Here is a 144,179-nt window from a genome sequence, read left to right on the forward strand (position 1 = left end):
GAACAGGCTTAAGGGGCTGGATGGTTTACTTCTGATCCTATTTTATCTGCTCATATGAGCAAGGGTGGGACTTTTGTAATCCATTATTCATGAGTCCTCTCCGCCTATTATCACCTCTCACTATTCCTTGCACCACCTTTCTACAATATTGCTAGCACTGCTCTGTGATTAAATACAGGCTGATTTTTGCTGTACTAAATTGTTTGCATGCGTTGCTGATGTGAAAAGGGCACCAGCTAAATCTTCTCTCTATCCACTGCATAGTTCAATGTTTTTATCCTCCTATCTCAGGAAGAGAATATGGCTGATAGCTTTGAGATTGAAGGGACTCTATCCAATTGCCTCAGTTACTTGATCCTAGTTTCATCTCTGGTTTATCCATATGAACTGTAGCAAAGTTTGCTTCTATTTTGCTACAGCCAGAAGTGCCACATTTCAGAAATTATAATAGGAAGGGAATGGCATTAACTTTGGTGTCCAATAAATTCTTTCTGTATCCTGAATCTGTATCCTGAATCAGGAATAATTTGCATTGAATCTTTGATCACAGCTTCCTTTGTTGGCTGACTCACTATCATGAGCCTGAACCCTCCAACCACAAGGGATGAACAGAACCCGCCAACCACAAGGGATGAACAGAACCCTTCAACCACAAGGGATGAACAGAACCCTCCAACCACAAGGGATGAACTCAGATTTCTCCAGTTTCCTCATTTCCCCTCCCCCCACCTTCTCTCAGTCCCAACCCTCGAACTCAGAACCACCTTCCTAACCTGAAATCTTCTTCCTGACCTCTCCGCCCTCACCCCCACTCCAGCCTACCACCCTCAACTTAACCTCCTTCCACCTATCACATTTCCAACGCCCCTTCCCCAAGTCCCTCCTCCCTCCCTTTTATCTTAGCCTGCTTGGCACACTTTCCTCATTCCTGAAGAAGGGCTCATGCCCGAAATGTCGATTCTCCTGCTCCTTGGATGCTGCCTGACCTGCTGCGCTTTTCCAGCAACACATTTTCAGCTCTGATCTCCAGCATCTGCAGTCCTCACTTTCTCCTACTATATGGAATGAAATAATTCAAATAGCTTAAAGTCAGTTTGTGTTTCTCATGTACTCTGAATGAAGTTTTAAAACAAACAGGATTAGAGGCATGTGGGATAGGCCTTATCAGAACAGGGTGAATATCTTCAACCAGAGAACAATGGCATTCTGTGGTTGCCTTTGGAGATGTGTGGGAGCTTCACTGCTCTGCTCCATTGTTAAAAATCACACAACACCAAGGGTATAGTCCAAAAGGTTTGTTTAGAAGCACCAACCTTTGAGGCGCTGCTCATTCGTCAGGTCGTTGTGGAGCAAGACCATAAGACATAGAATTTATAGCAAAAGATTACAGTGACATGCAACTGAAATGACATATTGAACAAACCTAGATTGTTGGGAAGTGTTTCATCTTTTAGAATGGGTTGCAGGTTCATTAATATGCAAATCCCAGAATTTATTTTAAGTCTTTTAAGTCACATTCAAGGTTTGTTCAATATATCATTTCAGTTCTTCGTTTAGGAAGAAGAGAGGACTTTAAATTAAATAAGAGTAGTGGTGCATCAAGCTTGGGTAGATGTAGCAAATCAAGGGGTAGAGTCAAAGGAAGACAGCAAAATAGTAACATGAGAAATGAAAGCAGAAGAATGGCAGAAAGAAACAGAATAAACCTAAGATTATGCGAACTGTAAAGACTGATTGTTTCAATGACAAAAAAGCCAAAACTAGAGATGCATTGCATTCAAAGCAAAGCAAATTAATTTATAACACACTTCCAAGTAAATAAATACAATCTGAAAGCTATTATAGAGACGTGGCTGTAGGACAAAAGGTATGGATCCTGAGTTTTAAGAGGTACCTAACATTCAGGAAGTACTGGGTGCTAGGTAATGGTGGAGGAGTAACACAGGTAGCCAAAGATTACACTGGTACAACAGTTAGATAGCACCTTGATTCAGAGACCAGGATGTCAAAGTTGTTTGAGTGGAGATAACGAATAGTAAGAAAGTCACTGGTGGGAGTGGTCTACAGCATTCCTCCCCATAGAAACAGCAATGTAGGATGAAGCATACATGTAGAAATGTTGTGTGCCTGTGATAAAGAGACAGCAAAAATGATAAGGTGTGTAAATTGGAAAAATTGGTTTGACAATGATGATGAGTTCTTAGAACATTTTAGAAATAGAACCAAACCAAGAGCAAGTTACACTGACTTCATATTGTGATAGGATTATTTAATGTCCTTAGAGCAGATACACACCAAGGTAGCAGCAATGTGATTGAATTTTTACATGTTTCATATATTTGTAACTGTCTTCCATATAAGCATCTGGAGGTCATCTGGTCTCCATGTTGTGTCATTCGTCGATGTTTTCAAGCTCAGTGCTAGTTTTTGCAAGACTGTTAGCACTTGTTCCAGACACAATACAAATTTCCTTAAAGACGTTAGCTTTATGTAGGATAGATCTAGCTTTAATGATTAGATTAGATTACTTACAGTATGGAAACAGGCCCTTCGGCCCAACAAGTCCGAAGCGCAACCCACCCATACCCCTTCATTTACCCCTTACCTAACACTACGGGCAATTTAGCATGGCCAATTCACCTGACCCGTGACTGTGGGAGGAAACCGGAGCACCCGGAGGAAACCCACGCAGACACGGGGAGAACGTGCAAACTCCACATAGTCAGTCGCCTGAGGCAGGAATTGAACCCAGGTCTCTGGCGCTGTGGGGCAGCAGTGCTAACCACTGTGCCACTGTGCCGCCCACAAATGATGTTAGCCATTCATATCATTGGCTGCATGCTGAAGCCTCTAACCAGCTAACAACACGATTAGTGCTAGCTGGAGGCTGAAATTGTTGAAATGAGCAAGCAATACAATGTTGGCATGCTATCAGCATCTCAGTCAGTTGGACCTTATAGGCCCCACATGAAATTTGCAGGGCTTTAGAATTTAAGCCCCCATTTCTGTTGGCATTCAGTTAAAATTAATTCTAAACCTATATAACAATAATTGCTGCAGTTCAGTCTTTGTCCCATAATAATTAATATGAAAAATACATCTATACTTTTAGAAGAGAGACCAGCACTCTATGGATGAAAGGGAAAACAAACCAGCCTTCCAACATTTTCAAAGCTGCATGACACTGATATTGCAAAATATATTATCATACTTTATTAGTAGCACTTGGAATACATTCACTCATACTTGTCACTTCCAATTGAGTATTTTAAGAAGTAATCCATTTACAGGTATCTTCCCAGCTGATTGACCATCATAAATCCACATGACTTGAGTACAAATTGAATGGAAAATTGGTGCTAGTGATCTATACACAGCTACAATTATTTGCTTTGAATGAAGAAGCTGCCTGGATTTCATTTCATTGATTTCTAATCCAACAAAGAACTGCAAAATAGAAAATTAACCCCAAAAGTCTCTTAGTATTTGAATATCTTAGCCTCAGTTATAGCACTTGTAATAAGTGGCAGGCTCTCTCTTGTGGCATAAACCTTGGAGGTAAGCCACTCTGTTTGTGAAAGTGTTGTTTCTTGTCACTTCAATTGAATCTGACCTTTGGCAAGATCTATTTATTACTACCAGTAAAGAGTTCATAGGGAAAACATTTGATGATGGGGTTCTGATTAGTGTGCCTAATTAGCAGACTGGGGAAAATTTCACAACTCCAGTGGATGCACTGCTGGAAATATAGGAGCTTCGAACCTTTGTTACATTTTCAAATTTGCATTTTTGGCTTGAATTCAACAAGACTGAAGGGATATAGCTAGCATATTAATGTGAGCACGATATGCCATTTATGGATAGTTCATAAGTTCATAAGATGTAGGAGCTGAATCAGGCCATTCAGCCCATCAAGTCTGCTCCACCGCTTGACCATGGCTCACCCCCATTCTCTTGCCTTCTCTCCATATCCCATCGACCCATTACCAATCAAAAATCTGTCTAACTCCTCCTTAAGTTTACTCCCTGTCCCAGCATCCACTGTACTTTGGTGTAGTGAATTTCACAGATTAATTTGTTCCCCATGAAACTTTTGAATATTGTTTTCCCTCAGGGTCAACCAACGCTCTATTGATTCTATTAGTTATTGCTATATTCCTTTATTGTTAGATCAATATCCTGTTTTAAAATTGTTACCTGTGTTTCAGAACTGTTTTGCTTGTTGTATTTGCTGAGTTTAATGGCAAAGTGCATGACTGTAACTAAGCATCAAAGCACTATGCTAAATGATAATGCTATCTCTTTGTACACTATAGAGATGTGAAAATGCATATATTTCCCAAATTGGGTCATAATCCTACCTGTGATTGCACCCTTCACTAACACCTAGTTCTCTGGTTCTGCGTTTCCCCAGTTTATCTCTTGACCTCAGGACTTTAATCACATGAACATCTAAAATCGACTGCACACAGGGTTGTGGTTGTCTGTCTGACCTGTATGCAGGAGAACACAGTGGTGGGAAAATGGGGGCAGAAGGGAGTGAGGGGGGTAATTACAATGTCCATGTGTGTTGGGGAAAAAATGCGAGGAGATGTAATGGATGCACGAAGATAATTGTGTATAAGCCTGTGTATGTGAGCGCAGCTGATTAGTGTGTGTGGGATGGGGTTATGAGGGGCTAGTGAACATCTGGGAAGTAGTTGAGGACAGATTAAGGCTGGTTGCATTTTGTGTGTGTGTTTCTGGTAGGAGTAGAGAAGCTGCTTAAAATGTGTGTGGACATGTGGTGCTGGAGAGTGCGGCTTCTCTGAGCCTTCTGTCAGTGGAAAATGTAGAGAACTTGGCTGATATCAGAGTGTACAGTAAATGTCACACATTACTGATTCAGGAGAAGAGTGACAGTAATAGGGTGATTGTTATGGGAGACTTTAACTTTCCTGATATTGATTGGGAAAGCTATAGCTCAAGTTCGTTAGATGGGTCAGTGTTTGTGCAATGTGTGCAGGAGAGTTTCCTGACACAATATGTAGATAAGCCAACAAGAGGTGAGGCCATACTGGATTTGGTTCTGGGTAACGAACCAGGCCAGGTATTAGAACTAGAGGTAGGTGAGCACTTTGGGGACAGTGACCACAATTCGGTGATTTTTACTCTAGTGATGGAGAGGGATAAGTGTGTACTACAGGGCAAGAGTTATAGCTGGGGGCAGGGAAATTATGATGCGTTGAGGCATGACTTAGGATGTGTGGATTGGAAAAGTAGATTCCAAGGCAAGAGCGTAATTGATATGTGGAACTTGTTCAAGGAGCAACTATTGAGTGTCCTTGATAAGTACGTACCTATCAGGCAGGGAGGAAAGGGTCGTGTGAAGGAGCCGTGGTTTAATAAGGAGTTGGAATCCCTTGTTAAATGGAAGAGGGCGGCCTTTGTAAAGATGAGGCGTGAAGGTTCAATAGGGGCGATTGAGAGTTATAAGGTAGCCCGGAAGGACCTGAAGAGAGAGCTAAGAGCAGCAAGGAGGGGACATGAAAGGTCCTTAGTTGGTAGGATTAGGGAAAACCCTAAGGCTTTCTATAGGTATGTTAGGAATAAAAGAATGACTAGGGAAGGAATAGGTCCAATCAAGGATAGTAATGGGAAGTTGCGTGTGGAGGCTGAAGAGATTGGGGAGGCGCTGAATGAATACTTTTCGTCAGTATTCACTCAGGAACAGGACATTGTTGTCGATATGAATACTGAGGCACGAATAAGTAGAATGGATGGCTTTGAGATATGTAGAGAAGAGGTGTTGGAAATTCTGGCAAGGGTGAAAATAGATAAGTCCCCTGGGCCTGATTGCATTTATCCTAGGATTCTCTGGGAAGCAAGGGAGGAGATTGCAGAGCCATTGGCCTTGATTTTTGTGTCCTCTTTGTCTACAGGAGTAGTGCCAGAGGACTGGAGGCTAGCAAACGTGGTTCCCTTGTTCAAGAAGGGGAGTAGGGATAATCCTAGTAACTATAGGCCAGTGAGTCTCACTTCTGTTGTGGGCAAAGTCTTAGAGAGAATTATAAGGGATAGGATTTATGCACATCTGGATAAGAATGATGTGATCAAGGATAGTCAGCATGGTTTTGTGAAGGGCAGGTCGTGCCTCACAAACCTTATTGAATTCTTTGAGAAGGTGACGAAGGAGGTAGATGAGGGGAAAGCGGTAGATGTAGTATATATGGATTTTAGTAAGGCGTTTGATAAGGTCCCCCATGGTAGGCTACTGCAGAAAATACAGAGATATGGCATTGAGGGTGAGTTGGAGGTTTGGATTAGGAATTGGCTCTCTGGAAGAAGACAGAGGGTAGTAGTTGATGGCAAAGATTCATCTTGGAGTGCCGTCACTAGTGGTGTTCCGCAAGGATCTGTTTTGGGACCATTGCTGTTTGTCATTTTTATAAATGACCTGGAGGAAGGGTTAGAAGGTTGGGTGAGCAAGTTTGCGGATGATACGAAAGTCGGAGGAGTTGTAGACAGTGAGGAAGGATATGGCAGGTTACAGCGGGATATAGAGAAGCTGCAGAGCTGGGCAGAAAGGTGGCAAATGGAGTTCAATGTAGCTAAGTGTGAAGTGATTCACTTTGGTAAGAGTAATAAAAAGATGGATTACTGGGCTAATGGTAGACTACTTGGTAGTGTGGAAGAGCAGAGGGATCTTGGTGTCCATGTACACAGATCTCTGAAAGTTGCCACCCAGGTAAATAGTGCAGTGAAGAAGGCATATGGCGTACTGGCTTTTATTGGTAGAGGAATTGAGTTCCGGAGTCCTGAGGTCATGCTGCAGTTGTATAAGACTCTGGTGCGGCCGCTTCTGGAATATTGTGTGCAGTTTTGGTCGCCATACTATAGGAAGGATGTGGAGGCACTGGAACGGGTGCAGAGGAGGTTTACCAGGATGTTGCCTGGTATGGTAGGAAGATCCTATGAGGAAAGGCTGAGGCACTTGGGGTTGTTTTCTTTGGAGAAAAGAAGGTTTAGGGGTGATTTGATAGAGGTGTACAAGATGATTAGGGGGTTAGATAGGGTTGACAGTGAGAACCTTTTTCCACGTATGGAGTCAGCTATTACAAGGGGGCATAGCTTTAAATTAAGGGGGGGTAGATATAGGACTGATGTTAGGGGTAGGTTCTTCACTCAGCGAGTCGTAAGATCATGGAATGCCCTGCCAGTAGCAGTAGTGGACTCTCCCTCTTTATGGGTATTTAAGCGGGCATTGGATAGGTATATGGAGGATAGTGGGTTAGTGTAGGTTAGGTGGGCTTTGATCGGCGCAACATCGAGGGCCGAAGGGCCTGTACTGCGCTGTATTGTTCTATGTTCTATGTTCTATTACGTTCTATGCTTGCTCAGAAGCAGTTTCCTTGTATAGACCATCCCAGTGTGTATGGAGCATGCTCAAAATCCAGGAAAGTTACTCAGTGAATTGAATCCATTTTACTTTAAGGTTATAGTTTGTGTAAAATTGACAGTGAAACTATCGCCTTTGGGACAGTGAATGGTATTTTCTGCTATTTAAAATCCTTAGCAAACAAAATCTTATTTGATTCATCTTGCATTAAAATCACTGATGTCAAAATTATTTTTAGGGAAGCTTTATGTGATGTTGCTATAGCTCAGTAATACTGAATGAAAATACAAATGTCAATAATATTCACTGCTCCCATAAATAAACGTCCATGAGCTGGAGTGTCTCAGATGAGGCTATGAACTACTGAGTACATACAATAGTAACATTTTCAGAATGTACCTTAAATGCTCAGTTTTTCATATGGATATGATCCATTATGTGTTGCTGTATAAAATGCAAATTTAGAATTATGTTGCTATGTTGTTTTCGTTGTCACCAGTGGTCAAGTGTTATATGGCATCATAATGGAAAACAATTCAGAAAACACTGTCTCATAAACAATGTATTTCCTTTATGGTTGGATTTACAACAGTAAAGAGTGCCATGGTAATAAATATTTATATGTACGGACACACTCTAAGTACTATGATTACTTTAGCTGGGTGTTTTCCATTTCCTTGTGCAGCATCAGCAATGGAAAGAAATGTGGGGAAAAAAAGTTACTCAAGCCTATTAGATCTTCAAGCTGCTCTCTTATTAGACAAATACGACTGCTGGTGCTTTAACTTGAGGGTCATCATGCCTCAAGTGAGGGGAGAGGTTGAGAGGGGAGTTCTTCATGGTGACCTCAGCTGGTGTAGGAATTGAACCCACGCTATTGGCATCACTGTGCATCGCAAACCAGGCATCCATAGCAAAAATGAGAAGATCAGAAGCTGAAAGTTCAATTTAAAAATCTGATTTAGCCCTTAAAGGTAGAACCAATGCATTCAGAATCTCACTAACAGACAGCAATTATCTTATTTCCTTCCTTGCCTTTGCAACTCACAATGGCACTTCCCACTCTTTTACCTACTTCACTGAGAACTACAGCCAGGTTAGGGTTTCAGCCTTAATGTTCGGAGGGTTTGGGAAGGGGGGGTGATGTTATTTGGGGCCAAACTATGAAGTCCGGGGAGAGCTCAATTTTGGACAGGGGGATTCATTGGACGGGGTCACTGAGAGAATGTGTATAATGGGATTTCATAGAGTATTAAAGAGAACAGGGAGCTTCAAGATGGTAGAGTTCACAACTTGCAATCACTCCAGTCTCTATTTGAGGACAGTGCATGGTCAACAAGAGCTTGGCAATGTGGAAATCCATACGTGCAGGGGCAAATAGTTACATAAAGGAAGCTGAATGGAAAAGGAGAATGCTAAAAGGTCACAGGGACCACAAGGATAGCAATACAAAAGGGAACCTTAAGGATGGAGGGGTGGTTGTTTTGCCCCCCGGGAAGTGCTCCTAAATCACTCACAAGGACATGAAATCAAAACATTGCTATCTTTGAAGCAAAATTAACTGGACAATAGTGATACAAATTACTGCCACAACATTTAGAATATGTGGAGTAAATTAGTTCTTCTGTTTGAGCCAGAGTAGAATTGCTTGCATCTATGGTCCTTCCAGACATCTGCATGAATCATCCAGTGACTGATTCAGGAGAGCCTACTATCTGACTTCAACTTGCAATTCATTAACATTCCTCATTTTTTGCAAGAATGAGCATTAAAAATTATTGCCTGAAGCAATCATGACAATTATATAGATGGCAGTAATCACTTCCTTGTTGTGTCAGATAAGTGCATCTAATCAGATGTTAACTAAAATGTTACATTTGGGTTTGCCATTTTGTGAATCACTTATCATATCTGACACTGGAAGACAATGCTTTGCATTGGGTTCCTAGCTTCCCTTTCTGGGACATGTCCTGATCAATGATGGTCAAGTGCAATAGTGTGAAAGGCATTTCCGGGTTTTTAGTGCAGCCTGGGTTTAAACATGGTGCCGATGGCATGAACCATTGTCAAGTCATAGCAGCAAGAGACACATCTGCCTCTCTTGTTGCACAATTCCATGACATGGAAGTCAGAGCAGTTGCTTAATTAATAAAATCAAGAGCTGAGGTTTGTGTGAGAGATGTTCTCATATCCACCTGGTGGACCGAGTGCCAGGTTATTGTCTCTTCCAACACACGCCACCTCAGACAGTGCATTGCTCCCTTAAGACCAACTGAGCCATGATTGAGATTTTAACACTTGGGCCAAGTTATCATGTACTCTGCGTCATTGTTAATATGCGTCGAGAGTGTAGTGCTGGAAAAGCACAGCAGGTCAGGCAGCATACAAGGAGCAGGAGAGTCGACGTTTCAGGCAAAAGCCCTTCATCAGGATTTTGCCTGAAATGTTGACTATCCTGCTTCTCGGATGCTGCCTGACCTGCTGTGCTTTTCCAATACCACACTCTCGACTCTAACCTCCAGCATCTGCAGTCCTCACGTTCGCCCTGTCATTGATAATATGGTTGAATGGATCAACCGTACATTGCAAGATCTCCAATTTTCACTCGACCTTATCCAATTGAGTTATATGCATATTATAAAGGTAGGGCAATTTGCTCTGCCCAACTACCACCCAAATGGAATAGAGCTGTGCAAAGTTGCAGAGAAAACAGCGTGATGCTTCGGTCATAGAAACAATCTGAGTTTGAGGCTCAGCTCTATGTGGAGCAGATGCTGTGGGTTCACAGAGACTGGTTCAGCATGTGAAAACACGGAGGGAGGCAGTTTAATCAAGGCCATTTCATTTTAATTGGTATTTAATCAGGATCAGCATACCTTCACTATAAATTATGTTGTTGCATAAAGTTCATACAAAACAAGCCCGTTTCCAATATTTATGCTCTAGTGAGGGACCCATAATTCAAATCTGTTTTTCAAGTTCAAATTGGACTTAAGGTTTAAAATAAATAAAACTAAACATGCATTCATGGGAATATAGAAACAAGTCTGTTTTGGTCTGAATTTCACTGTTTTTTAAATTCTGACTGTATAAAAAATTGGATAAATCTATATATCATACAAACTTGGCTTCAAATTCCTGAGCTCCTTCCAAAATCAAAGTTTTCTCCTCTGGACTCGACTGGTGAGACCTGATTTCTGTCTTGGATTGCCTGTTCTTTCCAATATTTAAAGTATTTTTCAGTTGGCGCCCCTTCCCCCGCCACTGTTTTGATGGACTGACTTCAGTCTTTGACTGGCCACTGGTTTTCAGCTGCAATCTGTTCATGGCCAAGTACATATCCCACTGTGCTGGAAAGCATATCTCTGCTGCTTTTGGATTTTATGATGTCCTCCAATTTTGGCACCACTTTTTCTCTCTTCTGACTCTGTGTGACTCCTGTACTTTTATTTATTCGAAGTACCACCATTAGTGAGTCCTCCAATACTCTTCGCCTCAAATGTCTTCTGGACTTCACTCACCTCAACTGTCTCCAGCCTCAGATATCAGCTTGTTAATGTTCCATACTGTTTCTAATCTACCCAAGCCATCATGATTTCACCATGAGCCCTCCGACTTTAACTCTGGGCACCTTCCTATTACTAACACCTATTTCATTGCTCTCATTTACATTATGTTCCTATCTACTGTTTATAATACAGAATTAAGTCTTTTGTACCACTCAAGACCTGATCCCATCAATCTATTTCCACTCTTAATCTTTTTTTTCAATTTATTTCCTCTTTCATCTCCCTAGACTCTCTCCTGTTATTCACTTTCTTTCACTTCTCCTGTACTCTGGTTCTCCACCCTCTTAATTTCCTTCCCCAACCCTTTAGAACTCCTCAACCAATTTTCCTCTCCCGCTATCATCATTGATGGCACACGGTGGCTCAGTGGTTAGTACTACTGCTTCACAGAGCCAGGGACCCAGGTTCAATTCCAGCCTTGGGTGACTGTATGTGCGGAGCTTGCACATTCTCCCTGTGTCTGCATGGGTCCCCTCTAGGTGCTCCAGTTTCCTCCCACAATCCAAAGGTGTGCAGGTTGGGTGAATTGGCCATGCAAAATTGTCCATAATGTTCAGGAATGTGTAGGTTAGGTGCATCATTCATGGGGAATGGGTCTGGGTGGGATACTCTTCGGAGGGTTGGTGGGGAATTGTTGGCCCAATTGGCCTGTTTCCATACTGTGGGGATTCTATGAATTATCTGTTATATAACCCTACAGCTTCCATCTCTGACTTTGGCATATTCCAAAGGGTTCATCAAGGCACACGTTCTGAGCAAAAGTCCTATTTGGTCATAGCATCTGCTGGGGACTAACCTTCCTGTCGAACTAAGTTCTCTCATTTCTAACGCTGTGGATTAGCTCTCACCAGTCCTTTACACATCTTCCTCCAAAATGTTCATTCAATTATGAAGAAGACACTTGCCATCCATATTGAGGATGAATGCATCAGCTTCATGGCCTTTTCAGAAAAGTAGTTAAGAACAAATAATACCTAGATTTTTTACCAAGCCTCTCCACCTGGCTACATCTAACATCACAGGACTTGCCAAATCCATAGCAATGCCACTTACCAGAAGATTACAATTTATCCTGCCATTTCCTCCGCCTAGTAGCCCACTAGGACAAACTTCCTTTGAAATTTACTCATGCTCTGACCCAGAATTCGCTATTTTTATAATTGTTCTCCTACCTCTCCTCACAAGTCCTGCCTTAGTTTACGTTGTCAATGAAACTCACTGCCTGTTTCCCCCATCCTATTCTCATCAAACTGCTGATCACTCAGCTTCCCTTCCTGAGCCCATGATAGCTGATGTTGTAATCTATTTTTCCCTCCTCGGGTTTCATCCTCTCTTTCATTTTAAATCTCCTATCATCACCACCTTCTCAAAAGACCAAATTTTGACTCTAATGTCTTTGCAGGCAACATTTCCGCTAATGTTTCTTTCTTTTGCATGGACCTCTGAGGTACCCGTGTGTGGCAGCTACTCCCAGAACTGGAAGTCAATGTAGTGAATGGTATCAGCACCTCAACCACTGTGTGCGGACCGTTGGAAGGCAGGTTACCATTCCATGACCAGACTTCTGTTCACTTGAAAGTATTATCACCTCTCAAATGCATTCTTATAGGTTACGGAATACTATGTCTGAATCATGTTTCGTACTCTAACACTATACTGAAACAGCTTCCATCAGAATCCCTAAAGGCATCCTATTTCACTGTGATAAGCTTAACTTTCCCTCCCTGTCTTTCTCAACTGGTCTGCCCCATTTAACAGTTGACCAATCCATCCTCTTCTGACATCTCTCCACTGTTGTCCAGTTGCGTGAGACTGTTCTCACCCAATCTCATTCTTATCTTTCTAATCATAAACAGAAATATTGCAGCAGATACTCTAGCTACCTAATCATAAACAGAGTATCCGTTGCAATATTTCTCTTCTTTCTCCTTCCTTGTTACCTTTGGTGTCCTTCAGAGATCAACGCTTAGCTCTTACTTCTCATCTACCTACTGTCCCAGACTATATCACATGAAGACAGTATTAGTTTTCATGTGCATGCTGATAACTCTTAGCTCTACCACACTACCACTTCTTCTGTCGTCCTTTTGTTGCTAAATTATAAAACTGCTTATCTGAAAGAAAGAATTGGTTTAGTTGAAATTTTCTATAAAATTGAGAAGGCTGAAGCTTCAAAGTCTGTTCCCTGGCTACTATCTACAACCCTATGCCTGGTAACATTCCAAAATCATGCTGGCACATTTGTTTGTGACATTTAGTTGCAGATTCATGCCATTAATAGTATTAGTTATTTCCACCTCCATGACATTACCCAACTTCTTAGATAATCTGCTGCTGAAACATTCATTCATGCCTTGGCAACTTCAGGTCTGACTGTTCTATGAAATTCAGGCTTATCTCCCACATTCTTCCCTTCATAAGAATTCTGCTTAAATCACTGCAAGTCCCATTTCTTTTTCAGCTCTGCAGTCATTGACTTACACTGGTTCCCAACAAGAAATGTCTTAATTTGAAAGTTTGCATCCTTGTTCTCAAATCCCTCTATGGTCTCACCCCTCCCTACTTCACTAAGTTCCTCCAGACTCACAATCTTTCAGTATATCTGTACTCCTCTAATTCTGGTCTCTGGTGCATCCCTGATTTTAGATATTTTACCATTGATGGCTGTGCTTTCAGTTGTCTTGGTCTCAAGTTCTGGAATAGCCTCCCTCCAACTCTCTGCATCCTTACCACCTTTCCTTCATAATGACTTAAAACCTACCTGTTCGCCCATGCTTGCAGAAAATGGGGGGAGATACTAAATGAGTATTTTGCATCAGTATTTACTGTGGAAAAGGATATGGAAGGTATAGACTGTAGGGATATAGATGGTGACATCTTGCAAAATGTCCAAATTACAGAGGAGGAAAGTGCTGGATGTCTTGAAACAGGTAAAGGTGGATAAATCCCTAGGACCTGATCAGACGTACCCTAGAACTCTGTGGGAAGCTAGAGAGGTGATTGCTGGGACTCTTGATGAGATATTTGTATAATTGATAGTCACAGGTGAGGTGCTAGAAGACTGGAGGTTGGCTAACATGGTGCCACTGTTTAAGAAAGGTGGTAAAGACAAGCCAGGGAACTATAGACCAGTGAGCCTGACGTCGGTGGTGGGCAAGTTGTTGGAGGGAATCCTGAGGGACAGGATGTACCTGTATTTGGAAAGGCAAGGATTGATTAGGGATAGTCAACATGGTTTTGTACGTGGGAAATCATGTCTCACAAACTTGATTGAGTTTTTTGTAGAAGTAACAAAGAAGATTGTTAAGGCAGAGCGGTAGATGAGATCTATATGGACTTCAGTAAGGCATTCGACAAGGTTCCCCATGGGAGACTGATTAGCAAGATTTGATCTCACGGAATACAGGGAGAACTAGCCATTTGGATACAGAACTGGCTCAAAGGTGGAAGACAGAGCGTAGTGGTTTTTCAGACTGGAGGCCTGTGACCAGTGGAGTGCCACAAGGATCGGTGCTGGGCCCTCTACTTTTTGTCATTTACATAAATGATTTGGATGCGAGCATAAGAGGTAGAGTTAGTAAGTTTGCAGATGACACCAAAATTGGAGGTGTAGTGGACAGCGAAGAGGGTTACCTCAGATGACAACAGGATTTTAACCAGATGGGCCAATGGGCTGAGAAGTGGCAGATGGAGTTTATTTCAGGTATTTGCGAGGCGCTGCATTTTGGGAAAGTAAATCTTAGCAGGACTTATACACTTTATGGTAAGGTCCTAGGGAGTGTTGCTGAACAAAGAGACCTTGGAGTGCAGTTTCATAGCTCTGTGAAAGTGGAGTCGCGGGTAGATAGGATAATGAAGAAGGCATTTGGTATGCTTTCCTTTATTGGTCAGAGTATTGAGTATAGGAGTTGGGAGGTCATGTTGCGGCTGTACAGGACATTGGTTACACCACTGTTGGAATTTTGCGTGCAATTCTGGTCTCCTTCCTATCGGATAGATGTTGTGGAACTTGAAAGGGTTCAGAAAAGATTTACAAGGATGTTGCCAGGGTTGGAGGATTTGAGCTATAGGGAGAGGCTGGGGATGTTTTCCTTGGAGCGTTGGAGCGTAGGGGTGACCTTATAGAGGTTTACAAAATTTTGAGGGGCATGGATAGGGTAAATAGGTAAAGTCTTTTCCCTGGGGTTGGGGAGTCCAGAACTAGAGGGCATAGGTTTAGGGTGAGAGGGGAACGATATAAAAGAGACCTAAGGGGTAACTTTTTCACGCAGAGGGTTGTATATGTACAGAATTAGCTGCCAGAGGAAGTGGTGGAGGCTGGTATAATTGCAACGTTTAAGAGGCATTTCAATGGGTATATGAATAGGAAGAGTTTGGAGGGATATAGGCTAGGTGCTGGCAGGTGGAACTAGATTCGTTGGGATATCTGGTTGGCATGAACAGGTTGGACCAAAGGGTCTGTTTCCATGCTGTACATCTCTATGACTCTATCTAACTTAATATGTCCTTATGTGGCTCAGTATTAGGTTTTGGCTTGTAATGCTCATGTGCATTGTCTTCGAATATTTTATTATGTTAAAGGCACCATGTGATGTTATTCTAGTAAAAGTCCAGTTACTAGGAAATGAAATAATTGTTAAAAAATTTCAAAAACTGACCCAATTGGCTCAATCCCTTTGTCAGTAAATTCTCCTGCCTTTGTTTGTTTAAGTTCCCAGGAGTTTCTTGAATGCTGTTTCAAAGTTGTCCTTTTTGGTCATGATTGTGCATTCTCTTGATGGTGCATTTATACTTCTGATTTGCTGCTGTTCTGCTCTGAGACAATGAAATGTAATGGGAAACGTATGCTGGAGAAATTTGTACATAAATTACATGTAACACTTGAATGAAGAGACCATCAAGCCAGAACTAGCAAAACAAAACAAAGAACTTCCTGTTTTATTACAATTCACATCATATTCTAAACAGTACTTGTTATTTGTGTACAAGTCCTGATCTTCCCCTATCATTACCACAATCAGAAATGCACCATATCCATTAAATGAAGAGATATATGGAAATATCTGAAGTATATGCTGAAAGTTTGTGACTGTTTATTTGTACAACCCTTCCCTGCTTTGCTTCTTCCCATTGTGCTGGAAGCAGATGATTTTAACAATTATAAACATTTTCACATTGCCTTACAAAATAAAGTGCAAATCGGAGCCAAAATAAGAAAGCAATACATCACTGCATCTCACAGGAAAACATTGCCAGTGAATCCAACAGCTTCTTTTCCTAAATTTCAAATATTTATACCAAGACGAGAAATGGTCGAAAGAATGGATCCAATCAAAATAAACATGGGAAAACAATAGGGGATATAGAGTCATAGAGTCATAGCAGCATGAAAACAGATCCTTCGGTCCATGCCGACCAGATATCCCAACCCAATCTCATCCCATCTGCCAGCATCCAGCCCATATCCCTCCAAACCCTTCCTATTCATATACCCATCCAAATGTCTCTTAAATGTTGCAATTGTACCAGCCTCCACACTTCCTCTGGCAGCTCATTCCATACACATACTGTGTGTGAAAAAGTTGCTCCTTAGGTCTCTTTGAAATCTTTCCCCTCTCACCCTAAACCTATGCCCTCTAGTTCTGGACTCCCCAACCCCAGGAAAAAGACTTTGCCTATTTACCCTATCCATGTCCCTCATAATTTTGTAAACCTCTATAAGGTCACCCCTCAGCCTCCGATGCTCCAGGGAAAACATCCCCAGCCTGTTCAGCCTCTCCTTATAGCTCAAATCCTCCATCCAAGGCAACATCCTTGTAAATCTTTTCTGAACCCTTTCAAATTTCACAGCATCTTTCCAATAGGAAGGAGACCAGAATTGCACACAATATTCCAACAGTGGCGTAACCAATGTCCTGTACAGCCGCAACATGACCTCCCAACTCCTGTACTCAATACTCTGACCAATAAAGGAAAGCATACCAAATGCCTTCTTCACTATCCTATCTACCTGCGACTCCACTTTCAAGGAGTTATGAACCTGCATTCCAAGGTCTCTTTGTTCAGCAACACTCCCTAGGACCTTATCATTGAGTGAAAAGTCCTGCTAATATTTGCTTTCCCAAAATGCAGCGCCTTGCATTTACCTGAATCAAATTTTATCTGCCACTTCTCAGCCCATTGGCCCATCTGGTCAAGATCCTGTTGTCATCTGAAGTAACTCTCTTTGCCGTCCACTACACCTCCAATTTTGGTGTCATCTGCAAACTTACTAACTGTACCTCTTATGCTCACATTTATGTAAATGACAAAAAGTAGAGGGCCCAGCACCGATCCTTGTGGCACTCCACTGGTCACAGGCATCCAGTCTGAAAAACAATCCTCCACCACCACCCTCTGTCCTCTACCTTTGAGCCAGTTCTGTATCCAAATGGCTAGTTCTCCCTGTATTCCGTGAGATCTAACCTTGTGAATCAGTCTCCCATGGGGAACCTTGTCAAATACCTTATTGATGTCCATATAGATCACATCTACCGCACTGCCCTCATCAATCTTCTTTGTTACTTCCTCAAAAAACTCAATCAAGGTTGTATGTTTGCTCGCTGAGCTGTAGGTTTTATATCCAGATGTTTCATTACCTGACTAGGAAACATCATCAGTGACAACCTCCAAGTGAAGCGAAGCTGTTGTCTCCTGTTTTCTATTTATATATTTGTCCTGGATGGGGTTCCTGGGGTTTGTGGTGATGTCATTTCCTGTGCGTTTTCTGAGGGGTTGATACATGGTATCTAGATCTATGTGTTTGTATATGGCGTTGTGGTTGGAGTACCAGGCCTTTAGGAATTCTCTGGCATGTCTTTGCTTAGCCTGTCCCAGGATAGATGTGTTGTCCTAGTTGAAAAGGTGGTTTTTTTGTTCCTCCATGTGTTGGGCTATGAGGGAGAGAGGGTCATGTCTTTTTGTGACTAGCTGGTGTTCATGGATCCTGGTGGCTAACTTTCTTCCTGTTTGTCCTACGTAGTGTTTGTGGCAGTCCTTGCATGGAATTTTGTAGACGACATTGGTTTTGTCCATGGGTTGTACTGGGTCTTTTATGTTTGTTAGTTTTTGTTTGAGAGTGTTGGTGGGTTTGTGTGCTATTAGGATTTCGAGGAGTCTTAGTAGTGTGGCTGTCATTTCTGAAACTTCTTTGATGTATGGTAAGGTGGTTAGGGTTTCTGGCTGTGTTAGGTCTGCTTGTCATGGTTTGTTCTTGAGGAATCTGCGCACTGTATTTTTTGGGTATCCGTTCTTCTTGAATACGTTGTATAGGTGGTTCTCTGTTTTCCGAAGTTCGTCTGTGCTGCAGTGTGAGGTGGCTCATTGGAATAGTGTTCTGATACAGCTTTGTTTGTGTGTTGGGATGGTTGCTGGTGTAGTTAAATATTTGGTCAGAACACTATTCCAACGACCCCTCTGGCAGACAAATTTGTGTCAAGGTAGTCCAAAAAGGGTCCCCATGTCTTATAGAAATTCTCAGTTTTCTGGTGTACCATACTTGTGAGAAAATCCAAGGGAACATGCTCCATAACAATCTTATGCCAACCCGACAGGCCTGGGGGATGTGCGGACACACAATCTAACAAGATATTCTTTCTTGTGCAGAAAGTAAGGATAATGAAAAGTTAGTTCTTATGCACATCCACAGGAAATACACTGGGCAGGCCAAGAAGAAGATAAATTGGATCCTTCTCCATCCTTACACCCAAAATCCCCTGCATTGTACCTGCCACAGCACTCCAGTATGTTTGAAGCTTACCATAGGACCAGAGGCAATGGGTAAGAGTGCCTGTACTAACTTTACACTTGGGACATGTTGAAGATCCTCCTGTTTTAAATTTTGACAAACGATCCACAGCCAAGTGGACCCAGTGGAGAATCTTCAACTGTAAAGCATGAGGTCCTCTTGCAAATTGGTATCTTTCTTGCATTTTCCCAAATATCTTCCCATGCCTCTGAGGAGACCTCAACGCCTAGTTCTCTCTCCCATACCCTGCAAAGTCGATTGAACTCATCTGGTGGGGCACCCCCAGTTGATGATATAAAGTGCTGACAGAAAGTGTACTCTTAGCACTGAGCACCCTCCTCTCTTTGTCAGATTTGTACGGATCTGTCAAAGGTGAAGTTTTTTTTTAATAAAGTCCCTAACTTGAAAAAAAACGGAAGAGGTTCCTGTTAGATAGTTTGTATTTCTGCGCTAACTGATCAAAAGACATCATTGTGTTTCCCTCAAATAAATTGCCCATGCAAGACACCCCTAGCTGGCCAATGTTTGAATTCTTAATCCAACATCCCCTGTTGAATACCCGGCGTTGAAAATAGGTGTAAGAAAAGATGTTTTGCCAATATTGCCTTCCCTCTGCCGAATTGTCCTTCATGCTTTAACAGTATTGATAACTGTTGGGTTATGGCACCAGTCCAAAAACAGCAAGCTAGTAAGGGGGCATTTTGTCTGAGAGGTTTCGATATCTAACCATATTGAAAGAGGGTCCCCACAAGTCCAATCACTCACTAAGATAGAAGTGAGCTTAGTAGATAGTTTTTAATGTCCGGGAGATTCATTCCCCCCAGTCTGTGAGGCAATTGCAGTTTAGCTAATTTAATAAGGGGCCGCGTACGATGCCAACTAAAAGTCTGAACCACCCGTCAGTCCCTTAAATGTTTGCTTATTGAAAATCAGAGGGAGCATTCATATAGGGTACAACAAACAGGGGAGAATTTTCATCTTACTAAGAGCTATTCGACCTAACCATGAGACCGGAGCATCCTCAACTTTGAAGATTTTGTTTGATTTTGCCGAACAATTGAACAAAATTAGCTTTAAACAACTGATTAAGAATGGGAGCGATGAATATGCCCAAATACATAAACTCCCCCTGTGGCCAGTTAAATGGGAATCAAGATTCACCCTCAAGACCTAGCACCTTCATAAGACCATCATTGGCATAGCCTCTGATTTTGCAAAATTAATCTTGGACCTTGAAAAGGTGTCAAACGAGCTGATGCATTGTATGAGGTGAGGCACTAAAACTGCTGGATTTGACAAAAAAAAATGTGGACATCGTCCTGGTACAATTAAGTCTTATGTAACTTTGACCCCACTCTCCCTATGAATTGCCTCTGCCAATGGTTCGATCACCAATGTAAAAAGCAATGGCGAAAGTGGAGAGCCCTGTCGGGTGCACCTAAAAATACTAAAATTGTTTGATCTTACCTCATTAGTGATGACCACAGTGAGAGGGTCACTGTAGAGAACCTTTAACCATCATTTAAAGGCTTCACCCAAGCCAAACCGCTTTCGAGTATAAAAAAGGTATGGCCACTCAAATGCCTTCTCTGCATCTAGAGAAATCGCCAATCCCTGTATTGACTGTTGTTGACACGCTGGAATTACATTAAGCAGCCTCCTAACATTATTGTAGGATCTGCAGCCTTAATGAAACCTGTCAGGTCCTCTTTAACAGTAAAAGGTAACAGTTTCCAGCCTTAATGCAAGAGTCTTAGATAGAATTTTACAATCAACATTTAAGAGTGAAATGGGCCTGTAAGAAGCACAGTCCTCTGGGATCTTTCCTTTTTTTTAAGAATAAGTGAAATATTGGCCTCTCTTAGAGATGACAGGAGACAATCGTGACTATATGAGTCATTGAACATGTTGACAATATGCTTATAAATTCCTTTTAAAATTGGCTGGGAAGTCCATCAGGACCAAACGCCTTTCCACTCTGAAGCTGCTTCACAGCCTGCTGCACCTCTTGCTCTGATAAGGGGGCATTGAGAAAAGACTCTTCTTCGAGGCTCACACCCAGGAGCTCTAGATTTTTGAAAAAAGACTTGATCTTGGCCCGCTCCTCCTCACAACTCTCAGGCTGGAATAATTCAGAGTAAAATCTCTGAAATATACCACGTTAAGCTTTTTGGATTCACATGTTAGGTTTCCAGCCCTGTCCCTAATCGACACAATGGCTTGAGGGGCACTCTTTTACCTGGTGCTTGGTACTTGTCTGGTTTGTCACCATGCTCATACAACCTTTGTCTTGTAAAAGCAAGCTCCTTCTTGGCTGTCTGTGTGTGCATGGAATTCAATGCGGACCGCAGCGCTGTAATCCACTGTAGCTTGGCCAACAAGGGCCTGTCAAAATAAGCCTTCTTGTCTGCCTTCAGCCATGCTTCAAGGAGACGTTACTGCTCACTCTTCTGCCACTTCTTACTGGCAAAGTAGGAGATAACTAACCTCCTGGCATAGGCTTTGGCAGTTTCACAAAGGACAGACAGGCTACTAATCAAGTCTGAATTAATGTCTCGGAATGCCCTAAATTCCTGAGAGAAGAACTCCATAAACTTAAGGATAAAGGGATCCACTCGCCAGTGCCTCGGACCCACTATAATGTCTTTGAACCTAACCAACAGTTACACTGGAGCATGAGCGGAGACGATATTATCAATTGTGCAAGCTGCCACCAAGTCCAGGGTTGCCACGGAGGTCAGAAAAACAATCCTGATGTGACAACTGTGTGGTTTGGAATAATACGTAAAATCCCTGCCTGTCGGGTGGAGGTGCCTCCAGATGGCCACCAATCTGAACTCCACGCACAGACTCACTAATTGTTTAGTTTGTACAGAGGTATTTGGGGGCCCTTGGGCAACTTGTCTACTGTGGGATTCATAAGACAATTAAAATCTCCCCTTATAATGATAGGGCGGGATTTGAGGCTGATCAATTTAAAGAATGCATCTACCAGAAATTTGAGGGGATGGGGCAGAGGGCAGTAAGCATTTAAAACACCATATTCTTCCCCATTTATCAGGGCTTTGAGGATTACAACCTCTCGTGTATGTCTTTAACATATGCTAGTAACTTAAATGGGAGATTCCACCTAACCAATATAGCTACTCCCCTACTTCTGGTATGAAAAGACGAAAAGTAATCTTGATCAAAGCCATTCTGCTGTAATTTCAAATGCTCCCTATCATCTAAATGTGTCTCCTATAATAAAGCAATATCTACCTTTTCCTTTCTAAGACTCGAGAGTACCTTTTTCCTCTTAATTGCTGAGTGACTCCCATTGATGTTTCGGTACACCATTTAATCAAGTCATTAGCCATAATCTTCTGCAGTAATATTTAGATTCCAGAGAGGAGGAACTAGGGTTACAAATCGCCGAGTCTTAGTTTCGCAAGATCCATCAAACATAAAAACTACATAAACTAAAACCACTACAGTTAACAAACCCTCAGAGCTATCAAAGACTGCATTCAACAAAAACCAAAAAACAAACCAACATATGAAGTGCCAATGGCGCTGAATAGGGGAACTCACACCCTGCCCAAAGGCATCACATCCCAACTTCTCATCCCACTGCCAATACTACAGTCAGGGCATTTAGATACCTGAATCGGTCATAAACTGCCGTAAGTAGGCATCTAGCCATCTTAACCATTTTCTCTCCTCCTAGCTAGAGCCGCACCACAAACACAAGCAGCAAAGAAAGAAAATACACCGTGGAATAACAATGTGAACACAGAAATTTTGAAAATTAAATTAAGTACCCCACCCATCCTTGGTATAACTCAATTTAGAAATTGAAAGTAAACATCCCAACTGCCCTTGAGCATAGTTTAGACCAGATTATTACCAATAAAAAATAGGAAAAGAAAGTCCTGACCAGACTTCCTCTTTTTTAAAGAAAAGTAGAGACATACCCAAACAATACTACTTTTTGTACGTACTAAATTGTTCAGATTAAATTAGTTTGTCCACAAAGTCTGTGGCCTTCTCTGATGTGTCAAAGAGACGTAAAGGTCCATCTAAGGTGATCCAAAGCACCGCCAGATACCTCAGAGAGTACTGGATCCCGGGCTCCCTCAGTCTTTTCTTGATGCCTTCATAGGACTTTCTTTTCCAGATCACCACCACTGAGAAGTCGTGAAAGAACATGATCTTACAGCCCTTGTAAACTAGGACTTCGGATCCTTTCCCTGGATTCTGGAAGTTTCCATGATTCTCTCCTTATCACTATAGTGACGTAATCGCACCAACATAGGAAGAGGACATTGGTCTAGACCTGACCTCTGCACCGTGACCTGGTGAGCCCTCTCAATCTTCAAGATTCCCATTCCAACATTTAAGTTAAGGAATTTCGGCAATCAGCCCTTAATAAATTCCACTGGTTGCTCACCTTCCTTACCCTCCGCAGCCCGATGATCCGAATATTTTTTCTCCTGCCCCTACTCTCAAGGTCATCAACCTGGTCAAGCAAATTACAGACTTGCATCTCCAGGGCTGGGCACTATCCTTGGAGGAATTGGTATCAGCTTCCACCACAGTGTCTCTACGTTCTACCTCATCTGTTCTTTTCTCCAGGTCTCCCAGCTGCTGTTCATGCTTCTGCAGCATGGTAGAGATCAGGGCCAGCTTCTCCTCTATCTGCTTCCCAACATCTCACGAGATTTCTCGGGTTCCTTTACCTGGATCTGGTAGGAAATTGAGTCCGAGGATCCTGCAGGCTGGGCCACAGGCCCGGCCTCGGACGTACCTAATCCCTTCTTCAGCATCCCTGGACAGCTAAAAATGAGGTACATTGTTTTCTGGGAATCCACGACCTTTCCAGAGTCCCAGGATATCACAGTGGTCCAGGCAGAGCAGGTTAGGGCTTCGGCCTGCTTGCGATGTGGTGCGGAGCTCTGCAACATCATCTCACTAGATCGCCGCCATCTTAGGTCTTCTCACAAGAATTTAAAAAATATTTTTACATTGTGGCATGGAGGCTTCTCAAGAAGAGCATTGGCATGTTTCGATGAGGAGCTTTGAAATATGTCACTGTATTCAATTGTATGTTGTACAACCAAAGATTTCATGCTACATTGAGTGAGTGGAATTCAACCAGTAAACCACCATGGTGGCTCCCCTCCATCAAGGAAAAGGCTTTCTTCCACATCCCAGACCATGTGCGTTAGTGGTGTGAATGTGGCCCATTGTCTTCCAGTGATAATTATGTTGTGAGATGGAAACTTCAGATACTTTTAAGTGCCTTGTTCTGATTATCATTTGGTTATCATTTGGTTATCATTGTTCTGATTATCATTTGGTTAGCCAATATTTCAGGGAGGCAAATAGTGGGCACAATCTAATCATCACGATTGCATGAGGCTCATTGAATGACTTTCAGTGTGAATAACTTGCAGGGTCTGCCTGTAATGCAAATATTCTCTGCCAACTTTCTTGGTTTGTTGTCCCTGTGGCCCAATGATCATTCACCATTATCCCATTTCCATTGATAATTAGATAATTAACACCGAGAGGCCATGACTTTGGAAATCATCTTGCCCTTATTGACCCTCCAACCTTTGCACAGAAAGGCCAGATACCATAAGCTAAACCCCTCTTCTAGTATTCTCAGTTACCTCCAATTTACAACCTATTGCTCCTATCATTGTCAGCTTTCCCCCGACAACTCAATATAATGAAGCCCATTCATAGCCTTGAGTTGTATGCTTTCCCAGGACTCCATTGACTACACCCTGATAAGCTTCCTGACCATTGTTGAGCACACCCCCACAACTAACTCTGTCCTAAGAATGAATTTGCAGAACCATCCTGAGAATGGCCTACACCCCAGATTAATGTCTCCAAAGCACCCCAATAGATCCATCAGTAATCCCCAGACCTGTTGCATTTGATCTGCAGGACTGACAGTGGCACAATTCCTGAACTGCAAGGACTTAGTTACCCAAACTCTGGCCAAGCTGTTGGACTGGGATAGGATGAACCCATTGACTGATTGTTGCACTACCTACTGAATGATCATAATTCCCATGCACTCAAATAAGGATTGCTCCCTTTTAATTCAAACACATGGGCATTTGCTTGAAGCAAAGGCAGGGTATTTGCTGTGTAAATGGCAAGTATGTTCTGTCAGGGTGATGTTAACATAGCACCATGCCTCACAGGAACATGGCTTACTCCCTTGATTGTTCAATGCTTCCTACTGTGACAGGATTCCTGCCATTCCTGCTGTGCTAGAAAGCAAGTGCGAATCACAGAGGCTGGCAGCTTGCAAGTTAGCACTAAAGGCCCTGTGCGCTATGTAAGCAATGTAACCCACAAAGAGGCTGAAAGCTCGCAGGTCAGTGATGAAGTCAGTGAGTCCACACTCAACAAACAATATGAAGTAAACAGAGGCTGGCAGACTCCGAATAGCATATAGTGAATGTTATTAAATGAAGCTAAGACAAGATGTATCCTGTGTGGACGCATGTCTCTTCCAGAGTACAAAGCAACCTGACAGAAGCATCTAAGTCTTCAAATTCGAAAGTCAAGTTATTGAAGTGCTATGTGAGTTGGTGCAAGATCAAGCTTGACAATGTGGTGAGACTTGGTGGTGTACTAATGCCAACTTACACAGATAAGGGGTCGAAGGGGATAGTGACCACTGAGCATGCATTGACGTTATTGTGAAGAAGCAATTGGATGATGATATAACCAAGCATTTGGCAAGCTGCGGCTGTCAGATATGCATGCCAATTTATCAGGAATTTAGGCATCAAGTTTCCTGGCGAAGGAGACTGTAAGCTGAGCTGGGGCTTTAATATAAATGGGCGGCATGGTGGCACAGTGGTTAGCACTGCTGCCTCACAGCACCAGAGACCCGGGTTCAATTCCTGCCTCAGGCGACTGACTGTGTGGAGTTTGCACATTCTCCCCGTGTCAGCGTGGGTTTCCTCCGGGTGCTCCGGTTTCCTCCCACAGTCCAAAGATGTGCAGGTCAGGTGAATTGGCCATGTTAAATTGTCCGTAGTGTTAGGTAAGGGGTAGATGTAGGGGTATGGGTGGGTTGCGCTTCGGCGGGGCGGTGTGGACTTGTTGGGCCGAAGGGCCTGTTTCCACACTGTAAGTAATCTAATCTAATCTAAATGTATGTAAATAAGGTAGGCTCTGAAGCTCCTATTTAGAGGCTTGAGGTGAAAACCATGAGACTTTCTTGACATAAAAACACTGATTTTTTTCATTCTTTCTTATTTTCCCACCTGCCTCACCATGGTTCATGCCACACCTGGGAGGGGAAAATTCCACACAATTCCCTGACAATTCTGCATGAAAGGAGAGAATTTGGTAGCAGTTATAATCTACACTTCTGAAGCATCTCAGTTCATATCTGCAGTCAGAAATGAGGAGCTCCACCTTAATTTAACAATTAGAATTGGAGTGAAAATACCACGGTTGCTTAATGCTATGATCACCATTCCTCAGAGTATTAGTCCACTTAAAAGAAATAATTAAATACATTTTATTTTTCCTTATTTTTTCTTTTTTCTTTTTAACATGTATACCTATCTTCACCGATTTTGTTTCTACTTTATCCGGAGGCCTCAGTTTGTTGGTCATCTCTCAGTAACTAGTAGCTAGCTGCTATCACATGCCTTAAAATCTGACCTAGGTTAACAAAAAACAGAAATTTATCTTTATTTACTGTACTGCAGATGAAAACCTCAAAATTCCAAATTTGAGTGTAGAACATGGCACAGATCATGTGTTGAAACAATTCTGCTGGCTATATTCAGTAAATTATATCCTGCTAGCCAAGTTAACTGCAGATTCTTCATCAGACATCATCTGGAAATATAAAGTTGAATTCTCAGCAGAAGAACTTTCAACAAATATTTCTTTGTGTGAGCTACAATGATCCCAGAACCAGGTTAATTCAACTGATGTATTTTATAAGTAACCCGAGGATTCATTTCAGCACAATTTATGTGAGCCAACAATAGCCTTTTTTGCTTTACATTTTAGGGGGTTATTACCTTTATTAGGAAAATCTGCCAAGAAATTTATAATTCTTTACAATGTACTTCTGTAGACCATTTAGATGCACTCTCACACCACTTATCTGTGATGAATTTATGAAGCTAATACAAGTTTTATTTTTGCTTGATGATCTCTTCAAACAAAAATCTGCAAGCACTTTGCCTTGCTTTAATAAAATCCCACAGGGTAAGCTTGAATCTTTGGGGCTTTCTAGCAGAACTTCTTGAATGAAGAAAATGTATTACAAGATAAGTGGTGCCTAATTAGTGGATTATAATTTTCTGTCCATTAAGATTTGTCTTTGCATATTAATTATATTTTAACAACTGTACCAGTTTTTCAAACCAAAGTCTGATGTCATGTTATTCTCTTAAAAATAATCTGCATGGCAAAAATAATGACTGTAAAAAATTACAGAAGAATCTAAGATAAAACACAGCAGAAAGGACCTACATTTGCCAAGTCTACCATAGAAACTGGCTGCACTTCAATCAATTTTGTACATAGGTGACTTCAGCACCAGCACAGGTAAAGTCAGCAGTATTTTTACAGGCAGTTACAAAGTTAGTTGTGTAACGAGATTCTGAGTGTTACAATTTCTAATTGCAGAATAAGATGACATAGGAAGAGTTAAAAGTTAGCATCAAAATGATTTCACTTATAAATGTTAATTCCACATAAAACTGTTGAGCAAGGAACAAAGTCAGCAGATGGCAGTAATCCCAGAAAATGTGCTTTACCTAATTTTCAAAAGCCACGAAAAATAACTAATCCCATGTGACACAAGTAAGATGGTTAAAGATTATGAAATATACAGCAAATGGTAGAGACTCCACCCCTTCCCCCTCCCCTCCACCCACAGTTCTTTCTCCAGTATATCAATGATATAATTGGTGCTGCTTCCCTCTCTTGTCTGGAATAGAGCAATTTATATATTTTGTTCCCAATTTCCACCCTGTTCACACATTCACCTGGTCCATCCCTCCCCTTCGTTGACATCTTTGTTTTCATTTCTGGGAATAGGCTGGCCACCAATATCCACTGCAAACCCACGGATTTCCACAGTTATCTTGACTATACATCCTCACACCCTGCTTCCTGTAAAGACTAAATTTCATTCTAACCAGGCCTCTACCTCCTCCACAGCTGTTCTGATGACATCAACTTTGATAAGGCAGCCTCCTCAACCAAGGAATCCCTGGCACTGTATTTGATAGGACCCTCAGCCAGGTCTGATCCATCTCCCACACTTCAGCTCTCACCTCCTCCCATTCTTCCCAAAATTGTGGATGCCCAATGTACTTGTCATAGAAACGACCAACCAGACAATAGCACAATTCACAGTGCTCCTTTATTATTTGCAATGCAAGGAGACTCAGACCAGACAGGGTCAGAGATCACTCTTGCCTGCAGAATCTAACTTTTGGCAGTTACAGTAATAATTTTATACACAAATCTGCATCAATCATATATTGGTTTCTTCTTATTGACCAATTATATATTGATTTTCAAGCCTTCACATCACAAGAGGTTAATTATATTCCACTTTGGTTATACCTTGCTTTAACATTAGCTCTTTTGCCTTAGACTCCCGCCATAGAGATTAAATGTGGTTACAGCTTTCTCTTTTTTTTAAACCAGGATGAGTTGTAGTTTGTCTACATGATCAGTTGGACATCACATATCTTCACTGGAACAAGTTGTGATCAGTGCTGAATACATATATCTTGCTTTGTAGCTATCATGTTTGAATTGTCATTGTTTTATTTTAACCCCTTTCACATCCTCATCGACGATCTCACCAGCATCCAAATCCAAAGGATCATTAGCTGCCATTCCTGTAACCTCCAGTGGGATGCCACCACCAGACACATATTCCCCTCCCTCCCCTGACAACAGCATTCCACTGATGGGACAGCCTGGTCCATTCCCAACACATCCCACAGCCCCATGGCACCTTTCCCTTCAACTGCAGAAGGTGTAACACCCATTTACTTCAGCCCTCCTCAGTGTTCAATGGCCCAAACACACCTCCCAGATGAAGCAATGTTTTACCTGCACTTCACACACTCTAGTCCGCTGCATTTACTGCTCACAATATGGCCTCCTTCACATTGGGGAAATGAAGCATAGACAAGATGACCACTTTGCAGAACACCTACTTTCTATCTGTAAAAAAGACCCTGAGCTTCCAGTTGCCTGCCACTTCAACACACTACCGTGGTCCCTGGCCAGTATCCCAGCCTTGCTTAAGTGCTTGGCAAAGCTCAGCATAAGTTGCAAGAGTCATTTTCCACTTGGGAGTTCCACAGCCTTCTGGACATGTCTTTACCCCAGCTCCCACACACCAGTTATCAAATGTCTACTATTACACACAACCCATTGTTAGCTACTAATAGTCCCAATTTATAACTATTCATTCTCCCAGGCTGACCATTATTCACTCCTTTGACTGTCCAATTGTTCTTTTTCTTTGGGCTGTATCTCCACCTATCGTTTACTCCTTTATCCCCTCCGCCCAACCCATCTTCTGTATAAAAATACAACTTTTTCTAGCTACGATCAGTTCTGTGACCAGGTCACTGGACCCAAAACTTTAATGCAGATTTCTCTCCACAGATGCTGCCAGACCTATTGAGCTTTTCCAACAATTTCTATTTTTGTTTCTTATTTCCAGCATCAGTAGTTCTTTCAGTTTTTATCACTAATTAAATAATTTGCAAGAGCTAAAATGAGAGAAAAAAATTGTTTGGCGATCGTGCTTGCAAGGAACACAGTCAAAATGTTAGAACACAAGAGCAGCTTCGTGGTTATGTTGGAATGGAATCCATTTTCATAACTTTAAAAAATAGGAACAGCAATTATACGATTGTCTTATGTGCATTACAGACCAACAACCAGTGAAGATGAGACAGCAACTGAAATCTGAACAGAATACGAACAGCAGAATAACAGTACAAGTGGATTTTAACTGTTGTTCAAGCCCTTGCGGACCTTTCAGGCACTTCAACCGACAGGTCGTAAATGAATTTACCCAGATATCCCACGATATTGGAATTGTCAATTCCCTACACACACAAGTTGGTACTGATGCAAACTGTTGCAACTTTATTAAGGAACAAGTAGCAGTGAGACTTTAATACTAACAATAATATTCCTAATCCTGCCTGATCCCCTTAATTGTTACAATATTTCCCAAAGTCTCATGTAACCTTGCCAAGTTTACAAAAGCAGTGTTCTTTTTCTCACTTTTGTCATTCCAGTCACGTCTTCTTCATCTCCAGAAAGTCCAAAGAGAATGGTTTGCAGGTAATCCCTGTTTTTAAACCTTTCTTGGATGGTTTTCTTGAACTTTCTTCAGCTCTGGCTAATCAGGGAGATTTGCTTAATGGTTTGAAACATTACCAATTGTTTGGATGGTTTGCTAATGTTTGTTTCTTTGTGTAGCAGGACCTGAGTGCCTGTCTAATTTTTGGTTGAAAATATGCACATCTTCTTTGTTTGATTGGTACTTTGTTGGGGAAATGTCTGTCCTGAATAACTTTTGATATGATTTATCCTTTTACACTATTTGAATGTCATTCGCCCCTGGCTGCTGTGCTCGTACTGTATCTGGTTTCTGGGCTTGCAATTGCTGAGTTTTCTTTGATTGGGGAGGCATGGCGGCTCAGTGGTTAGCCTCACAACACCAGGGACCCAGGTTCGATTCCAGCCTTGGGTGACTGTGGAGTTTGCACATTCTCCCCGTATCTGCGTGGGTTTCCTCCCACAGTCCACAGATATGCTGGTCGGGTGAATTGGCCATTCTAAATTGCCCATAGTGTTAAGTGCATTAGTCAGAGGGAAATGGGTCTGGGTGGGTTACTCTTTGGAGGGTCGGTGTGAACTTCTTGGTCAAAGGGTCTGTTTCTGCACTGTAGGGAATCTAATCTAATCAAAACCCAGTACCACCTGCTGTTTGGCCAAGTTGACAATCTATGTATGTTTTGCCAGCCATGAGGCTGCTACATTACTATCCCAAGATATTCTGGAAACATGGTCAGAGTGCTTTTGAGAATACAAGTAGAATGGCTTGTTGCATGTCACTAACCTAACAAGCAAAGAACACTGCGTGAATTAGTTATGATAAACATTGAACAAGAGAGCTGTAAACCATTAGAGAAATAGTGATCACAACATAGTTAACTCCACCTTTAAAAATTATTAAGTAAATTCAGGCAACTGCATAAAGAAGAACTAAACGGGAACAAGTAGAATAAAATTAGCAGGTATCTTGAAATGGTTTTTATGGGTATATTAGAAGTAGACGGATATGTCAAAAAAATCAGTGTTGCTCAGTGATGAAGTTTAGGCTATAGAGGTATGATAAAGGTATTGAATATTTTGCATTGATACTTCCATGGAGTTTCTGGAAATAATTCAGGAGACACAGCAAAAATTCATCACTAGGAAAAAGAAGCATAGCACGGGAAAGATTAGGCTAACTAGGGATGTCAGGGATAGCATAAAAGCAAATGAGAAAGCAGAAAGCATATAATGTGGTGAAAGGCATTGGGAAACCATAGGACTGGGAAGCTTACAAAGACCAACAGAGGGCAACAAAAAAAGAAATAAGGAAGAAGATTAAATATGATGGTAAGATAATCAGTAATAAAAAGGAAGTCTGGAAGAGTTTCTTTAAATACAGTATTTTCAAGGGCAAATAAGAGGCAAAAGTTGACACTGGACCATTGAAAAATGATGCTAGAGAGATAGCAGTGGGGAACAAGGAAATGGCTGAGGAACTGAATAATTACTTTGCGGTGGAAGACACGAAAATATCTCAAAAATTCAAGAGAATCAGGGGCAGAGCTGAGTATGATGGCCATCACCAAGGAGAAGGTGCTAGAAAGACTGAAATGTCTGAAAGTGGATAAATCGTTCAGACCAAATGGACTACACACCAGAGTTCGAAAGGACACGGCTGAAGAGATAGTGAGGGCATTAGTGATGATTTTTCAAGAATCATTGAGAGTTAGGGAGGGTCTCAGAGGACTGGAAATTTGCTAACATGACACCCTGTTTAAAAAGGGAGTAAGGCAAAAGACAGAAAATTACATTCAGATTAGCGTAACCTAAGTTGTGGGTAAGATTTTGGAGTCCATTGTGAAGGTTGAGATTTAGAATCATAAAAAAAGTATAACTCAGAAATAGACCCTTTAGTCCAACCTAATCTAGTCCCAATTGCCAGCATTTGGTCCATATCCCTCTAAACCCTTGCTATTCATATTCCCAGTCAGATGGCTTTTAAATGCTGTAACTGTACCAGCCTCCACTACTTCCTCTGGCAGCTCATGCCATATATGCACCACCCTCTGAGTGAAAACGTTGCCCTTTAGGTTCCTTTCAAATGTTTCCCCTCTCACCCTGTTCTGGAAACAAAAAAAAAGAACTTCAGATGCTGGAAATCAGAAGCGAAAACAGAAATTACTGGAAGAGCTCAGTGGGTCTGGCAGCATCTGTGGAAAGAAATCAGAGTTAATGTTTCAGGCCCAGTGACCCTCTCTTCAGAAATTAATTGTGCTGTCTGTCAGACCATTTGTGCACAAGTTGGCAGCAAAATGTTTTCATATCACAATAACAAAATGAGAGCTTAATATATGTAAGGGGGGTGGTGACATTTCTTCAGAAGAATTAAGGATATCTGTCTTAGTGCGAATGGATCGGTGTAAATAAGGTGATAATATTTGTTCACTTGTGAGAAGTGTAGCAGTATTTCCTTTTGACCCCGCGGGCTGGAAGCTGCGTGTATTTTATAGTTGGATAACTGATTTTCTGGTTTATACTGAAGACTCTTAAAAAGACTCATACTCAATAGGGAAAAGAACTTGTAATTTAATAAGCTGAGTGCAATATGCACGTAAACCACACTGAGCAGATTTGAATTTATGAAGTTCAGCTCCATAATCTTGACTTTCTGGAATGTGAGTGTCACATTACCCTTACAAGATGGAAAACACAAAGGCTGAAATTGAGATTGTAAGAAAGTTCATATGTGTGAGGAAGAGTTGGGAGTGGGGGGGGGGTGGGGAGAGAAAACACATTCTTCTGTAAATTACATTCGCTGTCCAACGGGCTCAAGGGACACTAGCTGTGTGAGAGAGGGAGAGATAGGACAGAAGCTGGTGAAAAGGTTCACTCTTTGTGGTCTGATTTGAGTGTACACTTGCTTGTCAAGGATTGAATGTTTGTGTGCTGTTCCCTGGAGCTTGAAATCTGGGAATGTAATGAATTTAATTTACATTTGGGAATCTAAGATGAGTTTTTTAAAAAAGCCATTTTGTAGGATAATGGTACTAGGCATGCTGGCTGAGCAAAGTTACCTCATGACCTTTTTCACATAGTATAGACTACTCTCTCATTATGATGGACTGTTAAAAGGGAACTTATCTAGCTAAGGCATTTGGCTTGGCTTGATCAGGGTTTCCCACTTCAATGTGCATGTAACTTAATTAGTCAAGCATACTCAGACCTGTCAATTAGTTTCTCTTTCTCTACAAACTTTTGCCATTTTATTGCTGCTTATCTGATTAAGGACATATAGTGTTTCTTTTTTAGAACTCAGTACCATTTTCTGTATAAAGACAGCTCATTTGCAGAAATAAGAGGAATAGCCTGAGAGAGCTCTTAGGGGTAAGAGCTGGTGCCGCTGCTCTGCTAATGGTTTTAAAACCTTAGCTCAAGCCTGGCTTGTAGGTATCTATGTTATATTGTAACATTGAGGCCATTGGTAAATAAAGGTAATAATTTAAAGTAAACTGTCTGGAAGAATTTTCTATTCCAGACTACCAGAGTACGATCTCCAGGGCGAACCAACAGAGGCTTACAGGTCGAGTACATTGGGATTCCATGAGCCGTCTCGAATAGGTTCTTTAACACATTAACAGCCTTCACCTCATTAAGCCTATTACCTCTTCAAAAAACTCTAGCAGGTTTGTTCAACACAATTTTTATGCTGACTCTGATGAATCAATTCACATTTTTTCATGTGACTATTAATTTCATCCTAAATAGCTGTTTCGAGAAGCTTTTCCAGTCACTGTTAAAGTGGAGAAACCTCGAGAAACTGACTGGCCTGTAATTGATGGCCTAATCTTTACAAACACTTTTGAAAATAAGGGTAATATTTACAATTCCTCAGTTCTCCAGCACCACCCCCGAATCCAGGGAAGAGTAAAAGATTGTTATTAGCACATCCGCAATTCCACTTTCTTCCTTCACTATCCTTGGATGCAAGTCATCCTGTTCTGGTGCTTTCTCAACTTTAAGTATTTCAGCTTATCCAATTCTTTGCCCTCATCAACTTTCTTGTCGCTAGGGGTACGCATTAGTCACTATAGCCACCAGCTGCTTCACAGGTCAAGTCAAACATTTAAAACCTTAGTCATGCCTCTATATGTAAATGTTCTTTATGGCACCTGACTAACCCTATCCAACATTTTTTTACCACCATTGATATCATTAGAACATAGAACAAAGAACAGCACAGTACAGGCCCTTCGGCCCTTGATGTTGTGCCAAACTTTTATCCAACTCTAAGATCAAACTAACCTACATTGGCTCAGTGGTTAGCACTGCTGCCTCATAGTGCCAGGGACCTGGATTCAATTCCAATCTAGGGTGACTGTCTGTAGGGAGTTTGCACGTTCTCCCTGTGTCTGCATGGGTTTCCTCCAGGTGCTCCAGTTTCCTCTCACAATCCAGAGACATGCAGGTTTGATGAGCTGGCCATGCTAAATTGCCCATAGTGTTCGTGGATATGTAGATTAGGTGTAGACTTGTTGGGCCAAAGGGCCTGAATCCCTACATCCCTAAAATGTAGGGATTCTATTCTATACCCTTAAATTTAATAGAAGAGAACTTCAGGGTTTCCTTTACGTTAGTGGTCAGGTTGTTCTCATAATACCACTTTGCACCAGCTTTTTCAGCTTCCTTCTCAATCTTCTATATTCAACTTCATTGTCAAAAGGAACTTTTTAACCTGCCACTTTTCAGAAGCAAATTTTTTCTTCTTTGACTTGTTCTTTCTCTTTTGTCACCTGGGGGGTCTGGATTGGAATAGCCTCCCTTTCCTGTTTGAGGAAGGATGCCTTTACTGTGCCCAAATCAACTGCCCACTACCTGTTTGTTCACAGACTGTTTCCTTCATCAAACTTTGATTCCAGTCTATCCATGCGAACTCTGTTCTAGTCCTATTAAAGTCTACCCTCCTTCAGTTGATTGTTCTTACTTTGGATTAATCAAAGTCATTTTTTGTTATCATTCTCATAATAAAATGATCAATATCCCTTCAATGTGTGCCTCCCCCAACTCCCTCCAACACTTGATCTATTCGGCAAACCTCATTCCCAAGAACCAGGTCTAGCAGTGTGTCCTTTCTTGTTGGACTGGACACAGTCTGCTGCAGGTAACTTTTCTGAACACAATCTAGGAATGTTCATCCCTTGCTGCCCCTTACGCTACATCAATACCAGATGATAGCGAATAGTTTAAGTCTCAAATTAGAACTACTTTATGATTTTTACAAGTGTCTATATTTTGCTTGCAGATTTGTTCCTCTATATCCTTTCCACTAGTCGGAGGACTATGTATTATACTGAGCAATGTAATTGCACCCTTCATATTCCTTAGCTCTAGTCAAATCAATTCTGTCAATGAACCTCAGAAACATTATCTGTCGTTGGTACTGCATTGCACTCCTTAGCCAAAAACACTTCCCAACCTCCTCTCTTTTTCTCCTTTCTGAACATCTTACAACCAGGAATATTTAACACCCAGAAAGGTCATTCCTTGGCCAAGATCTCAATTATCACCATGTCATAACCTCAAAACAATCTATGCTCATAATGCTCCAATCTTACTACCTCTGAATTTACATATGTACAGTGCAGCTCCAATTTAGAACTGATTATTTACTTGCTTGCTTACTCCGACTCCATCCTTCATAATTCTCTATCTTATTGCAATCTGCTCTTCAAGCATTTCATGCACCCTGGTGATACTTTGTAATATGCTCTCTTGGTTTGCACACCCCTGTGTTAGTTTAAACTCTCCCCAACAGCACTAGTAAAATACCCTACATGGAACTCAGTCCAGGCTCTCAGACGTAACCTATCTGGCTTGTCCAGGTGCAAAGACCACCAGGAATAGTCCCACTGTTCCAGGAATCTTATGCCTTTTTTCCTGCACCATCTTTCCAGCCATGCATTAATCTATTGTTCTTCTTAGAACTGGACTCACTTGCAAGTGGCACTCAGTAATCTGGAAATTACTTATTTGAGATTCCCTTTACTAACTTTCTACCTAGCTCCCTAAATTCCAACTACAGGACCACATCCCCCATTCTACCTATGCCGTTAGTACCAACTTGCACCATAACCTCCAGCTATTTGCCCTTCACAGAAGACTGATCTATAACTGTTCTGTCACCTCCTTGACCTTAGCAGCAGAGAGGTAAGATATCATCTTGCAGTAACAGCTCCACACTCAGAACTGCCTTGTTGATATTGTAGGTACTTTCAAAGTCATTCCATCTTCTGAATACTTGGAAGTGTATGGTAAAATAGGGCAAAGTTAGCATGGTTTCACCAAGGGACGTCATGCCTGACAAATCTACAACAATTCTTTGAGGAGGTTAGACAAAGGAGAACTAATGGATGTTACCTACCTGGACTTCAAAAAGGCCTTTGACAAGGTGTCATACAGGAGACTGCTGAGTAAGATAAGGACCTATAATGTTAGAGGCAAGGTGCTAGCATGGGTAGAAGTTTGGCTGTCTGGCAGAAAGCACAGAGTGAGGATAAAGGGTCTTTCTCAGGATGGTGACAAGTGGTGTTCTGCAAGGCTCAGTGTTGGAATCCCTACTTTTCACTTTATACACTAATGAGCTAGATGAAGGAACTGAGGGCATTCTGGCTAAGTTTGCAGATAATACAAAATAGGTAGAGGGATAGGATGTATTGAGGAGGTGGGAAGGCTGCAGAAGGATTTGGACAGGCTAGGAGAATGGGCAAAAAATTGGGAGATGCAGCATAACATGGGAACATGAGAATTCATGCACTTTGGTAAGAAGAATAGAAATATGGACAATTTTCTAAATGGTGAGAAAATTCAGAAATCTGAAGTGCAAGGAGACTTGGGAATTCTAGTCCAAGATTCTCTCAAGGTAAACTTGCAGGTTGAGTCAGTCATTAGGAAGGCAAATGCAATGTTGGCACTTATTTTGCAAGAAATTGAATATAAAAGCAGGGATGTATTCTGAGGGTCTATTAAGCTCTGGTCAGACCACATTTGGAGTATTGAGCGCAGTTTTGGGCCCCATAACTCAGGACAGATGTGTTGACCCTGGAGTGGGTTCAGAGGAGGTTCACGAGAATGTTGCAGGAATGAAAAGCTTAACATATGAGGAATGTTTGAGGACTCTGGGATTATATGCAAAAGAGTTTAGAAGGATGGGGGGGGGGTTCAAATTGAAACTTACAGAATATTGAATGACATGAAGAGAGTGGGTGTTGGGAAGATGTTTTCATTGGTAGGAGAGACTAGGACCTGAGGGCATAGCCTTAGAGTAAAAGGAAGACCTTTCAGAATGGAGATAAGGAGAAATGTCTTCAGCCAGAAAGTGGTGAATCAATGGAATTCACTGCCACAGGAGGCCAGGTCATTGAGTATATTTATAAGACAGGGACAGATAGGTTCCTGATTGTCAAGGGATCAAGGGTTATGGGGAGAAAGTTGGGAGAATGGGGTTGAAAAATGTATAAGCCATGATTGAATGGCAGAGCAGACTTGATGGGCTGAAAGGCCTGATTTCTGCTCAAATGTCTTATGGTCTTACAAATGAGATGAGAATATAGATGTACACAATATAGATGGATGTTTGTATCATTAGAGACAAGTAAAGGAAACGGAGCTGAGAATATTGTCAGAGGTAGTACATAAATCAAGAGACATTGGTGGAATAAACCCAAGCCAAAGCTTTGCTCCCAAGTTTGAATTCTCCTTAAAAATGCAAACCACACCATGATGCTGGTTTGCAGCCAAGGTAATACTTTGTATTAGACACGACGATGTAATACAGTAAAACTAAACTTTTGGTCAACTAAACATCTTAATTTTGAATAATTCGACACAGATCATGGTGTCAATTTTGATATCTGCTCTTCCAGATTGTCTTTCACCAGCAACAAGCTGCTGTTTTATCGGAAATCAGAACTCAACATCAGTGCAATCTAAAATACTCTGTGGCACGCCTATGAGGCTCAGGATATTAATTGGTTTAGTTTGACACATTCCCTTCAATATTGAGGAATCAGTGAAATCCAAACAAGTTCTAGTAAAACAGAAGTTTAGCTATTGTTAAACTATGCCTGCCCACTTCAAGATTTTAAACAAGACACGTTAAATAGCATTTAAAACCTTCTCGGACCTAGGGCTATCTTCACTTGATGGAACGTAAGATCGCGGTTTCAGTCCAGCTTCATGCGCACAGTAAAGAAACGGTGCTATATTCAGTGATTAACGAACCCTGAGCATAAAAACAAATACCAAATCTGAAGTGGGTATTCACTTAAGGCCCCTGTGTTCCCAGGGTAGAGTTTAGGTTTGGGTCAAAACCTGAAAATGAAACGATTATTTATGTGAGGGAAGTGAATCGTTTCATACACAAAAATAAAACAGGCAAATAAATTTGCTTTCCTGAACGCCAATGTTTCGCCGTTCCCTTTTGGTTGGCGGAGGTAAGGGGAGTTGACATGACCTCTGAAAGCTTGCATTGCTCATTAACATGCTGCAGATTTATATTTAACTCGGGTGGATACATCCTGGGGCCAGTGTGCGCTGGGCGAAGTTTGTCGGAGGGGGGAAATCTACAGTTTTCTCCTCACGCCACAGTATTTAGTGTGTGTTTTTTTTTCTGGGGAGGGGTGCGCCCAGTGAAAAGGAGGACCAGATGCAAACCATGGATTGCGACGAGGCACCGAGGAAGAGGAGAGGCACGAGTTGCAAATGGGTGGCGGTGATCGTGGCTGGGGTGCTAGTTGCTGTGGGGCTGGCCGTGGGGCTGGGAGTGGGTCTCAGCAGCCGGACTGACGGCTGTGAGGTGGACGATGGGGATGAGGACGGCGGGAACACCGTCAGCACGGAGTCCCCAACGCCCTCCCCTCCGCCGCTTGGGCTGTGCCCCCCCAGCTCGGAGTCGGGGGGTCCGTGGGATAACTTTCGCCTGCCCGACTACATCGAGCCGAGCCACTACGAGCTGGAGTTGAAGCCGGACCTGGAGGCGGGCTCCTACACGGGCACCAATGTCATCCACATCCGCACAAGCAGAGCCACCCGCTATCTGTGGCTGCACATCAAGGCGTCCCGAGTGACCGAGGCGCCCAGCCTTCACCGGGCGGGCAGCTCTCTGCCGCTGCGCCGCTGCTTCCAGTACAAGCCTCACGAATACCTGGTGCTCGAAGCCGAGCAGGAGCTGAACGCCACCGGCTCCGGCCAACCCTACCTCCTCACCCTCAAGTTCGAGGGCAGCTTGCTCGACTCGCTGGTCGGCTTTTACAAGACCACGTACCTGGAGGGTGGAGTCACCAAGTAAGTTAACTCACTTTCTGTTCAATTCCAGTTCTGTTCGGGAAGGTCTTCGAGTGAAGGTGTGCTTTGTTTTCCCTCTCAGATCGCTGAGAAAGCGGGGCGTTGATGGTCAGCTTTGACTGACATGGGAACTTTCCACACGGTTTTAGAAACTAAAGTTAGTCACTTACCACGAGAGAGAGATGGAGGGCGGGCGGAGCTGCATCATTCTTCATACGACTTGAACATGGGCTGCTCTGTGGAACCAAAAGGCTTGCAAAAGAATGGTTAATAATGCCTCAAACTTGCTCTCAGTTACGTCTTTACCTTCATCGGGTGTCGTACCCTCTACCTGTCTTCACTTATCCCCACTTCACCACCCTGTCCCACCACCCCCTTTATCTGCAGCTCACCCCAACCCCCCCCCCCCAATCCTGAAGCAGATTTGCACCCAAAACGTAGATTTATCACCGCCTGATGTTGCCTGGCTTGCTGTGTTCTTCCAGCCTCCTGCCTATCTCAGAGTGAGATCGATGGCCGTTTATTTGAGGAGCCGGTGCAACACCTTGGAGTTGGGGGGTGGTGGCGGGAGATGCCTTCCTTGCGTGAGTTACTTCCAGGAAATGGTGTTTTGCTCTCAATTGAATCGTTTGGAACTGACATTATCGACGCCGTAAATCTGAAGTGAACTCACCTTTAAATACCTAGAGCTGGTAGAGTGCCTTCCTCTGCCCTTCCTGTCAGGCCAAATGGTCAGCCCTGTTTCATTGAGGAGGGCAGCAACTGCTCCACCGCCAATTAAGTGCCCACCTGCTGACGCTCCAGCTGGACTCTACAAGAGAATGGTTGGATCAAGTGGAGTCAAAGCTGCCATTCCCAGTCACTAATGCAGGAGGGGATGCATAGCAAGTAAGCTAGGCTTGAGATAAAGAGGCTTCATGAATTATTCCCATACTTTCTGATGGTAGCATGCAGGATGAAGTTGAGGTGTTTGCAGCTGTCTTCAGCCTCATGTCAAGTGAATGAGCTCTCTCTGCCATTATCAAAGGTACAAGTCCAAGCCAATTTAGAGACATACAGCAAGGGAACAGCCCTTTTGGTCCAACTCGTCCATGCTGACCAGACATCCCTATTTCCATTTGGTCCATATTCCATGTACCCATCTAGATGCCTTTTATAATTGTAGCTGCCTCCACCACTTCATCTGACATCTTATTCCATTCACTCACTTACCCTCTGCATGAAAAAGTTACCCCTCAGGTCCTTTTTAAACCTTTTCCCTCTCATCTTAAACTTGTGCCCTATGCAATACTATAGAAAAGATGTTGTTACACTTGAGAGAGTGAAGAAAAGATTTACAAGGATATTGCCAGGGTTGGAGGATTTGAGTTACAGGGAGATGCTGAATAGACTGGAGCTTTGTTCCGTGGAGCGTCAGAGGCTATTTGATTCAATCTGTCATATCAAGAAACAATAGAGCAATTTGGGTACAGCCTTGACAGCATTCCAACTGTAATGCTGAAGACTTGCTCCAGAGTTAACCACTGATATCTGGGGTTATTGTCATTATTTAATTACCATTACAGATTGTGGTGATTTGTGACCCAAAACAAGGAGAGTATGTCACAGAAAATGCATGATATTTATTATGATGAAATAAAGTTAAAACCTGCACAGAAAGACTTGCTTCATATAAGGCAGTATTTCCTAAACATTTCCCCACTGTAACTCTATTTTAAGGCTTGAAAATTGTCTCAACCTCAGAGCTGATAGTGGGTTCCTGTTAAAGCAGGCATGTGGCTTATTGAGTTCTAAGGCAGTGTCAGAGTCCTCAACCCCATTTGGTGTCCTGAATCCCACTTCGGAAGGTCTGATTTTAAGGACATTAGCTTGGATTTGCAAATGTCAAGTGAGGTCTGATTAAATTTTAATAGCACTTTTGAAGAAAAAGCAGATACATATCCACGAGCAATTTGTGGGATGTTAACTAGGAAGTAACGGACATGTAGTCTGAAGTGAGTCTGAGATTCAACAATATGTTGGCCATCATCCCATGCATAGCTTTTGATTTGAACCCATGAGAGCCACTATTTGACTAGAATCAAATGGACAAACTTGCTTTCGTTTGCAGGATGGTGTTTCTTTTCTTGAGGCCGACAATGCTATCCATCAATGCTGGAAGAACTATTTTGAACAACTTGTCAACTGTGAATCCACAGTGACAGCCGATGTATTCCCCTAGTATCCGAACTTCAGGAAGGCAACAGTTGTAACTATCTTCAAGAATGGAGAAAGTTTCCACAGGGTAACTTATAAAAATGCTTCCTTCTTATTCATATCAGAAAAAATACAACACTTATTCTTCTGAATTGCTTACTTTCACTGACTGAGGAAATTCTCCTAGATACACAATGTCGCTTTAGATCCTCTGAGGAACATCAGTCAGGTTCTTTGATACCACAAAAATCTAAGGACAGAGTTGATAACACCAAGACATCTTTGTTGGTGTGACCAAAGTATTTAATCCTGAGGGTCTGTAGATTATTTTTTGGTCTAGAATGTTTTGAATAGTCTTCAAAAATTTGCATTATTTCTTGATGAAACATATGCCACTGTCTTGAGTAAGAGATTTGAAAGTCATGCTTTAAAATCCATGCTTTAAAAGGTTGTGTGCTTTCCCTCATGCTATTTGTATTCTGCCTGACAGTGATGGAAGTTTAAAATGGCATTGCTAACTCTTCAGTGTCATGTAGTTAGTATTTGAACTTGACAGAAAATGGGGAAAACCTAGATTACCAGATTTCACATCAAACTCCATCGTGTCCCCAACACTTGTTAAAATTCATGGACTTTAGCTTTGGACTAGATGTTTTGAGATTTATTGGGATAATATTAGTAATAGACTTTGTCCATGATCTGATTGGACTTGCTGCATGGGTCCTCTGGACGACAGGGAATCCAGCAAAACAATTTGTTTTGACCAACCATAAGGTTGCATGGAGTTGGGTATTTTTGCCCATAGCTATAGTTGGACAGTCTGGGAGACAGACGAATGACAAAACCTCAGTTGTCAATTACTCTGGGAACATGTAGCAATAGTTTGTAGCAGCACAGAGGAAGCATGAGCTCTGATCTCTAATTGTTGAAGGGGTTCAGAGTTCAGTTTAAAGGTTTTGTTGATGGCAGCTGGAAATTGATCGTGTGAGCAGGATTCCTAATTCAAAACAGACCCAAGGCTGCCTTGAGGCCTGAAGGAACATTCCTGACTCGCACATAAAATCTGAACGATTAATTCCCAATTTACCTCTGATTTCTTCAATTCCAGGATTTGGTTCCCAGCAGCTTTGTCTCTGGTTCATACTTGATGGCTGTGTTTTGATGACATCATCAGATCCAATATTTGTATTTAAAATCAAATCTTTCCTATGTGGAGGAGATGGGAGTAACTGGCACTTATTTCTTTTGATTGCTGTATTATAACATATCCAAGTGGGTTGATTAAAATAAATAACAGCCTGACATTGTAGTTATTGGGGATAAGAGAGTGAACTTGTGACTAAGTACATTTAATCATGAGCTTTAATTCTATCCATTATCAATATGCTTTCTGGAATATAACTATATAACGAAGATGGGTTGCCTTAAGGTGAAGGTGGAAAATCAAAAGGACAAAACTACAATCCTCATGGTTATTGTGAAAAATCTAGCAAAACTGGAGTTAGTAAAAATCTAAGTGGAGGTGGGGGGGGGGGGGGGGGAGGTGAAATTCTCTGCTGATTGAAGTTATATTTAGCTGCAAAAGAAAAATGGTTGTTCAAAGTCTGCCTTCTCAGCTCCACTATATCTCTGCAGGAGTTCATCAAAGTAGGTATTTCATAATCAACCTACTTAGAGATGTTACTATGCTTCTCTGGAGCAGGTGGAGGGGAGGGGTTAACATTGATCAGAAACTGAACTGGACTTGCCATATTGATACAGTAGCTCCAAGAGCAGGTGAGAGGCTTGGAATCCTCTAGTAAGTAGCACATTTTCTGAGTTACTCAAAAAGCATGTCCAGCATCAACAAGGCCACCATGTGATGGAATACTTCCTATTTGCTGGAAGAACGCAGCTCCAACAATATATCGGAAGCTTGACACCATCCGTGACAAAGCAGCCTGCTGGATTGGCATCATTTCCACTCCCTTCACCATTGTCCATGATATCCAAAAGATGCACTGCAGAAATTCATCAAGGCTCCTTTAGACAGCACTTTTCAAATCCATAACCTCATGTTAGTATACATGGGAACACTACCTACAAGTTCTCCTCGAATCTACTCACTATCCTGACTTGGAAGTATATCATTCTTCCTTCAGTGTCATTGGGTCAAAATCCTGGAATTCCTTCCATAAGGAGTCTGGTGACAATACAATTAGGCCATTATGTCTCCCAGATGACTTAAAAATTAGAGAAAGCATGTGTCTTAAAGGTACGCTAATATTTTGTCACAAACTTGTGGAAAAAAAATTAAAATCCTGCCAGATGATGCAGATGTGGTTGACACTATATAAAATTGATAGAAATTAGTGAGGCGTGTAAAATCAGAGTAGCAGACGGTGCTACCATGCCTCATTGTAAGCCTGCTAGTAGCATGTAGACGCACAAAATTAGAAAATAGGAGCAGCAATAAACCATTCAGCCCTTCAAGCCTGCTTTGTTATTCTACATGATCATGGCTAATCAACCACCTCTATATTTTATTTCCTGTTTCTTCCTGTGCCCTTTGATCCCCTTTAGCCCTAAGCACTGTATCGGTAGCTCCTTGAAGACATTTAGTACTTCAGCCTCAACCACTTTTTGTGACAAATTCCACAGCTCAGCATTGTTTAGGTGAAGACATTTCATCTCATGTGACTGGCCTATCCTATATATCTTTAGACTGTGACTGCTGGTCATCGAACATCCTTCCTGAGTTTGTGCTGTCCAGTCCTGTTAGAGTTTTGTAGGTTTCTGAGATTTCCCCATTACCCTTCTCGACTCTGGTGGATATAGTCCTAACTGATACAGTAAAATAAAACACTGAACTACAGATAGTGGAAATTTGAAACAAGCAAATTGCTAAAGAAACTCAGCAAGTGTGGGAGCAAATGGAGAAAAAGCAAAGTTAGCATTTCAAGTCCAGTGACCTTTCTTCAGAATGTAACCTAACTAATCCAGTCCACCTTTTGTAAATCAGAGCTGCCATCTCAGGAGACAGTCTGGCAAACATTTAGTAGCACTCTCTCCATAAGGAGAACATCCTTCCTTCCTCAAAACTGCACAGTACTCCAGTTGTGGTCTCACCAATGCCCTGTTACAATTGCAGAAAGACATCCTGCTCCTGTATTCAAATCCTCTCACCATGAAGGTTTACATACCATTTACCTTCTTGACTGCCTGCTGCACCCACACGCTTGCTTTCAGTGATTGGTGTATAAGGACACTGACATCTCGGTTGGAAAGGAGGAAGTGCAATCTATCACCATTTGGATAATAATCTGCCTTCCTGGTTTCTCTAACTCCCATTTATCCACAGGACTGATGTAGGGCTTTGCCCGAAACATCAATTTTCCTGTTCCCCGGATGCTGCCTGACTGGCTGAGCTTTTCCAGCACCACTCTACTCTAGACTCTAATGTCCAGCATCTCCAGTCCTCACTTTTGCGTGGTTGATTTTAACCTTACTGCGAATCCTCTTGCAAGGATGCCTACCTTGAAGAAGTTCTCCTCTTCTCTCCACAAGAATCTGTGAGTCTTTCTCTCACTGCAACCCCCTCCTCCACCCAGTCATTTCCTCCACCCAGTCCAAGCACTGAACCTTATGGTACCCACTAGTCATTGGCTGCCACTGGGAAAATGATTCATTTCTTCCTAGTCATTGTTTCCTGCATGCCAAGCAGTTCTCTATGTCAGTACACTAAAGGTAATCATTTAATTTTAAATGCTGTTCTCTTATGGGGCCTCTATTAAAAGTCTTATGAAACTCCAAGTAAACCTTGTCCACTGACTCTCCTTATCAACATTAATCATTATGTCCTCAAAATTCCAATAGATTTGTCAACCATGATTTCCCTTTCATAAATCCATGCTGACTTTATCCAGTCCTATCACTGTTTTCCAAATGTTTTGCTATTAAATCTCTTATAATGGACTCTAGATCTGACCTACTGCAGATTTTCAGATTTACCCAGTCTATAATTTCCTGTTCCCTCTCTCTACCTAATTTTAATTAGGTGGCTGCTGTAGATGTAGGACAAAGGCTGTGTGCCTGGTGAACAGGTTTAAACTTTCTACAGTAATGCTTTGTGAGAATAATAAGGTAATTTGTTATAAACAAAACCATAGAAAGACTGGTAACTACTTGGGTTTTCTGATAAATAACAGAGGAAAACTTGATAATGACAAGTTCTGAGCTGCCCGAAATATTGAATAGTGTGGCTAAAAGACCTTTGCAAAGGGAATCGCATGAGGATCAATGAAATGTTGCCCAAATGTTGCTCAAACATATTGGAAATGGGCAACTGCCCTGACATAAGGAATTACTTCAGATGTTTGGGGTTGATGGTTCTAAGCTGAAGAAATCCAAACTTTTATTGTCCGGTGTGCAATAGGTTTGCTCTTAAAGGTACTGTAGTTACTTTATTCCCATTACTGCTTTACATCCAGAGAGATAGGGTTTTTATTACAGCTGAGGTAGCACATAATGCCATCAAATACAGAATTTAATTCAGTAATTTTGTGTGTTAGAACAATGGGTGTTAGGTAATGGAAATCTTGGTAAGGTAATTAAGTGTGATAATAAGACAGTACATACTTAACAGTTTGCCATGTTGACTGAATTAATTCCTCTTGATTGGAATAAACTACAAAATCTCAGACTTTAAGCAGTTGATAGAAGAAAATTATGCCTCTAGTCAGTCAAGTGATCAACAGCTTTGTAATGAAGTTTGAGGAGCAAAATACAATTGAATTTTGGAAGTAAGACCCATTCATTGTGCCAGAGCTATCATGTAAGCAATTGTCCTAACTGATTACTTATCCATCCCACATTACAGGAAATTTTATTGAATAGAAACATGTTACAATTATGGGACATACAGGGAAAAAAAACTACTGGCAAGTTCAAATATTGGCTGAGGGTTCAGAATAACTGATCATTTGCAAGGTCTGTGAGCAGGAAAGTGGAAATTAAATGGCAAGTGGAAAGTAAATTATAACATGTTGAAGGGAGACTTCCTCGCCCCCCCCAATAATTATTTTGTCAGATATGAAATTGGAATTTGTGTGGATTAGACGATGAAACAATGACCATGTCTACAAAGAACAAGAAGCAGAAGCCCTCCTGATTTTGGTGACTAATAATAAACTTGGATTAACTCAACAGAGGCATTACAAAGGAAATTAAGAAATTTGAGACAGTTTGGGGTTTATTTAAGGTACCAAAAAAGGGCTACCACGTGGGCGGATTTGTATTGCAAAACTCCCCTTAGCTGGTGGCTGGGAATTTGAAGAACGTCTGGGTGACACACTTGCAACTGGCAAAGCAATCTCAAATATTTTTAGCTCATGCATTGAGAGTATGTCAGGCAAGAAAAACAAAAGCTGCAATCAATCCTTTCCAGAGGTATATTTTAGAAACAAGAATGGGTGGAGACAAACACTGGAAACTTATGTAAATACATTTGTGGCTTTAACAATGCTTTTAGTACTTTTCAATAAGGTGTGCTTTTATGGAAATAAACCATTTTCAATTCAAAGCATTTCCTGCAAAATATCATTGGTGTGGTGAATGAGGTTTCAGATGTTGTCTTAATGCATATTGCTGATTTTCTTCATGTTATTATTGACTTTGTGTTATAAGAGTAGAATAAAATTTCAAGTTGGAAATGAAGCTTTGTGAAATTATATACCATAGTAAGCAATAGGTCTGCAATAACTTTTAAATTATTAATTCTATCTTCAGACAACTATTCCTAGGCCTGTGAAACATCTTAAACCATCAGTGAAATTTACGATGGGGAATTGTGAACTTGTCAATTGAACTGGTTGGGCAATTGGATTAGAACAGATCATATTTATGTGGAGGTGGGAAATGGAATAACCTAAAATAGAGGATATTTGAAGCTCAAATAAAACCTTTTTAAAAAAGTTGAGGATTGTTTCATGTCTGTCATTAAATGACCAAAGAACATTAACTCATTCATTGACACTACACATCCTAATCTTACAGTGGGATATTTTACTGCAGTTAGTTTCTCAATATTTCTTACGCATGAGAATAGAAAATGTCCCTAAGCTTGTGAAACTAAGAAGATAGGGTTGATAAAAGCACTTAAGCTGCTGAAACAATGTAATTATATTTCTCAGTTTTTTTAAGGGATATTCTGCACAGTGGGGATACTGAAGGTTGGAATAATCTACAGTCCATCAAAAGTAACTGATAAAATGGTACAGATTTACCTTCCTGGTTGAAGAGAATGCAAGAGCAAAAGGAAATCACTGAAACAAAAGATAGGTGTATGTATAACAGAATAAGTGAATTATTCGAGAAAGGGAATTTCACAATATAATGTTTTGTACAAAATATGGAAATTTCTGATATGTTTTGGAATTTTGGATGCAAAAAAGCAATTTTTCTAGTGAAGGCAATTAGTTAATTTTGTAGTTGAGAATTCATTTGTCTCTGAGTGGACATTGACCGAAATGGTAATTAGGAGGCATGTGCTTGTAATTTAACTCCCTTACAAATAAAATGCTTAAAGCTGTATTAAGGTGCACTCCAGTTCTCTCCGTCAACTGGTTTTGTGTGTACTGTATAGAAATAGTGGTACTGGATACATCAAAAAATAAGCAGTCCTCAAAGTAGGAAAGTCATGCAGTCATGGTGGGCTGTATCTAACATTACTGAAAAAATAGAGTATGGTCATTGCAAAAGCTGTGGCCATGGTCTGCAAATTTTTCTTGGATATAGAAGTAATGCCAAAGGACTTGAGGAATTGCAAAAACAGGAGTGTGGGATAAATCAGGCAGCCAAATTCTGCCAGCATAACATCAATGGTGAAACTTTGCACACTAATCTGGGGCAAATTTAATCATTTTGGAAAACAGTGAACTAATCATAGTGAAGGGCAAATTGTATTTGATTTTGATTTATTTAGTTTGAAGGAATTGGGAAAGTTGATGCCATTCATTTGATGCTGTGAATGGGTTTCAAATAGTATTTTACCAAGTATCGCATAATAGATTTGTTAGCAAAATTAAACTCCAGGCTTATAGGGACAGTAAAACTGTATTTACTCACCCAGGTTGGCAAGTGGAGAGTACATTGTATACTCTACTCAAGCCTGAAGAATAAACAAGGAAGATTCTTGGGGAAATAAAGATAATGGGATCACTTCTGTTTTTCCTTTTTTATAATTGTTTTTAATACTGAGTGTTTAGCGTTTATTGCCTGTCCTTTGACTGCAGTTATGACGATGGTAATGAGATGGAGTCCATGTGGTGTACCCATGTACAACAACGGGTCAATAAGTACATGAGGACATGAACACCTCTAGATTTCCCTGCAGAGATAATGTTGGGAGTATAGTACAGTGTATTATTGCCATTAAAAAGATGGTCACAGTTAAATTTGACGACGCTGTTCAAGTTTCCTCTAAACTTTTTGCAAAAATAGGATCTTGCTACCTTATTTACCACAGAAATACACTTAATGTACAAATTTGTTGTGCTTACCTCACAAATAGAGGAGACGGGGAAAAATACCAAAAAAAAAATTCTTATTTGAAGCATCTGGCAATTATTTTTTAAAAAGCTGAAAGTCTGATTCATTATACTTATACAAGTTCATTTTTGGTGCCAAAGAGGCAGTAAACATGATTATGCCTTTGAAAAGATATTCTCATTAAATTGACATCTAACACTTCCCAATGAATTTAGTCTATAGTTGAGCAGCAAATTTTGGGTTAATTTATCCACATGTAGTTGCTACCTTCTTTTTAGCTAATAAGATCCAGTTGTATAGGCAGATGTTAGGATCTCCTTGCTGAAGGTGAACTGGTTTGATGATCTCCTGTCTAAAAATAAATGAGGAAAACAATTACCAGTTTCAAAACTCCCTTATATTAACCCCAGTTCTTCTTTAATGGAATTACCATATGTCAGGTAATAATAGAGTATAATATTTTATGGTAGCATTCAAAATATTTTGCATGGTACGTGTCTCTTGGGAACATATATGGTCCTGATCACAATGAACTTGTGCAGTTTGTGTTTATACCTAGTTAAAAAAAATCAACAATAGGTGGCACTACAACCTAACAAAATGTGTTCCTTTATTGAACAAATGATAAAGAACATAAATGTTTACTGACATTAGTCATCTATAGGCCACCAATTAGTGGGACAATGTAGCAGAACAAATTTACAAGGAAATTCCAAAGAGGGACAAGAATGATGGTGTTGCTGAAGTATTTACTATGGAAAAGGATATGGAAGATATAGACTGTAGGGAAATAGATGGTGACATCTTGCAAAATGTCCAAATTACAGAGGAGGAAGTGCTGGATGTCTTGAAATGGTTAAAAGTGGATACATCCCCAGGACCTGATCAGGTGTACCCGGGAACTCTGTGGGAAGCTAGAGAAGTGATTGCTGGACCTCTTGCTGAGATATTTGTATTATCGATAGTCACAGGTGAGGTGCCGGAAGACTGGAGGTTGGCAAACGTGGTGCCACTGTTTAAGAAGGGTGGTAAGGACAAGCCAGGGAACTATAGACTGGTGAGCCTGACTTCGGTGGTGGGCAAGTTGTTGGAGGGAATCCTGAGGGACAGGATGTACATGTATTTGGAAAGGCAAGGACAGATTAGGGATAGTCAACACGGCTTTGTGCGTGGGAAATCATGTCTCACAAACTTGATTGAGTTTTTTGTAGAAGTAACAAAGAAGGTTGATGAGGGCAGAGCAGTAGATGTGATCTATATGGACTTCAGGAAGGCGTTCAACAAGGTTCCCCATGGGAGACTGATTAGCAAGGTTAGATCTCATGGAATACAGGGAGAACTAGCCACTTGGGTACAGAACTGGCTCAAAGGTAGAAGACAGAGGGTGGTGGTGGAGGGTTGTTTTTCAGATTGGAGGCCTATGAACAGTGGAGTGCCACAAGGATCGGTGTTGGGCCCTCTACTTTTTGTCATTTACATAAATGATTTGGATGCGAGCTTAAGAGGTATAGTTAGTAAGTTTGCAGATGACACCAAAATTGGAGGTGTAGTGGACAGCAAAGAGGATTACCTCAGATTACAACAGGATCTGGACCAGATCGGCCCATTGGCTAAGAAGTGGCAGATGGAGTTTAATTCAGATAAATGTGAGGTGCTGTATTTTGGGAAAGCAAATCTTAACAGAACTTATACACTTTATGGTAAGGTGCTAGGGAGTGTTGCTGAACAAAAAGACCTTGGAGTGCAGGTTCATAGCTCTTTGAAAATGGAGTCGCAGGTAGATAGGATAGTGAAGAAGGCATTTGGTATGTTTCCTTTATTGGTCAGAGTATTGAATACAGGAGTTGGGAGGTCATGTTGCAGCTGTACAGGACATTGGTTAGGCCATTGTTGGAATATTGCGTGCAATTCTTGTCTCCTTCCTATCAGAAAGATGTTGTGAAACTTGAAAGGGTTCAGAAAAGATTTACAAGGATGTTGCCAGGGTTGGAGGATCTGAGCTACAGGGAGAGGCTGAACAGGCTAGGGCTGTTTTCCCTGGAGCATTGGAGGCTGAGGGGTGACCTTTTAGAGGTTTACAAAATTATGAGGGACATGGATAGGATAAATCGACAAAGTCTTTTCCCTGGGGTCAGGGAGTCCAGGACTAGAAAACATAGGTTTAGGGTGAGAGGGGAAAGATATAAAAGAGGGTGGTACGTGTATGGGATGAGCTGCCAGAGGATGTGGTGGAGGCTGGTAAAATTGCAACATTTAAGAGGCATTTGGATGGGTGTACGAATAGGAAAGGTTTGGAGGGATATGGGCCAGGTGCTGGCACGTGGGACTAGATTGGGTTGGGATGTCTAGTCGGCATGGACAGGTTGGACCGAAGGGTCTGTTTCTGTGCTGTACATCTCTATGCCTCTCTGACTCTAAAAGGCTCATTTAGTTGAAACTTTTCATCGAGCATCATTAAGACATTTCACAAGAACTACAAATTCACAAGGAAAACTATTATTGCAAATGATTTGGATATCACCTGATGAAGGAGCGTCGCTAGTGTGCTTCCAATTAAACCTGTTGGACTATAACCTGGTGTTGTGTGATTTTTAACTTTGTACACCCTAGTCCAACACCGGCATCTCTGAATCCTGATTTGTAGAAGCATTGTCCTGGAGAATATTCCCTTTTAAAGCCATCACAGAGATGTACAGCACGGAGACAGACCCTTCGGTCCAACTCGTCGATGCTAACTAGATATCCTAACCTAATCTACTCTCATTGGCTAGCACTTGGCCCATATCCCCTTAAACCCTTCTTATTCAAATGCCCATCAAGATGCCTTTTAAATGCTGTATTTGTATCTGTCTCCACCACTTCTATTTATGTCTTTTTCAGCAATACGCAAATTCTGGAGTGCAGGTATTTCTTCCAGCACACAATAGATGTCTTCCTGTGCAACCCCCGCTATACAAAAATCATGCATTACAAATACAGTTGAAGTATTGGTGATGTATTTGCATTATAGCCAATACACACTTCAAAAGATTGCGTTTCAGAAATGGCATTCCCTACTCACCTGATCGTGTTACAGCCCATTCGCTTTAACAAAATACACAGTATAGCAGAAATACCTGTACTGAATAACTATAAATTATAGTGTTTTGTATTGGGAGTCTTTAAATTATCTAACTATAGCCTGGGATAATAGTGGTAGGGGACAGCGATGGACAGGTGTTCCTAGACTATGTTTAAGGAAAAAAAAATCTACAGCAAAATGTGAGGCCAATGAGGAATGAGCAGTGTCAGACCAAATTCTTGGGAATGATATCAATCAAGTGTCAATAAGGGAATATTTAGGGGAGAGTGATTGTTCAGGTTTAGCTGTGGAAAGGAGAAGGAACAATCCAAACTAAAAATAATTAACTGCGGAAAGCCACTTTCAATGGGACAAGAATGGATTTCATCCAAGAATTGAGATCAAAGATAGATGTACAAAAGGGTATCTGAGCAATGACCTCAGACATGGAAAAGTTTTAGAAGTGCTGAGTGTGTGAACTGCTGCACCTCCCTGTACAAATACTGAACAGCCTGATTTATATATTGCACATGTAAAGATAGCAATGTGGGCTGTGATGTAAACCACCATCCTCACACCCCTCTTTCTCACTGCAGGTAACATTTACACCATGCAACTGAAGTATAAACCAAGGGCAAAAGAATCCTAAGCTCCTTGGATGATTAAAGAAATGTAGGTGAAGAGAAAGTACACTTATGATTGATGTCAGGCAAGCAACACAGCTGAGAACCAGGTTGAGAATAGATGGTTCCATGGGGAAATGAAGCAGTATATAAGGGTGACAGACAGAATGTATAAAAAGTCTTCAGTAGAATTATAAAGAGTAAAGCAATGACGCAAGATGGAGTGGAGTTGATCAGGAGCCAAAAAGAGGATTAACTCATGGAGTTAATGATTGGCATATTAAATAAAAATTTTGCATCTTTTTGGTTTGTTTGCAGTCTCGTCCTCGCTATGGTGAAAGAAGAGGAAATTCAGACACACTAAGGATTTAAAATTAGTAGGCAAGAAACCTTGTTCAGACTATCTGCACTTTAGAGTGAATAAGGCTCCAGACTTGAATAGAATGTGTGATGCTGACACCGAGAAGTGAGAATGAAAATTGCAGAGGCACTGGATATATTTCTTCTGTCATTTTAGACTCTAGGGTGGTATCATTGGAATACCAAATGTTATGAGCTTGTTCAAAAAAGGCATAAAGATAAGCCCACCAACTAATGGCCAGTGAATTTAACTAATGGCCAGTGAAGGTGGGGAACTTTCTAGAAACAATAATACAGGACAAAATTTGATTGTTACTTGAAAAACAACAAATTGCTTATTCAATCATACTTGGTAGAATCCACAATCGACATTGCTTATCACATTAATAGCTCCTTTTGGAAGATTTGTTTTAACTGATTACTATTTGAAGTTGCACCTGATCCAGAGATTTTCTAATGAACAGTATCAAACATCGCAAGGTCTTTGCATCATATGCAACAATGACATGGTGATCCATGGGGCAGTGGCTCAACAGTAGCTGTCATTATCAGTCCCTCCGTGTTGAGGATGATGTCTATCAGGCTAAATGGGTATTTAGAGACTGAGAAGCCCAACTTTGGATCCACAGATTCACTTGCAATAGGGCACTGCAATGTGTAGGGAAATGCAATCAACTTTCCTGTGTTGGCTTTCCTTTTTTTTCCCCTCTGTCACTGCTCCATAGTTGAGTTGCTTAGTTTAAAAGTGGCTTGTGTCTTGATAGATCACAAGGTGTCAAACCAAATGGTTGGACGCTTTCTCCTCCCACTTAGTGGCCAATGCTCTTCTGTTTTAGGGCAACCTTAAGTGTACTTTTTTCCCTTTTGGCTGTCTTTTAAGAGTGGCCAACAGAAAGCTGAGAAGAGAATTTGCCAATGGCTGTCAGATTTGGGCATTTGGACAAATGGCCCCCAGTGGAGTTGGTTTGTCCAGAACAGCACTTTGATGCATGCTGGTGAGCGCAACTTTATGGAGGATGTTGCTCTGGCAGTCCTTCCACTTGATTCGCAGGATTCATTATAAATACCACGCATGGAAGCCTTCAAGAACCTTAACATTACATCGGTAGACAGCTCAGGTTTTGTTGGACTAAAAGAGTGTGGTCAACACAACAGTTATGCAAACCAGGACCTCTTGTTGACTTCCAAAGATCCCCTTTGTCAAAGGCAGATTGTCACAGAGAAAGGCAGTGCTGACACTATTGAGTGTGTGCTGGTCTTCATTGATGGCTGTCCCTTAGGATATGTGGCACATGCTGCACATAGATTCAAGAGCCCCACTGTCTGCCTAGCCTTCCCGCTCCTGCTCCTCGGATGCTGCCTGACCTATGATTTTCCAATGCCATACTTTTCAACTCTGATCTCCAGCATCTGCAGTCTTCACTTTCTCCTAGTTATCATAGGGGATTCTCAACTGGTTCATGGTAGGTTGGTGGAAGATTTTCATTTTGGTAACAGACATGAGGTGTTTAAAGCCAGCCATCACACCACTCCTGAAAGCTGCAAATAAACCAGTGCCTGCTGTTATAGTTGGAAATGATGATACTCTGTCATTCATTAACCATTCCCAAAACTTGACTGCAGAGTGGGGAATTCCACGTTGAATCCCGTGGTCAAGGACTGCATGAAATTTTAAAACATGCTCAAGGACACTTCAAACTTCATGATGGGTATAAATTCTCCAAATAATCCCTTAATTTTTGTTTTGGAGGCCGCAACAGTGAAAGTGTGACAACTAATCTTCAGAAAACAAAAGCCAATATGGAAGACATTTTTATTTTGATTAGCTTAGATTACTTACAGTGTGGAAACAGGCCCTTCAGCCCAACAAGTCCATATTGACCCTCCGAAGAACAACCCACCCAGACCCATTCACCTAACACTACGGGCAATTTCGCACAGCTAATTCACCTAACCTGCACATTGTTGGACTGTGTGAGGAAGCCGGAGCACCCCGAGGAAAACCATGCAGACATGGGGAGAATGTGCAAGCTTCACATAGACAGTTGCCTGAAGCGGGAATTGAACCAGGTCTCTGGCGCTATGAGGCAGCAGTGCTAACCACTGTGCTATCATGCTGCCCATTAAAGAAGAGCAGGAAGTAGATAATGCCTCTAAGAGTACGAAGATTTCAGCTTTGCTGCATGAGATTTGCCTACAAAACAGTCTACATGAAGGGAAAACTGTAGATAGTGGCTGTTGCATTGTCCAGAGCAATGGTTGACTGCTTTATCAGGCATGGTGTCGATTGCATCCAATTTAATCAAGTCACATTGCTCAATTTTGGCCAGAGCAAGATATCAGGAATGTCATAACATCCAATGATACAGGCAGTCCGTGGATTGCAAATGGTTCTATTCCTGAATCCATTCATAAGCTGATTTGAACGCAAGCTGGAATACAGTGCAGGACACTATAGAAGAAGAAATGTTCATATGTCTGACCTTTACGTTTACACTCTTGTATGGGATTGCATTTGTAAGACATGGTGTCATAGAAACTTATAGTTTAGAAACAGATCTTTTGGTCTAACCAGTCCATGCTAACCATAATCCCAAACTAAACAATAGGGAATAGATACCTGCCATTCAACTTTGCTATACCATTCATGATTTATTGAACCTCAATATGGTCACCCCTCAACCAACTACATTCCAATGAAAAAAGTCCCAGCCTATCCTGCCTCTCCCTATAACTCCAACCTTCCATTCCTGGCAACATGCTGGGTAAATCTTTTCTGAACCCTCTCCAGTTTATGAATCTCCTTCCTTTAACAGGGAGACCAGAACTGGACACAGTACTCCAGAGTGACCTCACCAACATCTTGTACAACTCCTACACTCAAAGGTTTGAGCAATGAAGGCAAGTGTGCTAAACACCTTCTTAACAGCCCTGTCTACCTGTGACACGAACTTCAAAGAATTGTGTACCTGAACCCCTAGGTCACCATATTCAACAACGCCACCCAAAGCCCTACTTTAAATCGTATACTAGTATTTGTTCATCAAACATTCATAAATCAGGAATCCTAGTTAAGGATAAGAGGATTTACGTGAAGAAACACATTTGTAACTGTCAACATAATGCATGTCTCAAAACAAGTTAGAAATGTACTGAATGATTCTTGCCTTTTTTGAAAAGAAACTCAAACAGGAAAGGGTTTGAATTCAAAATGTAGATGGAAAAATAGCAATATTTAATGTATTGGCAGGTTTTCATTGGTAATTAGAATCATATTGGTGCATTATTTGGAGTATCTTTCAGATAAGATATTAAAAGAGGGAGATTAAAGCTTTTAATCAGGTAAGGATAAACTGTTTAATGGCACTATGCAGAGAGTAATGTAGCTCAGGGATGGACAGCACTGGCAGCTTAATGTTCCAGGATACAAATACTGCAGGAAGGACAGAAAGAGAGGCAAGAGAGGAAGGGTATTTTTGATAAAGGATGGCATTACAGCTGTACTGGGATGGAACTGAGAAATAACAAAGGGATAATCACCTTATCGGGATTGTATTATGCCCCCCCCCCCCCCCCCTAATAGTAAGCGGGAACTTGAGAAACAAATTTGTAAGGAGATCTCAGTTATCTGTAAGGTTGGTTATGGTAGGGGATTTTAATTTTCCAAACATAGAGCAGAACTGCCATTGTGTTAAGGATTTAGATGGAGAGGAATTTGTTAAGCATGTACAAGAAAATTTTCTGATTCAGTATGTGGATGTACCTACTAGAGAAGGTGCAAAGCTTGACCTGCTCTTGGGAAATAAGGCAGGACAGGTGACTGAGGTGTCAGTGGGGGAGCACTTTGGGGCCAGCGACCATAATTCTATTAGTTTTAAAATAATGTTGGAAGAGGATAGACCAGATCTAAAAGTTGAAGTTCTAAATTAGAGGAAGGCCAAAGTTTGATGGTATTAGGCCAAGAACTTTCAAAAGCTGACTGGGGTCAGATGTAAAGCGATGGTTGGAAAATGGGAAGCCTTCAGAACTAAGATAATGAGAGTCCGGAGATAGTATATTCCTGTTAGGATGAAAGGGAAGGCTGGTAGGTGTAGGGATTGCTGGATGACTACAGAATTTGAGGTTTTGGTTATGAAAAAGAGGGAAGCATATGTTAGGTATAGATAGAATAGATCGAGTGAATCCTTAGAATACAAAGGCAGAAGGAGTATACTTAGAACATAGAACATAGAAGAATACAGCGCAGTACAGGACCTTCGGCCCTTGATGTTGCGCCGATCAAAGCCCACCTAACCTACACTAACCCACTATCCTCCATATACCTATCCAATGCCCGCTTAAATACCCATAAAGAGGGAGAGTCCACCACTGCTACTGGCAGGGCATTCCATGAACTTACGACTCGCTGAGTGAAGAACCTACCCCTAACATCAGTCCTATATCTACCCCCCCTTAATTTAAAGCTATGCCCCCTTGTAATAGCTGACTCCATACGTGGAAAAAGGTTCTCACTGTCAACCCTATCTAACCCCCTAATCATCTTGTACACCTCTATCAAGTCACCCCTAAACCTTCTTTTCTCCAATGAAAACAACCCCAAGTGCCTCAGCCTTTCCTCATAGGATCTTCCTACCATACCAGGCAACATCCTGGTACTTAAGAGGGAAATCAAGAGGGCAAAGAGGGGACATGAGATAGCTTTGGTAAATAGAATTAAGGAGAATCCAAAGAGTTTTTACAAATACAAAAGGGTAACTAGGGAGAGAATAGTGCCCCTCAAAGATCAGCAAGGCGGCCTTTGCGTGGAGCCGCAGTAAATGGGGGAGATACTAAACGAGTATTTTGCATCAGTATTTACTGGGGAAAAGAATATGGAAGATGTAAACTGTAGGGAAATAGATGGTGACATTTTGCAAAATGTCCAGATTACAGAGGAGGAAATGCTGGATGTCTTGAAAGGCATAAAATTGGATAAATCCCTAGGACCTGATCAGGTGCACCCTAGAACTCTATGGGAAGCTAGGGAAGTGATTGCTGGACCTCTTGCTGAAATATTTGTATCATCAATAGTCGCAGGTGAGATGCAGGAAGACTGGAGGTTGGCTAACGTTGTGCCATTATTTAAGAAAGGTAGTAAAGACAAGAGCGGAAACTAAAGACAGGTGAGCCTGATGTTGGTACAGGTAAGTTGTTGGAGGGAATCCTGAGGGACAGGATGTACATGATGATTAGGGATAGTCAACATGGCTTTGTGCGTAGGAAATCATGTCTTTGAAACTTGATTGTTACTGCTTCAAAAAAACCCAAAGGGAATTGATGAGGGCAAAGCGGTAAACGTGATTGAAATAGACTTCAGTAAGCTGTTCGACAAGGTTCCCCATGGGGAACTGGTTAGCAAACTTAGATCTCATGGAATATAGGGAGAACTAGCCATTTGGATACAGAACTGGCTAGAAGGTAGAAGACACAGGATGGTGATGGAGGGTTATTTTTCAGACTGGAGGCCTGTGACCAGTGGAGTGCCACAAGCTTCGGTGCTGGGACCACTATTTTTCATCATTTACATAAATGATTTGGATGTGAGCATAAGAGGTACAGTTAGTAAGTTTGCAGACGACAGCAAAATTTGAGGTGTAGTGGACAGCGAAGAAGGTTACCTCCGATTACAACAGGATCTGGACCAGATGGGCCAATGGGCTGAGAAGTGGCAGGTGGAGTTTAATTTAGATAAATGTGAGGTGCTGCATTTTGGGAAAGCAAATCTTAGCAGGACTTATACACTTAATAGTAAGGTCCAAGGGAGTGTTGCTGAACAAAAAGACCTTGGAGTGCAGGTTCATAGTTCCTTGAAAGTGGAGTCGCAGGTAGATAGGATAGTGAAGAAGGCATTTGGTATGCTTTCCTTTATTGGTCAGAGTATTGAGTACAGGAGTTGGGAGGTCATGTTGCAGCTGTACAGGACATTGGTTAGGCCATTGTTGGAATATTGCATTCAATTCTGGTCTCTATCAGAAGGATGTTGTGAAATGTGAAATGGTTCAGAAAAGATTTACAAGGATGTTGCCTTGAGCCATAGGGAGAGGTTGAATAGGCTGAGGGCTGACCTTATAGAAGTTTATAAAATCATGAGGAACAGGATAGAATAAATAGACAAAGTCTTTTCCCTGGGGTGGGGGGAGTCCAAAACTAGAGGGCATAGGTTTAGGGTGAGAGGAGAAAGATATAAAAGCAACCTAAGGGACAATGTTTTCACGCAGAGGGTGGTACGTGCATGGAATGAGATGCCAGAGGAAGTGGTGGAGGCTAGTACGCTTGCAACATTTAAAAGATATCTGGATGGGTATAAGTTTAGGAAGGGTTTTGTAGGGGTATGGGCCAGGTGCTGGCATGTGAGGGTAAATTAGGTTGGGATATCTGGTCGACATGGACGAGTTGGGCCGAAGGGTCTGTTTCCACGTTGTACATGACTCTAAGTGTGGTGTAGTTATCCTGGTGTTCTGATTAAAATATGCAGGTATCCCCAAACCAAATCACTAACATATAGGTTAATTGGGCACTTCTCTCTGCTGTTTTTGGGACCTTGTGTGAAAACCACTACATTTCTTTGCATTACAACTGTCAACTTTACTTCCATAATGGGTTCAATGAGTAGGAAATATTTTGCAATGCCCTGATGTCATGCAAGAATGTCCATTGTTATTCTTTGCTCTTTCAACTTCTATTTGTATTAGCCACCCAAGGCTGCCTATACCAAAAGGCCTTATCAGTGACAATAATCTTACAACTGTACCAAAATCAAGGTTGTCTATTGAAGGACCAATTCCTTCCTTCACGGAAGTTAATAATATAGTCAAATGGTCACACAGTTCTTGAAGATAGGAATTTGTTAATCATAACTGAACATTTAAATAAATAAACATTTGTAAATTTCAGTCATTCAGTATGATAGCAATGTAGAAATAAAAAAACACTTTTTAAATTTTGCTGTATTGTTCACTTTTAAGCATTATTGCTTGAATTACTTTCATTGTGATATAACAGGTTTTATTCACAATTTATTTTATCAATGTTCATAGCTTCTGCCAAAAAAATATACTTTAATATTTATTGGGCTCCTGTAATAAATAAGAAATACAGGACTACATTGCTTTGCCAAATATCTCATTTCAACTTCTGTGAAACATGGATATTCAAATTGTTCATTTGCTTTATTTTAATAGAAAATTTTAATCAATTTTGTTGACCTCTTAAAATGTATAATCTTATGCTTTCAAAGGCCTTTTGTTTTAGCCGAAGCACAAAATGTAAACGTTGTTGATAATTGATTAGATTGGGAAGGAACTCTGTTAAAGTTATTTCCTATCATCATTCCTGGAGTATAACAGCATCTAGATGTATCAACTTACTTCAGGATTTACCCTAAACATGCCAATAGAATGTTTAATAAAGCTGACCCCTGCATAAGAAATTGGAAACTGTTATTAACCCAAATATGTTATGTAAAATAATATGGTTTTAAACCCAAACATACTCCTTCATGGCTGTTTTTTCATAGAAATATGAAGTGTTTTTCTGTAGCATTTCACTGATATTACATTAAGCACTGAAGTTATTGTATATAACTGTTTCCAAATATTAGGGCTTAATCTATTTGTTTGAAGCAATCTTTCACCTTTCCGTGGGTAATCTTTGATTAAACTAGTCTGTTTCCAAAATTACCTCCTTTTGACCTTGAGTAGCTTTTAATTGTATGTTTGTACCTTTTTCTACCTGCATAATCTCACCCCAGTCTCAGTATGCCTGCTGCTGAATCAAGTACTTTAAATATGTTATAGAAATATAAGATGTCCCTGCAGACACATAGCCTTTGACTATAAGGGATTCAGGGATAAAGTGAAGTTAGTTGGTACATATATTTGTAATCATGAATCTTGTTTCCATCTGCATTGAACTTTGCTAGACATGCATATAAATCTATGAATTCTCATAATCGTAAATCATACCATGTTACAGTGCAGTACAGGCCCTTCAGCCCTTGATGTTAAATGTGAAATTAGTCTGATGGCCATCTAACCTACACCAATCCATTATTATCCAATGCCCATTTAAATGCCCTTAACATCGGCGAGTCTACTACTGTTGCAGGCAGTCTGTTCCACGCCCCTATTACTTTGTGAGTAAAGAAACTACCCCTGATGTATGTCTTAAATCTATCATCGAGTCATTAGAGAAGTACAGCACAGAAACAGACCCTTTGCTCCACCTCAATTTTACTGACCAGATATCCTAAACTGATCTAGTCCTATTTGCCAACATTTGGCCCATATCCCTCTAAAACCTTTCTATTCATGTACCCATCCAGATGCCTTTTACATGTTAGAATTGTACCAGCCTCCATCACTTCCTCTGGCAGCACATTCCATACACACACCACCCTCTGCATGAAAACTTTTGCTTTATGGAAATGCCTCTTATTTATCTAAATTACCTGCCATTCCTTGACCCATTGGGCCATCTGATCAAGGTCCTGTAGTATTCTGAGGTAACCTTCTTCACTGTCCACTATGCTACCAATTTTGGTGACCTCTGCAAACAAAGCCTCCATTGTTCATATCCAAATTATTTATATGAATGATGAAAAGCAGTTGACTCAGTACCGATCCTTGAGACACATTGCTAGTCACAAACTCCAGTCTGAAAAATGTCCCTCTACCACTACCTGCTGTCTCCTACCTTCAAGTCAATTTTGTATCCAGTTGGCTAGCTCCCGCAGATTACATTTGATCTGACCTTGCTAACCAGTCCATTACGTGGAATCTTTTTGAACTTTTTGCTGAAGTCTATATAGACAATGCTGATCATTCTGCCTTTATCAATCTTCTTTGTCACTTCAAAATCTCAATGAGGTTAGTGAGACATGTTTTCCCACACAAAGCCATGTCAACTATCACTAGTCAGTCCTTGCCTTTCTAAATGCATGTAAACCTGTCCCCCCGAATCCCCTCCAATAATGTGCCCACTACTGATGTCAGGCTCACTGGTCTGTAGTTCCCTGGCTTTTCCTTACCACCTTTTCTAAATAATGACACCACATTAGCTAACCTTCAGTCTTCCAGTACCTCACCAGTGGCACACCAGCCTTGGGTGACAGTCTGTGTGGAGTTTGCACGTTCTCCACGTACCTGCATGGGTTTTCTCCCACAAGCCGAAGATGTGAAGATTAGGTAGATTGGTTATGCTAAATTGCCCTGTAGAGTCCATGGATGTGCAGGAAAGGTGGGTTAGCCATGGGAAATGCAGGATTACGGGGATAGGAAAGGGATTTGGGTGGGATGCTCTTCGGAGGGCAGTTTAGACTCTATGGGCTGAATGACCTCTTTCTACACTGTAGGGATTCTGAATCTATATTGATATTTTCTACTTAAATGAAGACTAAATAATATATAAAACCATTTTCTACAAAAGCACATCATTAGTATTACCAGCAATAATTTCTAAATAGCCAACTCAAGTGTAAAGGATTAGCTTTCAAAATATTCTATGTTTATTACCTATTTTCCGATCCATCAGAAACCTGAATGAGACTGAGATTTCAACCCAAGATTTGATATAATTTGTTCTAGTGGAGCTGGGAAATGATGTTAGCCTTTCAAAATTATGCTGATGTTTGCACAATTACTCCAATCAGAATGCACAATTAAATCCTTCATCTTTACATAGTAAACATTATGTTTGGGTTTCATTCTTCCGTCTCTCCCACAGTCCTTTCTTTGGCAACAGTAGGCTAGTGACCAAATGCAACATGGGAGACTTGCTAGCAATAACTGGAGAACAGACAGTTTCAAAACAATTTAAATATGCAATAAAAGAAGATGACGACTGATTTATCCTTGCTGCAAATATCTCTTTCATGTAACATTTGCAAATGTGTTTGGATTGCAGATTCATATTTGAGTTTCTCCATGAGGTTACCTTAGCATGTATGTATTAAACATACTGTTATAAAATCTGAAGTGCTATGTTCACACTACTTGTATGGTGGGTAGTTTAAGATTTGGATCCAGACAAGTTAATTGGAACAATATCGTGTCAGCAATGAAAAACAGTATACTATCTTAGTGATTGCTGATACTCTTGTGTAGTAACCACCAACTCAAATGCAATTTTGAAATGTCAGCTTATATTCCAAACTAGTTTTGTGGATTTTGCTCTTGCACATAATAGGTGGAGCAGTGCAAAATGTGTAAAGATTAGAGTGGGGCTGGAAAAGTATAGCAGGTCAGGCAGCGTCTGAGGAATGGGAAAATCCTAATGAAGGGCTTTTGTCCAAAACGTTGATTTTCCTTCTCCTCGGATGCTGCCTGACCTGCTAAACATTTCCAGCGCCACTCTAATCTTTACTCTAATCTGTAGCATCTGCAGTACCCACTTTTGCCTAGTGTAAAATGTATAGCCAGTCTAGCTTGAAGCTGAGACGTGAGTCAAGTTGAACGAGTCAAAAGTTCTGACAATAAGGAAAGCAGGTTCTTCCATGGGATGAAGGCAGCAAAGTTGTTGCTGTAATCAAGAGAGATTCTGCCATGGAATGAATGGTAGGAATATCTGAACAACTGGGTTTGGTGGTTCAAGCATCAGATTCTTACCAACAATTGGAAAAATTGCTACTGAATACTTCAGTCCAGACAGAAGTCTCAGGTGAGAGCTAGGAAATTTAGAGAGGATTCCTCCACAAAGCGCTCTGCCTCTGTGAAATAACTTCTGGGCCATTACAGTCTAATCCTGGGTCATACCGGACCCATTCCCAGTCCTCCTGGGAAGTATCAGTAACAAGGTTTACATGAGAAAAGACCATCAACAACCTTTGCTATCATTTGTAATTAATAATGAAAGTGGAGTGGCTAGAAGTAATTCTGGTGGGGCAAGCAAGAGAGACGATACTTTGGGCAGAGGTTACTTTGGGCATTAGAATCTACTATCTGAATTTTCAGTCATTATCTATCACAAACTGCTTTTGTATCAGATGGTAATACCAAGTAAGAATTTTGCTCAAGGTGTGCTGAAGGGGAAAAGTGAATCGCGTTGTGATACTAATTATTTATATTGATATGGTGCATAACAAAGCAGGGCTACAATCCGTGTTAAGCCTAATTTCATGCATGTTCCTGGCTCCAAGTTTCTGAAGAAGTCAGCATGCGCAAGACATGGGTCCAGTTCTGGTTGCAAAAGGTATGATTATTACACGCCCATTTTGCATATTGAGGAAGAAGAGGCATTGTTATATCTTGTATGATGTATCGACATGGGAATTCCAGAACAGGTTATTGGTTATCATCACTCATAGGAACTTGAAGCTCTCAACCTCCAGGAGAAAGTCAGGACTACAGATGCTGGAGATTAGAGATGAGAGTGTGGTGCTGGAAAAGCACAGCAGGTTAGGCAGCAGCCAAGGAGCAGGAGAATCAACATTACGGGCAAGAACTCTTCATCAGGAATGAGGCTTGTGAGCCAAGGGGGTAGAGAGGTAGAGAGATAAATGAGAGGACAGTGGGGCTGGGGGAAAAGGTAGCTGAGAGTGTGATAGGTAAATGCAAGTTGGGGTAATGATAGGGTGGAGCAGAACGAAGGGAAGGAAGATGGATAGGTAAGACAGATCATGAGGGTGATGCCAAGTTGGAAGGTTGAACCTGGGATAAGGTGGCTGGAGGGGGAATGAGGAAACTAGTGATGTCCACATTGATGTCGTATGGTTGGAGGGTCCCCAGGCAGAAGATGAGGCATTCTTCCTCCTGGCGTCAGGTGGTTAGGGTTTGGTGATGGAGGAGGGCCAGGACGTGCATGTACTTGGCGGAGTGGGAGGGGGAATTGAAGTGTTCAGACATGGGGCAGTGGGGTTGGTTGGTGCAGATGTGCCATGTTCTCTGATCTCAAGACCCCTTCTTAAAATGAAGCACAGGCACCACTGGAAGTTGAAGCTATGACCTCCTGTTTACTAGGGAAGCACTTTAACCAAAGCTGAAAATGTGTTGCTGGAAAAGATTTCTCCAGTTTCCTCATTTCCCCTCCCCCCACCTTGTCTCAGTCAAATCCCTCAAACTCAGCACCGCCTTCCTAACCTGCAATCTTCTTCCTGACATCTCCGCCCCCACCCCACTCCAGCCTATCACCCTCACCTTGACCTCCTTCCACCTATCGCATTCCCAATGCCCCTCCCCCAAGTCCCTCCTCCCTACCTTTTATCTTAGCCTGCTGGACACACTTTCCTCATTCCTGAAGAAGGGCTGATGCCCGAAACGTCGATTCTCCTGTTCCTTGGATGCTGCCTGACCTGCGCTTTTCCAGCAACACATTTTCAGCTCTGATCTCCAGCATCTGCAGTCCTCACTTTCTCCTCAAGCACTTTAACCAACTAAGCCTCTGTGTGATAGTGGTTTTGCTCCTTTTCCTATACCCAGATTTGCTACAACAGCAACTGAGTGACTTTCCCAACACCAAAATCACCATGACTTTCTTTTTGTTTCATCTTCTAAACATTAACCACCATCCAGTTAAATACCCCTTAGATATTTACAAGCAAAACCCATTATTGGCATGTGAACCATGTAATGTAAAGGAGAGGGGTGGGGGGGGGGGTGTTTGGAAGAGCAGGAAGGGACCAATTCAAAATGGAGGTGGCTGGGGGAACTAAAGCACTGTATCCCCCGCAGTCCCATCTTTCTGTAAAGGCAGTGAGAGCACTGAGAGAAAGCACATGCTCCCTCTCGAAGGACACCCAGGCACATACGCAACCATGGAAGAGGGGCAGGCAGTCTACAGAGATGACTCTGTCCACATCCTGCTGCTTGGATCTGTTCATAGCCGAGATTCCCTGATTCGCCCACACTCCTACGCACAAAATGCCCAAAGATCAGGAGTGTAGGGCTGAAGTGCAGCCAAAAACGTAGCAAATGATTTTTCAAATCACTAAAACCTGGGTCTGCGTTATACAAGGTTCAGGTGATGAGTTCCAGTTGGACCGCTGACTGTTACCAAGGAAGCTCATTCTCAGTGAGTTCCATGGGGAGATCAGTGATTCCCATGCACATTATTATCACAGGCTACTTATCTTCTTGCTGATATTTACAGTTCGATCATCAATTTAACTTGCCATTGGATGACAGATATTGAGTATAAAGTTCTATCCATATGCATATGTTTGGTGGGTGTTAGTCAAAACTGGTATTATTTACTTTAAAAGATGATAAATTTCATAAGAGAAGGTTTTGCCTTTTATGATGTGCATCTTTGCTTGCCTCATTACCTGTATTTTATTGTACAGCTACTGATCCAAAAACCTTTTCAGAAAGTATTTTTCAGGCTGGTTGTGTTTTTGACATTTCTGATTTTCCTTAAGTATCCATTTAAATTGTTGCTTTTCCAACAGGAGCATTGCAGCTACAGACCATGAACCAACAGATGCACGGAAATCTTTCCCATGTTTTGATGAACCGAACAAGAAAGCGACATACACCATCTCTATAATACATAACAATGCATATCAAGCACTTTCAAACATGCCAGTTGAGGTAATTGTATGACAATTCAAAAATTAAATTGATGTAGCAATTGATAAAATATATGAAAATGAATGTATGGGAAAATTGAGAGCATGTTTCTTCTTTTTTCACTATCCCGCAGTTCAGTTTGTAGATAATCTAGAATCTGCAGCCTGCCTTTGCTAAAATGGTTTTCTATTTAATGTACTTCAACCTTTTGAGCCCACTGTTCAGATATTGGGAAGTATCAAAAATGGAATGTTTTTGTAGTAACTTGTAAATCCCTAGATTGTCTCCTTGGGATAAGGGAAGGAAGCTTTAAAAGTTCTGGTCTTGATCTGTCAGTAATAATTAGTGTTATTTCTCTGTTTTATAATTTTCACACTTTAAATTGTGACATCAGTTATACATTGAGAGAAATATGAATATATTGTATTAGTACTATGACAATTGTGAAGGCACTAAAACAAACCGAAGTACAGGTATGTTATGGTACATGGGGGTTTCTTTGTCTTCCAGAAAGTGGAACCCCTGGGTGATGGCCTGGTTAAAACCATATTTGCAAAATCTGTTCCAATGAGTACCTATTTGGTCTGTTTCGCAGTTCATCAGTTTGTGCCTGAAGAAAGGACGTCATCAAGAGGAATCCCTGTGAGTTGTTTAATATCTTGAGAACAAGCGAGTATTTGTATGCCAAAGTAAATTTGATTATTTTGATGTTGCAAAACAATGAACTTGCCTTGTGTTCATAAGGTATATTGTTTCATGTGGTAATCATTGCAAGCTACTTAAAAGAAGAATGAGTAATTGATAGTGCAACTGGCAGAAGTGAATTGCAATGACAGTGGATGTAACTTCGACTTTGTGCAATCATGTGAAATGGACAGTACTGCTCCAGAACCAAATTGTGCCTACTGTGTTGCTTGGTCAGAATCACCAATTGGTTCAGTGCCATAAAAACTTGATCTCTGATGTTTCAACAGAATTCACTCTCACTGAGACACCAATATAGGTGTTAACTTTATTAAAGCTGCTAGGTGCAATAATAATATGCAGAGTTTAGCCAGACACAACAACACAAAATCTGGAACAAACTTTTGATAATCTTGACTTAGCTGGTTTTAGCAGCTGGGACCCTGACATTAGTGTTTGCACACCAGCTCAGGTTGCTGCTCCTGGTTACTGTTTGGAGATTGGGGAAATGTACAGGAGTTTGTATGTTTCAAGGTGACCAGATCAGGTTCAGCTGGAATATTTCTATAGTCAACTAATCTTTTATACAATCTGGTTTATCAATTTCTCTGAGGAGTGACAAAATGGCACCTGAGAAGCCTTGGTTCAAGAGAGAAGCTTCAGGAGAGGAAGGGAAAAAGTGAAGACTTAAAACGTAATAGACCTCATTGCATGCCTGAGATTAGATTGCTATAAGAGAAGGGAACATCACTACATTGAAGTAATAAGGACACAAAGGTTTTCTTAGAGAATCAAGTGAATTTAGTAACATTTATATATTTGCTTAAGTTTACTTTTTTGTATGTTTATCTTTCAGCTGAGAATTTATGTTCAGCCTGAACAGAACAAAACAGCAGTTTACGCAGCAGATACAATGAAAAATATATTTGACTACTTTGAGCAATATTTTAACATGAGTTACTCACTTCCTAAATTAGGTACTGTTCATATCTGTTTCTTTCTTGTATATCACAAATGTATATTGCAACATGATAAAAAAAACAAAATGTAATGATTGATCTGTGGTTTTTGTCAGTAATTTATCAACCACACTCATTGCAAATTTGGATTATCTTTTCATCCATCCCCATATAATTTTTTATTTAATTTACATCTATCTATTATTCCTCTGAATGGGAGAAGGAAGTGGTGGAAGGAGGACTCTCAGATTAATTAAGCTGCATTTTCTGAAGCCATCAATCTTACCCAATAAGTAAATTGTAATGTGTGCATCCAGGATGAAGAATTTTAGCTATGATGATAGATTGACGAAGTTTGGGACTTCTTATTTTCCTTGAGATTTTCCTAATGGTTTTCAAAATCAGGAGTGGGCTGGACTGAAGGAAGAAGCTATTCCTGTTCATGAAAGAAAAAAGAACGAGAGAACACAGATTTAAAGTGATGCACAAATGAAGCAAGGATGATGTGAGAAAAAGCATTTTTCACACAGCAAGTAGTTAGGGTATGGAATGTACTGCCTGGAAGTGTAATGGAGACCAGTTCAGTTGACACATTCAAATGGCATTGAGTGATTATTTGGATAGTAGTGATGTGCGAGGACATGGGGGAAAAAGCAGGAAACTGGCACTAGGTGATAGAATTGATGCAGGTAGGATGGGCCAAATGTACTTCTTCTGTGCCAAAACAACTTTTGTGATGCGATTTTATCACTGGTGGGGAAGTTGGGAGACTGCTGCCCACCAGAAACCCAATTGAACCATTTGCGTGGCAAATTGCCTTTGAAGGCATTTTGCCTCTGTCTGAGTGAGGACAAAGGAAGGGGGAATGCCATCCTACAAGGAGACCAACAAAGAAAACTTTCCAAACTTTGTGTGCTCTGGTGTAGGTGGGTCTGGGATCTTGCTTTCTGGGCATCTTCATGGGCAATTTTAGCATGGCCAATCCACCCAACTCCTCTTTCTTTCCCCCCCCCCCCCCCCCCCCACACCACTCCTCCATCCCGACCAAGCAAACCGTGGCATAGGCTGACCCCAGGTCGATACGCTACTGGTGTAGTATGGTTTTGTCCTATCTCCCAGTCACTGAGGCCCAATGGTCTGGCATCCTGTCCATTTCCTTCCCACTGCCAGGAGACCTGTGTATTGCAGCTCCTTCTTATTTTATCTGCTTCCAACCTCACCTTTGTTGCCTCCACTTTGGAGTTGGCAATGTTAAATCTACAGTCTGAATGACGTAACTGAATTTATCTGTTAAAGTTCTTCAGCTAGCCAGTCAGTCATTGGATTAAATAGTCATTAATCAATCAAAGTTGCTTGTCACTCTCCATTGTCTCTCAGTGAGAAGTGCCTTTGTGTGTTAAAATTTCTTAGACTTGACAATAGTATTTGGTTGCAAATAACTTTGCAGCATTAGTTACAAATATATTGAGTTCGATTGAGTCTTGACATGCTCAGTATTTGAAGTAATATTTATCCAGAATAACAATGTTTACTCATTTTCATTTTGGGCAGAAAATGTAATGTTTATTAATTGGGATGGTACCGTGGTGAGCACTGCTGCCTCGCACTACTAGGGATCCAGGTGCGCTTCCACCCTCCGGCGACTGACTGTGCGGAGTTTGCACATTCTCCCTGTGTCTGCATGGGTTTCCTCCCAGTGCTGTGGTTTCCTCCCACAGTCCAAAGATGTGCAGGTCAGGTTGATTGGCTATGCTAAATTGTCCATAATGTCCAGGGATGTGCAGGCGAGCTGGATTATACATGGGAAATGCAGGGTTACAGGGATACAGTGGGTCTGGTGGGATGCTCTTCGGAGGGGTGGTGTGGACTCGATGGGCCAGGCAGCCTGCTTCCACACTGCAGGGTTTCTATGAATTTCAATGAATTTTTTTAATACTTGCCTCTTTGCACTGTATAAGAAAATCTAAGATCTTTGTACAGTTTTAATCATTCAAAGTAATCTTTTAAAAGGAATTGCTTTTCAGTTTCATAACTGAACAAATATCACAAATATATTTAGTAAGAACCAAATTATATGATGCTCACCAGAGGTGAATGCCACACAGACACTCTAACACAGATTGTCTTCAGTTGCAGTGGCTTTTGTCATCATTAGCTAATCAAGGAATAGATGTAATTTGGTTTATTTCATGAAACAATGTCGATCTCCAACAAGGAAGGCATAACTTAAATATGGATTTGGGTCCAGGGTATTAATTTCTTAATATTCAAATGAGCAGGACATCTAATTGTTATGTTATTTTCAGTAACTTGGAGATGGTGAGGACTGCAGATGCTGGAAAGTCAGAATTGATAAAGTGCAGAGCTGGAAAAAGCACAGCAGGTCAAGCAGCATCAGGAGCAGGGAAAGTCATAAAAGGTTCCAAACTGAAACTTCAACTCTCCTGCTCCTCTGATGCTGCTTGACCTGTTGTGCTTTTTCTAGCTCTATAAGTTATTGACAATGTTATTTTAATTCCTGCCAACTTCAATCTTCCAAAAGGTATCTACATGTTAAATAAATACTTAAACTATTTAAAACAGGTGAGAAATTGGGCTCATACATTCCTGTGGAGCTCCAAAATAGCATTTGGGCTTGCATGGGCATAAAGGACAAAATATGCCATACACCTTATTGGTCCGGGGGCTGCTTTTCGTAGCGCAGGTCTGCCATATGTTTACAGACCAAGGCAGTTCATGTCGTTGATTTGACACAAGCAGTGCCATTTGTTTCCCAACCAATGCCCTCTCTTAATTGTCTCTCTTTACCTGACAGCTGCTGAATGCAATTTCATGGCAACAGTAAGAACCAGCGCCGCTCTCCCCACCCTCCCGCCACCCCCCCACCCTCACAAACGCAACTCACCTAACTCATCTACCAGTGTAGAGAGATACACAGAATAAGGCCCTTTAGCCTATCAAATCTGCACCAAATTAAAATAGACACCTCACTACTTTAATTCCATTTTCCAGCATGTGGCCATGCTTATGGGATCAACTGCTTAGAGGAAAATAAATTTGCCAAATCAAATGTACCAATGAGGTTATGCCAAATTAAGTACAAAATGCAACTTTTCACCCCAGTGCCTGTTTTGTATGTGCCATTACTTGTCCTAGTGCTACAATGGAGTACCAATGGCAGCAGCATCATTGGTTAGGAGGCTGTTGACTTTCTTTGAAGGAGTCCACAGATGATCCTGGGCAATTATCAAAAAACCTGGACTCGTGGCCCAGCTTCAGTTCATAACATGAATGTGCAGTGTGTGCTGACCAATGAACTGTGGCTTGGGCTCAGGGTATTGGTGGGGGCGGGGTGGGAGGGGTTTGGCAAGGAGATTTGTGTGAGAGGACGTAATCTTTGTATGTCATGATTTGGCCCATATCACATTGTCTGACATTTCCATATTGTAAGGATGGGCTGTAGGCTTGACACACAGTTTGATGCCATGATATTGCAGGACCTCACCTTGCTCTTTAGCATTCTGTGTAGCTTTTTTGGAATGCTCCCAATGTGTCAGATATTTTGTTGTGAACATCTGTTTACTGAGATAAGTCTACAGCCAGGCCTTCTCAACACGATATCATCCAAAGTCATCTGCAGTCCCCTCCACTGAGTGTCAACAGCCCATGTATAATCATGTTTTCCAGTGATTGGCATCGTTACTATCCCCATCTACTGCTCTGGCCACACCACAACTGTCTCAAGTTTATCCTTAAGACCATTGCTCTCAACTTTTTTAAGTCGAGAGATCCCTATCTGGTTGTGTGTCACATACTCCTTCTATTTGGCTGCTTGGATATCATGGTTTATTTCTGAAGCTATATGTGCAAGCTGAGAGATATAGGTGTGATAGGTGAAACATATGAATGTTTAGCTATGAAACCTGATTGGTAGAGGTTGTTAAAAGGTGAAAAATGGAGATGTAATTTGAGCAGTGTCTGTGGCCAGTCATTCAGTTGGCAGAATGTGGTTTTGAAAGTTACATTTGCTGACTTTGACCACTCTTGTGAGGTCATTGAATATTTTCTGAGTCTGAATTCAGTGGTCAAAGATTGACTCCAATTGACCTCTCTTGCTATCTGCTCCCACTGCCTTCTGACCTTGTGCTGGAGGAACTCCTCCTTCCTGTGGATTATTAGAATCTCCATCAAAACTGGATTTTTTAAAAAAAGGAATTTAAATTTCCCGTTCTCAAATTAAATAGATAGTAAAAAATTTATTTTAAGTTATGAAATATGATTTAGGGGAGGTGATACCCCAATGGTACTATCGCTAGATGATTCATCCAGAAGCTCAGCTAATGTTCAGGACACCCAGACTCAAAACCTGCCACAGCAGATGTTGGAATTTGAATTCAATTTTTAAAAATCTGGAATAAAGAACCTAATGATGCCATGAACCTATTGTCAGTTGTAAGAAAAACCCATCCGGCTCCCTAATGACCTTCAGAGATGGAAATCTGCCAACCTGACCTGTTCCAGGCTAAATGTGACTTCAGACCCACAGCAAAGTGGTTAACTCTCAAACTCTGAAATGGCCTAGAAAGCCATTCAGTTGTACCAATTGCTATGAAGTTTCAACAAAGAATTGAAACTTGATGGACCACCTTGCATCGACCTAACCCCTGGAAAAGACAACACAGAAACAGCTTTATCGACCCTGCAAAGTTCTCCTTATTAACATCCACTGGCTAGTGCAAAAATTGAGAGCTTTCTTACAAGCTAAGCAAACAAGTGTATGACATAGTCATACTTCGGGAATCCTATCTCCCAAAAATGTTCCAGATACCAACACTACCATCCCTGGGTATGTCACACTGGCAGGGTAGACCCTGCAATGGTGGCAGTGCAGTGGTAGTTAAACTTGGAACAAGTTGACTCTGGATCCCATGAATTCTCATGGCTTCAGGTTAAACATGGGTAAGGAATTCCCCCTGCTGATTACCATATACCATCCTCCTTTGGTTGATGAATCTGTACTCCTCCATGTTGAACAACACTTGGAGGAAGCACAGAGGCTGGCAAGGGCACAGAATATATTCTGGGTGGGGGATTTCAATGTCCACTACCAAGAGTGGCTCGGCAGAGGAATTACTGATTGAGCTGGTTGGGTCCTAAAAGACATAGCTGCTAGCCTGGGTTTGTGGCAGGTGGTGAGGGAACCCACAAGAGGGAAAACATACTTTGCCTCATCCTTACCAATTTGCTAGCTCTAGATGCATTTGATCATGACATTATCAGCAAGACCAAGCACCATACAGTCCTTGTGTTGAGTTAAAAATCACACAACACCAGGTTATAGTCCAACAGGTTTATTCGGAAGCACTAGCTTTCGGAGACTGCTCCTTCAACAAGTGGTTGTGGAGTATAAGATTGTAAGACACAGATTTTATAGCAAAAGTTTACAGTGTGATGTAACTGAAATTATGTATTGAAAAAGACCTTGATTGTTTGTTAAGTCTCTCATTGTTAGAATGACCAATATTGGTTTCAGTACTTTCATATGTAACTCTTAAAAAACATTTTGCGAGTTACGTTCTCAAATGAATTTTAACAATTGGTGTCATGTCAGCCCAGATAAACATGGGTAAGGAATTCCCCCTGCTGATTACCACATACCATCCTCCTTCGGTTGATGAATCTGTACTCCTCCATGTTGAACAACACTTGGAGGAAGCACAGAGGCTGGCAAGGGCACAGAATATATTCTGGGTGGGGGATTTCAACGTCCACTACCAAGAGTACCATGTCAGCCCATTGAAGGTGTGAGGTGCCCTGTGTTCGACCGACTGTGCCACAATAGTCGGACTGATGCTAATCTAAAAAACAGATTTACTGAATCTTACATGGATTCATGCAGTTTTTGAGCAAAGTAAAACATAATTCTGCAAGTACAAATTCACCTCACAAACTTATATGTGTATGTGTGCATGTGGGTGTGTGTGTGTGGGGTGGTGGAGGGGGAAGTTATGAGTGTCTGTGAGAGAGTGTGTGAGTGTAAAGGGGTTTAAGTCTGTGAGAGGTGTGTGTGTGTGTGTGGGTGTGGTGCAGTGCGTGAACCCAAGGTCTCGGTTGAGGCCAACCCCATGGGTACTGAACTTGGCTATCTGCCTCTGCTTGGCCAATTTTTGTTGTTGCCTGTCCCAAAGTCTGCTTTGAGGGATGGTCACCTGAAGGTTCGAGGTCGAATGTTCTGGACCGCTGAAATGCTCACCGACTGGGAGGGAACACTCCTGTCTGTTGATTATTGTGTGGTATCCATTCATCCGTTGCCTTAGCCTCTGTTTGGTCTTGCTGATGTACCACGCCTCAGGGCATTCTTGCCTGCAGCGTATGAGATAGACAACATTGACTGAGTCGGATGATTACCTGCCACGTACATGGTGGGAGGTGTCCTCACACGTAATGGTGGTATCTGTTTCGACATTCTGACATGTCTTGCAGCATCTATCGTGACAAGATTGTACGGTATTGTCCTGAAAGCCAGGCAGTTTGCTATGAGCAATGATCTGTTTGAGGTTTGGTGGCAGTTTAAAGGTGAGATGTGAAGGTGTGGGGAAGGTCTTGACGATATGCTTATCCTCATCGATAATGTGTTGCAGGCTATGAAGAACATGGCATAGTTTTTCAGCTCCTGGGAAGTACTGGACAATGAAGGGTACCATATTACAAGTGATTTACATATGAAAGAACTGAAACCAACATTGTCATCCTAACAGATGAGAGACTTAACAAACAATCAAGGTCTTTTTCAATATTTAATTTCAGTTACATCACACTGTAAACTTTTGCTATAAATTCTGTGTCTTACAATCTTATACTCCACAACCACCTGATGAAGCAGCAGCTCTCTGAAAGCTAGTGCTTTCGAATAAACCTGTTGGACTGTAACCTGGTGTTATGTGATTTTTAACTTAGTACACCCCAGTCCAACACTGGCATCTCCAAATCATGACTTGTGTTATGAGGCACTGTCACTGTGCTAAATGGGACAGATTTGGAAAGGATGTAGCAACTCAACTGGGCACCGTGGACCATCAACACCAGCAGATTATACTTCAGCACATTCTGCAACCTCATGGCCCAGCAAATTCCTCACTCAACCATTACCATTAAGCTAGGGGATCAACCCTGGTTCAATAGATAGGGCAGGAGGCATGCCAGGAGCAGTACCAGGCTTATCTGAAGATGAAATGTCAACCTGGTGAAGCCACCAAACAGGATTACTTGCATGCCAAACAGCATAAGCAACAAATGATACAGATCTAAGTCATCGCAAAACCAACAGATCATACCTAAGTTCTGCAGTCCTGCCACATCAAATCAAGACGGTAGTGGACAATTCAACAACTCATTGCAGGAGAAGGTTCCACAAATATCCCCTTTCTCAATGATGGAAGAGCCCAGCATATCAGTGCAAAAGATAAAGCTGAAGCTTTCGTAGGAATCTTCAGCCAGAAGTTCCGAGTGGATAATCTATCTCCCAGCCTCCTCCAGTGATCCCCAAACTTGTGAATACCAGTCTTTAGCCAATTTGATGCATTCCACGTGATTTCAAGAAATGGTTGGAGGCACAGGATGCTGCAAAGGCAATGGGCTTGACAACATTTCAGCAATAGTACTGGATACTTATGCTCTTGAACTTGCCACTCCATTAGCCAAGCTGTTCTAGTACAGTTACAACACTGACCAATAATGTGGAAAATTGCTCCGGGATGCCCTGTGCACAAGAAGCAGAACACATCCAATGTGGCCAATGACCCCTTCAGCCAATCAGTCTACTCTCAATCATCATACAGTGATGGAAGTTCTCATCAACAGTGCTATCAAGCAGTGCCTGCTCAGCAACGCCCAGTTTGGGTTCCGCAGGGATCACTCAGCTCCTGTTCGCATTACAGCCTTGAATCAAAAAAGCTCTGAATTCAAGAGGTGAACTGAGAGTGACAGCCCTTGACATCCAGGCAACATTTCATGATTGTGATATCAAGGAGCCCGAGTAAAACTAGAATCACTGAGTATCGGGGGCAAACTCTCTGCTGGTTAGAGTCATAGGAAGGTGGTTATGGTTATTGGAGGTCACCCATTCCAGCTCCAGGACATCTCTACAGGAGTTTCTCAGGATAGTGTCCGAGGCCCAGCCATCTTCAGCTGCTTCATCAATGACCTTCACTCCATCACGAGATCAGAAGTGGGGATGTTCACTAATGATTGCACAATGTTTGGCACCATTCTTGACTCCTCAGGCACTAAAGCAGTCCATGTTCAAATGCAACAAGGGGTGAATAATTATCTAGGCCTGGGCTGATAAGTGACAAGTATCATTCGCACCACATAAATGCCAGGCTATATCCATCACCAATAAGAAACAATCTAATCCTTTACATTCAATGAGGTTACTTCACTGAATCCCCCACTATCAACATCCTTGGGTCACCATTGACCAGAAATAGTAGACTCTCCAAATAAACACTGGCAACAAGAGCAGGTCAAAGACTAGGAATGCTATGGTGAGTAACTCCCCAAAGCCTGTCCATCATCAACAATGTACAAGTCAGGAGTGTGATGGAATGCTCCCCACTTGCCTGGATGGGTGCAGCTCCAACAACACTCAAGAAGCTTAGAGGATAAAGCAGCCCATTTGATTGGCATAACATCTAAAGCATCCACACTCTCTGCAAATGATGCCTTATGTCAGCAGTGTGTGATATCTACAAGATACAATGCAGAAATTCATCAACTATCCTTAGATAGCACCTTCCAAACCCAGTCACTTCTATCTAGATGGGCAAGGGAACCCCACTACTTGCAAGTTTCCCTCCAAGCCACTCATCATGCTGACTTGGGTCAAAATAATGGAACTCCCTCCATAAGGGCATTGTGGGTCTCCCTACAGCACATGGACTGCAGCGGTTCAAGAAGGCAGCACACCACTATTTCATCAAGGGCAACCAGGAGTGGGTAATAAATGCAGGCCAGCCAGTAATGCCTTCATCACATGAGCGAAAGAATTAAAAGAAATCAGCAAAACGAGCATTGCTAACTTAACACTTTATCTCTCAAGCATTCTTACTAGAAACTGCCATTCCAAACACCAAATTCATCATTCTACTTCTAATTTCAACTGAGAACCTTTTTCTACATTATTTTAATGAGGAGTTATGCAGTTCTTCTGAAAATAATACACATCACAGTCTCAAAAGAATCAATCTGATTCTCCGCAGTTTCCTTTCTGGTAATTCCAAAATGTCTCTATGTGACAATTCCATCTCTGCTCTCTTCCACTGGTTTTATCAGGTAGACCTCGCAGTCCTTAATTCATCATGAGATTGGACATTTTATTTGACCAGGCATGCCACTAGTGATCCCTGTGCAGTATCCCATAGAAATATTGCTAGTGCTTCCAAATTTGACAATGATACAAAACTTGGTGGAGACATAAGTTCAAAGGAGGATACAAAGAGATTTCATGAGGACCTGGACAGGTTAAGTGTATGAGCTAGAAAATTTCAAAGTGAATGAGCGTGAAGATTTCCAGTTTGATAGAGAAAAAGAAAAGAGGATATTTTTAAATGCTGAGGGGTTGGGAAGTTTGGGTGTTCATAGAGACCCAGACATTGTTCACGAGTCATTAAGAGTTAACATATGAGTGACGCCCATAATTCAGAATGCAAATAGTATGTCAGTGTTAAATGCAAGGATATTGAGACCAGGAGTGAAGATGTCATGTTGCAGTCGTGTAGGGCTTTGTGAGATAACTCCTGGAGTATTGTGTACAGTTTTTGTCCCCTTGCCTAAGGTAACCTATGCCTGCTATAAAGGGAGTGCAAACTAATCCTGGGGATGGTGGGATTGTCTTAAGTGCAGAGATATGAGAGACTGTGTCTGCATTCTAAAGAGTTCTGAAGAATGAGGTGATCTCATTGAAATCTGCAAATATTTCGCAGGATGTGGTAAGATATTTCCCTGGCTGATAAGTCAATAAGCAGGAGATATCATCCCAGAATGAAGGAAAGGCCATTTAAGACTGAGATGAGGAGGAAATTCTTCACTGTGTTAACTGTTTGGAATTTTCTCTCTCCAATGACTTTTGGTGATCACTGAGCATGTTCATAACAGAAACCAATTGAATTGTGGAGACTAATGACATTATGGGATACAAAGTAAAAACAAAATACTGCAGATGCTGGAGACCTGAAATACAACAGCAAATGCTGGAGAAGCACAATCACATTGCACTCAAAGACAATTATGTTTGTTTCACTGCAGGTTCTGCAGACCACCTGAGGTTCTTTTTCGATATCAGCCTCATAATGGGGTCTGAAAATATTACTGTAGGGAGTTGCAAGATGGCTATAGGAAGAACAAGGTCAACTTGTAACATTAGGCATACTCCACATTGCCAATTTAATGTCGGTCATTTAAATTTATGAATCACTTTAATACCAAAACAGTTCCTGGCTGATCTAGCTGAGCAGTCCTTGATAACTCTAGTTCAGTAAAGAAAGGTCATAGGACACTCTCCTTTTCTTTTTAATATCTGATGTATTGTGCATGCTGTTCACTCCACTAACATCTTCATTTCTTAGCCAAACTCTGCTGCCTCAAGCACGCAGCTGATTGTGCGACCTTACAAAAGTTGAGAGCGTATATGAGAACCAATGGTCATGTTCTGGTTGTACAGGATATTGGTTATTCCACTTTTGAAATTTGGGTGCGGTTCTGGTCTCCCTCCTATAGGAAGGATGTTGTGAAACTTGACAGGGTTCAGAAAAGATTTACAAGCATGTTGCCAGGAATGGCAGGTTTGAGCTACAGGAAGATGCTGAATAGGCTGTTTTCCCTGGAGCATTGGAAGCTGAGGGGTGACTTTATCAAAGTTTATGAAATCATAAGGGACATGGATAATGTGAATAACCAAGTTCTTTTCTGGGGGAACCCAGAGCTAGAGTGCATAGGTTTAAGGTGAGAGTGGAAAGATTGAAAATGTACCTAAGGGGCAACTTTTTCTGGCAGAGGGTGGTGCGTGTATGGAATGAGCTGCTCGAGGAAGTGGTGGTAGCTGGTACAATTACAATATTTAAAAGGCATTTGGATGGGTATAAAAACAAGAAGGGTTTAGAGGGATATGGACCAAGTGCTGGCAAATGAAACTAGATTAATTTAGGATATCTGGTCAGCATGGACTGAAGAGTCTGTTTCCATGCTGTATAACTCTATAACTCAATGACTCCTTGAATGCAACTGCTCAGCCTGAGACAATTAAGTCTCCTTCATTTGTAGAATAAATGTCATAATTTGTTTCCTCTATCTCAGTGTTTTTAGAAAGGCTTTGAAATATACAGGAATCAATGCATTAACCAGATTCGCTTCAGTAAATCACAGTCATAAAAATTAGTATTTAATATTATTTACACAATAAATATCTGCCATCTAATCATTAAATGCTACTTTTTTATGACTGTGTTTTATAGCATATGATAATCTGCAAATGATAGAAGAATACTGGTGCAGTCAACTGCATGCAGTCTTGTGGTTATTTACTCAGTGATTCTAAAAGATTAACATGAGCACACTGTTTGTATTTCTGTGAAATGAATCTTATTGATACTGTTGGCTACATTGCAGATATGATTGCCATCCCAGACTTTGGTACCGGTGCAATGGAAAACTGGGGACTGATCACCTACAGAGAGACTAACTTGCTGTTTGATAAAAAAGAATCTTCCTCCTACAATAAGCAACGTGTGGCTTCAGTTATTGCCCATGAACTTGTTCACCAGGTACTGTAAGAATGCAACATTAAGTGCTCAGAAATGCCAGTTTGTATATTATTGACTTTAGGTTGAGCTGCAGATAATGAGACTTGTGCTCAATCTTAATTATCTCCCTAGCTTCCTATTGTTTTATCCAGCGATGAATTGGAAGTTGCTATGTTTCAACTAAACAGAATTTAAGGGATTAGAAATAGTGACATTCATAGGATTTTAATAGAGATTATAAAAAGGAAAAAAAAACAGAGGGATCTAACTAAATAAATACTCGTTGGATTAAAAATATCAGAGTCATAGAGATGTACAGCACAGAAACAGACCTTTCTGTCCAACTTGTCCATGCCAACCAAATATCTTAAATTAATGTAGTCCCATTTGCCAGCGTTTGGTCCATGTCCCTCTAGACCCTTTCTATTCATATACACATCCAGCTTTCTTTTAAATGTTGTAATTGTACTGACCTGCACCACTTCCTCTGGCAGCTCATTCCATATATTCGTGAACAGGTTGCCCCTTAGGTCTCTTTTAAATCTTTTCCCTCTCACCTTAAATCTATGCCCTCTAGGTTTGGACTCACCCCACCCTGGGGAACCGATCTTGGCTATTCACCTTATCCATGCCTCATGATTTCATAAATTTCTCTTGACTAATGTGCCGCCATGTCATCCACAAATATTTCTTTTTGAGTCTGCATTCCATGAGGTTGAGTAGTAGAAATGTGTTTCTGTGCTAAAAAAATGCAAGTTATCTCAAATGGCAAAGGGGTCTTTTACAGTTTTAATCTATCTTAATTTGAAGGCCATCCATTAACATGTGTAAATCTCTAAATTCTTGTGAATGTTTAGAATATGCACAAATATCTGGTTTCTGTCAAAACTATATTGCAGGTATTCATTGCTTCCAAAAGCAATGGGGATGAATAAAAAGGACAAAGTAAACCTATTTAGTTGTATATTAGGAACCTTAGTTATGAATTCTAAGTTGAATTTTGATTGCAGGCCATCCAGGTTTTCCATGTGGAAATGCCATAAAATCATCAGTTGCAGGAAGGTGAGGTTGAAATCATACATGTAATTGGCAAAACACTCAGGAGGTTTGCTTCCAGATGTTTCACTTAGTTACCTTTTTAATTGATGTCAAGTGCCTTAAAATCAACGGTAATTAGTGTACAATGAACATTGTTTCTACTTGTAGTGGTTTGGAAATATTGTGACTATGGATTGGTGGGATGACTTATGGCTGAATGAAGGATTTGCCAGTTTCTTTGAGAACATTGGAGTAAATGCCACTGAACCTAATTGGTTTATGGTAAGTAAATTTTCCACATTGTTCCTGAGCAGACCTCAAAATATATGGAATTGGCAGATCAATCTGGCAGTGAAATCACCCCAAGTGTACCCACTTATACAGATGACCAAGGCAAGAAAAGTCACCCCCATAAATAGAATGGAAAGAAATGGAAGAAACTTGAGTTCATGGTGACCTTATCAGCAGCAAGTGTGGGAGAGAACCAGCCGGTGATTGGATGAACATCGTGCATGGCAGCACTTACCAAGGCCAATGGAAGTAGGGATGGGATGGGAACTGAGGCTGATAGACAGCACACAGGATTGGAGGTCTAGGTATAGAGAAGTGGGGCAGAGAGCCTGATTGACAAGGCTGAGAACTAGGGAGGAAGTGTATATTCAAGTAGGAGAGAGGAAATTCTTTTGAGGGGGAGGTCAGGGTTTAGAGAGGGTCTACAATGGGGGAAGAGGAGCTGAAATAGGAGAGAAGGTCAGCAAATGGCAGAAAGAATCTGATTCAGGGACTAGAAGGGTGCAAAAGAAAGAAAAAAAGTAAGAAATGCCCATCTCAACTTGGAAGAGGAAGACTGAAGTAATAGATTCCTTGCAAGTTAATATGGAGTCTGTAGAAATTTAGGAACTGCTATATGGATTAGGGTTGGTGGGGAGAGGAATGCATTGGATAAAATTGTAATGACAGCCATGTCTAATTTCATGTAGAACAAATATATTCTTAAAGATTTGCATTTGTGCTGCCACATCTCAAAGTGCCTCACAAGTTAAAACTGAGGTCATTTGCATGTTTGATTGTTGTTAGACAAACTCACAAATGTTTATCTGAGACCTCATCAGTTTGGGGTGTTTTTTTGTGTGTATAGAAGTGGGTCAACTTTTCTTTTACAAAAAAAAATTTGTAGCTGACTTCTGCCAATTTGAGCACTATGGTGTACAGAAAATCAATGTTTTCCTTGTTTGTTATGGCTTTAAGTTAAATGAATTTGTGATGATTATAGGAGATTATTCTAATTCTGCTGCCATAAATCCAAATTCCCAGGAGATTGTCACACCTAAAAAGGAATTGTGTGAGATTGTAAAGAAGTGCTGAAATGTATAAAAATGGTCTGTGAGTAATATCAAGTGGATCCCTCAACAAAAATTGAGCCAGGTTCTGAAAGTACTTCATTGATATCAGCGTAGACCTACTGAACAATAGGCCTCCTGTAATGCACTGGTGGTGCCCCTACCTCTGAGCTGAAAGGCCTGGGTTCAAATCCAATTGGTTGTAAATGTGTCATAACATGTCTGAATAGGTTAATTGAAACTATCTATAAATGGGCTGAACATGTTCTATGGAGATTCCTTTCTCTGCTGCTATTATTGAAGTACAGACAGTTCCCGGGTTGTGAACAGTTCAGTTCTGAAATCTGTATGCAAGTCAGAACACAAAGCAAGGCAATATATAGGAGCCTTTCTAATTACAGGAAGTGTCCATATTTTGAGTCTTTAAAATTGCACTCCTGTATAAGATCAAAATTGTAAGTATTCATGGTCAGGTGTAAATTATGTAAATTGGGAATGTTTTTATTACCTTTCCAATGAAAGCAGTGATTATTGTCTGTTATTTTCTAAATGTTCATAAGTTTTTCTTTATAACACATTGGCAGGTATGTGCCTCACTAGTCCTGCCAAAGAGAGACTTGCAGTACAATGATTCATGATTGGTTTGGTCACTAATCGCTGATATGTTTTGCAGATGGATCAGATCCTTATAAATGATGTTTTGAGTGTAATGGCTGATGATGCTTTGTTATCATCTCATCCCATCATTGTTAATGTATCAACGCCAGCAGAAATTACTTCTGTGTTTGATGGCATATCATATAGTAAGGTAAGAATTGTGAATTTATTATAAAGGTAATACATAAGTTATTTGCACTGTAAGGATGTTGTGATATTTTGCAAAACCCTGTGCATACTGAATGGGCTGAATTTTGTCCAAAAATACTTTGGGATGCTCCTCACACTCTTCCTGGCAGTAGCTGAATTTCCAGCCAACGACTGGGCCTGGCCTTCCATCTGACGTCACTGAAGATGTCATTAGTTGTGCGTTTCATACTTTTAAAAAATTTTGTAGAAGATGCACTGGTGCCAGTTGCCCAACTGCAAAGTGGAGAGAACACAGCGAGAGTGGGATTGTTTGCTGTGACTGATGGGATCTGTAACTGCAAGTTATAAATTTAGAGGGCAACAGAGACTACAAATGCAACTAGCTGCGTCATGCTTTCAAGAGCTGGTATAGGCACGATAGGTCGAATGGTCTCCTTCTGTACTCTAAATTCTGTGATGGACAATAAGCTGCACTGAACTCCCAAGGAGAAAGGCACATGGATGCCATTGAAAGGGAATGCAGTTTAACAGCGAGTCTGCTACAAATCAGAATTTATTGGTGGTAAATTTTGAATTCACTTATGGGATGAGGGCATCACTGACTGACCAACATCTATTATTCATCCCTAGTTGCCCTTGAAAAGGTGGTGATGAGCTGCCTTCTTGAACTGCTGCAGCCACCACATAAATTTGATTATGTGACAATCAATTGTGAAATGACTGCCCTCCATATCTTAGAACCCCCATTTTAGTGAATTGCTCTCCACAGACTTGAGTTTTTACAGACCTTGAAAGCGTGCAAAAATGATTTACAATGTTGCCAGAGTTGGAGGATTCAAGTTACAGGGAGAGGCTGAATAGGCTGGGCCTGTTTTCCCTGGAATTTCAGAGGCTGAGGGGTGGCCTTAGAGGTTTATAAAATTATGAGGGGCATGGATATGATTAATAGACAGGGTCTTTTGCCTGGGGTGGGGGTATCCAGAACTAGAGGACATAGGTTTAAGGTGAGAGGGGAAAGAATTAAGAGACCTAAGGAGCAACTTTTTCATGCAGAGAGTGGTACGTGTATGGAATGAGATGCCAGAGGAGCTGGTTGAGGCTGGTACAATTACAACATTTTAGGGGTGGTAAGGCAGGCACCAGCTCAGTGTAATGGATTTGTGCAGAACCAGTGTCTCTAAAGAGTCTGCTTATAAAGACTGGCTCTGGCATATATGGCATGCTGGAGGAAGGGGTGAGGTGAATGGGATAGAATTCGGTGCTGCCGCCCAGGAATGGAGACGTGAAAGTGATTGTGATGCTCAGCAATTTCACTGGAGAATTGTTTCATGGATTGGTTGGGGTAACTTCTGGGATCTCACATCTGTGGTCCATCTTTGCACAATACGAAAAGGACAGATACCTCACTTATGAGTGTATAATGTAAGGATGGGGGCCATATGGAAATTAAGCTATGCCAAGATGACAGTTGAAGAGTGTGGAAAAGCACAGCCGGTTAGGAAGTATCCAAGGAACAGGAGAGTCAATGTTTCAAGCATCAGGAATGAATAAATCTTGCTTGAAACTTCGACCCTCCTGCTCCTGGTTTGCTGCCGGACCAGTGTGCTTTTCCAGCACCACACTTTTCGACTGATCTCCAGCATCTGCAGTCTTCATTTTCTCCTAAGCCGAGGTGACAATCAGCTTCAATGCTATGGTGGGCATCCCACAAGTCCAGAGAGTCATTAACTCCATACAGGCCGCCATAATCCCCTTCAGAATGGACATGTGCTTTCCTGAGCAAGAAAAGGGTCCACTCCCTCAAAATGGTGTGCAACTGCAGCAAGTGTGTTTTAGACAGGTTTTTAGGCAGCTGCCAGGTTTCCTTCATTCCAAATTAGTCATCGAGACTTCACTTGGTCACTGCATTGGAGAGGCTTTGTGGACAGATCAAGTGTCTCAAGGGCATATCCACTGAGGGCTTGGCTGCTCTCATCAGTGCAAGAGATACAGTTGGCAGACAGAGGCCATATACAGGAGAGACTGAGGGCAATGACCACTGACATGCAGGGAGATCCACAGTAAGTTCAGCTAAGACTCCTCATGCTGTCACTGGACAAGAACCATTTACCTCCTAGTGGATGTCCAGGTGGCATGTAATGCCATCCCATGGCATTCATCAGACACTTCCATCATGCACTCCTGCCCTTCTGTCACCATCATCCATTTTCATGCCCCTTCAGTTGTGCATGGCCTCCTGAGGGCACAAGCATTACACACGTTGAAGGCACATGTTGACGTAAACTAAACATAGTGTTCCATGCGTGAAGTGAAGAAAGCTGCACGGGCACCACCTTCAGGAGTATCCTCTTTTCTGAGGAGAAGCCCACAAGGCAATATTTCTGCTTTGTGAGTTGGGAGTCTCAGGATCCCAGCAAGGATAGGAGCTGCAGTGACGTTTGAGATATAGAACATCTGATTTTGTCCAAGGCTAGGACAGGAGGAGAGCTGCATAAAAAATTCTGAACCGCTTAATCCCACCATTGGTTACATCTATCACCTTGAGGCTGGGACAAAAGAACCCGTCTGGCAGCTAGGTGCAACAACGTGTTACTGAACCATGGAGCCACTTCCTGTCATGCTGTGACATCTATCTGAGTGTGGCAATGCAGGTTGAAATGTTGCTCCCTGATTTGCACCAAGAAAATACCTCTCTGGGTAACCTTTCTGGGTAATGGCAGGGATAAGAATTTGCTGCACCCCTTCCCTATCCTTTAATGTTTGCCTTTCTCCTGAAATACATGCAAATATAATGAATTGAGAACTGTGTGATCGCACAACTTGCCCCCTAGTGGAAGTGACTGCAAATGACATGCTGAATTTAGCATAATAGAAGATTCCTCCCTATGTGAATTTATTGCTGAGAGATATTAATAGGAAATACATAAACACATTTGTTTGAAATTCATTTATTTTAAAAACCTCTGTTAAAATCAGGGGAGGAATTAATATGTTTCTCAATAATATTGTACATCACAAAAAATTCAACCTCACTGTGGGCCCTAAAATCAGATAGTGTTATATAGGGGTCACTATAATTGATAAATGTACACTAGTGAGCAATTAAAACTTATCACATTTATTGAATTTCAGCATCTGTTAACAGTAAGATACTTGGTACTGTTGGTAAACTGAAAGATATACTGAATTGATTGTACATAACATAATATGATAAACAGTTCCTCCCTTGCAAACCATGTTTGAATACAAACAGTGGCCAGTTAGTGAACATAATGAGAACCTGTTGCAGTCTTTATTGTGTAGCATTATTTACCTTTTTAATTTAGAGTCTGTTTGTTTACTGCGATATCATGTGCATAATGCGTGAAATGAATTGTTCAAATATTTTGTTCCGTGTGTTTTTATGATTGTTGTCCCCCCAACAGAAAAGTTTTATAACTGTAAATGACACTGGAATCATAAATCAATATGAGGCTGATTATATGATTATCACTTACTTGGATACCTTGACCAAATGCAGACAATTTAACAATTGACCGCTATAAGTAGTGCTTTGACATGAAAGCAGCAATTTTCTACATAAGGTTGGCCGGCTCCTCTTGCAATCTCAGTATCACCAGAACACATTCCTGAGACTGCGAGCAAGCCCCAAGAAGATTGATGGCTCAGTGGTAGCACTGCTCCCTCAGCACGCCAGGGACTCTGGTTTGATTCCACCCTTGGGCAACTGTCTGTGTGGAATAAGAACATGCTCCCCGTGTCTGTGTGAGTTTCCTCCGAGGTGCTCCAGTTACCTCCCACAGTTCAAAAATGTGCAGGTTAGGTGGATTGGTGATGCTAAATTTCCCCTAGTGTCCAGAAAGCTGTATGTTAGGTGGATTAGCCATGGGAAATGCAGGGTTACAGGGATAGGGCGGGCCTGGGTAGGGTCTACAGAGAGTCACTGTTGACTTGATGGGCAAAATGGCCTCCCTCCACACTATAGGAATTTTATGTAAACCTGGGCTTTCTTTTGACAGAGAGAGATAATTCACTGAAAGAGAAGGGACACGTTTTGAAGACTAGGCCATCCAAAATTTTCAATTTTGGTGGAAGAAAATTGCCCTTCACACACTCATGTGACTTCGGTTGCCCAGAGTATTGTACCAGCTAGAGATCCCTAAGTGGTAATTAATTGGTTGAATGCTTTTCTGTATTTTAATTTGTGTTCACACAATAACACAATGTAAGTTTCAGACAGAGGGGAAAAAAATTTAAGTTCATTGGATAACCCATCTGGAATCTCATAGCTGTTTTCTAGTAACACCAAATCTTTTTGTTGACCAATGACTTTTATCAAGTGTGGAAACAGGCCTTTTGGCCCAACTAGTCCACACCTACCCTCCGAAGAGTAACACACCCAGACCATTCCCCCTAACTAATGCATCTCACTCTATGGGCAATTTTAGCATGCCCAGTTCACCTAATCTGCACATCTTTGGACTGTGGGAGGAAACCGGAGCACTCTGAGGAAACCCTCGCAGACACTGGGAGAATGTGCAAACTCCACACAGACAGTCGCCCGAAACTGGAATCAAACCAGGGTCCCTGGTGCTGTAAGGCAGCAGTGCTAACCACTGAGCCACCGTGCTGCCCTAAATTTCTTCATTGAAATCCATTTCATTTTCTTGTTCCACTGCTGCACTAATAGTCTGCTCAACAGATTTGACGATAAGCTTTAAAAAAATAAGCTTTTGCCAATTATATTTTTAGGGATTATTATGCGTTTCTTTTTGTTCATACTGAGTGCTTATGTTTGCAGGGTGCATCAATTCTCCGTATGTTACGTGATTGGATTACTCCAGAAAAATTTCAGGAGGGTTGCCAGGTACAGAATTCTTGTGGGTTTTTTACTCTTGATCAGTAAATGTGGCAAAGCACCATGGCTTCAGTACATTGTTTTGAAGTTATGATCTGTCCTTATATTCCTGTACTGGTGAGATCCCATTCTCAGTCGTTCTGTCATGAGGGCATCACTGGAAGCTAAGTAGTTCCGAACACAGACGGAGAAGAGTGGCATTAGAACATAGAACATAGAACAATACAGCACAGTACAGGCCCTTTGGCCCTCGATGTTTCACCGACAGAAGCCTACCTAACCTACACTAGCCCAATAACCTCATATGCTTGTCCAATGCCCGCTTAAATGACCATAAAGAGGGAGAGTCCACCACTGCTACTGGCAGGGCATTCCATGAACTCACAACCCGCTGAGTAAAAAATCTACCCCTAACATCTGTCCTATACCTACCACCCCTTAATTTAAAGCTGTGTCCCCTGGTAACAGCTGACTTCATTAGCGGAAAAAGGTTCTCACTGTCAACCCTATCTAAACCCCTAATCATCTTGTACACCTCTATCAAATCTCCCCTAAACCTTCTTTTCTCCAATGAGAAAAGCCCCAAGCGCCTCAGCCTTTCCTCATACGATCTTCCTACCATGCCAGGCAACATCCTGGTAAACCTCCTCTGCACCCGTTCCAATGCCTCCACATCCTTCCTATAGTATGGCGACCAAAACTGCACACAATACTCCAGATGAGGCTGCACCAGAGTCTTATACAACTGCAACATGACCTCAGGACTCCGGAACTCAATTCCTCTACCAATAAAGCCCAGTACGCCATATGCCTTCTTCACAGCACTATTTACCTGGGTGGCAACTTTCAGAGATCTGTGTACATGGACACCAAGATCCCTCTGCTCATCCACACTACCAAGTAGTCTACCATTAGCCCAGTAATCCATCTTCTTGTTACTCCTACCAAAGTGAATGACTTCACACTTAGCTACATTGAATTCCATTTGCCACCTTACTGCCCAGCTCTGCAACTTATCTATATCCCGCTGTAACCTGCCACATCCTTCTTCGCTGTCCACAACTCCACCGACTTTCATGTCATCCGCAAACTTGCTCACCTAGCCTTCAAGCCCCTCCTCCAGGTCATTTATAAAAATGACAAACAGCAATGGTCCCAAAACAGATCCTTGTGGAACACCGCTAGTAACTGCACTCCAAGATGAACCTATACCATCAACTACTACCCTCTGTCTCCTTCCAGCCAGCCAATTCCTAATCCAAACCTCTAATGCACCCTCAATGCCATACCTCCGTAGTTTTTGCATTAGCCTGCCATGGGGTACCTTATCGAACGCCTTGCTAAAATCCATATACACCACATCTACTGCTTTACCCTCGTCCACTTCCTTGGTCACCTTCTCAAAGAATTCAATAAGGTTTGTGAGGCACAACCTGCCCTTCACAAAACCATGCTGACTATCCTTGATCACATTATTCCTATCCAGATGTTCATAAATCCTATCCCTTACAATTGTCTCTAAGACTTTGCCCACAACAGAAGTGAGACTCACTGGCCTATAGTTACTCGGGCTATCCCTGCTCCCCTTCTTGAACAAGGGGACCACATTCGCTATCCTCCGGTCTTCTGGCACTATTCCCGTAGACAACGACGACATAAAAATCAAGGCCAATGGCTCCACTATCTCCTCCCTAGCTTCCCAGAGGATCCTAGGATAAATGCCATCAGGCCCAGGGGACTTATCTATTTTCATCCTTTCCAGAATTTCCAACACCTCTTCCCTACATACCTCAAAGCCGTCCATTCTAATTAATTGTGACTCAGTATTCACATCGGCAACAGTGTCCTGTTCCTGAGTGAATACTGACGAAAAGTATTGATTTAGTGTCTCACCGATCTCCTCCGCCTCCACACACAACTTCCCACTACTATCCTTGACTGGACCGATACCTACCCTAGTCATCCTTTTCTTCCTGACATACCTATAGAAAGCCTTTGGGTTTCCCCTAATCCTACCAACTAAGGACTTTTCATGTCCCCTTCTCGCTGCTCTTAGCTCTCTCTTTAGATCCTTCCTGGCTACCTTATAACTCTCAATCGCCCCAACTGAACCTTCACGCCTCATCTTTACATAGGCCGCCCTCTTCCCTTTCACAAGGGATTCCAATTCCTTGTTAAACCACGGCTCCCTCACAAGACCCTTTACTCCCTGCCTGACTGGTACATACTTATCAAGGACACCCATTAGCTGTTCCTTGAACAATCTCCACATATCATTTGTGTTCTTCCCTTGAAGCCTATTTTTCCAATCCACGCATCCTAAGTCATGCCTCACCGCATCATAATTTCCCTGCCCCCAGCTATAACTCTTGCCCTGCAGTGCACACTTATCCCTCTCCATCACTAGAGTAAAAGTCATCGAGTTGTGGTCACTGCCCCCGAAGTGCTCACCTACCTCCATGTCTAACACCTGGCCTGGTTCATTACTTAGAACCAAATCCAGTATAGCCTCACCTCTTGTTGGCCTGTCTACATATTGTGTCAGGAAACCCTCCTGCACACATTGGACAAACACCGACCCATCTAACGAACTCGAGCTGTAGCTTTCCCAGTCAATATCTGGGAAGTTAAAGTCCCCCATAACAACCACCCTGCTACTTTCACTCTTCTCCTGAATCATCCTCGCAATACTTTCCTCTAATTCTCTCGGACTATTAGGAGGCCTGTAGAAAACTCCTAACAGGGTGACCTCACCTTTCCTATTTCTAACCTCCGCCCAAACTACCTCAGATGGCCAGTCTTCCTCCATCACCCTTTCTACTGCTGTAATACTATCCTTGACAAGCAATGCCACACCTCCCCCTCTTTTACCCCCATCTCTGACTCTACTAAAACATTTAAACCCTGGAACCTGCAACAGCCATTCCTGTCCCTGTTCTACCCACGTCTCTGTAAAGGCCACAACATCGAAGTCCCAGGTACCAACCCATGCTGCAAGCTCACCTACCTTATTTCTTATACTTCTGGCATTGAAGTATACACACTTCAAGCCACCTTCCTGTTTACAGGCACCCTCCTTCGAGATCGATGTCATGTTCCTAACCTCCCTACACTCAAGGTCCTGTACCCTAAAGCTACACTCCAGGTTCCCATGCCCCTGCAGTTAGTTTAAACCCTCCCAAAGAGTACTAGCAAACCTCCCCCCAAGGATACTGGTGCCCCTCAGGTTCAGGTGTAGACCATCCTGTTTGTAGAGGTCCCACCTTCCCCAGAAAGAACCCCAGTTATCCAAATTGATACTAATTCCATGCACACATCTTGTCTGTGGATGACACAAAGAGCTGAGGGTCCAAGAAGGAAAACAATGCATGCCCTATTGAAATTAAACAATGTTGTTCACAATAACAGAGGAACTTTGTTTTAAATACTGCACTCTACCTTCAGAAATACCTCCAGGATCACTACTTTAAAAATGCAAAGACTGATGACTTCTGGCAAGCGCTCTCAAAGGTAAAGACTAGTTTCTTTGTTTCTTTCAATGAGAGTTTACTGCTTATATCCGTTCTTATTTTCCACTTTTCTTAGCATGGAATTAATTTCTTCTGTAGGTCAGTGGTCATCCTGTGAAGGAAGTGATGGATACATGGACACGGCAAATGGGTTTTCCTGTTCTAAATGTTGATTCAATCTCTGAGCTCACACAGAAACGCTTCCTGTTAGACCCTGGAGCAAATGCAACTCAGCCTCCTTCACCTTTCAAGTAAGACATGCTGTTCAATGGATAACCAATTTGCTTTGAATTAGCACGATCCTGGTGGGAATAATAAGCTGGAAATTAAGCCCCGTGATTCCATAAATCATCAAAATTCTGAAATATAATTCATTTATTTTCAGGTGGTTAATGGCTGATTGTGACCATTATTGAAGATAAAAGAAATTTTCTTGCCAAGCGTCATCAATGAACAAGAGACAGAAATGTATTTATTGTCACAAACTTATCATCCAACCTTCAAAAAACCTTCAAAGGGCGGCATAGTGGTTTGGCAGTTAGACTGCTGTCTTACAGTGCCAGGGACCCTGGTTCAATTCCAGTTTCTGTGTGAAGTTTGTACATTCTCCCCGTGTCTGCATGGATTTCCTCCGGGTGCTCTGGTTTCCTCCCACAATCCAAAGAGTACAAGTTAGAGTGATTTGGCCATGCTAAATTGTCCATAGTGTTAGGTACATTAGTCAGGGGTAAATGTAGGGGAATGGGTCTTGATGGGTTACTGTTTGGAGGGTCAGTGTGGACTTGTTGGACCAACAGGCCTGTTTCCATGCTGTAGGGAATCTAATCTAAAGTAAATACTAATGCAAACTTAACCTATACTCCTTTTAAAGCTTTGTGTGCCCTCTTGCTCAAGCTCTCACACATTTATACACTTGCCATGTGTATCTCTCCTAATGTCTCTCTCGCACTTGCTCGCTCTCTCTCTCTTGCTGTCTGTGTCTTGCATACACAGACCCTCCCCCCGCTCCCCCCCCCCCCCAGCCCCTTAACCCCCCCCCCCTTCCAACCCAATGGGATGGAATGAGACAATTTTGCACACAGTTGGATTTCGATTAGGAGACAGTGAGGTCTGCAGATGCTGGAGATTAGAGTTGAGAGTGTGTTGTTGGAAAAGCACAGCAGGTCAGGCAGCATCTGAGGAGTAGAAAATTCAACGTTTCAGCTGGAGCCCTTCATCTCCATTCCTGATGAAGGGTTGTGGCCCAAAACGTCGATTCTTCTGCTCTTTGGATGCTGCCTGACCTGCTGCACTTTTCCAGCAACACACTCTCAGTTTTGTATTTTGATACCCATTGTTGTTGACCACAGCGGTCCTCAATCTGGGAGACAGTCAGATGGATTTGGATCTTGGCTTTAATTGGAAGTTTTATACCTTTTGCAAAGTCTTTGCATGTTAAGGGAGAGCAAGGGATTCAGCATGTGGATAGGAGGTCTGTGTCCTAACTGTCATCTGTCCCCTCATTCCAGTGTCAAACTGCTACTTTAAATCAATCCAAATCCTGTCGCTGGGCAGTCACTTTTTTCTTTTTCCAAAAACAACACTTGCTAACGTCAAAATCCATGTTCCAGTTAAAAGAAAAGAGCACAGTTTATCTTTCCTTATGAAATGCCTTTTAGGAATGCATGTGTATCGCATCATCTGGTTCCTTTACATCTATCATTACCTCGTAACAGAAGTCTATAAATTTGTCAAGCCTGATCTCCCCTTCATGCAGAAGTGCTGACTCTGTTTATGTACTGTACCTCTGAATGATCCAATCTTACACCCTTTATAGTAGACTCTAGGTTTACCTCATTATAAATAACCTCCCACAGCCATATCACCTCTTCACAGGTCCATATCACCTGTGAATCAGTTGGTCATTTCCTGTCAGTTATTTGTACATGTTCACTGTGGCTATATTGCTTCCATTTCCAGTTGAATTTTCCCTGTTCAGAATATCTTGATCTTGATTTTCCACCATGCACAGTGAAAATGTCTGACAGTGCGATGGAGCTCAAAAGAAATGGACCACATTCCGTTATACACTGACTAAAAATATACAATAAACCATTGAAAATTATTGAATCCTTTATTTTTCCATTTCAGTTATCGATGGAATATCCCGATAAAGTGGCAGACAAAGAATGAAACAAATGAAACTTTTTTCAACTCCACTTCAAACAGTATGTATGAGATGAAAGAAAGTTGAGACTTCAAAATATAGCCTTTCAGGTGAAAATCTGAAACCATTGCAGAAAATACTGAAAGTGCTTTGCAGATCATGGAGGTGATAATTGGTCAGTTTCTATAATGGGGCTTGACATCAAAGCAGGAAATTGGAACTCTAGTCCTAAAAGTCCTGGAATTCAGTAAACCCAGGTTATCTCAGCCTCCAGTAGTTGATGCCACCTGCTGGCAGTATGAGCTCAGACATTGAGCGTAAACTTGTTCGGCTGGAGCATCACCATCAAAACTCTGTTTTTATTTATTTGAGCCTTTTAAATATAAGATTGTGTCTGATGCAAGATCTATTTTTCTAATTTTTTTTCATGGGGTGTGGATATCACTGGCTAGGCTAGCATTTGTCACCCTCCCTTAATTGCCCTGAGCATGGTATTGAACTGCCTTCTTGAACCACTGCAGTCTTCACAGTATGGGAACAACCGCAGTGCTGTTAGGAAGTTCCTGCATTCTGATCCTGCAGCAGTGAAGGCACAGTGAAGGCACAAGTCAGTTCCATTTTTGGATGGAAGCTTGCTAATGATAGTGTTCCTATACAATGGTTGTCCTTGTCTACCATTGTGATAGAGGTGATAGTTTAGAACAGGTGAGTTACTGCTCTATGTCTTGTAGATGGTACATACCGCTGGTGATGTGCATTAGGGTTGAAGGGAATGAATGTTGAAGTTGCGGGTGGGTTGCCAATCATGTGGGTTGCGTTGTCCTGGATAGTGTCATTCTTAGAGTCCTGTCGGAAAATACATTCATCTATGTTAAGTGGAAAGTATTCCATCACACTCCTGACTTGTGCCTTGTAGATGGTCAGGATTTGGGGAGTCATGATGTGAGTTACTTACCACAGAATTCCTAGTGTCTGATCTGCTCTTGGATCCATAGTATTTATATGCTCATCCACTTCAGATTCTGGTCAATAGTAATGCCTAGCTGTTGAAAGTGAGACACTCAGCAATGATAACATATTTGAATTTCAAGAGGCAAGGGTACTCTCTAACCAGAGATTGTCATTGCCTGGCATATGTATGACATGAATATTACTTGCCACTTATCTGTGCCACTTGTGCCACTTATCTGTGCCACTTATCTTGCCACTTGCCACTTATCAGTGCCACCTCTTGCTTCCATGAGGAGCTTGAACAGTTCATCAACTTCACTAACATCTTCCGCATTGACCTGAAGTTCACCTGGACCATCTTGGACACCTCCCTCTTCTTCCTGGACCTCTCCCTCTCCATCTCTGGTGACTGGCTCAACATGGTCATCTATTTCAAACCCACCAACTCCCGCAGCTATCTCGACTACACCTCCTTCTACAAAAGTATAAACCCTTACTCCCAATTCCTCCGCCTCCACCATATCTGCTTCCAGGAGGAACAATTCCACTCCAGAACATCCCAGGTGGCCTCCTATTTCAAAGAGTGCAATTTCCTCTTCCCTGTGATCAACACTGCCCTCCAGTGCATCTCTTCCACTTCCCACACCTCCACCTTTGAACCACACCCCTTCCACGCTACAAGGATAGGTAGTGTGGTCCTCCCTGGTCCTCCACCTTTCACCCCCTAATCTCCGGATACAGCTCATTATCCTCTACCATTTCTGCCACTTACAATCAGACCCCACCCTAGATATATTTCCCTGCCCACCCTATCTGCATTTCGCAGAGACCATTTCCTCCGTGACTCCCTTGTTAGGTCCATGCCCCCACCAACCCATCCTCCATACCCAGCACCTTCCCTTGCTGCTGCAAGAGGTGTAAAACCTGTGTCCACACCTTCCCCCAGCTCTGTCCAAGGCCTTAAAGGATCTTTTTACATTGGCAGGAATTTTTCTGCACATCCATCCACCTCATTAACTGATTCAGGTGCTCTCAATGTGGTCTCCTCTACATCGGGGAGATAGGTTGCCAACTCACAAGAGTGTTTCAGGGGACATCTCTGGAACACATGCACTAAACAACCCCACCACCCTGTGATTGCCCACTTAAACACCCCCTCCTATTCCCCCAAGGACATAGAAATCTTGGACCTACTCCACCACCAAATCCAAGCCACCTGATGCTGAGAGGAAGAATGCCTCATCTTCCTATAATCACACAGCATCAATGTTGACTTCAGCAGTTTCTAAATCTCCCCTCCACCCCACTACATCCCAGATCCTGCCCTCCAACTGATCACCACCCTCCTGACCTGTCCTACCTGTCCATCTTCCTTCCCACCAATCTGCTCCAACTTCGCCCACTGACCTATCACAATTACCCTCACTTGCATCCACCTATCATCAACCCAGCTACCTTCCCCCTGGCTCCACCCCAACCCCATCTATTTATCAGTCAGACACCGCCGCTGCGACCAACCTAACATTCCTGATGAAGGGCTTATGTCCGAAACTTTGACTCTCTGACTCCTCAGATGCTGCCTGATCTGTGCTTTTCCACTCTGACTCTCCAGCATCTGCAGTCCTCACTTCATCCCATTTATCTCCAAATGATTGGATACTATCCAGGTCTTGCTGCATGTGGCATGAACTACTTCAGTATTCGCAAAATTATGTATTATATTGAACATTGTGCAATAATCCAAGAGTATCCTCACCTTTGCACTGACGAACTGGGCTTCTCCATCACTGGGGACATTCATGGAATCTTCACCTTCTGGTTATTGTTTAAATGGCCACCACCATTCATGACTTGATATAGCAGGACTGCAGAGTTTTGACCTGATCCATTGGTTGTGGGATTGCTTTGCCCTCTCTGCTGCATGCTGCATCTGTTGGTGGGCACGCAAGTAGTCCTGTGTTCTAGCTTCACCAAATTGACACCCCATTTTTAGGTATGCATGCTGTGACTCCTGATATGCCCTTCTGTGTTCTCCATTCAGCCTAGGTTGATCTGCTATCTTGCTGGTATTGATAGTGGGGAATATGCTGGGCTCTGCGGCTACATTGTGGTTATTAACAAGTCTGCTGCTGACGGCCAACAGCACCTCAGGGTTGCCTGGTTTGCACTGCTGCAACTGATGGAAGTCTGTCCCATTTAGCACCATGGTATTAGATTAGATTAGATTACTTACAGTGTGGAAACAGGCCCTTCGGCCCAACAAGTCCACACCGACCCACCAAAGCGCAACCCACCCATACCCCTACATCTACCCCTTACCTAACACTACAGGCAATTTAGCATGGCCAATTCACCTGACCTGCACATCTTTGGACTGTGGGAGGAAACCGGAGCACCCGGAGGAAACCCACGCAGACACAGGGAGAATGTGCAAACTCCACACAGTCAGTCGCCTGAGGCAGGAATTGAACCCAGGTCTCTGGCGCTGTGAGGCAGCATTGCTAACCACTGTGCCACCGTGCCGCCCTTTTCTGTCGATCCCCCTTTCGGTTCCCCCGCTACACAACAAGTGCTAACGGGCCAGTAAATCATAGTTGTATGTACAATAAGAGGCCATTTGCTCCATCATGCCCATTCCAGCAATATGTGATTATTCCACTGCACACCACACTATGTAGTAAAGGAAGTCACACTGCTGAGTGAAATATAAATCTTTTAGCTGCTACAACTGAAAAAAAACAGTTTGGAATGCCCAATAGATCTAGCAGAATCTGCCAGTACAGAGTTAATAATTCAGGTCTCTTGCCTGTTATTAGATCTGAAATGCTAACCCACTTTCTTATTATAGTGATTTTGGAAGCATGGAGAGCAAATCTTCTTCATGTACAGTAAGAATGAGGGCCAAAGTATTGCAGGAGATATTAATTTATGTTGATGAATTATGAAATTAGGGCACTGGATTAAAGTTAGGAAAGAGCAAATCTTTTTTGATAAAATAAGACCGGGCATGTAAGATGAAGACTTTCTACTGTTAAGATTTTGGCACATGATATTAGTCTGTTCATTGGTTTTGTTAAAATACAGACATAAGAACAGTAATTAAACTAGTTTTGATAAATATTTAGGTATTAATTTGACGCCAGAATCAGTTGATGGATTACTGAAAATAAACACAGACCATGTTGGATTCTATCGTGTGCAGTATGAAGCAGCAACCTGGAATAAAATCATCAATCAACTGATAAATGACCATAATGTAAGTTAAAATGTTCTCCATCCAATTTTATCCCAAAGTGTAAGTGCTAAAAATTGTACAGTTTCATTAAAGAAGAAATCTGTGCTAACTAAATACTGTATATGGGCGGCACGGTGGCACAGTGGTTAGCACTGCTGCCTCACAGTGCCTGAGACCCGGGTTCAATTCCCGCCTCAGGCGACTGACTGTGTGGAGTTTGCACGTTCTCCCCGTGTCTGCGTGGGTTTCCTCCGGGTGCTCCGGTTTCCTCCCACAGTCCAAAGATGTGCAGGCCAGGTGAATTGGCCATGCTAAATTGCCCATAGTGTTAGGTAAGGGGTAAATGTAGATGTAGGGGTATGGGTGGGTTACGCTTCGGCGGGGCGGTGTGGACTTGTTGGGCCGAAGGGCTTGTTTCCACACTGTAAGTAATCTAATCTAATGTATAATTTATACACCTCCATGTAGTTCTTTTCAACTGCTGATCGTACGGGATTAATTGATGACACGTTTTCACTTGGAAGGTAAGTGTTTGAGTCACTTAATCCTTGAATTTTGAAAATTGCTGAAGGGGCAAACTGAGTGAAGTGATGGTTTCTCCCACTGTTGATTGTTCTGCAAGGATGTTGATTGAAATCTCAGCCAAATTGATAGCAAGAGGGATTGGGTCTTTTATTGAAACTTAGATTTCAGATTTATTTTAAATATTAAAATATTTCAACAAGAAATAAAGAAAAGTGGGGAAACAACTATCTAAATTTTACAGTTTGAAAGATTTTAAGTCAATGGCTAAATAAAATTGTTTGGACTTCCAAAAGCCATCACTTTACAGTGAATCAAAAAAAGAGAAGTTGCCCCCTCATTCTAGTAAATCTGAAGGCCTTTCTTAATTGCTCCTTCAGTTTTTAGTCCAGTGAGTTATGAACACTTCTTTCTTGAATCTTGACATAACACAGGGCTTAGACATTGCCTCAGCTGCTTTCTTCATCTGCAGGGTTCCAACCACACAGTCATGGGGTATCATAATTCGCAAAAAAGCATCTTTCACTATCAGAATATATTTTCTTTATTGCTGTAAACAATCTCCTTTTCTAGTAGGAGAGACTAACCTTGCATCTAACCCCAATCAGAGCTCCTTCAAAATACACAAACACTTTTCATTCTCTGGTTTTCCTAAACTAAAATTAATCCTCCTTATTCTAAACCCAGAAGCAGGCTCATGCCTTTCAATGCTTTCTCTCTCCTGTCATAAACTCCTACAATTTCAACAAATCATCATGAACAAAGCAGGGGGAGCACACAGATTTAAAATCACAATTCAGAAAGACCGAGTTAAGTTTTAAATCTTGCACAAAAATAGTCGAAAACCCATACACCACTAGTTTGAAATCCAAACCGTTTAAAACAATGTTAGTGTATGCTATTGTGATGAAAGGCATATGTAATGTTATCTCTACAGAACTTCTGGAGACACTTAAAGTTTTGCATTGGTCCTGAGTAAAATATATTGGAACCTTGAACTATGATTGTTACTCCCTTTAATGGTTTACTTGTTTGTTACAGAGCGACTCTACTAAGCTATTCTGTAGCCTTAAACATGACAAAATATCTGGAGAATGAATTGGAATATTTGCCTTGGTCAAAAGCAATTTCATCCAGTGCCTATATTCGGGACATGCTGCAAGATGATGAGATTCTTTACTCAAAATTTCAGGTGAGTTGAAATGAATGCCTTGGAACAGTTAAATAATAAACATCAGAAAAAATTGAAAGACTGTACAGTGAAGAGCAATTGACATTTTCCCTGTTACAGGCCTATTGGAGGAAGCAAGTTAAATCCATTACAGACAAACTTGGATGGGAAGATGATAGTTTCCATTTAAATAGGTTTGCAATTTTTACTTGTGAAACAATAAGAATCGTACATTTATTCAATTGTATAAATTCACTCGAAGAATATTTTTGATTTATGTCCAGGTTATTGAGGGAAGATGTTTTGGCACTTGCATGTCGGATGGAAGATGAAGAAGCACTAGCAAACGCATCTAAATTATTTGACACATGGTTGGCGGGAGGACAGTGAGTATACTGCCACTAATTTATCAGGTGGCAGGAAGGGATTAGGGAATGTGGTGGGATTGGGGATAGCAGTTAACATGAGAATCCCAGGCATGCAGAGGTCCTGATGAATTTAATAAGTAGACCTAATTTGTTTTTTTTAAGTGCTTTGTCATAGGACTGAACTGCTCCACAGTGTAGTGTACTGCTGGTTGGGAAGACCAGAGCCATAGAGTCATAGAGTTTCACAGGATTGAAACAGGCCCTTTGGCACAACCTGTCCATGCTGCCCAGTCTTCACAATTAAACTAGTCAAATTCAATAAAGATTGTAATAGTTTTGCTTGTGGGTCTGAGGGAAACTGTCCTGTTCCTCTTGGCTCACAAGCAGTGCTATAAAAAGCACTTGAAAGCAACCAAATCAAGCAGCTCACTCCATTTAGCAGCTGTGTTTTCAAGCCTAGCAATCCCACCGGCCAGTGTTAAAGTTGCACACCCAGCTACCGGTTGGAGCCTGATTGAAATATTATGGTGAAACATTGCACCTCTGAAGACCAAGACATGAATAGCCCCAAGCTTTTTTCAGTGTATTGTGGTCATGCCTCATGGCTGAATCATTCTAATCCCCAATTCCCTTACCTTGTCATGGCAATGTTAATATAGCCCTTTCCATGCCTGCTTGCACAAAATGAAGTGCAATATAAATGTAACGGAAAATGAAGTATGCCAATAATAACTTGTTTTTTTTCTCATAACTAGTATACCTCCAAATTTACGTCTGATTGTATACCGTTATGGGATGCAGAAGTCAGGGAATGCAACTTCATGGGAAATTATGTTTAAGAAGTATCAGGAAACTCCCCTTGCTCAAGAAAAGGACAAGCTTCTGTATGGATTGGCTTCAGTGGAAGATGTTTGGCTTTTGGACAGGTAAATACAATACTCAATCAACTTGCATCTGTCACAAATCATTCTATTGGCCTACGCTATCACACTGGTTTATGAACCAGTGAAAGGATTTACTTCACCAATTAAAGATATTTTCTAAACTCTATAAAATAAGATTCTGGCAGTACCTGTAATTTAAGTTCAGTTAATACATAAGACAAATTGAATTTGTTATAGTGAATTTGAATCATGTGGTAAGTCTTAGTTTAAATATAGATTAAGAGAGAGACTGTGACAGAACTAACAACCTTCAAGTTATTTAAATTATCTTATTACAATATGGAGGTCCTGATAGTGCCAGTTATTTGGCAATTGGCTGAAAGCGGTTGGTTCAGTTGATGTTAATTACTGTAGTAGAAAGCTAAGCTAGTTAGTGCTTCATCAGAGGTCTCTACAACAGATCATTGTTCTCAAATTAAAACATCCATAAGAGACGAACGATCAGGAGACTGTTCTTGAGTCAGATGTAGAGCAAATTACAAATTTGGTTCATGTGGGAATTTGGAGGATGGGTGGTGGAAGAGAATAAAAGGCAAGCTTACCTCAATCACAAGAATGCACATCTTATTGTGTGGGGGGTCTCTGGGACAGTACCTGTACCCTGCATAACCATTTGAGGAAGAAATATTGTCACTTACAGCAACCTGAGTTCTGGGTTTCAGAGTATGACCAGTAGTTGGTGACACTGGACTGCATGTCTGAGGCTGAGAACTGGATAGCATATATGTGATAACTCCTCCCAAGGAAAACGGAATGGGTGATCACCAGCTGTTGGTGTGGTATGAATGATGCACCTCCAAAAGACATTTAATACAGTGTCACAAAATAGACTTGTAAACAAAATTGGAACTCTGGGAATAAAATTGGCAATGGCAACATTGATACAAATCGGCTAAGTGACAGGAAACAAAGGGGGATGGTGAATGAATATTTTTTCAGACTGGTGGAAGATCTCCAGTGTTTAGGTTTGGATACTTGGATTTACTGATTAGATAGGAGAAAGTGAGGACTGCAGATGCTGGGGATCAGAGCTTAAAAATGTGTTGCTGGAAAAGCGCAGCAGGTCAGGCAGCATCAAAGGAGAAGGAGAATCGACGTTTCGGGCATAAGCTCTTCTTCAGGAATGAGGAAGGTGTGCCAAGCAGGCTAAGATAAAAGGTAGGGAGGAGGGACTTGGGGGAGGGGCGTTGGGAATGCGATAGGTGGAAGGAGGTTAAGGTGAGGGCAGTAGGCCGGAGAGGGGATGGGGGCGGAGAGGTCGTGAAGAAGATTGTATTTACTGATTAGATGTTAATGATTTAGAGTTTGTGGTACTTCAGAGGGACATGAACAGTTTTGTTGAATGAATACATAGTTGCAGATGTTCAAATCCAGAGAATGTGAGGTGTTGTACCATTGTTAGGAAGAATAAGAGTGGCAATAAAAAATAGAGTACAATTCTAAAAGAGGTTCAGGAGTAGAGAGACTTGAATGTATAAGTACATACCTCATTAAAGGTGGCATAGCAGGTTGAGAGAGTAGTTAATTGCATGCGGTATCTGAGACTTTATTAATAGGGCATAGAGTATAAGGGCAAGGAGAATATGTTGAATTTGCAAAAGGTTTTAAGTTCAGCCTCCATGGAGTATTGTATATAGTTCTGGGCACACACTTTTTAAGAAGGATGTGGAGGCATTGGGGAATGGTTACAGAGATGAGGATAGATTGCAGAATCTGGGGCTGTTCTTATTAGAGAAGAGAAAACTGAAAGACAATGTAACTACAGTATTAAAAATCACGAGGGGACACAGTAAATAGGAAGAAAATATCCCCATTTGTGAAAGGATAGATAACATAAAGGAACAGACCTAAGCAATAAACAAACATATAAGGAAAAACTGTTTCAAGCAGTGTTTTGAGTTAGGAATGCACTGTCTGGGAATGTGGTGGAGCAGGTTCAATCAAGACATATTAAAAGAGAATTAGATGGTTATTATAAAAGGAATAACATACGCAGATATGGGGAGAAAGCAGGAGAATGGCTCAAAGTGAAAATGTCCATTTGAAGAGCCTGTTTCTGCACTGTAATAGTTGTTATTCTGAGATTTTTATTCTGTAAGTTACTATAGTGTTAAAATAATTGATCAGTATTCAAATGTCATGTTTTTGCTTCATGATGCAGATTCTTAAAATATATTAAAAATGAAAGTCTCATTAAGAGTCAAGACGTGTTCACTGTTCTCCAGTACATTTCATACAACAAGTATGGGAAAACTATGGCCTGGGATTGGACACGACTCAACTGGGAATATTTAGTAGAAAGGTAGGATCAATGTTTTTACATTTCAGTACGAATCTGTTTATCAGTGAATGGACTTTTATAGATATGATACCAGCTTTATAATATCTTACATCAAGAGTCATGCCATAAAAAATTAGGTTCTAATTCAAATTTATGTTTTTGCCAATTATTAATCATAAACCTCACATTCTGTATTTTGCTAAATCTTAATTCTTTGTCTCAATATTCACTTAAGGCACAGGCAGTAGTGTATTTAAAATGTTATTTTAAAGTGAGATGAATTTCAAAATTGGAGTGATATGGTGGGGGAAGTGTTATGAGTCTGTACTGAGGAAAGACACATTTAAGGAAGTCAGTTATACTGTGATTTTCTTTCAAACTTCATGATTGAACATCTGTTTCTTTTGCTAATTTAAAAAGTACTCTGCATTTATAAAACTCCTTCAGTGGTCTAATAGCACCCATCAGCACTTTGAAATAATGTAATCCTATTTTAGTTGTTGTTATAAAGGAACTGTGACAGCCACTTTGCACACAGCAAGAAATGAGATAGTGATCATATCGTTTCTGTTATCCCTGTGTTACCGACAGAAAGCATGGCACATGAGGAATCCACAGCTAACATAACTGTAATTTTTTCTGATTTTTATCGACAATAGGCACACCCACCTATCCTCTGCACAACCTTTTATAGGACCAGGAGTAGGCCATTCAGCCCATCAAGCCTACCCCACCATTCAATATTGTCATGGCTGATTGAACATTTAAATTCTTTTTACCCACCCTATCCCCATAACGCTCAACACCATTTTAAATCAAAAATCTTATCAAACCCCACCTTTTAAACATAGATGGACTAAGCTGCCACAGTTCCTTGTGGTAGAGAATTCGAAAGGTTCACAACCTTTTGAATGAAAAGCCTCTCATCTTGGCCATAAGTGACATCCCCTTTATTTTTAAATTGTACAGCCTGGGTTCTAAACTCCCCAACTTGGGGAAACATATGACCTACATCGACCTTGTCTCTGCCTTTAAGAATTTGTATGTTTCGATAAGATCACTTCTCATTCTTCAGAACTCGAGAGAATACAGGTCTAGATTGTCCAACCACTCTTCATTCTGAGAACAAGTCTGAAGAACCTTCTTTGCATTCCCTCTAAGGCAATAATATATTTCCTGAAATAAAGATATTAAAGCTACACACAGTCCTCCAGTTGCAGTCTAACTAAGCTCCTACACAAGTGAAGCAAGACTTCACTACCCCTGTACTCGAATCCTCTTACAATAAAAGCTAACATTGCATTAACTTTCCTAATACCTTGCTGCACATGTATTTTAGTCTTCAGTGACTTGTTGACAAAGGCATCTAAGAAGTCCTTTTGTACACCTACATTTTCCAACTTCTTTACATTTAAGAAATAGTCTGCACTACTACTTCTCTGACCAAAGAAGCTAATTTCTCATGTTTCCACGTTATATTATGCCTGTCACATTCTTGCCCACTCACTAAACCGACCCGAATCATGCTGAAGTCATTTTGTATTTTCCTCACAACGTCCATTTCCACTTGGTTTCACATTGTCGACAGATTTGGAAATATTATATTTGGTCTCGATGTCCAAATCATTAACATATCACTAATGTGAACAGCTGGAATCCAAGTACTGATCCTTATGATACCCCACTTGTCAGTATGAGAACGACCCATTTATTCCTACTGTTTTCTGACTTGTCAGTATGAGAACGACCCATTTATTCCTACTGTTTTCTGTCTTTTAGCCAAATCATGCCAGTACATTTACCTCCTGTCCCATGTGCTTCAATTTTGTGGAGAACTTTATCAAAAGCATTCTGAAAATCCATATATACTCTAGCCAACACCTCTCATTTTATCAATTTTGACAATAACATCTTAAAAAAAATTCCAAGTTCATCAAACACATTTTCCCATTTGTAAATCCATGCTGACTATACCCAATCAGATGGTGGTCATCCAAGTATCTATTAATTCCATACATTATTATACATTCTAGCATTTTGTCTATTACTGATGTAAAGCTAACAGGTCTGTAATTTCCTGTTATTTTCCTCTCTCTGTCCCATCTTAAATAGTAAGGTGACGTTGGATCCTTTAGAGTCCATGGGAATCATTCTATAATTTATAGAATTTTGGAAGATCTTCACGAATGCAATCAACACTAACTACTGACATAGTTACCGACATACTAACGAGGACATAGAACTCCTTCGGCATTCTGGGATTTATCAGTTTTTGGTGTTATTAATTTCTCCAGTACAATTTTTTTATGCAGTTAACTTCCTTCGACTCCTCATTCTCCACAGCCACTTGAATCACTAGATTCTATGAGATTTGTTCTTTCTTCCTGAATGAAATCAAAGTAATGATTTAGCCTCCCTGCTATTTTTCAGTATAAATACTCCTGACCCCACTCACAGTAAATCACATTCATTTTAGCCATTTTTTTTACGCTTTCACAAACAGTTTTTTTCTGCTAGATTTAATTTGTATTGTATTCTCCCTTTTCTTCTCAGTCTCTTGGTCCTCCATGGCTGTTTTCTTAAATACTTCCAATCCTCAGAATTACAGGCAAAGTACAGTAGACCTTTTCTTTCAATCTTATACAATCCTGAACTTCCTTTGTTAACCAAGGTTGACTGACCTTTCCTGAATTTCTGCACCTTGAGGGAATGTATCGCTGCTGTAAGTCATTTAATAGTTTGTACATTACTTATGTACAATCATGGCTTTTAATGTATTTTCTCAATTTAACTCAACCAATTTTGTGCCTCGTGCTTTCATAATTTTGTTTATTCAGAATTTTTTTACAATAAAAGTTTGTTAACTTCAACAAAACAGAAATTGAAAAAGACAGTAGGTCTGGCAGTATCCCGTGAAGAGAAAGCAGAGTTAACATTTTGAGTCCGCTGACCCTTCAGAACTGATAGTAGCTTGGAAAGGCCGTGGTGGGGGGGGTGGTGGTGAGTAGTGAGCATATAGGCTGCAGTGGAGCCGAGAGAGAAGGCAACATTAGCCAGGCAAAGGATTGGATGATACTAAGCCAGGGAGAAGGAAAAGCTGATACTATGTACAATAAGTAGGTGAGAATGGGTTGACTGTGCTAAAAGCAGCCCGTGTCATGACAGGGCCTGGGTGTCAGGATGGGCAGAGGACATCAAGAGGTGTATCAAGGTCTAAAAGTTTGAACTCAATATTGAAGCCTGAAGGCTGCAGGGTTTCGAAGCAGAAGTTGAAGTGCTGTCCTTCCAGCTTGCGCTCAGCTTCACTGGAGTATTGCAGCAAGCCTAAGACAGAGATGTCGACCAGGGTGCAGAGTGGTGTGTTGGAGAGTCAGGTGACTAAAATCTCAGGGTCATTATTGCAGACAGAATGTAGGTGTTTTGCAAAGCTGTCTCACAATCTGCGTTTCATCTCTCCAGTGTAGAGAGAACACTTGGTGAGCAGTGAATACTGGATGAAGTGAAGTTTAGATAAAACACTGTTTCACCTGGAACGTGTACCTGGAGCCTTGCTAGTGGGAGGGGAGGAGATAAACAGGCAAGCATTACACATTGTCATTGCATAGGAAGGTGCCATGGGACTGTTGAGAACTGTTGGGAGTTTATTAGGGTGTTCCAGAAGGAACAGGTCCTGCCGAACTCTGACAAAGGAGGGGTGGTGGCATCCTGCTGGAGGTGACAGAAATAATAGCTGAGAGTCCTTTTGGATGCAGTTTCTGGGTTGCGGTGGGGCAATGGAAAGGGAGGACCAGGGAACCCCATTGATGTTGTGGGAGGGAAGTGAAGAGGTGAGGGCAAAAGTATCGGAAATGGGTCAGACACAGGTCAGCCCAGTCAACCATGTTGATGTATAATCCTCGGTTGAAAAAAAAATGGAAATTTCTGAGGCCCCTTAACTTTAACTTGAATTTTGTTCAAATTTCAGATACACAATTACAGATAGAAATCTTGGACGCCTAGTTTCAAGAATAACCAGCTCATTTAACACCGAGCTCAGGTTGTGGCAGGTGAGCTGGAGAAAGTCTGTTTTAACTTTGTTTTTACATCAAGGATCACAGATCGTGAGAGGTGATACATACGAAACAAGATCAAACCATATCTAGATGCAAATAGAGAAGCATCCTTAATAGATAGCTGCATAGTTCACTACTCAGGCATTGGTCATGGCAATTTTTAGAATGTGTCATCAAATGAAGAGGAGGGAGTAGACATGAAGGTAGGATCAGAACAGACATGGAAAGTGAGATATGAGGCCGGGAGGCTTGGATGGTTGGTCAAAAAGGCAGGTGGTGGGTAGTTGATAACTTGCAGTCTTGCCTCAGTTGTTTTATGATCAACTTGATAAAATCAGACCTACTGGTAATGCAGACTGGGAGCTTGGGTCCTTTAATTGTTTTACAACCTGTTCCAACTGGCAGATGAGCATGTGAAAATGTGGGGCATGCAATAGTTGAAGTGCACATGTTTCACAGGTCAAAGGGAGAACTATGAATGCCTGTGCAGAAAACAATCAGTTTCCTACAAAGTTGACAGTGCAGCTACTGGAAATCTGAATCATAAGCAGAAAATACTGGAAATACTTGGCAGGTTCAGCTACATCTATGGAGAGTGATACATCACATGCTCTTGCCCGCTGTGTTTTTTATTGGGTGCAGGGGACATGATATGTTATATAGTTTGGATGGCTAGCTCACTACCTACCCACCCATGCTCATAATAGAGTGAGTGAGTAAAATCAGCAGGCCGCTCACTGTACATAGATTCAAACTCAGTATTCTTCCCATAGTTAATGTTCCAGTTTGACCTTTCAGAATGAAGAAATGTTAGGGATGGTAATAAATTTTAATCAGTATAGAGAGAAGGAATAAGGGAGGAAAAGGAAAAAAAGGCCTGAGATAAAAAACAATTTGTCACATTCTCCACCACTTTGTTTTCAAAGTATGACATGATGGGGGGTAGAAGGTGAGGATTGGAGGGATCTCTGTTGTGTGGATGGGGTAGGGAAGATTTATTACTTTGGATAAACTGATATGAGAGAATTTGTTAAATAATTTATGCTCTTTTAATTTTAAGATGAAATACTTCTTTGAAAAATATCCAAACGCTGGAGCAGGAGAGACGCCTCGTAAACAAGCTCTTGAAACGGTCCAGACAAATATAGACTGGCTAAAAAACAACAAGGATGAAATAAAAGAATGGTTGCAGAGCAATGTGTGATATTGGGAGCACAGTGCCCTTCATGTAAACACTATATATTCTTAACAATAGCTTTCGTGTTGGCTTTGAGAACGATTGTACTTGTAGTATTGTGCTTGAAAATTTAATATATGGAAAAGAATGATATTTCTTCTCTTTTCCAAAAGTGTGCCTTTTCTATTGTTTTATTTGTGGCCTGTGTTGCCCATACAGTTTGTGAAAGAATTCAGGTGCCATCTTTTTTCCTGTCATGCCTTATAATGACAGTTTTACAGTTCATGCAACTTAACTGGACTAAGCTATACATTGTCATCTTTGTAACATGTTCAACAAAAAAAAACTACTGCTGTAATGATGAGTTTTAAATAAATGAATTGTGAAGATTTTATATAGATCTTGAATGCAACTTTTTTAATTTAAATCTCTATTAGTGGTTGGTTTCTGTTTTTAAAACATTCATGACCACTTTGGGAGTAATTTTAAATTAGATTGTGTGACACTCACTGAGAGACTTTTCTCTATCTCTTGCATGGTAAGTTGAGTCACAAGCAGCAGCAGTAGGAACTGACCAGAGGGAATAAGCAACTTTCATGGAACTGATGGTGCTGGCAATTTTCAGAAGTATGACCACATTACCATAATATGTGGGCCACTGGTGAGACTAAAGCCATTGAGGTTGTTGGTTTCCTTATGCCTAACTTTCCTTTTCACATCCCATTTCCCCCGTGTCTTACGATTGTTTCTGACTTGAAATGAATACCTGCCACTCATCTCTTTATAGACCAGTGAAACAGGACCCCAACCTATGTATCCTCTTGATGGCTAAGTGTTTGTGAAGCACTCAATATGATTCCAACAGCTACATCCCATTGTTTGTGCACCATAAATCCCACACCTTACCCCACCTGGTGGGCATGATCGCATCCACTTGGCCATAATGCAAAATAGTCACATAATAAACATTCCAAACTAAATTTATGCTCAAATCTTGTTGTTGCATTCAAAACTCAACTTGCACATCTTGCACATTTCCTTTATGCCAAATCTCTTGGTGCCTTTCTCTGTCCTAATATCTGTGCCTGTCCCACTGACTGCATTATGGCTGGTGGAAGGCTGTTGAAAGTCAGTGGCGGATGCTGCATATGGCCTGGGAGGATAACCTTAAACCACATTTATAACCCATCTCTAGGTGCCCTCAAAATGGTGGCGGTGAGCTGCAAACCATGTACCTTTGATGGAAGAATGGGAAATGGCGCTCAGAAAAAAACACTATCTATTCAAAAATGTACACGGCAAATATTCCTGACACAAGAATTTGATGGAGAGAAACATTCAGATCAGAAGAATTGCAGAGAAAACATCTCCCGACAGTTCACCACCACCACTTTCAGGGCAACTAGAGAGAGGCTATAATTCTGGCTCAGCCAGCGATGCCCACGTTCCACAAGTGAATTTCAAAAACAACCATGACCTCATCTCTGGCTTCCACAGCAAACTTTTCAATCATGGCAGTTGCATCACCCAGGCAGATTGTGTGACAGTCATTGACAGACTTTTTCCTCTCTTGCAGCATTAGTTAGTCACAAACAACAGTGGTAGGACATGACTAGAGGGAACAGGCATCTTCAGACCTCCGTGGAACTGATATTGCTGGTAAATATCAGAAGGGCCATGGCTTAATATGTGACCACCAGCGAAACTAAAGCCATTGGAGTTCCTGGTATCCTTATGCCTAACTTTCCTTTTCACAGCCCATTTTCCCCTCATCCTACGATTGTTTCTGACTTGAAATCAATACCTGCCAAACCTCTTATTGTAGATGGTTGAAACAAGACTCAAAACTCTTGATGTTGAAGTGTTCATGAAGAACTCGCTCAATGTGATTCCAGTAGCTACACCCCGTTCCACGTGCACCATCAGTCCAACACCTTATCCCCCTTTGTGGGCATGATAGGATCCACTTGCCCGTAATGAAAACTAGCCACAAGATAAACATTCCAAACTAAATTTATGATGAAGTCTTGTCATTGCAAAATGGTGCTGACACAGGGCAACTCTTTGTGAGCTCTCTACAGCAGATTCATTCTCACATTTCTTACAATCATTCTGCACTTTTAAACCTCAATACTAAGTTTGTTTGTACACCATTTTTGGTGCCATAACCTGTATTCCTTGCTCCAGCCCATCACCCTATAATCTTTGTATATTATGATCTGCCAAAGTGCACACAAAACAAAGTTTTTCACCATACTTATGTACATGTGGTAATAAATAAAATTTAAAACTGCAGAATCTAAACTCAACTTGCACACCTTGCTTATTTCCTCTGTGCCTAATCTCTCAGTTCCTTTACCTGTCCTAGTATTTGGGCCTGTCCCACTGACTTGCAGTATGGTTGGTGGAAGGCTTTTGAAAGTCTGGAGGGTGCTGCATATGGCCCTGGAGAACAACTTCAAGCAGCTATCAGTGTAAAAGCAAGGAATGCTGACAGGTACAGCAAGGACTCTTACCCATAGTGAGATGGAAGGGTAAATGTAGATTTCCTAAGGAAGGTTAGTGCTCCATGCGCATCTAAAATCATTCACCCAGGTATTGCCTCAGAAATCCTATTGGAGGAGGAGTGCTGGATTGCAGTTATACCCTCTTTGAGCACTACAACCATCGTGATTGCAGTAGTCTGAAGCCTGCATGCCAGCAACCTGTCTTTGCATGAGAGCAATTTGATGTTCTGCTGCAAATGCAGTTAATTGGCTGCAACCTGTGCTGGAATGGAAGATGAGGTAAAAGCCATCAGATGAAACACTTTGACGTGAGGATGAAGTAAATCATTAAAACGTGTTACCATCTGGAGTTAGTTAAGCAAATATTATAAGCTGGAAAGGATGGAATCCATAACGTTCAACGGTTTCAGCCTAAACACTGCTCTCAGTGATGTCTATCCTGTTAATGCTAGCCTTTGTCATCTCCACCATGAAAGAGGGTGAGGCGAAACGATGAATGTTTGGTATGAAGCCTTATTGACAATGAAGAGCTGTGTGATATGGATGTGGAAATGTCAATAGTGTCTGAGACCAGTGGTTCAATCAGCAGGAGATGACATTTGAAGACCTATTCACTGACTTTGAGACTTATGTGAATGTTTTGCTGCACTGCATCCAATGCTCAGGACCTGACTCTTCATATGGATCCCTGGAGTTTATGCTTTATCCAGTTCTTTGAGCGTGTATCACCTTGCCACATTAGTGAATACATCTCTCCTCCTTCTGCACCAAGTTCTCCAGTGCAGTGTCATGACCAGATGTTTTGGAGCCTGCTTTTTCTCTTGTCATTCTATTCTTTCCATACTCAGATTTCCGTCAACCACAATCCCACAGTCCCAACTCCAGTTACAATAATTTTTTCCTTTCAGCATCACAGGCTAACCAGTCATGATTTTGTCCCTGTTGAAATCATGGGACTGAGCATACAGCACACAGTTGCACAGCAGTCAATGGGCATCGGTAATGAATGTTGCATTCTTAAGAAAATGCAACCATGGAAATTTTTCAAATTATTCATTCTAATGTTATAAGGAGGCTTTGGAAGTTTCATAAAAATAGGTTTCCGAGATGAGACAATGATATAGTGGTATTTTCACTGGACTAGTAATTCAGAGACCCAGCCTAAAATCTTGAATATTGATTAAAAAAAGAAAAAAATTGGAATATTAAGCCAGCATCATATTAGTGACTCTGATACTTTTGTTGAATGTTGTACAAACTAATTTGGTTCACTAATGTCCTTAAAGAAATCTGCCATCCTTACCTGGCCTGGCCTGGTCTGATCTATGTGTAACTGGAGATCCATAACGATGTTGCTGACTCTTAACTACATCTGAAATAGAGCTGAAAATGTGTTGCTGGAAAAGCGCAGCAGGTCAGGCAGCATCCAAGGAGCAGGAGAATCGACGTTTCGGGCATCAGCCCTTCTTCAGGAATGGGAATCTGAAATAACCTAGCAAGGCATTCAGTTCAACGGCTATTATGGATAAAGAATAAATTATAGCCTTGCTGGTCATATCCATATTCTATAAAAGAATAAAAGCGAAATAAAGCACAACAGCCAATATATCAAATTTTCTTTAAAAACTGATTTTAACTTTTACAGGGATCCAGTCTGCTTGCCACTCACTACCATACAAACTGTCCTGAACAGCATGACTATCTGGTTCAGGACCCCTTGCCTCTGGCTTTGTCTAACTTCTCTCCTTTTCATCATCAAGGGTTGGTAGTCCTGAAAATGTCTGAGATTCCATATACAGTACTAATATATACTAATTCATGCTGCTGTGCTGTAGAAGTTATGCAGAATCTTCTGGAGTTTTAGTCCTAGAGAACAATCAATTCTGGATCAGAACCAGATTGTTACCAGCTAAAAGAAATATGAAAATAAAAGTAAACTACTGTGGATATTGGAAATTTGAAACAAACACAGAGAATGTTAGAGAAATGCCGCAGATCTTCAGTATGAACTAATTGCCGACACGAAACATGAACTTTGTCTCTCTCTCTTGACAGACGCTGTCAGACTTGTTATGTTTCTCCAACTTTTTCTGCATTTGTGAAAGAAATACAGTTATAACATTTAAAAAGCGTCAGGTTGGTATATGAATAGGAAGGAATTAAAGGGATACGGGCCAAATGCAGCCAAATGAGACTTTGTCAGATTGAGATGTCTGCTTGGTGACTCTGACTGTAAATATGAAGACTGATTACATGGATTTGACTTCTATTCTCCTGACAATTAAGGTGCAACTTTGTAGAGGCGTTTGAAATGATAAAAGGAGTTAGATATAGAAAAATGATTTCTTCTATCGGAGGAATCTAGAACAAAGGGACCTAAGTTTCAAATTAAGTCTAATCATTCAGAGGTGATATGATGTAGAAATTTTGGACTTTCTTCCCAAAAATGTTTTTATTGGTAAGGTTGATCGCAAACTTCAAAACTGAGATTAAATAATCTTTTATTGGGTAGGTGTATCAGGGGAAATGGAGGAAAGGCAGAAAAGTGGAGTTGAGGTATAGATAAACCATGGTCTTAATTTCTGACATCAGTAGTATTGACCAGGAAACTTTGATTATCTAAAACCCCAACTGGCTCAGTAATGTTCCTTTTGGGAAGGAAAACTACTGCTGGATTTGGCCAAATGTGGTTGGAGATCCACAACAATATAGTTGACTGTCAGAAATGGAGGAGCAAAATAGCTTAGTATAAAGGCAATTGGGATGAGCAACAAATGCTGGCCTAGCCATCAATGCCTACATCCCATGATAAAATTGAAAGATTGTAAAAGAAGAGGTTAAAATATTGATTTAGGCATTGCTGCATCAGAATGGCAGAAGTTTAAAACCATTTTTGAGTGTAAACAAGGCAATGTTATTTTAATAAATAGTGGAGAATTTTGATGGAGATTTAGTGCAGTTGGCATGTAAGTTTGAGGAAATTTGAACATAGTGTCAAAAAAAGGTCCTAAATGACCTATACCCAAATTTTGACATTATTTCAGACTGCAACTTGGCATCCAGGTCTCAGCATATTCAATTACATTTATGTATTCTGAGCATGTGCAATTTTTGGCGTTTGACAAAATCAATGCATTAGTAATAACCGGAGAATAGGAGGATGTGCTTTCCCAATTCTGTGAGGATTTGAAAGTGACTACTTTTTCCAAAAGACTTTGAAAGAAAATGGAAATGGAATTTTGAAAGGACAAGTGACTTATATGTTTCTGTTTTCTATTAGCAACTTCTGAAAGATTGTGCTAGTAAGCAGCAGTACTTTGTGATATTCTTAATCAATGGAACATTTTATTTTGCTCGTTTGCCTCTATTTGCAGTTGTTTATTATGCTTAAGAAATATTTTACTTTAAACAGTATGCATTTTAAAATAAGTTTTGGCATCTATGGTCAAGTGAACATCATTGGAGTAAAAGCTCTGAACTGAACTCTTAAGGATGATCCAAACATTATATGAGGATAGATTTGACACTTGGCTATGACAGAAAACTGGTTGTAGTAAATTATCTCTATGCAATTGTCTTTTGCATTGATATAGATGGCCCAAATGACAGGCTTCTATGCTATAAGTTCTATGTCAGTATATATTTGAGATGCTCAGAACCAAAACTAAACCAAAGTATATGGACATACAATATAAATTCATGTTTCTAATGTTTATATAATTCCGGTAAACTAAAACTCAAGGATCCATAACATATCCAAAATATTCTGTTTTGAATTAAACCAGTGCATATTACAAATTTTAAAAGAAATGCATAAATAGTAACATGGATATGTTCAAGTTACACAGAATATCCTTTCTCTTGTGTGAGACTATTTAAGAGATTGCTTCGTGGTGTATTGAAATTATATGCTATGTTGATATCTAATTGATTTGAATTTGTGAATATTCATTTTAAAATGTAGATAATGAGACAAAGCATGCTTCTGTATTTAATCCAACTTTTAATTATTGAAAAGAACCAAAGAACCATAATAAATAAGAGCTGGGTATGTCCTTTCAATGTTAAACTGGGACGAAGGCTCAATTGAACAATCTACTACCTCAACTCCAGCTGTTTTACAGGACCCTGCACTTCTTTATCGCAGTAACATTTTGATCAGTGAAGTATTCAGAACTGTGAGGTTCTTTCATGCTTGCTGGATTTTAAGTGCTTAATCTTTGATCTTAAGCAACAGTCAAGAGGATGAATGGTATAAATAATGCTCTTGCTGGCACTCTTTATATTACTTGAGAATTTGCCAGATTGGGATAGAACAGCCAAAAGTTGTTAATTTTGGAAGAAAGAAAACAGAACAAAGTATTATATAAATAAAGAAAAATTGCAGAAAACTGCAATTCAAAGAGATTTAGGTATAATTATATACAAAACACAGAAAGCTGGCACATAGATGCAGCAGGTAATTATTAAGGCAAATAGAATTTTGGCCCTCATTTCAAATGGGTTGAAGTCTTACTGCAACTGTACAAGATGCTGGTGAGACCAGTTTTGGACCACTTATTTAAGGATAGATTTTATTTCATTGGAGTCAGTTCAGAGAAGTTTTACGAGGATGACTCCTGTTATGGAGGAATTGTCTTATGAACAAAGGTTAAACAGATTGGGACTTACTCACTAGGGTTTAGAAGAATGAGCGATGATCTGTTTGAAACATAAACTATTCTTCAGGGGCTTGCTAGGGTAAGTGCTGAGAGGATGTTTCCCCTTGTGGAAGAGGCTAGAACCAGAGACTATAATCTCCGAATAAGTTAAGGCTGAGATGAGGAGGAATTCCTTTTTTCAGAGGAAATATGAGTCTTTGGAAGTCCTTGCCACAGGCAGCTATTACGGGCATGCTCCTTCTGTATATTTAAGGCTGAAGTTGATAGATTCTTGATCAATAGGGAATCCAGAGTTATGGTGAAAAGACAGAAAAGTGGATGTGAGGGGTATTGGATTAGCCATGATCTTACTGAATGGTGGCGCAGATGCAAGGGGCCAAATGGCCTAATTGTATTCCTATTTATGGAATCATGTTCATGGTTGAGGTGTTACTGAAGCCAATGAGGACATTCTCCATCCTTCTTTTCTGTCCTTGTATCACGCAGATTTCCACAAGGAGTTAGTTGTTCACCTTGCTCTGGACTCTGCTCAGATTACAAGGAGTGAAATAAAATCAAACAAAGAATGGATACGACATTTTAAAGCAGATAGGCTTTTAGTCTTGTCTGGAAACATTTAGCTGTATTTGTTTTGAGATCTATAATTACAAACCTGTATCTACCTTTGATTTCTGGATGAGGTCCTCCCAGAAGTGACCATGTACAATTATTGCATTCAGGCTATGTTAATGAACTGGTCAACGTGCTTTGTGTCAAGCAGAATAAGCAGACAATATGACAGCTTCATCCTGTCCAATACCTGGGAAGGAGGGAGGGGTTTAAGATGTAAGTCTGAATCTTTTGTCTATTGGCTGTAAAAGTACTTTGTGAAAAAGTTTTGAGCAAACTTTAAGGAACTCAATGTCAGAATAGAGCTAAGACTTAAAACTGTCGCTGAGAAAAAAGACATGTAGTGAAAGCTTTCACCTTGAACTCAACAGGAAAGAATTACAAGAATACCAAATATCAGATTGAGCATCAATTTATAATGCTTCAATAACACAACTCTATTTCCAGTAATGCTCAAGTTCGGTAAATAGCAAGTGTCTATTTGTATAAACTGTCACTTATTGGCATTTTTTTGCCATCTTGGCAAGGAGCAACAAATAATAGCTTGTATCTAAATCATAGAGTAGAATCCCTACAGTGTGGGAACAGGCCCTTCAGCACAACAAGTCCACACTGACCTTCCAAAGAGTATCCTATCCAAACCAATTCCTGTACTTTTACCCCTGACTAATGCACCTAACCTACATATCCCTGAACACTATGAACAATTTAGCATGGCCAATTCACCTAACCTGCAAATCTTTGGATTGTGGAAAGAAACCAAAGCAAAGCCACGCAGACACTGGGAGAATGTACAAACTCCACACAGACAGTCGCCTGAGGCTGGAATCAAATCTGGGTCCCTGGCGCTGTGAGACAGCACTGCTCACTGGTGAGTCATCGTGCCACCCTGGTGTCTTTAAAATGGTATCTTTAATGGAATAAAGCATACCAAAGTGTTCTGTAAGGATATAATAAAGCAAAATTTAACATTGAGTCAGGTAAATAGATTTATGACACTGGCATCAATTTAATGATATGGAAAATTGCCCAGGTATTTTCTGTTCACAAAAAGCAGCAAATCCAACTCAGACAATTACAGCCCCATCAGGATGCTCCCGATCATCAGTAAAGTGATGTAAGGTGTCATTAACAGTGCTATCGAGCAGCACCTGTTCAGCAATAACCTGCTCAGTGATGCCCAATTTGGATTCTGCCATGGCCACTCAGTTCATTACAGCCTTGGTTCAAACATGGACAAAACAATTAAATTCCAAAAAAGTGAAGTGAGTATGACAGCCCTTGATATCAAGTCCAAATTTGACCGAGTGCGACACCAAGAATCCATAGCAAAACTGGAGTTAATGGAAATAAGGGAGAAGTAAATCTCTGTTTCTTCAGTGACCTTCCCTCTATCATAAGGTCAGAAGTGGGGATGTTCACTAATGATTGCACAATATTCAGAACCTTTGTGATTCTTCAGGTACTATGTCCAAATGCAACAAGATCTGGACAATATCTAGGCTTGAGCTGAAAAGTTGCAAGAAACATTTGCGCCATACAAATGCCAGGTGATGACCATCTAACCACCATCCAATGGCATTACCTTTACTCACTCCCCTACTATCAACACCTTGGAGGATACCATTGATCAGAAATACAATTGGACTTGCCATATAAGTACAAGAGCAGGTCAGAGACTAGGAATATTGTAATGGATATCTCATCTCTTGATTCCCAAAAACTTGTCCAATGTCCTGTCAGGTGTGTTAGAATACTCATCACTTGCAGGTCTAACAACACCCAAGAAATTTTACCATCCAGAACAAAGCAACACACTTGATTGGCACCACAGTCACTTCCTCCACGACTGACATCCGGTAGCATCAGTGTGTAGCATTGACAAGATGGACTTTAGCAATTCACCAAGACAATACTTTCTAAAACCCACAACCACTTCTATCTAGAAGGACAATGGCAGCAGATACATTGGAACAGTGTCACCTACAAGTTCCCCTCTATCCTGAGTTGGAAATATATTGCCATTCCTCTAATGTCACTGGGACAAAATCTCAGAATTTCCTCCCTACCAGCATTGTGGGCCTATGTACACCACGTGGGAGCAGTGGTTCAAGAAGGCAGCTCACCACCACCTCTCCAGGGCTACAAGAATGAGCAATAAGTGGGGGACTGTTCAGCAATACCCATGTCCCATGTATGAAGAACAAAATTAGCCTATTGATAGTACAAAACTTGAATTTCCTGAGAAAATGACATGTTTTGTTAAAGCTTTCCCTCCTGAACTCACCGGTACATGTTTATAGATTGGGCTTGAATATAATTTTGCTTGTTCTGTTAACCCATAGTGCCTCCAGATGTCCAGTCTTAGATGTGAAATCTTTGTCTGAAATCTATCCCATTCAGCGCAGTGGTGATACCACACAACATGTTGGAGGACATCCTTAATGTGGAGGTGGGACTTTGTCTTCTCGAGGAGTGTGCAGTGGCCACTCCTACTGATACTGTCATGCATCTGTAACAGCTGAATTGGTGAGAATGAAATCTGAAGTACTGAACTCAAGAAGGAAAATGGGGATAACTGCTACTTACACCGAGGCACCATTTGACCAAGTGTGGAATTACAGACTCTTTGCAAAACTGAAATCAAAGTGAACTGGGGAAAACTCTCCACTGGCTATTAGCATAAATGAAGACAAAGCCACCCATTTGATTGGCATCCCATCTAAGTCCTTCAGCATTAACTCCCTCCACAGTTGATGCACAGTGACAGGAGTGTGTACCATCGGCAAGGTTGGAACCATAATGTTGTTTCTTCATCTTTGCTGGGTCAACATCCTGGAATTTCCTTCATAACAGGAATTCAGGTGTACCTACCTCTCAAGGATGGCAGCAGTTCTAGTGGGTAGCTAACTTTCACTTTCTGCAGGGCAATAAATGCCCACTACCCAGCAATGCCCTTAGACCACTAATGAATGTTTTTAAAAAGATACACCTTGATTTGAAAACAACATTAAAACATTTGGCTCACTAAAATTTCAAAAAGCCTTGAGTTTAGGGAAACAAAGCTATAATTTGCTTGTCAAATATTTAAGCCAACCAACATGGCTAATGTTAGTACGATATTTTTTTTAATTTCTAGATATGAACATAACTAGCAAAGCTATGTCTTTCATTAAAAAATACTTTCCAATGTTTAAAGAGGATGCACACTCATTCCCAACGGAGCATATCTTTTCTTGTATTCTTGCAGTGAATGCTTAAAAATCCATAAAGCATGAGATCATTCATTTTCTTCCATATTCCTCTTACTACGAAATGCTCATTCAAGAAGTTAGATAGTGACCTGTTTACTTTTTTATTGTAAATAGTCTTCTGCAAACTCCCTTTGCTTTGAATGAAAGGTTTATATAGCAGTAAGGAAATGAAGTTAGATTTACAAATAAAAGTAACAATAAGGATATCAACACTCTCCATTCAGAACACAATTGTGAGAGATTTCAAACATATACAAAAAAAAAGAAACATTATTTATGTTTCCTTTCCTTTGCTTTTATTTCACTGTTTTAATGCCATTTTCTTTCTGTTTTCTTGATTTTTCATTTTATACTTGATACGCGATTTTATATGGGATTGAACTAACTGTTATAACTTACTGTTGAAAAAGGACATATTTTGGCAAAACTTTCAAGCTTGCAAGCATTAGGACAATTCATAAGAAATACAATCATAAAGGGAAAGCAACCTTTTTATATGCTGTCTCTTTAATTTGGTATTTCTTGCAAATCATCCTGATGAGTACTTGATGAAAACCTTCAGCAAAATGTGTCTTTCTCAGTAATACTCAAGCTCGGTATTCCCGAAAGTCTGCTATAACTTGTACGTTCCTGCATCAGATATTGTATCCCTTTGAACTTTGTGGGCATTACATAATTTTGGCTCTCCAATGCAAAACCATATTGAAACTCTCAGGGAAAGCATGAGTGTAATGACACCAAGCATTTGGCACTAAAGCAAAATCCCACGTAATATGTATATAGATTTTTAAAAATCGCACCTTTACCTGTGTTTAAAGTTAAAAACACACAACACCAGGTTATAGTCCAACAGGTTTAATTGGAAGCACACTAGCTTTCGGAGCAACGCTCCTTCATCAGGTGATTGGCCAATTAAACCTATTGGACTATAACCTGGTGTTGTGTGATTTTTAACTTTGTACACCCCGGTCCAACACCGGCATCTCTGAATCATTACCTGTGTTTAACAGTAATCAATTTGAAAGGATCTTTTTTCTCCATCTCAAGAAAGTGTGTGTCACTACAAACTGGACATTGTTGTTAAACATGCACAATCAAAGCTAGGAATTGAGACCAAAGGTGTAGCATTGTCTGCTTTTTTCACCATTAATAATAGCACACACACTCCCAGGTGACAAAATTACTCAGTGGTTAGTCCACCTCTATTATTACAACCTATGGCAGTTCTTCAATATTTATAATATTTTGTAATCTGGACTTCTTCAACATAATTTCAATTTTCCACCAGCAAACATGGATTCAGCCAACAATTTTCTGACTTGGGAGCGTTTGACATCAACAATGAGCGTGAAACAACAGAGGTTACACCTGTAGGGATTTTGTGTGACTTTTAACTGCCCTCTGAAATGCCTTAGAAAGCCACCCAGTTGTACCAAACCGCTACAATAGCTCTAACAAAGTTGGAACAAGAGAGACCACCTAAAATCAATCAAGGCATTGCATATGGCCAGGCCATACAGTCTACTGAACCCAGCATTCTACCACAAAATATAACCACACAGATAATCCAATCTGGCCAATTACCTACTTTCAATTATCAATAAAGTGATAAAGAGTGTCATTGACCATGTTATTAACCAGAACATATACTGAAAGCTTCTAAGCAGTCAGTTTGAATTAGGCCATGACCATTTCACTCTGAATCTTATTACAGCCAGGACCAGAATGAGCTCAAATCCAGAGGTAAGGTGAATGTCTATCCTTAATGTCAAGACAACGTTTGACTGAGCATGGTACCGCAAAACCATGAAGACCAAGGAAACTGTGAATAATGGGAATCAGGAGGATCTCTCCACTGGCTGGACATACCTATGCAAAAGATGATGGTTGTAGATATTGGAGGCTAATCATTTCAGAGCAGTCACGGCGGGACTTCCTCAGGGCAGTGTCCTAGTCCCAATCATCCTAGTTGCTTCAGCAATAACGTTTTCTCCATGATAAGGTCAGGAGTGTTCACAGAAGATCGTATAGACCACAGGAAATGACATCACCAACCCAAGGAAGCTTAAACATAAATAGAAAGTTGGTCAAAACACCAATGCTTCACCGGAGGCTCACTGATGACATTACCTAGTATGGTGATGAAATGTCTGAAACAAACCTTTCAACTCAGCAAGCAAACTTACATCCAGAAGATTGCTTAGTGTTCAGTTCTATTCACTAATCTTGAGATAATAAGCAGACCACGCCCACATGCTGCAAAAGCTGGTAAGTGGCAAATAAAATTCACAACAATATGCAAGTGCCAGCCAGTGGCCAGCTTCAGTGAAAGAGTAATGAGCCACATTGACAAGATACCATCAACAACCAGACCAGAAATTGACTGGATAAGCTATGTAAATACTGATTTCACAGAAGTTAGAATCATCATAGAATAGAAACATAGAATCACTACAGGGTGGAAACAGGTCATTTGGCCCAACAGGTCCACATCGACCCTCTGAAGAATAACTCATCCAGACTCACTCCCCGACCCTATTACTCTACATTTACCCCTGACTAATGCACCTAACCTACACATCCCTGAACACTATGGACAATTTAACATGGAATTTAGAATGATAACTTGGCAAATAGCAAGGGATGCTGAGTACACTGGCCAAGTAAAGAGACTCGGGAAGTGTTGTTAAGGGGTCAAATAGGATTAGAGATAGTATGTTCAGTATTAAAGAATATTGTAACTTTATTCCTAATAAATTCAGGACTGTTTTGTGTTGGTACCAGCCTGTGTTCATATTGATTTGAGTGCTTTGGTATTATGGGACACCTGGGCAACTTCATTCATAACATTAATTTTGGGGTTGTCTGAATTGTTTTAAGGGGAGATTAAACAGCACCAACATCTCATAAATAAATAAAATCAAACAAGTGAGTAAAAATCACTTACATTTACTAAATGCATTTAGCCAATGAGGTAAAATTAATGTCTGTACAAATAAGGCTGACTGGATAACTCAGCAGCAATGAGATTGATGTATGGTTAGTCCTCATGAGAAAAAAAAATTATCATTTATTGATACTGGCCATGTTACATTTCATTTCCATAGCATGTTTCAATTTAATTCTTGAACAAATGTATGCTTTATGTATTCCAAAGTTGAAAGATCTGAACAACATCCCTCTGGTTCCTGGAACATCTATGTGGTCAGTTTATGGAAGAGATCAGAAGAGTAATGTGTGAAGCAGGTAAGTTGCAGGGCTGAATAGAATACTCAAATAACTGAAACATAGAAGAATGTTTATAGATAAGCTCATCAGAGGTATCAAGTTCCATGCTATCCCTTTTTCCTTGGTTCTAAGATTGTAAGAGGACAGTACCAAAGGGCCCAAAAAGATTAACAAGTTCACACTAAAAACAAATAAGATCTGAAGGGAATTTTAAATATATGTGACAATAGTAATATGTAACAAAGCATTAACATACGTATTGTGATAGATTAAATTGCAATGAATAGATCAAAAAGATGAATGGCAGATTACCACAAAGAGATAGGACAACCCAGTTTCTGGGTATAAAATATGTGGTTTTTGAGTACAGATAATACATACAAAGAGAAAAATTGCTGTGGGCACTATTTTACATCTCGTGCTTTCCCTGAAACCCGTTTCATCAAAGTGGGTGAGGTGACTTTCGCTAGAAGACCTCATCAGCATAAGTGAAAGATTGCAGAAGGAGAAGGATTTGTTTGGTATATCTACACAACTGGCTTCAGCAAATGAAAAAACCAACCAATCATGACTGATCCAGGAAGATATCTCACTGTCTATAGCTTGTGGGGAAAGTGGCTTTGGCTGCAGAGCTGCATTTGGACAAACTATGAATAAACTTTCATTTTTGAAATTTACCTGTTACTTGACTGAAGTACTTGTAATCTAGTATTCTGTAAATTGTATTTTTGGAAATTTTAAATATTTTTTTCATAAAATTTGCTCTTTTGCTTCTGTAAGTTTTGCTTGCAATAACCTAGTTGTTATTTGTTAACATCAGCAATCTGGTTGGCTTGTTTCTGTTGCTGAACTATATATTATCTGATATGAGATTAGCAATGTCACCTTCCCTTTAAAATTAAAATGGTTGCGGCAAATGAAGGAGTGGAAAGGAATCAATCTCATCCCACTAATAGGGACACAACCGTAATTAGCATAAAAATTAACTTGACAGGAATAACTTAATGATGAAAACATTTGCAGTAAAATCATTGTGAGGAAATGTAAATAGTTACAGAGATATACTGAGTGACTGAGGAGCAAGAAGAGGAGGATCAAAAGGAAGAAAAGCAGAATGAAGGTAGCAGGTAGCCCACATTACCTTTTCTGGCTGGGCTGTCTGCAATCTTTTGACTAAAGCTTCTTTAAAAATAACCTGAAAATCCTAATTCTATAATAGCTAAACACCTTATCCCTGACTAATGCCTCCTCACCACAATTCTCGAATTAGGAACACAACAACCTCTATTAAACAATATCCCATTCTAGATTGGGTTGGGATATCTGCATGGACGGGTTGGACCAAAGGGTCTGTTTCCATGCTGTATATCTCTATGACTCTAAGTCACAATTATGCACTCCTTTAGTGTTTATCTTCCCCATACTTAATGTCTTGGGGTACATTGTTTCCACTGTTGGATGATATCAGTTGCCTCTGCCTTGTTTTCCATTCTTTAGCCAGGAGATTAAAACCATGCTTCCAACAGAAACATCTCATTTTTAAGAAATGCAATTTGGTTTTCAGCAGTGCAGGTTTGCTTGAAATGGTGCTCACCTAGAAATGTTGGACCTATGCTAACACATGCAGCAATTCAGTAGGTGCTTGGCACTGGGCTGCACACCACCATCATTATAATTGGCAGGGAACACAAAATTTGCATCTGAAATAACAGAAATTGCTGGAAAAGCTCTGGAAGTCTGGCAGCATCTGTGGAGAGAAATCAGAATTAAGATTTCAGGTCAAGTGACCCTTCCTCAGAACTGAGGTTTGCATGCAACATTTGAATGGGCCTGAGATAGTGCTGCATCATCAATCTTCCACCCAATTTTGGGCCCCCATGTTTTTAATGTATGACCTAAACCTGAATGACAGCCTTGTTATGAATTTTAGCAGCCCAATGAAAAAAAGCTTAACTAGGAGGAAATCCAAGTTCAATCTTTCCTAGCTGTTTAATAAATTGCTAGATAATCAGGATGAAACATGACTCCTGAGGTCTATTATTACATTTGCAATATTGGATATCTGCAGTAACGTTGTAAAAATAACAAATAGAATTTGGAACTTTGCGGGAGAACAATGAAGTTGTTTTTTTACCTCTGAGGTGGGACAGCAACCTAATGCACATCCAGGAGGAGGACTAGAGGTCACCAATTTAAACAGCTAAACCTTATTAGCATGTCACTTGCCATTTCCTGACCAAACTGGCCATGGATTCGGGATGGTCCCTTTGTACTCATGGACATTTGATCTGGAAAAGTGGTTCAGACCCCATCCTGACTGAACTGGGCATTTTCCCACCCACCCTCAGCCTCTCCCATCCCTCCCCAGATGTGATCCAATAACTTAAAAAAATGTCTTTTTGCGCACAACTGTTGCGAGAAACTAGTTTAATAATGCAGAGTATTTCAAGTTTAAAGGGCTTTGAATATACAAGTAAATTAAAATGTGTTTTGAAGTAAGGCAATTACTGTAGCAGACTTCACCACCACAGGATGTGATCTCAACAGGAAATAACTGCCCTCAGTTACTTCATCACCTTTCAACGAAGGAATACAGAGGGAGTCACTGAGTTTGAAGAACCCTGGGTGGGTTCACTAAGCTTTCACATCATGACAAAATCAATATTTGGTCATAATGTTAAGTGCCCTTTCAGCTTAGACAAGTTTATTTTGCTTACTCTGTCCTTACACATGTGGAACTGATCAACCATCTGGAATTGTTCATGGTAAGAGAACAAAACTCAGCAACTGATCAAATGCACAAGGGTATAATGTTTCTCACACAGAATAAAATTAGTACAATAATATTACAACTGTAACATTACCTTACTTTGTTACATTTTTTAGCTGAGAATTTACGTCCAGCCTGAATAGAAACATATGGCAGTCTGTGAAGCAAACGTCAGAAGATTTGTATTTAACTACATTAAACTGTGCATTAATATAAATTATTCTTTTACTACATGAAGTGATGTTAATGTGATTTGGTTTAATATCTTTTTTCCCTCAGTGTTTTCGAATCCTCCCCTGAAATATTTAATAATTTATGATGAATCAAGGGATCTACTGTATCAAGCATATCATTCAATTGTCTATTCATTATATACAGCAATTATTGAAATGTTACCTCACTGTCAAGTGCACTACTATATTGAGCCCAGCCCCATCCTCAATTTCAGTCCAACATATGACCATCCAGCAGTGTGCATGGTTATCAATTATCAGTGGATCACTGACCCATTATACGATTGCTACAGCTACCTCACCTCAGTTTGACAAATGCAGACTAGGAGATAAATCTGAGACCATCTACTTCTGTTGTGTGTGGTATCATTCTAATAATTACTCACTGAATTGCCCATGAAGCTTTGTATTCATTATTTATCAAGGATACTTGAAGAAGAGCAGGGAGTTTTCCTTAGTTTCCTGTATTAATTCTCTCTTCCAATCAATCAATGGGATCTTCCCTCTTGTGATCCTCCAGAACTAGAGGGAGCTAATTTGGAGGGTCACAAAATTCAGGGATCTCTTTCAGGAGAGAAATGAGGAGAAATATTTTCTTTCAGAGGGTTATGCATTTTGGAATTCTCTGAAGAGGATGGAGATGGGTCATTACTATTCTTAAGATTGAGATCGATAGATTTTTGCCAAGCAGGTAAATCAAGAGTTTTCACTGGTGAATGGGAATGGGGAATTCAAAATACAAACAAATTAGCCATGATTCCGTTGAAAAGTGGAGTTTATCAGTCCTTTGTCCTCACTGATTTTCAGCTTTCAAGATTTTCACTGATTTTTCAGTTCTAAAACTACAATTTTGCAAAGACGTATTTCGGCAAGATCTGCATTCTGACATGACAACATAGGTAAATTCTTTTCCCATGATTCCCTGCAAGTGATGCCTGATAGTGGTCGCACTCACAGCATTTGCCTGTACTTTGTATAGAGTCATAATCTTTGCATTACTCGTATCCATGTGCACTGCTTTCTCTCTCCAGCAGAGTCAGAGAAATTCTTGCAAGTGCTGCACAAGAGCCATTTTATTTCTTTATTCTTTCATGTAATCTGTGGATCATTGGCAAGGCCAGCATTTGTTGCCCATCCCTAATAGCCTTTGACCTAAGTGACTTGTTAGAGCATTTCAGATTAGATCATGTACATAGGCAAGGCTGGTGAGCATGGCAAGTTCTTTTCATAAAGGATAGATATAGTTTTACGATATTCTAGATTAGAGTGGCGCTGGAAAAGCACAGCAGTTCAGGCAGCATCTGAGGGGCAGGAAAATCGACGTTTCAGGCAAAAGCCTTTCACCGGAATACAGGCAGAGTGCCTGCAGGGTGGAGAGATAAATGAGAGGAGGGTAGGGGTGGGGAGAATGTACAATGGGTGTATGGGGGTGGGGATGGAGGTGATAGGTCAGGGAGTAGGGTGGGTGAAGGAAGCAAAGAGTACAATGGGTGAATGGGGGTGGGGATGGAGGTGATAGGTCAGAGAGGAGGGTGGAGTGGATAGGTGGGAAGGGAGAAAGGCAGGTAGGACAAGTCATGGGGACAGTGCTGAGCTGGAAGTTTGGAGCTGGGCTGAGGTGGGGGAAGGGGAAATGAGGAAACTGGTGAAGTCCACATTGATGCCCTGGGTTTGAAGTGTTCCGAGGCGGAAGATGAAGCGTTCTTCCTCCAGCTGAGTGGGAGGGGGAGTTGAAATGTTAGACCACAGGGCGGTGTGGTTGATTGATCCGAGTGTCCCAGAAATGTTCCCTAAAGCGCCTCCAACCGTAACAAGGACAGAACGCCCCTGGTGCTCACCTTCTACCCTACCAACCTTCGCATAAAACAAATCATCCGCCAACATTTCCACCACCTCCAAACGGACCCCACCACCAGGGATATATTTCCCTCCCCATCCCTTTCCACCTTCCACAAAGACCGTTCCCTCCATGACTACCTGGTCATGGCCCCCCCAACAACTCACCCTCCCATCCTGGCACCTTCCCCTGCCACCACAGGAATTGTGAAACCTACGCCCACACCTCCTCCCTCACCTCCATCCAAGGTCCTAAAGGAGCCTTCCACATCCATCAAAGTTTTACCTGAATATCCACCAATATCATTTATTGTATCCATTGCTCCCGATGCGGTCTCCTCTACATTGGGGAGACTGGACGCCTCCTTGCAGAGCGCTTTAGGGAACATCTCTGGGACACCCGCACCAATCAACCAAACTGCCCTGTGGCCCAACATTTCAACTCCCCCTCCCACTCTGCCAAGGATATGGAGATCCTGGGCCTCCTTCACTGCTGCTCCCTCACCACCTGACGCCTGGAGGAAGAACGCCTCATCTTCCGCCTCGGAAAACTTCAACCCCAGGGCATCAATGTGGATTTCACCAGTTTCCTCATTTCCCCTTCCCCCACGTCACCCCAGCTCCAAACTTCCAGCTCAGCACTGTCCCCATGACCTGTCCTACCTGCCTATCTTCCTTCCCACCTATCCACTCCACCCTCCTCTCTGATCACCTTCATCCCACCCCCATTCACTCATTGTATTCTTTGCTACCTTCTCCCACCCTCTTCCCTGACCTATTACCTCCATCCACACCCCCGACTGTACTCTATGCGACTGAAGGAGGCTGCTGAACAAGGTGAGGTGAGAGGTGAGCTACTGGTACGGATTGAGGATTGGCTGTCTGACAGAAGGCAGAGAGTTGAGATAAAAGGTTCTTTTTTGGAATGGCAGCCGGTGACAAGTGGTGTCCCACAGGGTTCAGTGTTGGGGCCGCAGCTGTTCACGTTATATATTAATGATCTGGATGAAGGGACTGGGGGCATTCTAGCGAAGTTTGCCGATGATATGAAGTTAGATGGACAGGCAGGTAGTACTGAGGAAGTGGGGAGGCTGCAGAAGGATCTAGACAGTTTAGGAGAGTGGTCCAGGAAATGACTGATGGAATTCAATGTGAGCAAATGCGAGGTCTTGCACTTTGGAAAAAAGAATACAAGCATGGACTACTTTCTATACGCTGAGAAAATTCATAAAGCCAAAGTACAGAGGGATCTAGGAGTGCTAGTCGAGGATTCTCTAAAGGTAAACATGCAGGTTGAGTCCGTGATTAAGAAAGCGAATGCAATGTTGTCATTTATCTCAAGAGGGTTGGAATATAAAAGCACCGTTGTGCTACTGAGACTTTATAAATCTCTGGTTAAGCCCCATTTGGAGTACTGTGTCCAGTTTTGGTCCCCAAACCTCAGGAAGGATATACTGGCACTGGAGCGTGTCCAGCGGAGATTCACACGGATGATCCCTGGAATGGTAGGTCTAACATACGAGGAACGGCTGAGGATCCTGGGATTGTATTCATTGGAGTTTAGAAGATTATGGGGAGATCTAATTGAAACTTACAAGATAGTACATGGCTTGGAAAGGGTGGACCATAGGAAATTGTTTCCGTTAGGCGAGGAGACTAGGACCCGTGGACACAGCCTTAGAATTAGAGGGGGTAAATTCAGAACAGAAATGCGGAGACATTTCTTCAGCCAGAGAGTGGTGGGCCTGTGGAATTCATTGCCGCAGAGTGCAGTGGAGGCCGGGACGCTAAATGTCTTCAAGGCAGAGATTGATAAATTCTTGATGTCACAAGGAATTAAGGGACACGGGGAGAATGCGGGTAAGTGGAGTTGAAATGCCCATCAGCCATGATTGAATGGCGGAGTGGACTCGATGGGCTGAATGGCCTTACTTCCACTCCTATGTCTTATGATCTTATGGTCTTATTTATCTCTCCACCCTGCAGGTACTCTGCCTGTATTCCTGATGAAGGGCTTTTGACCGAAACGTCGATTTTCCTGCTCTTGGGATGCTGCCTGAACTGCTGTGCTTTTCCAGCACCACTCTAATCTAGAATCTGGTTTCCAGCATCTGCAGCCCTTGTTTTTACCTACACAGTTTTACAATAGTTGATGATATTTGTCACAGCCAGAACCTCTAATATTAGATTCATATTGCAAATTTATACATTGAATTTGAGATCCTCTAGCTGGCACAAAAGGACTTTGAATTCATTACCTCTGGATTACTAGTCCATTGATATTGCCACTACGTCACCACTTACCCAGTTTCCTGTACTTGCGGACTTTCGTTGGTACAGAAACAACAGTTATAGCTTTGCCATGGTCAGCAAATCAACACTTTGCCAAGATCATCCACTGTGTGTTGAAATCCAGCTGTGTTATGGAAAACAGACATTCTAAGGTATTCAGAGCTTCCTCAGTGATAGTATTCTCTCTGGAGTGCAACTGAAGGTAATAGGCCATTCATCTCTCTAACCGTTTCAAACAGCAATGACCTTTCCTGTCTTCCATTTCAATGAAGTTGTTTGACTTTGCTCACAGACCTGTTGCCTTTTCAACCCCAGCATGCAAAACGCTAACACTTCCTATGTCAAAGAATACCTGGGCATTTTATGTAAAATGTTTTGAGGTGCTAAATAAATGCAAATCTTTTTTCTGCTTGTTCTGTATTTGTGCAAACAACCTTACCACAGCAATGCCAAAGTTTTGTCAGTTGATTTACCTTTAAATATTCGTCTCAGTTCAGATTTGGTGAGAGGGTTTATTTTCATTTTTTATCTGAATGTTGGGTGTCATTAACACTTCAGTTGTTCAACTTATCAACGAAAATTAATGGTGGACTATTTAAAAGTCAGATGAAACAATATACCTTTTGAAAGCAAAACAGCAGCATCTCCAGATTTAGAGCACCCCCTGACACCCTTAAGGATTTAACAATGTGACAATCATTAATATTCTTCCACAGAGGCCTAGTGTAAAATAATTATCAATATCTTAGCTTCAACCATAAGTATTACTCCCAACAGAATCTTTCAAAGCAAAATCACACCCAGTCCACCATCATAATCCGAAGCACATGTCTAGTGAAACCAGATATTGAGGTTAACCATTCAAAATTAGCACCTCATCAGACAGGAATGCGCAAAGTCGAAGATTAATAAATGAGCAGCTCAAACTGGAATATTTGTAAAAATTAAGTGAAGCTAAAAAGGGGAAGAGGGAGTGAGTTGAATGCTGGAGGAAAGAACCAGATAGAAATGTAATTCATACTTATTGGATAAATAGAAAAGGAGTTATTTTGTTAAGGACAGTTCCTGGACAGCAGTGGGAGCCCAGCCAAGGACTTAAGCATCTCACAATATAGGCTATGGTATTACTTCAATAGGCCAAGTCCCATAAGTGGTCTCTTAAGTAGAAATGGCTATACTAGTGCTGACAATTTAAGTCATGAACAAATTGGCCAGAATAAACAAGGGATGTATAGGAGCAGTTAGCTTTAGAGCAGAGTCTGCATGGCTCAATGGCTTTGCTTTATTTGTTCCAGTGATGTAAAAGATTGAACACTTGAGAACAGTTCAAGCTGTTACATTGAACCATCATCAATCATAGTAAACCCAAATATGCTAGACTGACACATCCTTCAGGAATCTTGATGCACTCAGTACATTCGCTGCAGTGGTTAGTATGCTACTTCATGTCATCAATATAACACCCAAACCATGGTAATAGTTGGGCCTGGTTTAAAGTGCCCAGTAAGATGCCTATGCATTTTTAATGCTGGTACAGGTGGAGAACTTCAAGCAGCCCATATGCAAAAACAAATTGGCAATTTGCAAATAAATAAGGGAAACAAGTTCATGTCAATGCGGAGAAAACCAATTGGTAGCACCCATTTTCTTTCCAGCCTCTTGTGGTTTCTTTGGGAGACACTGATTTAATCACATTCCTCTATATTGTAGTGCACATGGCCTGGCCACTTCCTGATCAAAATTACAACCATGCCTTATGTCATACAATGCTGCTTTAAGACTCTCATTTACTTCTGATGGAACTTTTGGTCACTTGTTTCAAGGCTAGCTACAAAATCAGAGAAAGTGGAAAGAAAATGGTAGGTTTTCCATCATGAAATTAAACTCATTAATACTTATTTCCCTCTGCAAGACAAGGCAGTAAGGAAACTAAAGTATCCCCCATGTGGAACTGTATAAACAAAGAGAGTGAAGCAAAATGGAAGTAGACATGTACATAGCTAAAATCACACAGGAGACTAATTCCAAAGTATCTGGATTTCAGAAGTTGAGATTAATGTGCAGGATTCTAAATGGAGGAATAGCTGCTGGCCAATACAGGCTGTCTCTTTAAGATTTTTTTTAGAACTATGTCATGTCTTAATATGCTATCTGCTTTTTGTTCCTGTTCAGCACAGATGCAGCTCTCACTGAGACCTCACCCTCATGTGGCTGGATTCCTATTCATTTCAGTATTCCAGCATTTAAAGTGAGCATCAGTTAACAGACTACACACTGCATTGCACTTTGATTTTATAGTTATATGAAATCAAGTTGCTGGAGATTTCAGTGTAAAATGCTGCATAGAACATAGAACATAGAACATAGAACAATACAGCACAGAACAGGCCCTTCGGCGCACGATGTTGTGCCGAAATTCTAACCTAGATTAAGCACCCATCCATGTACCTATCCAAATGCCGCTTAAAGGTCGCCAATGATTCTGACTCTACCACTCCCACGGGCAGCGCATTCCATGCCCCCACCACTCTCTGGGTAAAGAACCCACCCCTGACATCTCCCCTATACCTTCCACCCTTCACCTTAAATTTATGTCCCCTTGTACCACTCTGTTGTACCCGGGGAAAAAGTTTCTGACTGTCTACTCTATCTATTCCTCTGATCATCTTATAAACCTCTATCAAGTCACCCCTCATCCTTCGCCGTTCCAACGAGAAAAGGCCGAGAACTCTCAACCTATCCTCGTACGACCTACTCTCCATTCCAGGCAACATCCTGGTAAATCTTCTCTGCATCCTCTCCAAAGCTTCCACATCTTTCCTAAAGTGAGGCGACCAGAACTGCACACAGTACTCCAACTGTGGCCTAACCAAAGTCCTGTACAGCTGCAACATCATGTTACAGATTACATAGACAAATCCCCCGAGCCTGACGGGATATATCCTAGGATTATGTGGGAAGCAAGAGAGGAAATTGCAGAGGCGTTGGCATATGATCTTTTCGTCTTCACTGTCAACGGGGGTGGTACCAGGGGACTGGAGAGTGGCAAATGTCGTGCCCCTGTTCAAAAAAGGGAATAGGGATAACCCCGGGAATTACAGCCCAGTTAGTCTTACTTTGGTGGTAGGCAAAGTAACGGAAAGGGTACTGAGGGATAGGATTTATTTGTATCTGGAAAGACACTGCTTGATTAGGGACAGCCACCACGGATTTGTGAGGGGTACGTCTTGCCTTACAAGTCTTATTGAATTCTTTGAGGAGGTGACCAAGCATGTGGATGAGGGTAGAGTAGTAGATGTAGTGTACATGGATTTTAGTAAGGCATTGGATAAGGTTCCCCATGGTAGGCTTATGCAGAAAGTCAGGAGGCATAGGATAGTGGGAACTTTGGCCAGTTGGATAGAGAACTGGTTAACCGGTCAAAGTCAGAGAATGGTGGTAGATGGTAAATATTCAGCCTGGAGCCCAGTTACAAGTTGAGTTCTGCAGGGATCAGTTCTGGGTCCTCTGCTGTTTGTAATTTTTATTAATGACTTGGAAGAGGGAGTCGAAGGGTGGGTCAGTAAATTTGCAGATGATACGAAGATTGGTGGAGTTGTGGATAGTGAGGAGGGCTGTTGTTGGCTGCAAAGGGACTTAGATATGATGCAGAGCTGGGTTGAGGAGTGGCAGATGGAGTTCAACCCTGTCAAGTGTGAGGTTGTCCATTTTGGAAGGACAAATAAGAATACAGAATACAGGGTTAACGGTAGGGTTCTTAGTAAGGTGGTGGAGCAGAGGGATCTTGGTGTCTATATTCATAGATCTTTGAAAGTTGCCACTCAGGTGGATAGAGCTTGTAAGAAGGCCTATGTTGTATTAGCATTCATTAGCAGAGGGATTGAATTCAAAGTGATGTTGCAGCTGTACAGGACCTTGGTAAGGCCACATTTGGAGTACTGTGTGCAGTTCTGGTCGCCTCACTTTAGGAAAGATGTGGAAGCTTTGGAGAGGGTGCAGAGGAGATTTACCAGGATGTTGCCTGAAATGGAGAATAGGTCGTAGGAGGATAGGTTGAGAGTGCTAGGCCTTTTCTCATTGGAACGGTGAAGGATGAGGGGTGACTTGATAGAGGTTTATAAGATGATCAGGGGAATAGTTAGAGTAGACAGTCAGAGACTTTTTCCCCAAGTACAACAGAGTGTTACAAGGGGACATAAATTTAAGGTGAAGGGTGGAAGGTATAGGGGGGGGGTGTCAGGGGTAGGTTCTTTATCCAGAGAGTGGTGGGGGCATGGAATGCGCTGTCTGTGGGAGTGGTAGAGTCAGAATCATTGGTGACCTTTAAGCGGCATTTGGATAGGTACATGGTTAGGTGCTTAAGCTAGGACAAATGTTCGGCACAACATCGTGGACCGAAGGGCCTGTTCTGTGCTGTATTGTTTTATGTTCTATGTTCTATGTTCTAAATGCCAAACTTATATTTGTTGTTTTATTTTCAGAAACTCTCTACATATCCAAAGCTAAGTTATGTCTTGTGTGCCATCTACTGGTTTCCCACAGCAATCGATGAGATGGATTGCTAAATTATTTAACGTAAGTTATTAAGTGGAATAGGATATAGGTCCAAATCAGATATTTCATATATTTTCTTTTGTTTGAAATATTTAGATTTAAACCTTTTTCCTTTCAATTGATCCCACTAAGCACAACGGTTGCAGATACATGGGAACACAAGCAACACACTATCCTGACTGGGAATTAACTCACCACTTCTTCACTGTCGCTGGGTCAAAGTCCTGGATCTTCCTTCCTGGTTTAGAAAAGATCTCTTTCAGTGCTTTAATCACTGACTTAGCAGTGGCCCTGCCCCCACCTTGCCTGTGGACAGGATTGATCTACTCCTCAGTGGAATCAAGTAGAATCTCAGCAGTCTCCAAGAAACCTACTGAGGTCACAGAGACTGACGAAGTAGTGAATAAAGCAGGGGAGCAAGTTCACCCCTTCTCACCTAGGAGCTTCATACGTTGTGGTATCTCATCTGGAACCAAAGCAGATTGGAGAGCCTTGCCCAGCAACTGGTCATTGCACTTTGCAAATAAACAAATCTGATATGAGTAGACATTAGCAACCGATTCACCTCATTTTAAAAGAGAATCTTTTCACTATTGCACCATTTAACCATAGCAGCATTGCTCAGATGGAAATTGATCACACACTGACCATACTTAGAAAACTATATTTTTGATTGTTTGTGTACTGGAAGGCTGTTTGTGAAGTAGCAAGGGTAACATTTGACACTAAGAAGAGTGAATCAGCTGACCAAGAGGATAAAAAAAATGCAAGAATCAAGAAATTGCTCAAATATTCCATATGGAAAGACATAACTTGGGAAAAATATAAAACATAATTGAAGAAAAAACCCTATAAGATTCAAAGAGTAGCAAATAGTTTTGCAAACCACAGAATAAAGCTTTGAGTTGACAGTGAAAACATGCTTCCAATGGTATGCAGCACCATGAAGCACATGGGCTCCACAGCAGTGGAACACATTACCCTCATCCCATTAATAACAGCAACATATGATATACATTTAAACAACCACATTATACTACAGAAACAATGTTTCTTTCCTTAATCTGAAACATGATTGCATTATCTTTGAAAATATAACACGCGCTGGCTCAAGTGACCCTGCAATATAGAAAATGCACTATAAACAAAATGCATCTCATAATTTGACAACTCCAACCTTAAGTCTGGGTTGTGTTGCATTGCACTCTAAGTATATTTCTCAGTTTATTGTAATCCAGCTGACCCCAACAATGCTTTTAGTCTGATTTTCCATCAATTGTTAGCTAAAATGTTAATTTTTCTTATTGCCATGTTGCTGGGCTCTTCAGAATGAAATTTCTACATCAAGTCGCTTACAATCTTCTATCATTGTCCCTGGAAATTAAAGGGTTTCCTGGCAATGTCTGATGAGATTTGAACAGTAACTTTAGTTTAAAAAATTATAAAATTCCAGCCTGAATGTCAGAGACTGAAACATTTGTGCCCAAATGCACAAAAGTTGCATCAAAAATATAAAGCTTTTGGATTATAAGCAGTTGCCCAGCAACACAGAATTTGAATATTAGTGAAAAGAAAGAGATGTTGCAGAAGTTTTCATTTGGCATTCTTCAGAACAAATGCAAGAATTCCAAATTTGAAATGATAATAACAATTTATACCACAGGAGATAAGGGTGCTGATTTGCAGGCAAGTCAACTGCAATTATTTCAGGAGCTGTCATGGAAAAATTAATGGTCAACTATGTACAGTTGCCCCAAGCACCTAGATAATTTAAAGAGGTCACAAGGCTTGAGCATATCCTTCCATTCACTGAGAACAGTTCTGATTAGGATATTCTACAAGGCAAAGGCCAATATGATCAAATCATTGTTCATTCTGTGTCAGGCAAAGTCTCAAATGGGGCATAGACAGCAATTTTAGACCTGAAATGTACAAATGACCTTGGAAATGTAAAGTATCTCAAAAAATTGAATAAGTGAAACAATCCATTTCATACTGTTAATGTGCAATGGTTACGTGAGTGGTGTGTTTCCACTGATAGGCTGCTGCCATTGGTGCAAAATGATATTTTGCCAGCCACAGACTTGAAAAAAATTGTGCTTCATTTTCACTGCCAGTACAATGCTACATATATAGGCTGGATAGAGTCATAGAGTCATAGAGATGTACAGCATGGAAACCAACCCTTCGGTCTAACCCGTCCATGCCAACCAGATATCCCAACCCAAACTAGTCCCACCTACCAGCACCCAGCCCATATCCCTCCAAACCCTTCCTATTCATATACCCATCCAAATGCCTCTTAAATGTTGCAATTGTACCAGCCTCCACCACATCCTCTGGCAGCTCATCCCATACACGTACCACCCTCTGCATGAAAATGTTGCCTCTTAGGTCTCTTTTATATCTTTCCCCTCTCACCCTAAACCTATGCCCTATAGTTCTGGAATCCCCCACCCCAAGGAAAATACTTTGTCTATTTAACCTATCCATGCCCCTCATAATTTTGTAAACCTCTATAAGGTCACCCCTCAGCCTCCGACGCTCCAGGGAAAACAGCCTCAGCCTGTTTCAGCTTCTCCCTGTAGCTCAGATCCTCCAACCCTGGCAACGTCCTTGTAAATCTTTTCTGAACCCTTTCAAGTTTCACAACATCTTTCCGATAGGAAGAAGACCAGAATTGCATGCAATATTCTAACAGTGGTGTAATCAATGTCCTGTACTGCTGCAACATGACCTCCCAATTCCTGTACTCAATACTCTGACCAATAAAGGAAAGCATACCAAATGCCTTCTTCACTATCCTACCTACCTGCGACTCCATTTTCAAGGAGCTATGAACCTGCGCTCCAAGGTCTGTTTGTTCAGCAAAACTCCCTAGGAATTTACCAATAAGTGTATAAGTTCTGCTAAGATTTGCTTTCCCAAAACGCAGCACCTCGCATTTATCTGAATTAAACTCCATTTGCCACTTCTCAGCCCATTCTTAACCCTCTTTGCTGTCCACTACACCTCCAATTTTGGTATCATCTGCAAACTTACTAACTGTACCTCTTATGCTCGCATCCAAATCATTTATGTAAATGACCAAAAGTAGAGGGCCCAGCACCGATCCTTGTGGCACTCCACTGGTCACAGGCCTCCAGTCTGAAAAAACAACCCTCCACTACCACCCTCTGTCTTCTACCTTTGAGTCAGTTTTAGTCTCCAAATGGCTGGTTCTCCCTGTATTCCGTGAGATCTAATCTTGCTAATCAGTCTCCCATGGGGAACTTTGTCAAACGCCTTACTGAAGTCCATATAGATCACATCTGCCCTCGTCCCAGAAACTGGCTGATCAAATCAAGCAGAAAATTTCTTGGCTTGTTTGTAATGGGCAGAGTGTGGGCTGTAATCAGCCACCCTGTGATCACAATACCCAAAGCAAAATGTCTACTTTTGGATGTGATTCTATGATTGGGCAGCACTTGCTGAATAATTGTGACAGTGTTAATAGCTACACTTAATTTACGGTAAGTAATTGAGCTCATAACAAGGGTTACACAGGCTTGCTAGAAGTGTCAAGCATTTGAACTGAGGGATCTGTTCTCTGCAAATATATTCAAGGTTTTCACAATTTTTTTAATTTCACAGAAGCTGTCTAATGGGTGTCCATGAGATAATCAGGACATTGGTTAGGCCACTTTTGGAATATTGTGTGCAGTTCTGGACTCCGTCCTATAGGAAAGATGTTGTGAAACTTGAAAGCGTTCAGAAAAGATTTACAAGGACATTGGAGGGTTTGAGCTATAAGGAGAGGTTGAATAGGCTGGGGCTGTTTTCCCTGGAGCATCAGAGGTTGAGGGGTAACCTTATAGAAGTTTATAAAATCATGAGAGGCATAGATAGGATAAATAGACAAGGTCATTTCCCTGAGTTGAGGGAGTGCAGACCCAGAGGGCATAGGTTTAACGTGAGAGGGGAAAGATTTAAAAGGGATCTAAAAGACAACTTTTTCACACAGAAGGTGGTGTGTGTATGGAATGTACTGCCAAGGGAAGTGGTGGAAGCTGGTACAATTACAACATTTAAAAGGATGTTACCCTGGATGGGTATATGAATAAAAAGGATTTAGAGGAATTTGGGCTAAGTGTTGGTAAATGGGACACGATTAATTTAGGGTATCTGGACAGCATGGACGTGTTGGATCGAAGGGTCTATTTCCATGTTGTACAACTGCATGACTCTATAACTGCCCTGCTTAATCCCAGCTCAGGTTTTGAATAAACAGCATCAAGTTGTCTCTGCCTCTGTCATAATGTTTTGAAGAGAATTTATCCTCAATCCTTGGGTGTGTGTAACCATTAGGATATGTTGCTGTTCATATCGAACAGGGCAGATCCCACATTGAAACCTGGCTTGGCAGATGCCAACTTTTTTTTTAAGTTTAGATATCTGTTACTGAACATATTCAAAAGAGTTAGCAGCAATGATTACTCCATTTCCTCTTGCTCCTGCGTGAAAATCTCCCTGGAACATCTTGTCACCAAGAACAGCTAAGTAAGAATCCTACTCATTGACTACAGTTCAGCCTTCAACACTATTATCCCCTCGAGACTGATTACTAAACTTAATGATCTCGGACTAAGCCCCACTCTCAGCAACTGGGCCCTCAGTTTCCTGACCCACAGGCCACAGTCAATGAAGATTGGGGACGATATTTCATCCTCACTAACACTCAACGCTGGAGCCCCCAGGGGTGAATACTCAGCCCCCAACTGTACTCACTGTATACCCATGACTGCATTGCCAAATACCAGACTAATGCCATTTACAAATTCACTGATGACACCACCATAGTTGGTCGAATCTCAGATGGCAATGAAATAGACTATAGATGGGAGGTGAAAGACCTGGAAAAATGGTGTTCTGAGAACAACCTAGCTCTCAATGCTGGCAAAATCAAGGAACTCATTATTGACTTTCGGTAGGATGTTACTCATGCCCCCTCCCTCCACACGTTAACAGCACAGAGGGGGAAAGAGTGGAGAATGTCAAGCTCCTGGGAGTAGTCATAAATAACAAGCTTTCTTGAACTCTTCATGTGGATGCACTGATTATAAAGACCAAACAACGTCTCTTCTTCCTCAGGCAGTTGAGAAAATTTGGCATGATAGTGAATACCCTTAACAACTTTTAGAGGTGCACCATTGAGAGCATTCTGTCTGGATGTATCATTACCTGGTATGACAACTGTACCGTTTAAAGTCTGAAATGGTTATAGAGAGTGGTGAAGTCAGCCCAGACAATCACAAAGACCAATCTCCCACTATTGAATCCATCTTCCAGGCCCGCTGTCAATGAAAGGCCGCCAGCATTCTCAAATATCTATCCTACGCTGGCAATGCTTTTCTACAACCTCTACCATCGGGGAGAAGGTACAGAAGCTTGACCACATGCACTAGCTAGTTTCAAAACAGTTTGTACCCTACAGGGTTAGACTACTGACAAACTCTTAGCATTCGCCTGTACCTGTGTTTTGGTTTTTGCTGCTGTTTACCTATTATTTACTTATCTATGCTATTCATCTATCTGATCTGCCTGTATTGCTTGCAAGACAATGCTTTTCACGTGCCAATAAATTCAGTTCAATTCAATTCAAAATCTAAGATCTCTGAGCAGCAGCAACTTCCAGAAGTGATAGCTGTGTATCTGCATACTGCTGGTATATAGGGAGGTTCCCAAATGCTGCATGTGTGCATTAACACAAGATAAAACATTTATTCGATAAAGAAAAAATGTGAACTACAGTAGGATAAATGGTTTGGAAACTTTTAATGAAAAACACCAGACAAAGTTTCAAGCTTACACTATTCCTTTAACTCCATCTAAGAGTTGCCACGACTTCATGGTGAGGCTAGCACAATCCATAAACAGGAAATGTTTAGGGGGATATGGGTTAAAAGCTAGCAAATGGGACTAGATTAATTTAGGATAAGTGATCGGCATGGACGAGTTGGACCAAAGAGTTTGTTCCATATTGTACAGCTCTCTGACTCTATGACTCATTAAAATTATCTGCACTCACCCTGACTCTGCAAACTTTGCTCTGTCGGCTCCTTAAATAAAACACTAAACTAGATTTTTATCCTCTGGAGATTCAGCAGCACAACAGAATTGCAGAATTTCAAACACCTAGTAATGATACTTTTGGTAATATAATAACTATGTTCAATTTGTTCTTTATTAGCAAACACTTTCACTGCTCTTCTCAATGTGCATTTTACTCAAACCTAAAGTCTTAAGTCCTTTTTTGTTTTGCTATGTAAGGTGTGCTTCATTTGGTTCATGTGCTGGCACTCCCATCACAGTGGCTCAATGATTAGCACTGCTGCCTCGTTCCCAGGTTTGATTCCAGCCTCGGTTGATTACCTGGGCGGAGTTTGTACATTTTCCCTGTGTCTGCGTGGGTTTCCTCTGGGTGCTCTGGTTTTCTCCCACAGTCAAAAGATGTGTAGGTCAGGTGAATTGGCCATGCTCAATTGCCCGTAATGTTAGGTGCATTAGTCAGAGGAAATGGGTCTGCGTGGATTACTCTTCGGAGGGTTGGTGTGGACTAGTTGGGCCGAAGGGCCTATTTCCACACTGTAGGGAATCTAATCTAAATCAAAAGGTTGTGGAATCCGGTCCCACTGCAGCATTAGAGCAAAATTCTAGGCTGGTGCTCCAGTGGATGGGAGCAGGAGTCCTGGACTGTTGGAAGTGCCATCTTTCACATGTGATGTTAAACCTGGGCTATATCTGCCCACTCGGGTCAATATAAAATATTCCATGGCACTACGTCAAAGAAGAGCAAAGAAGTTACCCCTGGTGTCCTTGTCAATACTTAAATTTTGGTTAACATAACAAGACAAAATAGATTAGTTTGCCATGACCACAATGCTGTTTGTGGGGCTTGCTATGTGAAAATTGTTTGCCTTGATTCTCACATTACTACAGTGGCACCACTTCAAATAAAAGGTTTTCTCAGGCTGCCAAGTATTGTCTGGTTGTCTTGAAAGATGCAATGTAAATGCTTATCTTTTTGTTCTCTTCTCATAAACACCCCTTCGCAAACAAGAAAAACTCAGACACAAGGTCTTACAGGAGAGAAAGAGATGGGAGAGATATTCAGCATGGAACACTTTCCATGTTACTGTTTCTTGGAACAGCAGCCTCAAGACTGACTGACTGCTTTCAGTGAACAATCAGACTGCTAAAACCAAACCAGAGAAAAACTGAAGTAGGAGAACTGGCCATTCACCTTTCATTATTTTGTTTTTAAAACTTGAAAGCCTTTTGTCTGAGGCAGTATCTGTTAACTATAATTAAACTGGCCCTAAAACCCTTCAAACCTAGACTTTTCAGAATCACTGTTTTTACGACCTATCTGAAGAAAAGCCAAATACAGCCTATCCTTGTTAAAGGAGCAGCATCGTCAGGCATGTAACACAATTTGAAAGATTGCAAAACACATGATAAAAATATAATATTAATTCCATGCAAACAACATCCTTTTTCAAAACTCAACCACCAGAGATTTCCTTTTTCTACTACATCTATAGGTTTGACTCACCTGTTGCTTTCTCTTCTTGGTCTTATAAGTTTGATAGCCTCTTACTTGAGTATTCACAGAACTGAGCTTAGACTTTCTCAGCTTTAAATAATCCCTTCAATGCTCTAACCAAGCACTTCTGATCTGGAATGTTCAAACACTTGAGGTAACTTAATTGCTACCATTTCTACCATTAAATATCCAAGAATTTATTAGGTTAACTTTGCATGAAGCAACAAAATCTCGGATCATTTTGCTGCTGACTAGCATCATTTCTGTGCTACTTAGCAATGCTGGGCTTCAACCTGCAAATGCATATTAATCTAGTTTGAATACATTGGGGTCAAACAAATTCTGACTTGGAGGGTTTGTACCAAATTAAATATGAATAGGAATACAAAATGTTAGGAATATGAACAAAAAATACTGAAAACACACACCAGACCACTTTATCTTTTAACACTAAGTAAACATAATGACCTGTCCCCAAAACAGAACTGGTGAATCAATAGCTCCTTTTAAGTAGCACATGAGTTTCTTTATCACAGTGGTTAGAATTAAGCCAACAATCAATTTTAATGGATGGTTTCACCTAAAACTTTGTTTCTGCCAAATGTTGGCTGATTTCCTTGCCTTTTCAGCATCTTCTACTTTTATCTTCAAATGCCTTCCTGTTAGTGTTAAGTGCACTTTACAAAATAAAATGAAAACGCATTTAGGATTCCCTCTCAACAAGCCCCACAATTGGCAGTGTTTCAGATTCAGCTCCTGATTTAGTCAGATTGATGTGATCCATCCTGTAACATGGTCATGTTGACTGTGCCAAATGATTCTATTTTACAATTTTTGGAATAAGGTATTCAGAGAATAAGGGTCAAAGGACACAGTTTAATCATGTGGGCTATACATGTGTGCCTACTTCAATACTTCTGTCACTGCTGACAATGAAAAGGACTGAAACCAAATATTTTCTTTTCAGATAATAAAAAGATATTCTGTCATCTGAGTAGCCTGAATATGAAGTTATTTTTTGAAAGGGTAAAATATTTCATCCTCTTTCTTTTTTTGTGAGCAAAATTTAGAAATCTCTGTCAGTAATAGGCACACACAGAGCTGTACGGGGGAATAAAATAGATCAGTCCTTGTAGCAGGATTGTTAACAAAAGGAAAATTTCAATCAAAGGGGAAAGAGAGAGGAATAGTTAAGGGAAAAGGAGAAAAAAATCAAAAGAATTAAAGCCTTCTTTTTCCACAATCCTGATTCTAATTTTAATGCTTACAGTATCTTTAACATTTTGAGGTCATTTTACAATCTGTAAATGATTATTACCGATACTATTAAACAAATGTTTAATGCATTTGTATGACATTCCTCTGTCTGTTATTTTAATAAAATGATTCTCTCTCATAAAATTAAAAGAAAGACAGGGATTTCCTGTGGAAGTAACAGTGAGATTAATCAGATTCCCTGTTATTTATGTGTCCCCGGTATAGAAACTTAAGGCAAGAGAGAGGTGTATGGTTAAATGTAAATATCCAAAGGTTGTTATCTGTGTAAACTACAAGAAAACAGTACATTGCTGTAATGGTTGTAATGAGGTCAGCCAGGTGGACCTCCAAGAACATGATTTCCCTGACTGGGGCTGTTAATCTGGTCCAAACAGGGAGCCCAGGCTGACAGATATAAACAGGAGAGTCTGACAGCCAATATCGGTTATTATGTTGTTCATTTGCCAATCCATCAATCTGATTGGTTAATACTGTAACTCTGCTGTATGCCAACCTCACTCAGATCACAGTTGGCCCATTTCTCTTGTTTGTTTAAATCAATTCCTACAACCAACAAAGCAGTATGGAAAAATGTTTTGAGCTGCAGGAATGCAGGAAAAGTCTAATAAACCCCATTAGATTCCCTGTAACATCAATACCTGGCCCAATACATCACAGGTTTATGATAAAACTTACATGATTTTAGCTGGTGTATAACATTAAGCATATATAACTTCACTAAATGGGAGTAGTTTACTGCTGTTAGTTATTTGTACTTAAAGCAATGTTGTCTCAATGTATTACAGGATTATTATGGTCTTGCAAAC

General features: G+C 41.1%; 1 protein-coding gene across 1 annotated transcript; it reads left to right on the forward strand.

Moving 5' to 3' along the window:
• The first annotated feature begins 38,621 nt into the window (after positions 1 to 38,621).
• enpep (glutamyl aminopeptidase) lies at positions 38,622 to 108,960 on the forward strand. The gene is made up of 20 exons (XM_072582578.1): positions 38,622 to 39,418; positions 66,606 to 66,747; positions 67,237 to 67,368; positions 68,267 to 68,387; positions 80,034 to 80,188; positions 81,374 to 81,487; positions 83,219 to 83,353; positions 88,154 to 88,219; positions 91,655 to 91,720; positions 91,819 to 91,970; positions 93,850 to 93,926; positions 97,942 to 98,072; positions 98,520 to 98,575; positions 99,615 to 99,765; positions 99,865 to 99,938; positions 100,029 to 100,130; positions 100,868 to 101,038; positions 103,218 to 103,358; positions 107,302 to 107,383; positions 108,450 to 108,960. The coding sequence occupies exons 1-20, from the start codon at positions 38,781 to 38,783 to the stop codon at positions 108,591 to 108,593; spliced, it is 2,850 nt and encodes a 949-aa protein (XP_072438679.1). The 5' UTR covers positions 38,622 to 38,780; the 3' UTR covers positions 108,594 to 108,960.
• The last annotated feature ends 35,219 nt before the right edge of the window (positions 108,961 to 144,179 follow it).

This window comes from Chiloscyllium punctatum, chromosome 1 (assembly GCF_047496795.1).
Source record: "Chiloscyllium punctatum isolate Juve2018m chromosome 1, sChiPun1.3, whole genome shotgun sequence".
Classification (NCBI taxonomy): domain Eukaryota; kingdom Metazoa; phylum Chordata; class Chondrichthyes; order Orectolobiformes; family Hemiscylliidae; genus Chiloscyllium; species Chiloscyllium punctatum.

Coding starts and splice junctions, on each gene's coding strand:
- enpep (XM_072582578.1), top strand. CDS start 38,781: ATGCAAACCATGGATTGCGACGAGGCACCGAGGAAGAGGAGAGGCACG. Junction 39,419..66,605: donor CTGGAGGGTGGAGTCACCAA/GTAAGTTAACTC, acceptor CTTTTCCAACAG/GAGCATTGCAGCTACAGACC. Junction 83,354..88,153: donor ATGGCATATCATATAGTAAG/GTAAGAATTGTG, acceptor TTATGTTTGCAG/GGTGCATCAATTCTCCGTAT.